The sequence below is a fragment of the Myxocyprinus asiaticus genome, chromosome 26 (genome assembly GCF_019703515.2).
Source record: "Myxocyprinus asiaticus isolate MX2 ecotype Aquarium Trade chromosome 26, UBuf_Myxa_2, whole genome shotgun sequence".
In the NCBI taxonomy this organism is placed as follows: Eukaryota; Metazoa; Chordata; class Actinopteri; order Cypriniformes; family Catostomidae; genus Myxocyprinus; species Myxocyprinus asiaticus.
The window spans coordinates 22075237-22197132 of record NC_059369.1 but is presented as its reverse complement, the minus strand read 5'-3'; the positions used below and the strand labels follow the sequence as shown (position 1 = coordinate 22197132).

Below are 121896 nucleotides of genomic sequence, written 5' to 3'. Positions count from 1 at the left end.
TCAAATCAAACACAACGTTTGAAAATAAGCTGGTGGACCTCATATTAGACAAACATATTTCAATAATTTTTTATATAGAATTCTCATATCAGGCCATGTCACCTACAGAAGGGGTTTTCAAACTTTTTGATGCCAAGGACCCCCAAACAGGACAGTCCCCTTCAAACCATTCCGATACACGTTTTCTCCCTTTGGATAAACCGTAAATCCCTGCAAGAGAGCCAAAGAGAGAGCAGGGTGAAACTGAGCAAATATGCTCTTCATTTTGTCGCATTCTTGTTCATATGAATGAGGTGGTTTGGGTGGAGAATCCATTTTTCTTCAAACCTGACTGTTCCAGCATTCATCAGTTTAGTGTAACACACAATTATGTTTTTGTCCATGTGTAGGTGTGAAAGGGTGTCGCTTCCCACCATATCAGCAAGATAGAGATTCTTCTGTTGGTTAAACACCACAGTAATAATGTAACAGCATGGTGAGAATCCACAGACGAGTTAGTGGCTGCAAAGGTCATTGTTCTTTTCTAGTTCCACTTCAGACAATACAGCAGACACATGACTTTTATTTTAGGAAAGAGAATTCTAATGATCTACTGTAAGTCATAACATCAGTGAGGGAGCTTAATGGAATTTAATTAACTCCACAAACAACAGGGAAATTTCTCACATAATTACATCAGAAGTTTTAATGGTTTCTCTCAGTTCTCACCCACTGGTCCTTAGACCCCTGACTTAAACTTTCAAACCCCCAAAACACTTTACACCTTATAATGCAAGTTAAATCAGTGTATCCTGCATGCTATTTTACTCAATACTAAACATTATTTGGCCTGATAGAATGATTTCTTCAGAGTTTTACAGAGGAAGTTTGGGGAGGAACCACTAATCAATTCAATACTTTTGATTTGTTCTTCGAGTTAGTACATCAATACAATGCCCATTTATAATAAGGAGCCTTTGAATGCATCTCATCTGCCTCCATTCTGTGGACCTTGGAAAAAATGTAACTGAAGTGAAATGTGTTGCTTACACTTGTTTATGCCAGGAAAAGGTGTATAAATCCAACATTTGAGGTTTGACTCACATTGCCTTAAACATACTGAAGCATTCATTTGAATTGTCTTTTCTCCCATTGCTAAAATCAGAGACTTACAAATTAAAAATTGAAAGTATCAGACTAGGAGTCAGAGAAATAGGGATGGAGTGGATTTATGGAATACTGCAGAGATATTATCTGCTAGCCATCAAAACTTCTGTTTAACAAAAGCCCCTGTGTGTGAGACCCAGGCCCTTACGGAAAAGAGGCAACCGTTCCAGCAAAAGAAATTACACAAGTTGTAGTAAATTCTCAACCCTTGATTCTCTTTCCACAGGGGAAATATTGACAAAGGCAGAACTTGAGCTGTCTCTCTCTTTCTGTTTGTACATATACACTCTTAGATCAGTCTGTATGCACACAGACCTCTGGCTGCTTGAGGTTCTTGTATGTGTGTGTGATGTTATACAGAGGTAATGAAGGTCACAGAGGATGTGTGAGTCTCTAATACCAAAAGCTTGAAAGAGATATAAAAAGGGGAAGTAAACAGTAGAGATGGCATAGGGTGTCAAGGGCGTGGACTCATTTTCATTATAAAAAGGACTCCTTAAAAGAAAAGAGCGAAGACAGTTCTGTGGGACAGCATCACAACTACGGAAATTTAAAGCAAGAATCAAGAACAGAATTTTACAAAGTTAATGGCCAACCATAATGGTAAGTAATCACTGTCAGTTAATAAGTTTGAGGTGCAATCCTTTGTAAATTACTTCAGAATTGAGTATAGTCACATGACTAAGAATAACAATACAATATGCTATTTTGTCCATCTGTTAAACACTTTACACACCGTTAAAAATATTATCTTGTTTACTATAATGTTACTAAATTCGGATTAGTATTCTTTTGTTGTTGTTTAGATGGTTAAGTATTTGTGTTATGGCACATGCTATCCAGTAAACAAGCTGTGTATGTCAACTCACAAATACATAAACATATTACTTAAAGCAGTTGTGTAGTCAATAATGGCACAAAGAGGGCTGGAAATATACTTTTCCATTAGTACTCTTGACTGTAGGTTTGATGAAAAACGTGCACAAACATCTGCAGATCATAGATGATCTAATCCACTACTGTGGTCTTTTATACCCTGGTCCAAATTACAAAGATAGTTTGTTTCATGCTGTGCAGGTAGGTGTGAGTGGGTTATAAATACCCTGCGTTGTTTGTATATGTATGGAAGCAGGTTCTGGCAGACTGTGATATTTTGTTTGGTACGATATCGAACGTCCTTGTGAGGTCTGAGCTTTCTAACCTCAGCTTTGACTGAGATAAAGAGTGTTGTAGCAGTAATATTAAAAGTAAATATATCAGCAAGTAGCAATGTATGAAATAAGCAGATATAAGATATACACCCGTGTGAAACTGCACATTTTAGTCACACTGTCAGAGGAAATTTCCAGTTTCACAACACTTTCAGTAAATTCAAAATTCTTCAAATCATGAATTTACACCCTTGCAACCACAATGTGAAACTTCACATGTCATTAACAGTTAATTCGTCCTAAGAATTTGTCATACTGTTTGGTCCCAACTCTTATGCATGTTAAGACAAAAAACCTAAAGAAAAAACAATTCTAATACTGTAAAAGTTTGGTCATTTCAACTATTCCATCACAGTTTACTGAGATATATAGTATGCACACAAAATTGCATGCAAGTACATCAGTGAACAGAAGATTTCTAAACATTTCACTAAAACAGCAATCCAAAACATGGACGTCATTGTTTATTGGGATGGCAAATGTGTTCTTCATGAGACACTTCATAAAGGGATAGTTTACCAAAAATAAAAATTGTCATTTACTCACCATTGCACCCTCCAAACTTGTACAACTTTCTCTTCCGTGGAACACAAAAAATAATATTTTGAATATAATGTTTTTATCCATACAATGAAAGTCAATGTCATTGTATGGGAAAAAACAGACATTTCTCAAAATATCTTTTGTGTCTTGCAGAAGAAATGCATACAGGTAAAGCGAATCAGTTACTCACCCTCATGCTATCCCAGATGTGTATGAATTTCTTCTGCAAAACAAAGGTATTTAAAAGAATATTTCAGCTCTGCTGGTCCTCACATTGCAAGTTAATGGTGACCAGAACTCTGAAGGTCCAAAAGGCAGTATAACAGTAATCCATTAGACTCCAGTGGTTAAATCCATGTCTTCTGAAGCAATATGATAGGAGTGGGTGAGAAAAGATCAATATTTAAGTCCTTTTTTAACTAAATCTTCACTTTCACTTCCACATACTGGTGGAAGTGACTTTCACATTCAGCCACCTACTGGTTGGGGCTGGTCAAAGGTGGAGATTGATCATAAAAAGGACTTAAATGTTGATCTGTTTCTCACCCACACCTATCATATTGGTTCAGAAGATATGGATTTAACCACTGGACTCCTATGGATTACTTTTATGCTGCCTTGTCATTTTTGGACCATCAGAGTTCTGGTCACCATTCAATTGCATTGTGAGGACCAACAGAACAGAGTTCTTCTAAAAATCTTCATTTGTGTTCTGCAGAAGAAAGTCATACACATCTTGGATGGCATGAGGGTGAGTAAGTGATAATTTTCATTTTGGGTGAACTATCACTAAGTGTGAAATGTGAAGTCTGTTCCCAATTGGTTTGCAAGGCTGGGCATGCAACATACTTGTTCATAGGCAACCATGTCACTGTCAGGGTTTGTGTAGGGATGAGACAAGAGAGGATCCAAAGGCAGAACTTTCAATAATAAATAAACAGAAGATACAAAACAAACTCAACAGCAGTATGCTGGCTTACAGTGCTATACATACAAGAACCAACACTGAAACAAGGACCAAGAGGAGAGAGAGATATATATATATATATATATATATATATATATATATACACACACACACACTTGAGATAACAAGGAGAGGAGGAACACCTGGGATACAATTAGGGCAAATAACAGGAAGACAGACATAAGAGGAAGATACATATTTTCAAAATAAGAGTCCTTGGGGAAAACATAAGAATGACGTGACGTGACAGTCACTTATACACCCAGTAATTTAATTTTAAATGAATTTGATCAATTTAGCCACTGAAATAAACTGCATGTAAAGTTTAAAAGTTCCATAAAAAAAAAAAAGGTAAAAAAATGAATTTAAGAATAAAAATAAACCCATATGAAAAGCAATAGATGTCCGAGCAGTACTATTTCAAATTAAAACACTTTATCAGAGTTTTTCTGCCAAAGATTTCTCAGCATTTAAACCCAAGACCTGGCAACTTGTTACTTTTTTTAAATATACTAAAGGGATATTTAGAATGTTTCTTAGAAATTGCTTTCCATTCTTATATGTCCAGCAATACTGAGTGGAATAGATCTGCAGTGTTATGAGAATAACCATGCTCATCACACAGAGGAGATGGAAATGGAGCGTCTGCTGGTGCGCAGAGGTCAACCCTTCTCTGTGGTGCTGCAGTGTAATGAACACATCCCGCAGCCTCCGGACCACCAGCTCAATCTGATCCTGCACCTGGGTGAGTAAACTTACAGACTGAAGTCATGGGTAATGGAGAGAATATTACATTGTAGATTAAGCAGTGCACGATCATCACTTATTTTATGACCCAAATTAGATGACCAGTTATTTTATTTTCAGCTGGGATAACTGGGAATAATGTTCCAGGCCCTGTGACGAGGGGGACCCACTGAACATATCTGTCTAAAACCAAATTATGAGTTGTTTTAGGGGAAAAGATTATTAAAATTATTGTAAAGCTGATATTAAAATGATTTTGTACAATATTAAAGAAATAGCTTACCTAAAATGTACAACCAGATGTGTATGACTTTCTTTCTTCTGTGGAACAGAAACAGAGATTTTTAGAAGAAAATTTCAGCTCTGTAGGTCCATACAATGCAAGTCAACAGGGTCCAAAGCTCAAAAAGCACATAAAGGCATCATAAAAGTAATCCATAAGACTCCAGTGGTTGAATCTATATCTTCAGAAGCAATATGATAACTGTGGGTGAGAAACAGATCAATATGTAAGACCTTTTTAGCTGTAAATTCTCCTCCCTGCCCTATAGGTAGCAATATGCACGAAGAATGCGAATTGCCAAAAACAAAAGAATAAGAACTCTTAGGAGAGAAGAGCGCTTAGGAGGGCTGTCTGAAAGTGGAGATTTATAGTTAAAAAGGACTTAAATATTGATCTGTTTCTCATGCACACCTATCATATCACTTCTGAAGACATGGATTTAACCACTGGAGTCATATGGATTACTTTTATACTGCCTTAATATGCTTTATGAGTTTCAAAGTTCTGGCCACCATTCACTTGCATTGTATGGACATGCAGAGCTGATATTCTTCTAAAAATCTTTGTTTGTATTCAGCAGAAAAAAAGAAAGTCATACACATCTGGGATGGCATGAGGGTGAGTAAATTATGAGAACATTTTAATTTTTGTGTGAACTATTCCTTTAAACAATAATCATTTCCTCATGTTTGTGTGTTACAGGTAAGAATAATGAAGTGATTTTGAAGGTGTCAGATTCAGAGCAAGACCATGAGAAATGGTGGTTCAGTCAGCGTAATGCTCAGGGTGAGGTGATGCTGACCCTCCACAGCCCTGCTGATGCTCCTGTGGGTCTGTACCACATGGCTGTGGTTCTGCTCTCAGCTGATGGACAGATCATGGCGCAAACCAAGCCTCAGACCTTCTACCTGCTTTTCAATCCCTGGTGCAAAGGTGAGGAGCAAATTAAAGGAATAATTCACCCAAAAACAAAAGTTCAACTGTCATTGTTTACTCATCTTCATGTTGTTCCAAGCCCCATTTTCTTTCTTCTGTGAAACACAAAAGGTGAATTTCTTTCACAACCATCCTGGCTGTTCTCTTCCATATGATGAATGTGATTTAGACTCATCGCATCAGGTTTGACTTCATTGAGGTTTGGTCTCGAGAACCAATGACATTTGATGTTATAGATATCAAACCTGATGCAAAGCGCCTAAAGATGCCATGTTAGTTTTGAGATCTAGTGGAGAGCAAGATTATAAGTTCATAATGACTTAAATATTGGTCTGTTCCTATATGGCTTCAAAAGGATTTTTGATAACATATTGCAATAAGGTTATATTTGTTAACATTAGTTTAGTATGTTAGTTAACATGAACTAACAATAAATATTAATATGTACAAATACAAATCTGTAATATACAGATAGTGCAAGGGAATATAATGGTAGAAGAGGTGTGTATTGCACATAATTATTGCTCAATGTGGCAGTTTTAACTGTTCATGAGATGGATAGCCTGAGGGAAAAAACTGTTCTTGTGCCTGATGGTTCTTGTGCTCAGTGCTCTGAAGCGTCGGCCAGAAGGCAACAGTTCAAAAAGTTAGTGGGCAGGGTGAGTGGGGTCCAGAGTGATTTTTCCAGCTCTTTTCCTCACTCTGGAAGTGTACAGTTCTTGAAGGGAGGGCAGGGGGAAACCAATAATCTGATCAGCAGTCCGAACTGTCTTTTGTAGTCTTCTGATGTCCATAGCTTTCATAGCTGAAACAAACCAGACAATTATTGAAGTTCAGAGGACAGACTCAATAACTGCTGAGTAGAACTGGATTAGCAGTGCCTGTGACAGGTTGAACTTCCACAACTGGCAAAGGAAGTACAACCTCTGGGCCTTTTTCACAATGGAGTCAATGTGGGTCTCCCACTTCAGGTCCTGTGAGATGGTAGAGCCCAGGAACCTGAATGACTCCACTGCTGCCACAGCACTGTTCAGAATGGTGAGCGGGTCAGTGTTGGGGTTTTCCTCCTGAAGTCCACAATCATCTCTACTGTTTTAAGCATGTTCAGCTCCAGGTTGTTTTGAATGTTTTGAGCCCCTGCTGAACGAATGAATTAGTCTTCCTCTTCCTGTTGCTGCTGGCACGCTGCATGAGTGTTTGTAGCTTGCTAGCCTGCTTAGCATTGCTTATTCTTATTCTTATATGTTCATCATTTTATCATTTGCCATTTTGCCGTGTTTTTTTTTTTTTTTAATTTTCTACTGTTTCAACTGTGTGTGTTTTACCACACGCACCCCTGTTCTTTCTTTTTTTTTCCTTTTTTTTTTTTTTTTTTGCTTGTCTACATCTCGCGTCTCGACTGCGTGCATTTGTTTTCTCCACTGTGTTTTACACTGATTATTGCATCAATCTCAAAACATTTACTGATCAGGAACCACATCAAACCACATAGGTCTCAAACCCTCGCCGCTCAAGAACAAACATAACAATAGCAACAACAACAAACACTTGCAGTAGGTCATGGCATCTGCTCATGTTATTTCTTCTTGCATTGCATGCCATATTACTATAGCTTTTTCTGTCAGCAGTGTGTGTTTCACATGTGATAAATTTAAGGAATTAGTCAGACTGACAGAGAAGGTTAATGAGTTAGAAACACACAATCGAACACTAGTGGAGGTCAGTGAGAAAGAGAAGCCGGTAGATACTGTTTCTGATATGGGTAGTACAGCGAGTAACACATACACTTTGGTTCTGGCTGTAGCGTCCCCGCAGCAGGGCATTTGGGTGACTTCTCTGCAGCATACTTGCTTAGCAAAGTGACACCACTCTTCCGTTCCTGTTAGGATTTCCAATCGATTCTCCCCACTCAGTGATGCACCCACTGAGAATCATGTTGAAAGAGCCCTAATAATTGGTGATTCTGTTGTAAGGAACATGGAATTAGAGACTCTAGCCACCTTTTGTTAAATGCATTTCCGGGGCTCGAGCATCTGACATCAGATCAAATTTACAATTGCTGGCTAATGCTAAACGTAGATCTTCTAAAATTGTTATGCATGTCTACACTAACGATGTCTGGCTTCGCCAGTTGGAGATCACTAATGATAATGTTAAAGAGGTGTGTGAACTTGCAAAAACGATGTCAGACACTGTAATATGCTCTGGCCCCCTCCCTGCTCGTCATGGTGACAAGGTTTATAGTAGATTAGTGTCACTGAATGGCTGGATGTTTGAGTGGTGTCTGGAGAATAGCATAGGATTTATAGATAATTGGAAGAGTTTTTGGGGTAGACCTGACCTGATAAAGAGAGACGGACTCCATCCCTCCAGGGAAGGTAGTAGTAGGATCAAGTAGTTAATGTAAATAGAGATTTAATTGTTGGTGACTTCAACATTCACATAGATAATGAAAAGGACACATTGGGATTAGCATTTATCGAAATTCTCAACTCTCTTGGAGTCAAACAAAATGTGACAGGACCAACTCATCGCCATAATCAAGATTGAATTCTGTCATATGGAGTTGATGATGATACTATAGAAATTCTACCGCAGAGCGATGACATCTCAGATCATTACCTCTTCTCTTGTTTGCTGCGATCAGCTAATGTCACTCAATCTACACCACGCTATCATTCAGGTAGAACTATTCTTTCGACCACTAAAGATAGCTTCACTAATAATCTTCCAGAATTGTCTCACATACTCAGTAAGGCAAAAAGTCTAGAAGAACTTGATGTAATAACAGAAAATATAAATACAGTCTTCTTGATAGTGTCGCCCCCCCCTTCAATTAAAGAAAATTAAAGAAAAAAGCCCTGCACCATGGTACAATGATCACACTTATGTTCTCAAGACAGCAGCTAGGAAAATGGAGCGCAAGTGGAAGAATACAAAATTAGAGGTATTTCATGGTGCATGGAAGGATAGTGTCTGTAGCTACAGACAGGCACTAAAAGCTGCCAGGTCAACATATTTTAGCAAATTCATAGAAAATAACCACAAAAATCTGAACCAGATATTCTGTCGCAGCACAAGAGTAATAACTTCATGAATTTCTTTACTGATAAAATTGAAATAATCAGAAATAAAATTGGAACTATGCAATCAAATGTCACAGCACCTCAGAAAACAGTGTCTCATAATTGTCCTCACGAGCAACTTCAAACCTTCACTGTCATAGTTCATGAAGAGCTAACAAAACTGATCAAAAGATCAAAAGCCACAACATGAATGTTAGATCCAATACCAACTAAGCTCTCAAAAGAGGTATTAGGAACCTCTTCTTAATATGATTAACTCTTCGCTATCCTTAGGACGTGTCCCAAGGAACTTTAAAAAGGCAGTTATCAAACTGCTTATTAAGAAGCCACAGCTTGATCCTGGAGAATTGGCTAATTACAGACCGATATCAAATCTACCATTTATGTCGAAAATACTAGGAAAGGTAGTTCCCTCCAAACTATGTAGAAATGGTATATATGAACAATTTCAGTCAGGATTTAGGCCCCATCACAGTACAGAGACTGCACTTATCAAAGTTACAAATGACTTGCTCTTATCATCTGATCGCACTGCATTTCTCATCTAGTGCTTTTCGATCTTAGTGCCGCCTTCGACGCGATAGATCACGATATTCTCTTGAATAGGCTGGAGAATTATGTTGGCATTAGTGGACTTGCATTAGCATGGTTTAGGTCCTATTTATCAGTCCGTTACCACTTTGTATGCAGGGTTGGGAGGGTTACTTTTGAAATGTATTCCACTACAGATTACAGAATACATGCTGTAAAATGTAATTTGTAATGTATTCCGTTAGATTACTCAAGGTCAGTAACGTATTCTAAATACTTTGGATTACTTCTTCAGCACTGGTAGATTTTCTTCACTTGTTTTGACTATAAAAACTCGGCCAGTACAGTAAGACAAAATACACATGCTAAAAATACATTCTCTGAAAAACCTAAATATCTTATGCAGTGTTGCTTCTAAAACAAGATAAATCTAATTAATCTTGTTTTAAGGGTTTTTAGATATATTTACAGGAAAACAATACAAACATTATTATCAAGAATATGATTTTTGCCCTAATATCAAAGGTCTTACTAGAAAAAAAGAAATTATGATCTAGAACTCCGGACTTGAGCAATCCGAAGGCAAGGTTGTCACGGGAGCTCTCATAGGCGTGCATGGACTGTTTGAGTTTGGAGGGATGGATGCCAGTTGCCGCTGTCGTGTGCGGGGTTAACGCGTATGTTTGTCTTTTTTTTTTTTTTTTTTTCTAGGGGATGTTCCAGGTTTGATTGTTGCACTAATGTTGGAATGTGTCTTTATAATCTTGTCTTTGACACACAATACATTTTTTCTTATATGTCAAAATGTCACATGTTAATATGAGTGGATTGTCTCTCTCCACGTGGAATGTGAATGGGTTTGGGCACCCCATAAAAAGAAGGAAGGTTATTTCTCTTCTTAAGCGTAAGAAATATGATATAGTGTTTGTGGCAGCGGGGGCGTGGTCGAGCATCCGTCCAGAGAGAGAGAAAGCGGTAAGGGTGCATACACCTGAGCCAGATTATGATTAACACCTGTTTTCAATTGCAGTGAGCTTGGGGAGGGTGGTATATAAGGGACCACGCCACCGGCAAGAGGCAAGAGAGTCTGGGTCCAGAGACGTATTGTGAAGCTGATGTGTAATTGTGAAGCTGATGTATTATTGTAAAGCTGACGTGTTATTGTGAAGCTGTAAGCGCTGAAGTTTATTCATTAAAACCCTTACCTGTGAGTGAAAGAAACCAGTTCCCTGCATCCTCCTTCCCCTCCTGACCTGAAATTCGTTACAGTGTTTCTTCAAGAAATGCACCTTTCTCCGCAGGAAGCTGAAAATTTTGGAAAGATATGGGGTGGGCATTTTTATTATAGTGCTGGCTCGAGTAAGAGCAGGGGAGTCATTATGCTGATAAGTAAACATCTACAATTCAAATGTCTCAAACTAAGTAAAGATAAATTAGGAAGAGTCATTATTGTTTTAGCTGAAATTCAGGGACAAAGTCTTATTTTGGATAATATTTATGTACCTAACATTGATGATCAGGGCTTTTTTATAAATCTTGAAGGGATGTTGCAAGCCGCTGGCACTCCTCATGATATAATATTGGGAGGAGACTTTAATCTTTTGATGGACTCAGTCCTTGATCATAGTGAAGCAAAAGTGTGCAAGCCCCCTAGAGCAACATTGATGCTTCACAGGATGTGTAAAAAATCTTGGTCTTACAGATATTTGGAGACTTTTGAGCCCATCTGAGAGGGACTATACATTTTTTCATCAGTCCATAAGATTTACTCTAGAATAGATTTTATATATATATATATATATATCTAAGTCCCTCATTTCATCTGTTGTTGATTGCTCAATTGGAAACATTTTAGTCTCAGATCATGCCCTGGTGTGTTTAGAGGTGTTGCCACATACAGAGAAAAAGAAATCATATAGTTGGCACTTTAATATATCCCTTTTGCAAACTCCTGAATTCCAACAAATTCTAAAGACTGAAATCAGTGTCTATATGGAGACCAACTGGTCCTCAATATCCTCTGTGGGTGTGGCTTGGGAGGCACTTAAGGCAGTTCTTAGGGGCCAGATCATACAGTATGCATCGTTCACCAAAAAATCCAAAGCACAAGAACTCGTGGAATTGGAAGGGAATATTAAAAGTGCAGAGGCAGAGCTGAAGTGCTGAATGTCATCTAATGGCCTCAGTGGCCAATAAAGTGATTTGATTTGATTTGATTTGATTTGAATTGACCCGATTGAAATACAGATATAATACTATTTTGTCACGGAAGGCGGAGTTTTGGCTATTCAGAGCAAGACAGTCATACTTTGAGTTGGGGGACAAGGCAGGGAAACCTCTGGCTAGATATATAAAACTGAGAGAGTCTTTTTCTACCATTCCCTCAGTGAAATCTGCTGGTGGTGATATGTTTACCTCGGCCATAGATATTAATAATGCTTTTAAAGAATTCCATCTTGATCTCTATAGTTCCACGTCTTCATCTACTGATGAGGATATTACAAACTTTGTGGAACCATTAGAACTTCCTAAACTGACGACTGAGCAAAAAAATTATCTTAATTGTGAGAACCTTGGAGGAGCTTGGCAAGGAATTTCCAGGGCCAGATGGCTTTGCCGCTGAATTTTTTAGATCTTATGCTACAGAACTGGCTCCACTTTTGCTAGAAGTTTATATGGAATCATTAAAGAATGGAAAGCTTCCGCCAACCTTGACACAAGCCCGGATCAGTCTGATTCTTAAAAAGGACAAAGATCCAAGCAAGTGTAAGAGTTACCATCCAATTTCCCTGATCCAGCTTAAGTTACTTTATAGACACCCGGTAGTGGCGGTATAAACAAATGGATTAATTTCAGATTATTTTACTCTGGATAGGGGCACCCGGCAGGGTTGCCCTCTTTCCCCATTATTGTTCTGTCTTGCCCTGGAACCATTAGCAGCCACGATAAGAAAGAAGGATGATTTTCCAGGGGTGGTGGCGGAAGGTGTGGCGCATAAGCTTTTGCTTTACGCAGATGATATTTTATTATTCGTTTCCAACCCTACTAGATCTATGCCTTGCCTCCACAGAATTATTAATTCCTTAAGTTCTCATGATACAGAGTGAATTGGTCTAAATCCAAAGCTTTGGCTCTGACAGCGTAATGCCCGTTAACAGCTTTTCAGCCGGCGTCTTCCAGTGGCCCAAACAGGGCATTAAGTATTTGGATATTTTATTCCCAGAAAATTTGTGTGATTTAGTTAGTTAATTTTGACCCTTTTATAAAGGTTTTCAAGTGATGTGAGCAGGTGGGCGTCATTACATTTATCTATGACTGGGAAGGTTAATGTTATTAAAATGAATTGTATTCCAAAATTCAGCTACCTGCTACAGTCTCTCCCTATAGATGTCCCCCTCTCTTATTTCAAGCAATTTGATAGCATAGCAAAGTCTTTCATTTGGAATGGTAAACATCCCAGATTACACTTCAATAAATTACATAGGCCGATTGACAAAGGTGGGCTAGGCCTACCCAAGATTTAGTTTTATTATTATACATTCGGTCTCAGACATTTGGCTCATTGGTCGCTTCCACCTGAGTGTGCCCCTCCCTGGTTTTGTATTGAACAGGAAGTTCTTGCCCCTATTTCGCCATTGCAAAGCCTTTCTATCAAACTAACCGGAGAAGTTAAGTTACACCCCGTTATCTCACATTTGCACTCAGTATGGACTTGGTAAGTGTCCAGAGTGGTTAATTCGGACAGTTATTTAAATGTTGTTCGAGCATATGGCTGAACCCAAAATTATGTATTAATAAGTCCCCTTTCTGCTGAACAGAGTGGATTGTGACGGAGGTTAATATGCCCGGTGACCTATATGAGAGTGGGGTGTTGAGGTCCTTTGAAAATATGGTTCAACATTTTGGGATTCCCAGGTCTCAATTCTTTAGGTATTTACAGCTGCGCCACCTGCTCTGTACTATTTTTGCGAGTAGCATACACCCCCTAAAGTGGCAGATACTCTGGAATTGGTGATTACTGCTTTTGGAAAAGGCCATGAGGCATCTGTGTATTACTCCCTGCTAATTCAGTGTCTGAAGGACGGAGCTTCAACTTCTCTCAAGAGGTTATGGGAGAAAGATTTAAACTTGGAATTGGAGGGGGCCTGGGTAGCTCAGTGGTAAAAGATGCTGGCTACCACCTCTGGAGTTCGCTAGTTCCAATCCCAGGGTGTGCTGAGTGACTCCATCCAGGTCTCCTAAGCAACCAAATTGGTCTGGTTGCTAGGGCGGGTAGATGGGGTCACATGGGATAACCTCCTCGTGGTCGCTATAATGTGGTTCATTCTCGGTGGTGCGCATGGTGAGTTGAGCGTGGATGTCGCGGTGGATGGCGTGAAGCCTCCACACGCACTATGTCTCTGTGGCAACGCGCTCAACAAGCCACGTGATAAGATGCGTGGGTTGATGGTCTCAGACCACCCGGATTGAGGCAAATCACTATGCCACCACGAGGACTTAAAAGCGCACTGGGAATTGGGCATTCCAAATTGGGTGAAAAAGGAAAAAAAAATAATAATAATTGGAGTGTGTTGGTATTGGAGGAGGGAGTGTGGGCTAGGATTCTAAAAAATGTCAAGTCTACATCTAGAGATGCAAGGGTGCGCCTTATGCAATTTAAGATTTTACATCGATTCTATTGGACCCCCTCTAGATTGTATAGGCTTGATCTTAAAGACACACCCACCTGCTGGCAATACCAATCAGAAGATGGGAACATAACCCATGCTTTTTGGTGGTGTGTTAAGATCCAAGACTTTTGGTTGAGGGTTCAGAGTTTTATGTGTGACTTATTGGGCACTCAAATTTCATTTTGCCCCAGACTCTGTATTTTAGGCGATGGGGCAGTCATTAATATAGGGGATAAATGCATAAAATGTGGGTCCTAGCCAGTGTTATGATAGGTAGACAGATCATTCTTAGGGGATGGAAGTTGGCTGGAGCGCCCTCATTCCAAGAGTGGTGCACAGAGATGGGCAGCGTAGCAGCATTCGAGGAGATGTCATGTAGAAGGCTAGGCTACTTAGATTCCTTTAATACAAAATGGGGCTGCTATTTGGCCTTTTTGGAGGGCTCTCGGGGAGGGGCTGTGGTGAGAGATGTGCAATTTTAAATGTGTGTGATTATTTATATATATATATATATATATATATATATATATATATATATTCTTTTTTTATTATTATTCTTTTGTGTGTGTGTGTGTGTGTGTGTGTGTGTAACTCAAGTTGTGACCACAGGGATATTGTTGAGGGTCAGGGTGGGGTTGGGGACTGGGAGTGGGCAGGGAATAATGGGGGTTATAGTTGATTCTATAAATATATGTTTTGCTTTTCTGTTCAAGTGTGTGAATCAATAAAGTGTTAATCTGCAAAAAAAGTGAGCCAGTGTTATGATAGGTAGACAGATCATTCTTAGGGGATGGAAGTTGGCTGGAGCACCCTCGTTCCAAAAGTGGTGCACAGAAATGGGCAGGGTAGCAGCATTCGAGGAGATGTCATGTAGAAGGCTAGGCAACTTAGATTCCTTTCATAAAAAATGGGGCTGCCATTTGGCCTTTTTGGAGGGCTTTCGGGGAGGGGCTGTGGAGAGAGATGTGCAAATTTAAATGTGTGTGGAAAAAAAAAAAAGAATTGGAGAGCTCCACCTCTCCTTTGTGATACCTTATGTATTAAAAATGTTAAAGAATACAACCTTATTGTAAAGTGTTACCAAATTTTTTATAGCGCACAAGTTGGATGGTTCACTTTTACGATACATTAATGGTGGGTGACCTTTTTGTAATTTTGGAGCTTGATAGTGTAAGTCCCATATGAATTTCTTTCTTCCATGAAACACCACCTTTCATGTTACATGGAAAAAAGAAATTCATAGGGCGTTGGAATGACATGAAGGTGAGTAAATGACAGAATTTAAATTTTTGTGTGGATTATTACTTAGTTGGAATTTTTTTATGCTCTAGCTTTTCCTCAAACCTTCTATTTAAATCAGATGGTAGTCCAATTTTTATGTTATGGCAAGTCATATTATCAGATGAAGATGTAAATATTCCAGAGACAATACATAATATATAACACATGTGATCATTTTGGCCTTATAAATCACAATTATATTTAATTCCTTTAGAGGATGCAGTGTACCTCCCTAGTGAGGAACTGTTGCAGGAGTACATTTTAAATGAAAATGGAATCTTGTACCAGGGCTCTTGGGATGACATCACCACCGTGCCCTGGAACTTTGGACAGGTAACAAACACATGCATTCACATGAGATCCAAATTTATACTGTCCCCATCTGTCTGTTTATACAGTCTTGTGGTCAGTGCCCTCTCTGAGAAAGTGTCATGGCCTGAGATGACTGACATAAGGTCAGGATTTATGGGCAGTGTTGCATGGTGGTGGAATCCAGATGAGGCAGCGTGTGAATTGTGACAGATTGGTGGCAGAGGAGCTACAGAGGGCTTGTCTGCATAGTAATCATCTCTCTGTAGATGTCGGACATTTTCTGCCACAAATGTCAGTCTCACAAACAAGTGCTTGTTCCCACTTCAACCAGAGAGAAATGGAAGGCCTGAGAAGGTCAAAGCAATCTAGATTCACCAGATAGGGTGGGGTAACAGAAGGTGCTTGTAATTTCCATGGTGTTCTCTTTTTAAACAGTTTGAAAAAGATATGGTGGATATTTGCTTTGAAGTACTGGACAATTCACCCACAGCCATGAAATATTCAGAGATGGACATCGCCAACAGAGCAAGCCCAATTTATGTTAGCAGGACAGTTACAGCCATGGTAAGATGTGAAAAGAAAAGATGGTTATTTTCTCTCTTTGCCCCTGTTATAATCATGTTTGTTTAAACATAATTGTCTTTTCACTGTATTGAACAACAGGTAAGTTCATGCAAATGTAACTGACCAAGTTGAATTTATATACTATATCTTTGACAGGTGAATGCTAATGATGATCGGGGAGTGGTATCTGGGCGCTGGGACGGAGAGTACAGTGATGGGGTGGCACCCACACATTGGACTGGCAGTGTACCCATCCTGAAGCACTGGAGTGAGGGTGGGGGACAGAAGGTGCGCTATGGCCAGTGTTGGGTATTTACAGGGGTGGCCTGCACAGGTAAGACAGCAACTTTATGAAAGTTGTCAATAAACAATTCTACCATTCCACAGATAATCAGAGGCTGCTAAAGGATAGTTCACCCAAAAATGAAAATTGTGTCATCCTTTACTCACCCTCATGTATGTTGTTCCAACCCCATATGGCTTTCTTTCTTCCATGGAACACTAAAGGAGATGTTAGGCAGAATGACAGCCTTTTTGCATATAATGAAAGTGAATGGTGACTGAGGCCATCAGTCCCTAACATTCTGCCTAATATCTCCTTTTGTTTTCAACAGAAGAAACAAATTTATAATGTTTGGAACAACATGAGGGTATGTAATTAATGAAATATTTTTTTTATTTTTGGGGGAACCATCCCTTTAATATTTTTTGGGTCTCATATTTGGTCTATACTCTGCCTTTTCCACAGTCCTCCGCTGTCTCGGCATTCCAACCAGATGTATAACTAATTACTCATCTGCTCATGACACTAACGCAAACATTGCTGTGGATTACCTTTTCAACGAACAGCTGGAAAGTGTGTCTGAAGGCAGGAAGGACACAATCTGGTGAGACAAGGAAAAACTGAAGATTTCACACAAAGATGATGTAGTTGTACACTGTAAAAATTTTGTCAGGTAACCCAAGAATGCGCTTTATGTGGTAACATCTAAATTTACTGCTTTTAATCAAGTCAAAAATTAACTTTTCAACTTTTTATAGTGTACCCACACTGTAAAAACTTGTAATTGTTACCTATTTCTTCTATTTCTTATCTATATCTAACCCCTTAAAAAAATTTTTGTTCATGTAACCTAGTATTGTCAGGCTGATTTAGTCATGTAAAATAATATTTTTGACTGCCAATACAACCAGTTAATTTCGATGTTACCACATGAAGTATTTCATTTACTGTCTTCACATGAAGTTTCAGACAAGGTCTTAACAATGTCTCAAACTGTGTTCAGATTTGCCAATGTACAGTACCAAAGTGTGCAACCAAAAATCAGAGATCTCAATACAAGCTCAAATATTTCTCTGTCTTCTTCCAAGACCAATCTGAGCTATGCTATCCACACTCATTTTTTAGCGCTCTACTTTTATGCATAACAACAATTGTCTTGTTTGTCTATTTTTATTTCTCCTAAGGAATTTTAGGACACATCTGTTACTTAAATTAGACATAATGGAGAACTCCATTCAAACAAGTCTACTTAAAGAGCAACCTCCGAGCACTAACATTTTCCTCTGGGTAGACCCTGACCTGTGAGAACTGTTTTTAATAGGAATTACCACTGTTGGGTTGAGTCCTGGATGAAACGTGATGATCTCATGGAAGGTTACGATGGCTGGCAGGTGCTAGATCCAACCCCTCAAGAAAGAAGTGATGGTAGTCTTTACGATACTGTCAATAGTAGCTATCTTCTTAGTAGTAAGCTTCTTCTTTAAAGGGATAGTTCACCCAAAATATACAATTCTCTCATCATTTGCTCACCCTCATGCCATCCCAGATGTGTATGAATTTCTTTTTTCTGCTGAACACAAACGAAGATTTTTAGAAAAATATTTCAGCTCTGTAGGTCCATACGATGCAAGTAAATGGTGGCCAAAACTTCAAAGCTCCAAAAAGGACATATTTAAGTCCTTTTGTTTTACTATAAATCTCCACTTTCACATTCTTTGGTTTTGACAGGGAGAATTTATAGTAAAAAAAAAAAAAAGGACTTAAATATTGATCTGTTTCTCACCCACACCTATCATATCACTTCTGAAGACATGGATTTAATGACTGGAGTTGTATGGATTACTTTTATGCTGCCTTTATGTGCTTTTTGGAGCTTCAGAGTTCTGGCCACCATTCACTTACATTTTATGGAACCAACAGAGCTGAGATATTCTTCTAAAAATCTTTGTTTGTGTTCAGCAGAAGAAAGTCATAAACATCTGGGATGGCATGTGGGTGAGTAAATGATGAGAGAATTTCATTTTTGGGTGAACTTTCCCTTTAAGTGTACAATACAAAAGCTTCCAGAGAACTTTTCCTCTGTCACATCCCTCTGTAGGATAGAATGTTAACTAGCTCTCCCACATCCTCTTCTTCCATGTTATTACAGGAGTGTTCTGCTGTGGGCCTTGCCCAGTCCGAGCAGTCAAAGAGGGCGAAGTTGGGTTGAAATACGACATCCCATTTGTGTTCTCTGAGGTAAACGCAGATCTCGTTGTCTGGATTATTCATCCAGATGGGGAGCGAACTCAAGTGTCCCAGAATAGCAAAACGGTAGGGCGGAACATCAGCACTAAGAGTGTCTATGGTGATTTCAGAGAAGACATTACTGCGAACTACAAATATCCTGAAGGTAACATCCAACAACCAGACTGCCTGTAGTATACACTCAATAGGTTAAATGTATTGAGCTGCACTGAACTGAAACTGATTTTTGAGCTGTCTCATAAAACGTTGTTCACAACATGCTATCTAATGAAAGGATATGTCAGGTGGTTGGAAGGGAGGGGTTTAAAAATAAGAGGGCATTAATGACATCAGCCATAATGGTAAATCATTTCAGAGGCGGAGCAAGTGATTACATTTTGATATAAGATTACGAGAAACATTTTTTTCTTTGGAATGATGTGTACAGATAAATCATTCACAATTAGACCAGGAATGTGCATTAAGGAAGTTAATAGAATCAATTTTGATTTCAAGTTGTATTTTATAAGTATATTTGTTCATGCTAACTGATTCTATTTTCATGTGTATCATATTCACTTCCCCTGTCTCTGCACAGGCTCAATGAAGGAGCGAGAGGTTTATAAAAAGGCAGGAAGACAAGTGGCTCAACAGAATGAAGATCCAGGGCAGCTTGAGCTCTTCATCAAGCATGCTCCAGCTATCCACGGCACAGACTTTGATGTGATCATAGAGGTGTATAATGCTGGTGGGGAGGACACAGATGCACAGCTCACAGTCACATCGAACGCAGTAACCTATAATAGCATCCACAGGGGAGAGTGCCAGAGAAAGACAACCTCTCTCACAGTGTCAGCTCACAAAGGTACGACCAGGAAAATTAGGAAATATACTGTACATAGTGGCTACCAAAAAGTATCCTGAAACTTTGGGAGAATTTCATTGCATTAAATAACAAAATATAAAATCAAATGGCATCTGCAAACAAATTATTTTTGTCGCTTTTATTCACTTAACTGCACAGTTCTTTACCATTTTTGCTATTACTTTTCACCAAATTGTCCCATGGTCATTTTTAATGGATGTATGAAGTCAGTACCCCTCCAGTTCACACAGTGTTTTAGCAGAATAACCTCAGTTGTGTAGCACACTTAATAGATGTTCCACCTACCATTTCAAAAAGAAATTGTTTAAATCCTTTAGTCTTAATTTTGAACAATATTTATTAAGCTTATGCAGTATATTGAAATATTGACCTCTCATTTAGAGCCTTTTGACAATAAATTCAAAAATATCTATGCATCATTTTTAGCACATAAAGAGGTGCTGCGACTTCAATATGACCATTATGGAGTATGTGTGTCTGAGCATCACATCATTAGGGTCACAGCGCTCCTCCAACCCAGTACACAGGACAACATCATCCTGCAAGAAATCAACATTCCCTTGAAAATGCCCACACTTCATATCAAGGTAATAAATTGTTCCACAAATACCCTCATGATATCCTTGGCTCTCAGTGCAGACCACTTTTCCTAATAACTGAACATTTTCTTCATTCTAGATTATTGGAACAGCGATTGTATCACGTAAGCTGACGGCACACATCTCCTTCACCAATCCGCTGCCTGTTAGTCTTAAAGGAGGTGTGTTTACTGTCGAAGGGGCAGGGCTAACAGAAGCAAAGGAAATAAAAACACAGTATGTACTGGTTTTAGCATTTAAAAAGAGATAGTATTACTGTAGTATTTTTTTTCTTTTTTTTTTCTCCCCATTTCTCCCCAATTTGGAATGCCCCATTCCCAATGCGTTCTATGTCCTTGTGGTGGAGTAGTGACTCACCTCAATCCGAGTGGCGGAGGATGAATCTCAGTTGCCTCTGCCTCTGAGACCGTCAATCCGCACATCTTATCACGTAACTTGTTGAGCGCGTTACCATGGTGATATAGTGCGTGTGGAGGCCAACGCTATTCTCCGCGGCATCCACGCACAACTCACCACTCCGTCAACACGTGCCCCATCGAGAGCGAGAACCACACATTATAGCAACCACGAGGAGGTTACCCCATGTGACTCTACCCTCCCTAGCAAGCGGGCCAATTTGGTTGCTTAGGAGACCTGGCTGGAGTCATTCAGCATGCCTTAGATTCGAAGTCGCGAGTCCAGGGGTGGTAGTCAGCGTCAACACTCGCTGAGATACCCAGGCTCCCCGTATTACCATAGTATAAAAGTGGAACTACTGGTGTGGAATATCACTTACGTCCAGTTATATGCATTTCTTTTGGGGTAATACACATGACAGAGTAATGTCACATAGTTAGCCAATCATTCAGAAATGTTCTGCCTTGAAAAGAATTCTGTTGACCATACTGCTATATTTCATTGTGTAATCCAACCAATAAGACCTTCAAATTAATTGGCTGCCCATTCATCAAGAACTGGTTGTTTGGCTTAATGATACATAACTCATACACATGTGTGTGTGTATATATATATATATATACACACACGCACAAACACACACACATTATAGACAAACTTATCCATGAAATCATTTAAAATCAGTTGTTGGAATATACAGGGTCTGCACTCTTCATTTTACTGTAGACCACGATGTACTAAGTAGTTTAACAGACATTAACATCTCTATCTTTCATGAGACATGGTGTCGCAGAAATTAGATTTTACATTGTCCAAAAGGATACAGAGAAATTGTTGTTCCCTCATTAAAAAAATCAAAAATAAAATACGGCCGTGATTCAGGTGGAATACTTATATGGCATAAAGACAATCTAAACCACTTGATTAAAATAGTCAAAACTGAAAATTAATTTATTTGGCTTGAAATATAAACAGTCCTACCACAGAGTAAACATTACCTCTGTGCTGTTTATATTCCACCTCATGACTTTCTCAAACTTTTTTGAACCAAGGACCCCTTTCATAACCCCAAATTCTTCACGGACCCCCGCCCCTCCACCATCATCACAACAAATATTATATTATTTACTAGAAGTATAAAAATGATCTCAGTGAGTTCCAATAAGAACGGCTAGGCACTGCTGTCCTTTTGTGTCAGGCTTCTGTGTGCAAGTGTTTCAGTTACATTTACATCCAGCGATTGTACGGCAATTTACAAGTGAGAAATACAACAATACAAACAATCCAAATCAAAGACAGCACTAACAAACACCGTAAAATAAAGCAGTCTGTTGCTCAGCTGAGGTTTTAGCGCCATCCGCAGGATTAAACATCATAGAGAACACCACAAATCTCAAACAGTTGCCTACTGATTTTCTCGTAAATTATTATAATTTCCCCCTATAGTCAAAGCATGAGTTTAAACATGAGTAAAGCCCCATATTCTTATGATAGAAAAAGAAACAGTTGAGGACTGATTAATTCATTTCTTTTTTTTTTTTTTTTTTTACTATATCACATTATTGTTGATAATTAAGCAACGGTAATGATACGATAACACAATAGGTCTATTCCTACAGCTCTCTTCCTTTCGGTAGCGGATGGGACGCAATTTATATTCACATAAATGTCAGTTACACTGAAGTGGAAAAAAAATATACTGTATACTGCATAAATACAAAGAAATTACCTAATATTGACCACTATTAGACAGATGGTATGGTTAAAATAAGGGACACTGTGTGAGAAAATACATGATCACGTTTGACGTGAAGCTTGATCGTCAATTGTCATCTTATACTAACTTATAATATGACAGTAGCATACTTTATCTAGCAAGAATAACCAAAATAATTAAAAGTATATACAGTCAGAAATGGGGACCTTGCTAAGCCAGTGCTGGTCTATGGCTTGTGAATATTCACCCTCATTGTGGTCGATAACTTAAAATGCATGTTGTTAAAGGTCCACTCAGTAACTTTTGTCTTTGTGTCATCTTTTGACTTAGAGTGACTCCTTGCGGTGTGGATGCAGTATCATTCAAAATCAATAGTTTTCAGTTCCAGATGCCACTGTAGAAATTCATAATCACAGTCAGCCATGATTAATTTCATCCATGAGTGAAAGTGTCCAATATCAAGGCAGTTACTGAGATTAAGTGAGTAGTGTTCAGCTGGTCATGTGATCATAACATGGCAGCCCCCATGAGGGGACCCTCTCCATATAGATTTAAACCGCTTTTATAAGGTTACTAAAATGACTACAGTCCTCATCTCGTGTGAGTATTCATGGTTTTATAAATATGTTTCAAAATGACAATTAATTTCTTTAGGAGTAAAATAATAGTAAAATAATAATATGGCTCAAAACAGTGTTACTATGAATGCAAACTTTAATACAGTGAAAAAGACACACTATTAGCATAACATAAATATATATAAATAAATAAAAATGTCCAACATTCTTTTGAATGTCCATGTACTAAAATAAAATATTTGATGCCATGAGTGTACCTTCATTTACTATTACTATTATTTTGAATGGCCATGGAAAATGAAGCAATGTGATAATTTTACCTGGTCGCAAAAAGTAGTCCATTAATTAACCTGATGAACTTTCACCTTTTGCTGACCCTTTATGCTTCGCAGAGCTAATGTGTGCTTCTAAATCACTTGCACCTTTATTAGCAACTGACACATAAGTGCCAGCTTTACATGTCATACATTCTGCTTCCCACGGATCTCCACCTGGACAAAAGCATGGGAATTTTTTGTGCAAATCTTCTGTAAATTTGCACTTCCGTTTGGGCATTGTTTCCACTCAGCTGTCATTTGCTGCTACTGTCAAGCAACTGTTTGATGCCAAACACAACAGCGCTTTGCGCGTTCACGGAGAGATTGACAGGCAGGAATTTGGCCAATAGTTGCTTCAAGGCTCTTATAATCGACCAATTGGTGTGCGAGAAGGCGGGACTTACAAAGAGGGGTTAAAGCAATGCAAATATGCGTGTACACAAAATGAAGTATTAGACCAGATGCAGATCATAATGCAACTAAATGCCAGACATTTTCGCAAATTTAGAAATCCCGGCCGGATGCTTTTTTAAGGTCCGAAAAAGAGGACATGTCCGGAAAAAAGAGGACGTATGGTCACCCTATTATAGTAGTCAATAGCTTTATATCGAGTAGTTTTTTATTGCCTATTTGCTTACAACATTGCAACACAATGTTCACAATTCAGGGATTTCCCAAGGACCCCCTGGCTATTTGAAAAGGACCCCCAGGGGTCTGCGGACCCCAGTTTGATAAATGCTATTCTAAAGTTACAGACTGATAACTTACACTTCCAGTCCAGAGGAAATATCCTCAAATGTGGAGATTTAAATACAAGGACTGGGAGGGAGATTGATTACGTAAATATTGTCAATAATGGTCACATACTCGGTGACACCTTGTTTCAATCCCCATCAGTTATCACAACAATAAACAGTTATGATAGTTTAGTGAACACAAATGGAAAACAAATGTTAAAGCTCTGTAAAGGTTTAGGGCTGTACATCATCAATGGCAGAACCAGGGGAGATTCTCTTGGTAGATTAACGTATTGTTTCAGACCAGGAGCCAGTGTGGTCGATTATTCAAAAACAGATATGATCCAAACTTTATTAGTGCTTTTACAGTCAGACCTCAACTCCCCATTTCTGATCACTGCCAAACAGTGCTGTACTTGAAACAACCATGTGAAAAGACCAACAATCCTCCCCTTGTATCTGAAAAACTGTTTCCTTTGAAACCCAAACTCAAATGGAACCAATACAACCTTGAACAATTCAAAGAAAACATGAACAATTCTATTATATTAAAAATGCTGGATGACTTTATGTCCACTGATTTCACCCCAGATATTAATGGAATAAATTTAGCAACAAACAACCATAATCATATATTTGAAACATTGGCTTCTTTATCTAACATTAAAAAAAACAAATATAAAACAAATCAACAAAAAATTTAAAAAGATGTGTGGTTTGATAATTAATGTAAATGTAAACTAAGAAGGCTTACTAACAAAAAACATAATGAACCAGACAATAAGGGTTTCTTACTCAAACTGTCTGAAGAATTACAAAAGACTTATACGCAACAAAAGAGAAACATATTTTAAATCCAAAATTGATGAAATTAATGAATCAATAGACCAAAACAATTTTTGGAATCTCTGTAAGAAATTTGAAAACAGAAATTTCACTTCAGAGTGGCTCAATTTGGAAATCTTCAAAAATCTTTATAAAAAAAATTGAACCCACAGACCTCAACCAGCTTCAAAGAAAATTAAAGCAAAAGATAAAAAATTAAAAATGAAATCAAAATCCATTGGATACCTTCATAACAATGTCAGAAATAACAGAGCATATTAAAAATCTTAAATTAAAGAAAGTATGTGGACAAGACAACATTAGCGATAAGAGCCACGTGACGCCATGCGAAGGGCAGACGTGTGAGGGACAGCTCTGCGCACTTTGCTAATTTTTAAAATTATTTTCATGATATAATCCGGTGAAATTCGATACACCCAGTTACACATTTGCTGTTTGAGGTAAACATGACAAAGAAGTCAAAATCCTCGGGCTCTGGAGACAATAAAAGATTTTCAAGATGAAAGCCCAGACAGGCCTGTGGACCGGGGACTCGATTTGGTTGGCGTGGCGGGAGAAGGAATCCAGCTTCAACTGTCCAACATGTCGGTGATGTTTACGAAAGTACTTGCGGACTTGGAGGATCTCACTGTAATATGTCGATCGATTATGGCGATGGAAAAAAAATTCTTTAGTTAGTCACAAGAGTGACAGATGTTGAGAAACTAATCAATTATTTGGAGTCATCAGAGGGAATTAGCCGCTAATCCACCCATGACCAAAGTTGATTTGGAATGTGTTCTTGAAAAGCTTGAAGATCTTGAGAATAGAAGCCGCAGGAATAACATTTGAATTGTTGGAATTCCTGAGCATGAGGAGGGCAGAGATATGGTGAAATTCCTAGACAAGCTTTTCCCGAGTCTGCTCGACATATCAGGCCACAAGCTGGAAATCGAGCGAGCTCACAAAGTCCTAGCTCACAGATCTGCTGAGGGAGAAAGGCCCCGATCGATTCTGGCCACATTTTTGAGATCATCCGATAAAGATCTCGTGTTGCGCCAGGCGAGGAGTAAAGGAAAGCTTTCTTGGAAGATTTACAATATTTTCTTGTTCCCGGACTTTGCGAACTCAACAAGAGAGAAACGTGATCAGTTTAGGGAATGTAAGAAACTCTTACATATGGGGAAGATCACTTTTGCTCTGATGTTTCCGGCCAAACTGAGAATAAACACCAAGGATGGCAGCAAAGTATTTACATGTCCCAATCAGGCAATGTCTTTTATTGAAACAATGGGTGAGTAACCATTGAGTGTTTTTCTTGTGAGTGGATTGACTCACTGTACATACTCTGGCATTCGGAGGAAGCTGGGCGCCATTTTTGTTTCTTTTTGCGTTGGCTCCGCCGAGCGGCTGGAGTTTGTTTTGTTTTGTGGATTAAAACATTTCCTTAAAGAAACTTTTGCATTGACGGAAGATCACTTTTACAATGAAGTTCCCAGGCAGATTGACTGCAAAATATCTACATGCCCACACAAAGGATGTCTTTTATAAAGTTGGCGGACTGTGTAACTCATGGGATATACTTTTATGAAGCCTCCGAGTGAATTGACTCTTGACCATCCGAGGAACCGGGATGCGTGTTTCGTTTCCTTTTGAGCTGGTTCCGCCTAGTGGTTGGAGCTTGTTTTGTTAAATAACACTTCTTCAGGACAGTTATGGATGAATCTGTCAGTTCCTTGTGCTTATGCCTCCTGTTGGCTGGAGTATGATTTGTGGAGTATTTTCGTGGTACATTGGAATGATTACGTCATCTGCTGCGCTCATCAGCTGGCTCACTGTATATTTGTTTGTCTGTCCGAGCAAAATGAACGGCTTTATATCAGCTGGAATTTGTTTTGTGAAGGAACACACCTTCGAGACAGTTCTGTGAATGAGTTTACACGTTCTTTGTGTTTATTCTGCCTATTGGCTGGGGTTTGTTTTACAAAATATTTGATGTTATGTAATTTGCCTTACAAATTTGTGAGGCAAAATTGAGCAATCCGATGGCAAAGTTGTCGCGGGGGCTCTTGTAGGCGTACATGGACTCTTTGAGTTTAAAGAAATTGACGCCGGTTGGCGCTGTCGTGCGCGGTGTTAATGCGCATGTTTTTCTTTTTTCTGTTTGTTTGAGGGTTTTCTTGTTGCATTAATGTTAAAATATCATCTTCATAATTTTGTTTTTGGCACACAATTTATTTTTTCTATTATATCAAAATGTCAAATATTAATATGAGTGTACTATCTCTCTTCACATGGAATGTGAATGGGTTGGGGCACCCCATAAAAAGAAGGAAGGTTATTTCTTTTCTTAAACGTAAGAAATATGATATAGTATTTCTTCAAGAAACACATCTATCCCCGCAGGAAGCTGAAAAATTTGGGAAGATATGGGGTGGACATGTTTTCTTTAGTGTTGGCTCAAGTAAGAGCAAGGGAGTCATTATATTGGTAAATAAACATCTACAATTCAAATGTCTCAAACAGTTTAATGATAAATTAGGAAGTCATTATTGTTTTAGCAGAAATTCAGGGGCAAAGTCTGATTTTGGCTAATATGCTGATGATTAGGGCTTTTTTATAGATCTTGAAGGGATGTTGCAAACCACTGGCACCCCTCATGATATAATGTTGGGAGGAGACTTTAATCTTTTGATGGACTCCTTGATCATAGTGAAGCAAAATTGTGTAAGCCCCCTAGATCAACATTGAGGCTTCACAGGATGTGTAAAAATCTTGGTCTTACGGATATTTGGAGACTTTTGAACCCATCTGGTAGAGACCATACATTTTTTTCATCAGTCCATAAGATTTATTCTAGAATAGATTTTTTTTTTTTTTTGATATCCAAATCCCTCATTTCATCTGTTGTGGATTGCTCAATTGGAAACATTTTAGTCTCGGATCATGCCCTGGTGAGTTTAGAGGTGTTGACATATATAGAGAAAAAAAATCATATAGTTGGCACCTTAATGTGTACCTTTTGCAAAATCCTGATTTCCAACAAATGTTGAAGACTGAAATCAGTGTTTATATGGAGACCAACTGGTCCTCGGTATCCTCTGTAGGCATAGCTTAGGAAGCACTTAAGGCAGTTCTTAGGGGTCGGATCATACAGTATGCCTCATTCATCAAAAAATCCAAAGCAGAGAACTCGTGGAGTTGGAAGGAAATATTAAAAGTGCAGAGGCAGAGCTGAAGCGCCGTATGTCATCTGATGGCCTCAGAGAATTGACCCGATTGAAATATAGATATAATACTATTTTGTTGCAGAAAGTGGAGTTTTGGTTATTCAGGGCAAGACAGTCATACTTTGAGTCGGGTTACAAAGCAGGGAAGCTTTTGGCTAGATATATAAAGCAGAGAGAGTCTTCTTCTACCATTCCCTCAGTGAAATCTGCTGGTGGTGAAATTTTTACCTCAGCCATTGATATTAATAATGCCTTTAAAGAATTCTATCTTGATCTTTATAGTTCCACGTCTTCGTCTACTGATGAAGATATTAGAAACTTTGTGGAACCATTAGATCTTCCTAAACTGAAGACTGAGCAAAAAAACTCTCTTGATTCTGAGATAACCTTGGAGGAGCTTGACGAGGTAATTAAGTCCCTACCTACTGGCAAGGCTCCGGGGACAGATGGTTTTGCCGCAGAATGTTTTAGATCCTATGCTACAGAACTGGCTCCACTTTTGTTAGAAGTTTATACTGAATCATTAAAGAATGGAAAGCTTCCTCCAACCAAGACACAAGCCCGGATCAGTCTGATTCTTAAAAAGGACAAAGATCCAAGCGAGTGTAAAAGTTACCATCCAATCTCCCTGATCCAACTACATGTAAAAATATTGTCAGAAATTTTGGCTAACCAATTTAGTAAGGTTATGACATCTCTTATACATATAGATCAGGTGGGGTTTATTCGGAGCCGCAGCTCTTCTGATAACATCAGGCGTCTCATCAATATCATGTGGTCAGTAGCGAATGATGAATCGCTGCCATCTCACTTGACGCCAAAAAGGCGTTTGATTTGGTAGAATGGGATTAACTTTTTAATATTTTGGAAATGTATGGGTTCGGGAGTACATTTATTGGTTGGATTAAGTTACTTTATAGACACCTTGAAGCAGCGGTTCAAACAAATGGATTAATTTCAGATTATTTTACTCTGGATGGGGCACTTGGCAGGGTTGCCCTCTTTCCCCATTATTGTTCTGTCTTGCCCTGGAACCATTAGCAGCCGCGATAAGAAAGGAGGATGATTTTCCAGGGGTGGTTGCGGGAGGTGTGGCGCATAAGCTTCTGCTTTATGCAGATAATATTTTATTATTTGTCTCTGAACCTACTAGATCTATGCCATGCCTCCACAGAATTATTAATTCCTCTGGATACAAAGTCAATTGGTCTAAATCTGAAGCTTTGGCTCTGACAGCCTACTGTCCAGTAACGACTTTCCAGCTGGGCGCCTTCCAGTGGCCCAAACAGGGCATTAATTATTTGGGGATTTTATTCCCAGCAAATTTGTCTGATTTAGTTAGTGTTAATTTTGACCCTTTAATTAAAAGGTTTTCGAGGGATGTGGGCAGGTGGGCTTCATTACATTTATCGATGATTGGGAAGGTTAATGTTATTAAAATGAATTGTATTCCAAAATTTAACTACCTGCTACAATCTCTCCCTGTAGATGTCCCCCTGTCTTATTTCAAGCAATTTGATAGCATAGCGAAGTCCTTCATTTGGAATGGTAAATGTCCCAGATTGCATTTTAATAAGTTACATAGGCCTATGGACAAAGGTGGGCTAGGCCTACCCAAGATTTTTATTTTATTACTATGCGTTCAGTCTCAGACATTTGGCTCATTGGTCACTTCCACCTGAGAGAGCCCCTCCCTGGTTTGTCATTGAACAGGCAGTTCTTGCCCCTATTTCGCCATTAAAAAGAATCTCTATCAGACTAATCGGAAAAGTTAATTTACAACCTGTTATTTCGCATTTACACTCGGTATGGACTAAAGTGTCCAGATTGTTTAAACTGGACACTTATTTAAATGTTGCCTCGAGCATATGGCAAAACACAAGACTGTGTATTGGCAAGTCCCCTTTCTGCTGGCCAAAGTGGATTGTGAGGTGGGTTGCTACACTCGGTGACCTATATGAAAGTGGAGTGTTGAGATCGTTTGAAAACTTGGTCCAATATTTTGGGATCACCAGACCTCTGTTTTATAGGTATTTACACTCTTACACACCTGCTTTGTACTATTTTTGGGAGTAGCACACACCCTCCTAAGGAGGCAGATGCTTTGGGAGAGGTGATTGCAGCTTTTGGAAAAGGTCATGAGGCATCAGTGTACTACTCCCTGTTAATTCAGAGTATGGGGGACGGAGCCTTAACTTCTCTCAAGAGAGTATGGGAGAAAGATTTCAGCTTGGCATTGGAGGAAGGAATGTGGGCTAAGATTCTTAAAAACGTTAAGTCTGCATCTAGAGATGCAAGGGTGTGTCTCATACAATTCAAAATTGTGCATAGATTTTATTGGACCCCCTCTAGACTGTATAGGCTTGGTCTTAAAGACACACCCACCTGCTGGAGATGCCAATCGGAGGATGGAGACATGGCCCATGTTTTTTGGTGGTGTGTTGAGATCCAGAAATTCTGGTCGAAGGTTCAGAATTTTGTGTGCGATGTGGTGGGCACTTGGGTTTCGTTTTGCCCCAGACTTTGTGTTCTGGGCGATGGGGCGGTCATCGATGTGGGGGATGGCCATATTGAGAACTGGGTTCTGACCTGTGTGCTGATCGCCAGACAGGTTATTTTGAGGGGTTGGAAGTCAGCTGGTGCGCCCCCATATCCGGAGTGGTGCACGGAGATGGGGAGGGTAGCGGCTTATGAGGAGGTGTCATTGGGAAGACGGGGTGATTTAGATTTGTTTGTCCGGAAATGGGGCAGGTATTTGGAATTTTTGGGGGGCTCTTGGGTGGGGTGTGGAGAGAGTATTGTAGTATAGTTTTTAAGTGAGTGTGATTATTATGTGTGTATATGTATATGTTTGTGTATGTATGCATGTATGTATGTATGTGTGTGTGTGTGTGTGTGTGTGTGTGTATGTATATATATATATATATATATATATATATATATATATATATATATATATATATATATACATATTATGTTTGTATGTGTGTGTATGTGTATGTATATATTTACTTATGTGTGACCACAGGATTGTTTTTTGGGGAGGCGGGGTGGGGGGTTGTGGGGTTTAAATGTTGTGTGTGTGTGTGTATGTATATATATGTGTATATATATATATATATATATATATATATATATATATATATATATATATATATATATATATATATAATATGTATATGTGTGTGTGTGTGTTTCTTGTTATTATAAGATTTAATCAAATATGTTAATTACAAAAACAAACAAAAAAAGACAACATTAGCAACTAAATGTTTAATCTTAGCAGCTCCAACATAATCAAAGCTTTAGTCAAAACATTCAATCTGGATTTTGGTCTGGTATCTTCCCAGAGATCTGTTCTGAAGGACTGATCACCCCTACATTTAAAAAAGCAGATAAATTTGACCCCAATAATTACCACGGCATTTGCCTGGGCAGTGCCCTAAGGAAGTTATTCTGCAGTATAATAAATAGCCGCATAGTCACATTCATTTCAAAACACAACATCCTAAATAAATCACAATTTGGCTTTTTACCAAAACATCACATACACCACATTTATTCTCTTCATACTCTAATTAACAAAAACATCAATGACAAACAAAGAAAAATATTTGCATGTTTTATAGATTTAAAAAAAAGCATTCGACTCAATTTGGCATGATGGTTTATTTTGCAAACTTCTTCAAATTGGCATTGGCAGAAAAACATTTGATATTAATCCCTGTACGCAAACAGTAAATGTGCAATCAAAATGAGAAATCACAGGACAGTATTCTTTCAGCAGGGACATGGAGTGAGACAGGGATGCAGTCTGAGTCCAACCCTATTATCATCTATATAAATGATTTTGCAGCAGCTCTGGAGCAGTCCAGTATCCCTGGCCTCGCTCTACATGACACTGAGGTCAAATGTCTGCTGTATGCAGATTATTTAGTCTTGCTGTCTCCCACAACAAAGCTTGTCCCTGCTGGAGTACTGTCAGGAGTGGGCCGTTACAGTCAACCTGGACAAAACCAGAGTCATGGTATTCCAGAAGAAAGCCAGATCTCAGGGAAACAAATACCAGTTCACCTACAGAAGAGAGGTCCTACAGCACAGCACCAGCTACAGTTATTTGGGCATTGAGATCAGTGCATCTGGGGGTTTCAGTCTGGCTATAAATGCATTTTATGCAATTAAATCACAATTCAGCCATAGGAAATGACCAATTAAAACATGGATTAAATTATACAACTCAATCATTAAAGCAATTCTATTATATGGATGTGAAATTTGGGGACCAGTCTTAAATTTTCTTAAATTTTCAAAATTGCAGTAGAAAAAAATCAGTAGGAATTTGCAAAGAATATTTTGGGGGTACATAGAGGCACTTCCAATACTGGCTGCAGGACTGAATTAGGCTAATATCCCCTAAACATTGAAATACAGAAGAGATCTGTTCAATTCTGGCGTCACCTGCATCAGTCTGATCCCAAGTCTATAAAATATAAAGCCCTCCTCGCCAATTAAATTCAACCAGTGTCTCATCCTCTAAATACACTGGCTCTTAAACTAGTTAATGAAACTCAACCCGTGATTGACTCCAGGTAAAGATTGACTCTAAAATCATTATTAAAGACAATGAGAAAAATCTAAAAGATACTCATGATAAAATATTAAAAACTCAATTTGACCTCCAAAATAAACTCCAATGTTATTCAGCCCTAAATAGAACCACAAAATTGGCAAACTACTTATCAATTAAACAATTTAAAGAGAGAAAATCCTCTCAAAATACAGATTTAGTGATTATGATCTAGAAATAGAGAGAGGAAGACTTAAGAAACCTGGACACGAGAGAGCAGAGAATATGCAGACACTGCAATCTAAAGAAAATAGAGGATGAGAAACACTCTCTTCTCATCTGTCCCAGGTACCAAACTGTGAGATAAATGTTTTTCCCCACATTTGAAACACTGAATCCATCATTCCTTATACTCAGTGATACAGAGAATATCCCCTATATACTTGGAGAGGACTGCAGCACAGCCGCACTAGCTGCTAAATTTGTGTCTGCCATTCACACTGATAGACATGACTAATTCATGGTATACATTTAATTCATATTGTACGTATTCTCCTATTCTGTGTGTATATATATATATATATATATATATACACACAGTGGTGTGAAAAAGTGTTTGCCCGCTTCCTGATTTCTTATTTTTTTGCATGTTTGTCACACTTAAACGTTTCAGATCATCAAACAAGTTTAAATATTAGTCAAAGATAACACAAGTAAACACAAAATGCAGTTTTTAAATGAAGGTTGTTATTATTAAGGGAAAACAAAATCCAAACCCACATGGCCCTGTGTGAAAAAGTGATTGCCCCCTAAACCTAATAACTGGTTGGGCCACCCTTAGCAGCAACAACTGCAATCAAGCATTTGCAATAACTTGCATTGAGTCTTTACAGCGCTGTGGAGGAATTTTGGCCCACTCATCTTTGCAGAATTGTTGTAATTCAGCCACATTGGAGGGTTTTCGAGCATGAACTGCCTTTTTAAGGTCATGCCACAGCATCTCAATAGCATTCAGGTCAGGACTTTGACTAGGCCACTCCAAAGTCTTCATTTTGTTTTTCTTCAGCCAATCAGAGGTGGACTTGCTGGTGTGTTTTGAATCATTGTCCTGCTGCAGAACCCAAGTTCGCTTCAGCTTGAGGTCACGAACAGATGGCCGGACATTCTCCTTCGGGATTTTTTGGTAGACAGCAGAATTCATGGTTCTATTTATCACAGCAAGTCTTCCAGGTCCTGAAGCAGCAAAACAGCCCCAGACCATCACAATACCACCACCATATTTTACTGTTGGTATGATGTTCTTTTTCTGAAATGCGGTGTTACTTTTACACCAGATGTAATGGGACACACACCTTCCAAAAAGTTCAACTTTTGTCTCGTCAGTCCACAGAGTATTTTCCCAAAAGTCTTGGGGATCATCAAGATGTTTTCTGGCAAAAATGAGATGAGCCTTAATGTTCTTTTTGCTCAGCAGTGGTTTTACTCTTGGAACTCTGCCATGCAGGCCATTTTTGCCCAGTCTCTTTCTTATGGTGGAGTCATGAACACTGACCATAACTGAGGCAAGTGAGGCCTGCAGTTCTTTGGATGTTGTTGTGGGGTCTGTTGTGACTTCTTGGATGAGTCGTCGCTGCGCTCTTGGGGTAATTTTGGTCGGCCGGCCACTCTTGGGAAGGTTCACCACTGTTCCATGTTTTCGCCATTTGTGGATAATGGCTCTCACTGTGGTTCTCTGGAGTCCCAAAGCTTTAGAAATGGCTTTATAACCTTTTCCAGACTGATAGATCTCAATTACTTTTTCTCATTTGTTCCTGAATTTCTTTGGATCTCGGCATGATGTCTAGCTTTTGAAGATCTTTTGGTCTACTTCACTTTGTCAGGCAGGTCCTATTTAAGTGATTTCTTGATTGAGAACAGGTGTGGCAGTAATCAGGCCTGGGTGTGGCTAGAGAAATTGAACTCAGGTGTGATAAACCACAGTTAAGTTATGTTTTAACAGGTGGGGCAAACACTTTTTCACACAGGGCCATGTATGTTTGGATTTTGTTTTCCCTTAATAATAACAACCTTCATTTAAAAACTGCATTTTGTGTTTACTTGTGTTATCTTTGACTAATATTTAAACTTGTTTGATGATCCGAAACATTTAAGTGTGACAAACATGCAAAAGAATAAGAAATCAGGAAGGGGGCAAACACTTTTTCACACCACTGTGTGTATATATATATATATATATATATATATATGCCTTTTTATTCTATTTAATCATTCTTAGTATTTAAATGTTAAAATTTTCTCTTTTCATTACTACTAATTGTTGTATTTGTTATTGTATTATTATCTTATTTAAAACAGTTTGTATTTACATAACCTTTAAATGCTTTGGCAATACTATACTCCGATTGTTATGCCAATAAATTAATTGAATTGAATTGAAAATTGATTCTCTTTCAGTGCCTGCATATGAGCTATTAGCCACAAACCCAGGTCACTGAATTCAGTTGTCAAAAAGACATGTAAGCTATGGTTGAATTATGTTAAATTATTGTGTCTCTCTTTCTCCTATAGTAGTAATATTGAACCTGGTCAGAATGTGATGGTGAAATTCTCTTTCAAACCTACCCGTGTTGGACTGAGGAAACTGCTCATCGACTTTGACTCAGACAGATTGAGAGATGTCAAAGGAGAAGCCACTATCATTATTCGCCGAAAAAAGAAAAACATGAATGCTCTCCCAGAAATCTAGGCAAGCATGTACAATATACTGTAGACAGCCACAGACTATTCAGTGTAATTCACACAGTTGTAAAAGATCAAATGAAACAGTTGTGTTAAAAGGACAGTTCATCCAAAAATTTAAATTCTGTCATCATTTACTCACCCTCATGTTATTCCAAACCTGTATGACTTTCTTTCCTCCGTAGAACACAAAAGAAGAATTTTAGCCTTGGTAACCATTTACTTATATTGCAACTTTTTTCTATACAATGAAATAAATATTTAGTGAGGCGGTCAGTCCCTAACATACTGCCACAGAATAGCCACAGATCGTCACTCACATGTCTGCTTCTTGCATGGCATCATGTGACCCCCGACTCCGGTATTTTAATCTATGTCTTCAGCAGCAATATGATAGGTGTGGGTAAAAAAACAGATCAATATTTAAGTCCTTTTTTACTATCAATCTCCACATTCACTTTCACATTCTTCTTTTGTTTTTGGCAATTCACATTCTTTGTGCATATCGCCGTCTACTGGTCAAATGTGGAAATGTATTGTAAAAAAGGACTTAGATCTGTTTCTTTTTATCACCCACAGCTTTCATATCACTTCTGAAGATATGGATTTAACCACTGGAGTCGTATGGATTGCTTTTAGGCTGCCTTTATGTGCTTTTTGGAGCTTCCGAATTTTGGTCACCATTCACTTGCATTGTATGGACCTACAGAGTTCAAAAAATCATACACATCAGGGTTGGCATGAGGTTGAGTAAATGATGAGATTTTTCACTTTTGAGCGAACTATCCCTTTAAAATGTATAATTTATCCATAACCAATGTATATATGATGATAAATATGATCTCTTAAAAATAAAATAAATAAAATAAAAAATAAAATACCAAAAAGTACTATGATATTAGCATGTTTCTTTTTGGACATGTACCATGGCAATATCATGTTTTTATACATGTTCCATAGTAATGCCATGGTATTCTATGAAGCCCCTTGGAGAACCATGTAATTACCATGGTACATGAATTTGGTAATCATTCACTATCATGGAGTATATCAAAGTAACTTTCTGTTGCCTAATAGCATCAACGTACTATGGTACTACCACACCACAGTACTCTTTTGTGAGGGATATATCTTGTTACATACCTCCATTTATCTATAAACAGATCTATATAACTATAGCAAGGAAACACCAAATAAAACGTACATGTATTTTACATTTGGTCAGCTATTGTATGTTTGCAGACATGATCTTGTATTTGTAGTCTTTGAAAAATGCAACTGGAGATTTTAGACAAAGTAACAACTGAATTACTCTGTGATTTCTAAAGAGTAACCTTCCCACCGAGCAGGTGACCTTTATTACAGGTACATTTGTCTGTCATTAATAGTGCTGTTATTGTCACATGATTTATCAACCCATATGGTATCAAATTATATGGTTTACAGCTGGTTTTAACCCTTAAATGCATGGGAATTTCACCAAATACTCCTACATATTCATGTCTATAGAGACCCGGTACGTAAATCTATCACAAATGGATCTACAAAATGCACAGATGTAAAATTTTCAAAGCATTTTCAAGACAATTAGAAAATACTAGGAAATAATATATTCTGACTTGTTTTGTTTTATTTTCATATATAAAAGAGATGATGCAACAAATCAGGTCAAATCAAGAACTGGATTAATTACTTTCACACTGAAATTTCATGAGACGCAACTAGCTGTCAATCATATATTGAGCTACATGTTACATAAGATACAGTACACATAAGTATTTTCTCAGGTACTTTTTGAGTCTAAATAGACGCACAACTTTCAACATAAATTTCAGTCGGACACCCGATTGACAACAGCCAAATTATTCTGTTCATGTGTTACATTTGCTATGGTTTACTTCCACGATGCCTCTTTGTCAAATAGCAATGTCAAATGTAAATCAAGTCAATCACTGAAACATCAGTGCCACCTTGAGTAAGAAATAGCGTGTACACGCTCATGGAATACTGATAATTCACCACTGTCACACAAAAACATCAAAGTGATATAATAGTCATTTGTATGAAAATAGTACTAATTTCTCTTGTAATAAACAAAGAAATCAATATTCTGTGATAGTAAATTTACAAATATGAATTAATTTATGGAAGTGCAAAAAAAGAAAAGAAAAGAACAACACCATTACACCTAGGGTCTCTTATGACCCTGTAAACATTTGGTACTTAAACATTGTGAAAAAAAAAAAAAAAAAAAAAAAAAATTATATATATATATATATATATATATATATATATATATATATATATATATATATATATATATATATATATATATACAGTACTGTGCAAAAGTCTTAGGCACATAAGATGCTTCACAAAAGCATTTGTCTTAAGATGGTTATTTATATTTTCAGCTTTAGTGTGTCAATAGGAAAAATACATTTTAGACTCCCAAATATTTATTTTGCAAATAGAATAGAATAGAAGAACAGGGAGCCCTGAAACAGATGGTATGGTCCCCACAGAGCCCCCCACTGAATATTGAGTCAGTCTGGGATTACAAGAAGAGACAGAAGCAATTGAGACAGCCTAAATAGATAGAAGAACTGTGGTGAATTCTCCAAGAAGCTTGGAACATCCTATCTGCCAGGTGTACCTAGGAGAACTGGTGCTGTTTTAAAGGCAAAAGTGGTCACATCAAATATTGATTTAGCTTTTTTTATGTTTACTGGACTTTGTATAATTTTAATTGATAAATAAACTATTTATGGCATTATTTTTGAAGACATCCACTATGGAAATTTTTTCCCACAGTACTGTATATATCTATATCTATATCTATAAATATAAATATATATCTATATCTATATCTATCTATCTATCTATCTATATATATATATATATATATATATATATATATATATATATATGCCTACTGTATATATGGATGATGAGCAGGGGGTGAAATGAGGTCCTGGGTCACTAAAGACCCAAGGAATGCGTTTAAGGGTTAAATCTTGTTATGGCTATTTACTCTTTAGCCCGTATAAAATTTTAATGTAGGGTTGTGTGTGTATAAACAAGAATATTTGTATCTGATCGCCAATTGCAGAGAGAAAATGCTTTCTGTAAACTCTCTGACACACCACACACATAATATCGAAAGTATTACATGCGCACACAATTTTTTAGTTTTTATTGTCCTTTTATGCGTGTTTTATGTAAAATATCTGTCTTATCTTTTGTATTATGCCTTCCATCATAGGTAGGTTTTAATATTGTGCCATGATTAAATGTTTGGATGCTTATAAATTTATTATTATAATAATAATAATAAAAAAATTAAAAAAACATGCAGTAACACATGCTATTAATCCGTTTAATATCTGTCGCAAATAAACTAGTTTTTAAATAGATTGTATTGTTATTTTACATTCAGAACTGGTGCAATATTGATACAGTAAATGTCTCCTTTGTAGATTCTAGAAGAGAAATGCTTCTAAAATAAGACAAAAAGAAAATTAAATTAAATTCTAAATTTCGGTTGTATCCACTTACATGTTAAAACAAAGAACGTAAATATAACTCTACTGTTTCTTTATCATTGCATCATCCAATTCCGCTTACTGCCCCACTGACATATCCAGTCCCGTCTTTGTATTGATCGACAGCACGCCATTAGACCAATAGAATCTATGTAAACTGAAGCGTCGCCATCCCTCAACCAATCATGTATGTTAGAGGAGGGACTCGCACTCTCCTTTTGGTTTCAACCGGCGTGGGAAGCAGTGTGACTGGTTGCTGAAACAGTTGAAAGAATATAATTTGTAAGTTTTACTTCTTTTGTATTTGTTTCGTCAAGTAGTACTTGATCATGTAATATTATATGTCTCTGAGCCTGCACCATGAGACCGTGAGAATGGAATTATGCTAGCTTGAGTGAATGACTCAATTGTCAGCTTAGCCTTGTCTCGAGCCATGTTTCGTGCTTAGGGAAGCAGACAATTGTAAAATAAATCTGAAAGACGTTATTATCCACTGCACCTATACATAAAGCCTGCTTTACGCAAATAATACACTATTCTGATCATTGGTATACATAAGAAAGCACTAGCATGTATCACTCTCAATGTGGTCTAAAGGGATCTGGACTATGACAGCGCACTAACCAATGCAGCTGAAAGCAAAAGCATCCTTTCACACCAAATTATATTTTATGCATTTATCTTTGTATCTTTAATATACCTTTAATTTTTTCATTTCTATTATTGCTTAGTATGCATGAAAACTGACATGACGTTGCTTCTGTCATTCTTCAGGGAATGAAGTCTTGCAGGTTTTTAAAATTGTACTGAAGAACTTCTTTAAATCTTCTTTACCTCTTCTAGGAGCATAGAGCGTCATTATCTATGGCTCATCTCAATCTTTTCTGTGCCAAAGCTTTCTTCTGTTGTCAGGTGAACCTCACCATGTGCAGGTCTTGGTCTGTGCTGTTGGTTTGACCAGCTCAGTTACAGTATGTTGGTGTGAAAGCATCATGGTCCTTGCTGTTGAAGGTCTGATTCTGATGATTCTTCACAAGAGTGTTTCATAGAGAACATCCATTTGACATTAAATTGCATTATTATTGCAGTTACTTGCATCATATTGCAAAATGCAGATTATTACATATTTAAAATCAAGTCCAGCTATTTTTCAAATAAAAATATTTGTCTTGGTACACCGGAAGGTACTGAAAGACGTTGTGCTGATGTGTTTGCAATTTAAACCACTGTTCCACTACGGATGTGGGTTCTGGCATACATGGATTGAGCTGCTAGGAGTTGTGGTTATTTGGAAAACATCTTGATGTTTTGGGACTGTTGTTATGGGAGTGGCGCTTTAGTTACTGCAGGGATTTCGGCTGATTGTTGTTGAGCACACTGTGGAGGACTAGCTCCATCTACTGAAAGGTTTCCTGCATTATTCAGCATCAGTGTATGAGCCAAATAATAACTTTTTGGGATGGAATGTTTAATTGATATTTGTATTTTCTAGATATTAAGGGTTGTTTGGTAATGTCCATAATTTTAGTGTTTTTTGGTTGTGATTTTTGGGCACATTCACATTAATGATTCACTTTTATCCCCATAAAGAAGGATGACAGTCATGTGTCATTCCTAGCATGATTTTTCTGCATATCATGCTGAAGAGTTCTGGTTCACTCAGAAAGTTTGCATCATTGGTGGGTTTGCGAGCTTTGCTTCCTCACTAACAGGGTTCATCGCTTGCATGACCCAGTGCAGTCTTAGTGATCATGAGGTGTGTTGGCACCTGGTGTTGTTCATACAGGCAGCAGGTGCCCTTGCCCATAACAGATTTTTAATTGTTAACCACATTACAAAGGACCTGCATTTTTTCTCCACCCTGTGTTTAGGCAAAGCTGGTTTCCTGTCTCTGTGTATGTGCGCGTGTTTCACTAGTCTCCTGAGAAAAACAGAACCAGCATGGACACTTCACTGACTGCTGCACAGATCCGTGAGAAGTTCATCGACTTCTTCTGCCGTCATGAGCACCAGTACGTCCACTCGTCGGCCACCATCCCTCTGGATGACCCCACTCTGCTATTTGCCAACGCCGGCATGAACCAGGTAAAGAGATCTGAGCCTAGTTACGAATAAGGTGTAATATAAGTGCTTAAATGATAGGACACTTGATTAAACCTCCATCTTCTCTATAGTTCAAGCCCATCTTCTTGAACACAGTCGACCCGTCTCACCCTATGGCCAGACTTCGCCGGGCTGCAAACACACAAAAGTGCATTCGTGCCGGCGGAAAACACAATGACCTGGATGATGTGGGCAAAGATGTGTACCATCACACTTTCTTCGAGATGTTGGGCTCTTGGTCCTTTGGAGACTATTTTAAAGTAAGAGATGGAGCGAGTAGAGTATTTGGGCATTATGAATTATTAAATCATTGCTTGTTTTTTTTTATAGGACTGATGCTTTGTGTTTTTGTGGTGTGTGATATTTTTTATGCTTTTATATTTATGTGATGCTAAAATTATCATTGAAACTGCTAAATATGGCCTTGTTTCCCCCCAGTGTCCCTTAATTTCTTTCTCCTTTCCTCACTCTGTCTCTAGCACCTGGCCTGCAAAATGGCACTGGAGCTGCTGACAAAGGAGTTTAGCATTCCTATCGAACGCCTTTATGTCACCTACTTTGGTGGTCACGATGATGCAGGCCTGGAGCCTGACCTGGAGTGTAAGCAGATCTGGCTGGACTTGGGGTGAGTACAAAATCTGTAAACCAACGTTTAGGAAATTTTAGACAGTACTTTCAGTGTATACTTTATTTTTATTTTAATAACTACTTTTGTGGAGAGCGGGGCAAGCCAAGCAGCAACTGTTCCGGGTTCACGGAGGAGGGGAAAAACACCCGGCGCTGGGTCGGCCGAAAGGGCAGCGGCTCCTCTCCAGAAATGGTGGGGAGTAAGGCTCAGGCCAGAGAGGTCCCCGGCCTGAGTCGGGTGATGGGGGTATGTGGAGAGCGGGGCAAGCCGAGCGGCGACTGTGTGGAGCGAGGCCAGTTTGGGCACCTGCAGCGGATTATCTCGCCCAGCTGTGGGTGATTGCAGCCTTAACGAGCGAGAGATAAAGCCGTGACGAGAGCGGCAGTCGGGGAGAGACTCTGGGAGAGAGAAAGACCAGTGAAGCTGTGTGTTCATGTAGAGCTGAAAAGCACCCTGTTAGTATGTTCGCGCTGCTGAAAAGCCGTGATATTGAATGGCTTTGTTATATTGAAAAGTGCTGACAATAAAGTGTCTTATGTTGGACATTTGACCAGCTCCCACCTCCTTCAGTGAGTCGACTTCCTTACACATTGTTCATGTGTAAATTATTGTCTGACCAATTCTGAAGCAGCTCATAAACGGCATTGTCACTTGGCACTAATTACTTTTCTCAGCGCCGTTCAGGATGCATCAATCACAGTCGTTAGTGATTACTGCATAAAGTTTTTTTTTTTTTTTTTTTTCAAATAACTTTCTGGAGATTTCATGGGCAGATTTCCATTTATATCTTAGGTCCAATCCTTGAAATGAATAGATTTAAACAAGCATATTTTCTGTGTACTGCTCAATAAAATTCTCAGTCCCATAATCCAACAAGTTTATCACATATGACGTTTTACCTCCATATTGGGCAACCCTAGTAGTCCAAGTTCAAATTGATTTGTATTCTGAGGGAAATTTTGTTTGCACGTAGAGATTTAGCAAAACATATCCGGTACATACAGAAATGCATAAAAAAATCACAATCAATGCACATAAGCCACAGTCATATATCCCTCCCCGAAAGTTATCTTTTATCCTTTCTCTCTAAATTCAGCATCTGAATAGATGTTGAGTCAAAATAATTTACTAATCTCTTAGTCCTTGTCTTTAACAACCTAAAACGGTACCCAGAGGGCATCAGTGCAAACTGTCCTGATAGGGGATGGCCAGGTTGAGTGATGATGGCATTAGCTTTCCCACTAAAGCCCCGTTCACACCGTGGGCAGCATTCTCGCTTAATGTCGCTAGACATTGCGATCTGTGTCGTTGGTGGGCGTTCCTACTGCTGCCGCCACTAATGTTATTGGTTGACTGCAAAACTGGCCATAGTTGCGTTCAAAGTGCTGATTACAGATGATACTGCCGATAAAACTAAGATATAATTCTAATTTTACAAGTAATCAGTTCTTTTGCCTCTAAAAATTCACATTCTGCAGGGGAGAGCATTTTACATAACCTGCAGCAGTGCTTAATGCATCATATCATTAAACAAGACAAACGTTATATCAACATATGAATCAAACTCACTCAGAATGCCGACACGGTTTTCTATGCATCATTTTATTAGCCCATATCCATGTATGTGGTTACAGACAAATGATATATAGAACTGTGAAATGGCTCATAGAAACTTCACTTCTCTATCATGCCTGCACTCGACTCCAGTATCACATTCACTGCCTGGAGATGGATGAAGTGTGCTCCTGTATTCACTCTCATTGGTAGTCCCTTGCGAATGTTGCTTGTCATTTGTATAAAGTTGACATTTTCTCAAATTGTCTTGTCGCTCCCCACGGCAATCTCTGTTGCCAACGGTCACGACAGCTCGTGAAAAATTAATGGGATCGTGTTGCTCTGTTGTGCTACGCCGCTGGTGGTGTGAACGGGGCTTAACCTGCTTATCAAACAAGGCTGACATCCGTGCTTGACTCACCCCAGTAATTTTACTAGCTATTTTAACCTGTTTTTTCAAATCTAAGTCGATTACAAAGGCTCAGTTGTCCATACCATACCACCATACATAGGTAATGATAAGACTGATTTGACAGCACTGATAAAACATAGACATCATTTTTTTTTTACAAACGTTAAAAGAACAAATTTTCCTAAGAAAAAACAACCGCTGTTGGACCTTCTTACTGATAACTTACGTATTTTTATCAAAACATAACCGATTATCCATGATGGTACCCAAATATTTATAGTTGTCTACCAGTTCAACTTCATTTTCTTTTATGGTTGTTGGCTTAGGAACAGACAGGAATTTTCTAAAATCAATCACCATATCGTTTAGTGATGGGTCGTTCATGAACTGTTTGTTCATTTTCAACAAATATTTATGTGACTTAGAAGAACGAGTAGTCTCAGAGAGTGATTCGTTCATTTTGTGTTGGCCGCGCATGTGCATTGCGCAACCTCCGTTCGTTTGTTACGTGAAAACCGCATAGGCGCTGTACAGGAAACAGAAATGATTAGTTCACCTCTCGAGTCTTCTGGTCCGAGTCATTCGTTCTTTTGTCACTTGACAGCCGTATATGCAGTGCAGTGACAAAAGAACGAACGACTCCGACAAGAAGATTCCAGAGATGAACATTTCTGTTTCTCATAATTTGTCCTTGGCTGCATTATAATTTTTTCCTTGTTGAGACTATAATCAAAGTTTGCGTAAGTAGACGTGTTGGGGGGGATTTGGTTATTGAAAATGTAACATTTTAATTTAATTCTGCTCAAATGAACGAAATGAACTACATGACTTGAATAAAGATTCGTTCATTTTGTTGAACGAGACTCAAAGATTCAAGTCAGTAAAATGATCCTATCTTCCCATCACTAATATCCTTGTGTGAGGAGGAGGAGGGCGGTGCTGGCCGTGCACCCTCACGGCCAGGCCACACCCTTCTCCTCCTCACACCTTGGTGTAAGCAACATTAATTTCAAGATAATTATTGTCACACCAGAACTAGTAGTCAGCTCTTAACCTGTTTATTCTTCAGAAACAAAAATAATTATAAAAGAAGCTAATATTTTAAGGAAAAGTTCAACCAAAAATGAAAATTCTCTCATCATTTACTCCCCCTCATGCCATCCCAGATGTGTATGACTTTCTTTCATCAGCTGAACTCAAATGAAGATTTTTAGAAGAATTTATCAGCTCTTTTGGTCCATACAATGCAAGTGAATGGGTGCCAAAATTCTGAAGCTCCAAAAATCACATAAGTCAGCATAAAAGTAATCCATAAGACTCCAGTGGTTAAATCCATGTCTTCAGAAGTGATATGATAGGTGTGGGTGAGAAACAGATCAATATTTAGGTCAATTTTATTTATTTATTTATTTTTTACTGCTCAATCTCCACTTTAACTTTTAACATTCTTCTGTTTTTTGGTGATCTACATTCTTCATGCATATCGCCCCCTACTGGGCAGGGAGAAGAATTTCTAGCAAAAAAGGACTTAAATATTTATCTGTTTCTCACCCACACCTATCATATCGCTTCTGAAGACATGGATTAAAACACTGGAGTCGGAGGTCACGTGACGCCATGCAAGAAGCAGACGTGTGAGCGAGGAGCTCTGCGCACTTTGCTAAATATTTAATTATTTTCATGTTATAATCTGGTGAAATTTGATACACCCAGTTACACATTTGCTCTTTGAGGCAAAACATGGCTCTGAAGACATTAAATGAAAATGATGAAAGCCCCGACAGGCCTATGGACCGGGGACTCTATTTGGATGGCGCGGCTGGAGAGGTGATCCAGCATCAGTTGTCCAACATGTCGGTGATGTTGACAGAGGATCTCGCTGTAATATGTCGATCGATTACGGCGATGGAAATAAAATTCTTTGAGTTAGTTACAAGAGTGACTGATGTTGAGAGACGAATCGATTGTCTGGAATCTTCGGAGAGGGAATTAACCGCTAATCCGCCCACGACCAAAGTTGATTTGGAACATCTCCTTGAAAAGCTTGAAGATCTTGAGAATAGAAGCCACAGGAATAACGTTCGAATTGTTGGAATTCCTGAGCATGAGGAGGGTGAAATTCATAGACGAGCTTTTCCCGAGTCTGCTCGAAATAACAGGCCACAAGCTGGAAATTGAGCAAGCTCACAGACTTGCTGAGGGAGAAAGGCCCCGATCGATTCTGGCCAGATTTCTGAGATCATCCGATAAAGATCTTGTGTTGCGCCAGGCGAGGAGCAAAGGGAAGCTTTCTTGGAAGAACCATAATATTTTCTTGTTCCCGGACTTTGCGAGTTCGACGAGAGAAACGTGATCAGTTCAAGGAATGTAAGAAACTCTTACATCAGTGGAAGATCACTTTTGCTTTGATGTTTCTGGTCAAACTGAGAGTGGAAACGAGGGATGGTTGCAGAGAGTTTACATGCCCCAATCGGGCAATGTCTTTTATAGAATCAGTGGGTGAGTAAACCATTGGGTGTTTCTCATGTGAGTGGGTCAACTTGCTGTACTTGCTCTGGCTTTTGAGGAAGCTGGGTGTCATTTTGGTTTCTTTTTTCTTTTTGCGTTGGCTCCACCGAACAGCTGGAGTTGGTTTTGCGAATAACACTTTTCCTTAAAGAAACTTTTGCAACGACAAAAGATTACTTTTGCATTGAAGTTCCCGGCCAGTTTGAGAGTGGACACTACGGATGACCGCAAAATATCTACATGCTCACACAAAGGATATCTTTTATAAAGTTGACGGATTGTGTAAGTCATGGTATATACTTTTATGCGGCCTCCGAGTGAATTGACTCGACCATCCGGGGAACCGGGATGCCGGTTTTGTTTCTTTTTGTATTGGTTCTGCCTAGCGGCTGGAGCTTGTTCTATTGAAAAACACTCCTTTGGAACAGCTGTGGATTAATCTGTTCGTTCTTCGTGCTTATTCCTCCTGCTGGCTGGAGTTTGTTTTGAGTATTTTTATGGGACATTGGAATGATTACATCATCTGCTGAAGTCATAACAGCCGGCTCACTAAACATTTGTTTGTCTGTCCGAGGAATCTGAACGGCTTTATATCAGCTGGAATTTGTTTTGTGGAAGATCATACCTTTGAGACAGTTCTGTGAATGAATCTACACGTTCTTTGTGTTCATTCTTCCTATTGGCTGGGGTTTATTTTACAAAGTATTTTCTGTTATGTAAATTTGCCTCACAAATTTGTGAGGCAAAATTGAGCAATCCGATGGCAAAGTTGTCGTGGGGGCTCGTGGGCGTTCATGGACCTTTTGAGTTTAGAGGGATTGTCGCCGGTTGGCGCTGTCATGCGCGGGGTTAATGCGCACGTTTTTCTTTTTTCTGTTTGTTTTGTTTGGGGTTTGATTGTTTCATTAATGGGGAATGTGGTCTGTATAATTTTGTTTTTGACAGTTTATTTTTTCTACTATATCAAAATGTCAAATGTTAATATGAGTGTATTATCTCTCTCCACATGAAATGTAAATGGGTTGGGGCACCCCATAAAAAGAAGGAAGGTTATTACTTTTCTTAAACGTGAGAAATATGATATAGTGTTTCTTCAAGAAACACTTCTCTTCCCGCAGGAAGCTGAAAATTTTGGGAAGATATGGGGTGGACATGTTTTTTTTTTTTTTAGTGCTGGCTCAAGTATGAGCAAGGGAGTCATTATATTGATTAATAAACATCTGCAATTCAAATGTCTCAAACAGACTAAAGATAAATTAGGGAGAGTCATTATTGTTTTAGCTGAAATTCAGGGTTGATTTTGGCTAATATTTACGCACCTAACGCTGATGATCAGGGCTTTTTTTATAGATCTTGAAGGGATGCTGCAAACCGCTGGCACCCCTCATGATATAATATTGCGAGGAGACTTTAATCTTTTGATGGACTCCGTCCTTGATCACAGTGAAGCAAATGTGTGTAAACCCCCTAGAGCAACACTGACACTTCACAGGATGTGTACAAATCTTGGTCTTACGGATATTTGGAGACTTTTGAACCCATCTGGTAGGGACTATACATTTTTTTCATCAGTCCATAAGATTTATTCTAGAATAGATTTTTTGATATCCAAATCCCTAATTCCATCTGTTGTTGATTGATCAATTGGAAATATCTTAGTCTCAGATCACGCCCTGGTGAGTTTAGAGGTGTTGCCATATACAGAGAAAAAGAAATCATATAGTTGGCGCCTTAATGTGTACCTTTTGCAGAAAGGTGATTTCCAACAAATGTTAAAGACTGAAATCAGTGTTTATATGGAGACCAACTGGTCCTCAGTATCCTCTGTGGGCGTGGCTTGGGAGGCACTTAAGGCGGTTCTTAGGGGTCGGATCATACAGCACGCTTCATTCATCAAAAAATCCAAAGCACGAGAACTCGTGGAATTGGAAGAGAATATTAAAAGTGCCGAGGCAGAGCTGAAGCACTGTATGTCAGCTGATGGCCTCAGAGAATTGACCCAATTGAAATATAGATATAATACTATTTTGTCACGGAAAGTGGAGATTTGGTTATTCAGGGCAAGACAGTCATACTTTGAGTCAGGTAACAAAGCAGGGAAGCTTTTGGCAAGATATATAAAGCAGAGAGAGTCTTCTTCTACCATTCCCTCAGTGAAATCTGCTGGTGGTGAAATTTTTACCTCAGCCATTGATATTAATAATGCCTTTGAAGAATTCTGTCTTGATCTTTATAGTTCCACGTCTTCATCTACTGATGAAGATATTAGAAACTTTGTGGAACCATTAGAACTCCCTAAACTGACGATTGAGCAAAAAAACTCTCTTGATTCTGAGATAACCTTGGAGGAGCTTGACGAGGTAATTAAGTCCCTACCTACTAGCAAGGCTCCGGGGACAGATGGTTTTGACGCAGAATTCTTTAGATCCTATGCTACAGAACTGGCTCCACTTTTGTTAGAAGTTTATACTGAATCATTAAAGAACGGAAAGCTGTATGAGTGTCAAAATGTTGTCACCCATTCACTTGCATTGTGAGGACCTACAGAGCTGAAGTATTCTTCTGAAAATCTTAATTTGTTCTGCAGAAGAATGTCATACACATCTGGGATGGCATGAGGGTGAGTAAATGATGAGAGAATTTTCATTTTTTGGGTGAACTATGCCTTTAATATGGTGGGGCAGAGAAATAGGAAATGAGACTTGTTATATGAGGAAATAATGTTATTTTGCCTTTATTACCAGACTGACGTTCTCACATTTTCTTAATACCAAGAATCTGAACATTATTCTTCATGCAATAAGTCCCTACCAACTTTCAAATCAAACCTATGCCCTTCATTATTCACATTAATTGTATGGAGCATAGATGCTATGAAAGTGAATAGCGACTGAGGCTCATACTTTTGGGTGAAATGTCCCTTTAACCTAATCGGTAATTAACATGAAATTTGAAGACATTTGTAAATGTTTCTTGCTTGTCTGTGCTCTTTGTCTCAGGATGGAGGAGAGTCGTATCCTGCCAGGCAGTATGAAGGATAATTTCTGGGAGATGGGGGACACAGGTCCATGTGGACCCTGCAGTGAGATCCACTATGATCGTATTGGAGGCAGAGATGCCGCCCACCTGGTCAACATGGATGACCCCAATGTGCTTGAAATCTGGAACCTGGTGTTCATCCAGTTTAACAGGTACACCACAGCCCATTTTTTCACTATACTGGTAACTGGTTAAATGCAAACACACTAAAAGACACTTTTGTAGAGGTACTTTTTGTCATATGTAATCGGAATGTGATGAGAATGAAACAACCCCTATTACTACACATAATTCTTGGCATGCACAAACATATGCATGGCTTGACCTCTGTTCACAGGGAGTCAGAGACTGTGCTAAAGCTTTTGCCTAAGAAGAGCATTGACACAGGCTTGGGACTGGAGCGTCTGGTCTCTGTACTGCAGAACAAGATGTCCAACTATGACACTGACCTTTTCATCCCTTATTTCGAGGCCATTCAAAAGGTATGGGAAGAATTTTAGAAAAGCACTGAGACACTTATTGGTATGTAGACTTAAAGAATATCCCTGTTCCTTAGGGTACAGGTGCCAGGCCATACACAGGAAAGGTTGGTGCCGAAGACACAGATGGTAACGACATGGCATACCGTGTCCTGGCTGATCACGCCCGCACCATTACTATTGCCTTGTCTGATGGTGGCAGACCTGACAACACAGGAAGGGGGTGAGATTGTGTTATTGTTTACTTTGTTATCCACATTGGTTGTTTCTATCTTTTTATAAACATATTTGTTTGGGTACGTGACCCTGTTTTCATGTGTGCAGCTATGTACTGCGGAGGATTCTGCGTCGTGCTGTGCGATACTCTCATGAGAAGCTGGGTGCACAGAGGGGCTTCTTTGCCTCCCTAGTGGATGTGGTGGTTGAATCCCTGGTAAGGCCCCTACCTCTCAGACATGTTAATTTTTTCCCTCCCTACTCTACGCACATTAAGAGCCTTCTCTTTGGTCCCCAGTGCACCACTGAAATACACTTTCATTAGATAAACTTTTCACCATATAGAGCATCATGTAGTGTTGTGTTCACGCTTCAATTCTTTAATGGTCTTTTAATGGTTGAACTCTCCACAGGGTGATGCTTTCCCTGAATTGAAGAAAGACCCTGATATGGTGAAGGACATCATCAATGAGGAAGAGGAACAGTTCCTCAAAACCCTTAGCAGGGGACGCCGTATTTTGGACCGCAAGATCCAGAGTTTGGGAGACAGCAAGACCATTCCAGGTAAAGCACATACTACCACAAAGAGCCTAACTGCTTCTTCATAGATGATCATATCTTATGGTTGTAATTTTATATAAATATCACAATTGCTGTGTAGGTGACACGGCCTGGTTACTTTATGACACCTATGGTTTTCCTCTGGACCTCACTGCCCTGATCGCTGAGGAGAGAGGAATGGGAGTGGACATGCAGGCCTTTGAGGAGGAGAAGAAAGCTGCTCAGGTTGGAATGAATGAATTAATTTATAGTTTGCATTAACCAGAAGAGGCTTTTGGACAGACAGTAAAAATCCAACTTTTTGGCCAAATCTGACTCCAAGCCTGTTTGTAGGCGAACTAGGGCTGGGCAATATGGCAAAAAAAAAAAAAAAAATCTTGATTTATGTATTTTTAAACTTAAGAACAATTCACAATTCGATTTTTCAACTTTTAAATGTACGCAACTAAAATGTAATTCCAAACTGATTCAAATAACATGTTCTTTATTAGAATGTTCTTTCTAGTTATCTAGAAAATACTTATTGTATATCAAACTATTTGTATGTATAATCATAAACCCCTATATATAGTCCAGTTCACACAATGCCCTCCAGCGGTACACGCTGAGCAGCGCAGCTATATGAAATGATTTATCATTACAATTCAACTCGCAAATTTGACTCTAGATGCAGAGCACTTGAAACAGGACACAGAACAAAGCATTAATTTAGCAATCTATCTAAATTATCATGGTAAAAGGAGCTGTGGATGTTTGATTTTCCCATTTATAGCCTATTCATATGATTTAATATGAAGCACCCGTAACTGTCATGTAACTTGATACTCATTATGGATATTTAAAGGAAAGAAAATAAATCATTCATCAACATGTGCAGAATGCTGAGGCTAGTTATGGTCTTAAGCTGGTATATACATGCATGAAGGATGAAGTTGAGCTACCAGCACATTGTGCAGTCATATTGGAAATATAACAGTGTCTTTTTATAACAATCTCCATGTTGTTTACCTGTTACGTTCATTTGGAGTGCACACGTGCAGCTGATCAAGTGCTATGAACATTTTTCTCTTTCTTATTCAGCCTTTGGTGGATTGACAACATATCTAACGATAACGTTTGCTAATATTTTTATGCATAACCTTGATTCCTAAATTTGAAATAAATACAAATAGTGTCAAAAAATCGGCCAGCCCTAGTCTGAACTAGTGATGTCAAAAGTACTGGTAATTCACCACCAAATCAATGCTGAAAAGTTAAAAAGATTCCACAGTAGTGGTAGTGCCGAGTACTGACTCAGTTCGGTGTCTGTGCACTGTCTGATCGACATGCGGCTGCTTTATATGTGCATGCCTGGACTGAAGAGTGCTTGCACTTTTTTGTTTAAGTCTCTTTGTAACATGCTAAACCTTAAGTCACTACAATGGCAACCATAGATATACTGGATATTGACTAGACTGCCTGGACAAAAATTTCGATTTCATCACTTGAAAAATAACAGTCAGTCTTAAAGAAAATTTCATCCAAAAATGAAAATTCTCCCATTTACTCACCCTCATGTCATCCCAAATGTTTATGACTTCTTTTCTTCTGCTGAACACAAACAAAGATTTTTAGAAGAATATCTCATCTCTGTAGGTCCTCACAATGCAAGTGAATGGTGATCAGACCTTTGAAGCTCCAAAAAGGAAATAAAGGCAGCATAAAAATAATTGATACGACCCCAATAGTTTAATCCAAGATTTATAGTGAAAAAGGAGTTATATTTTGGTCTGCTCTAACCCAAAACCGATTGGATTGCTTCAGAAGACATTGATTAAACCTCTGGAGTCATATTGATTACTTTTATGCTGCCTTTATGTGCTTTTTGGTGCTTCAAAGTTTTAGCCACCATTTGCTTGCATCTTATGGATCTACAGAGCTGAGATATTCTTCTAAAAATCTTTGTTTGTGTTCAGCAGAAGAAAGAAAGTCATACACATCTAGGATGGCATGAGGGTGAGTAAATGATGAGAGAATTTAAATTTTTTGGGTGAAATATTCCTTTAAAGATTGGATTTAAAAGTTGTGTTAATATAAACAGATCAAAGCTGTGTTAATATAAATGGATGTAATTAAAGTGTCTATGCACATAGTTGAAGTCTCAGGGCAAAGGCTCCGGGGACGTGGACCACATCATGCTGGACATTTATGCCATCGAGGAGCTGAGGAACAAGGGTGTCCCTGCCACTGATGATGGCCCCAAGTACCACTACACTTCAAATGATAATGGCAGTTATGGTAAAAGTCATACTGATGCTTTTCTTGTTGGTCATCACAATTCGGTATTTGTATGTTCTGTAAGTTTTGTGCCTTTATGACTGCTATGAGCTTTTCACTCAGAGTTTGAACAGGAGGTGGGCACAGTGTTGGCTCTGAGGAGGGAGCGTGCATTTGTCGATGAGGTGACCACAGGTCAAGAATGCGGAGTGCTGCTTGATCAGACCTCCTTCTATGCTGAGCAGGGTGGACAGAGCTTTGACGAAGGCTACATGCTCAGAGAGAATGACTCCACTGAGGATGTAAGAAACTGTTTGAAAGCAGTTTTGCAAAGGAGTTGAACTGTCTAAAGGTGTGTTTAATTTTGCTTGTCATGTTTGGTTGTGCTCTTTAAGAGGATGGAGTTTACTGTGAAGAATACTCAGGTGCGGGGAGGATATGTGCTGCATATTGGTACAGTGTACGGTACAATGAAGGTTGGAGACCGCGTAACATTGCATGTTGATGAGGTGCGAGACACTTTTTGTCATTGTATTTATTTTTTTTTCTTGATCTTTTTTCGGTTTCTTTGCTGTGTTGGAAAAATCATCTTACAATGTCCTAACCTGGCATAACATATCAAATAATTTTTCTGTTCTCACAAGCGAAATGCTGCTGCAAAGATACAGAATCGCAGCTGAGAAGAGGATATTTAGCGTTTAAAGGGATAGTTTTCCTGCAAAATCAAAATTCGGTCATCATGTACTCAACTTTAGGTTGTTCCAAACCCGTATTACTTTATTTTTCTACTGGAAAACAAAAGGAGATGCTAGGCAGAATGGCAGCATTTTTCACTATTCACCATTCACATTCATTGCATCTTTTTTTCCCATCCAGTGAAAGTGAATGGTAACTGAGGCAAGCAGTCTGTCTAACATTCTGCTTCTCTCCTTTTGTGTTCCAAGGAAGGAATAATTATACCAGTTTGGATAAACATGAGGGTGGATAAATTATTACAGAATTTTCATTTTGGGTAAACTGTCCCTTTAACAGCTATGTGGAGTGGGAATTTGGACCAATGAGATTTCTTAAAAAAAATAGAAATCAAGTGACCAGCAAATTGTCTTGTCAAAAAAATAGATCAACATGGCGGAGATGTGATTTACTGCTTGGTGCTTTATCATGTCATGTGTGGTTAGGACATATTATTAGAACGGATGTTTATAGGTAAAGATACAACATAATTTTTCTCTCTCTCACTCTCTCACACACAGACTCGTCGTAGGCCCATCATGAGTAACCATACCGCCACACACATCCTGAACTTCGCCTTGCGTTCAGTGCTGGGAGAGGCAGACCAGCGGGGCTCTCTGGTTGCTCCTGACCGTCTGCGGTTTGACTTCACAGCTAAAGGAGCCATGAGCACAGATGAAGTGCGGCGCACAGAGGAGATCGCCAGCGCGATGATTCGTGATGCCAAGGTCAGACCATTCAGCAGACTCTCATGGTCTACCAAGGCAGTCACTTTTCAATCTAAAGCTCTGCATTCATATTACTTTCAAGGCAGTCAAAACATTCTCCACATGTATTCACTGTGCAGATATTATAGAAACGTAACTTTGCATTTGTGCTCTATTCAACCTTTTGTAATCTTTTACATTAATGGCAGCATCAAAGTTTACTTGTCCTTGAGAGTAAGAGTATTCTGTATTTTTTTTTATCTTTTCAAAATTTTTTACTGAGTTTCATCTGTGTATCTCTTCCTCCAGCCAGTCTATGCTCTGGATTCTCCGCTTGCAGCAGCTAAAGCCATCCAGGGTCTACGGGCAGTGTTTGATGAGACATACCCTGATCCTGTTAGAGTGGTCTCTATTGGTGTCCCTGTGGAGGAGCTTCTGGCTGACCCAAACAGCCTTGCAGGCTCCCTCACTTCCATCGAGTTCTGCGGTGGAACGTATGAACAGCAGACTTTGACATGCACTTCAAATGTATCATAAGTGGGGTTACCCCACTGGCGTATAACTCTGTCTTTGAAATGGGTTGTAAGTAGGGCTGGTGTGTATATATATATATTGTATGTGTGTGTGTATATATATATATATATATATATATATACACACACACACACACACACACACAGTGCATTCATAAAGTATTGAGATCCCTTCATTTTTTTCACATTTTGTTATGTTGCAGCCTTATGCTAAAATGCTTTAAAAAAATTCACATCAATCTACACTCCATACCCCATAATGACAAAGTAAAAAACAGATTTTGGTTAACTTTGCAAATTTATTAAAAAGAAAAAAATCACTGAAATCACATTGACATAAGTATTCAGACCCTTTGCTATGACACTTGAAATTTAGCTCAGGTGTATCCCATTTCTCTGGATCATCTTTGAGATGTTTCTACACTTTGATAGGAGTCCACCTGTGGCACATTCAATTGATTGGACATGATTTGGAAAGGCACACACCTGTCTATAAAAGGCCTCACAGCTGAATATGTATATCAGAGCAAAAAACCAAGCCATGAGGTCAAAGGAACAGCCTACAGAGCTCAGAGACGGGACTGTGTCAAGGCACAGATAAAAATTGTTTGGCTGAATTGAAGGTTCCCAAGAGCACAGTGGCCACCATAGTTCTTAAATGGAGGAAGTTTAGAACAACCAGGACTCTTCCTAGAGCTGGCTGCCTGGCCAAACTGAGCAATCTGGGGAGGAGGGCCTTTGTACGAGAGGTGACCAAAAACCTGATAGTCACTCTGGTTGAGCTCCAGCGATCATGTGTGGAGATGGGAGAAACTTGCAGTAGGACAACCATCACTGCAACACTACACCGATCTGGGCTTTATGGCAGAGTGACCTGACGGAAGCCTCTTCTCAGTGCAAGACACATGAAAAAGCACCTAAAGGACTCAGACTGTGAGAAAAAAAGATTCTCTGGTCTGTTGAAATGAACATTGAACTGTTTGGCCTCAATTCCAAGAATCATGTCTGGAGGAAACCAGGCACCGCTCATCACCTGCGCAATGCCATCCCAACGGTGAAGAATGGTGGTGATAGCATCATGCTGTGGGGGTGTTTTTCAGGGACTGAGGGACTGGTCAGGGTTGAAGTAAAGCTGAATGCAGCAAAATACAGAGATATTCTTAATGAAAACCTGGTTCAGGGCACTCAGGACCTCAGACTGGGCCGAAGGATCACCTTCCAACAGGACAATGACCCTAAGCACACAACACAAGTTTGACAACTCTGTGAATGTCCTTGAGCGGCCCAGCCAGGGCCCAGACTTGAACCCAATCGAACATCTCTGGAGAGACCAGAAAATGGCTGTCCACCGATGGTCCCCATCCAACCTGTCAGAGCTTGAGTGGATCTGCAGAGAAGAATGGCAGAAAATCCCCAAATCTAGGTGTGCAAAGCTTGTCGTATCATAAAAAAAAAAAGAATTGAGGCTGTAATCGCTGCCAAAGGTGCTTCAACTAAGTACTGAGTTAAGGGTCTGAATACTTATGTCAATGTAATATTTAAGTTTTTTCTTTTTAATAAATGTGCAAATTTACCAAAAATCTGGTTTTTACTTTGTTATTATGGGGTATGGATTGTAGATTGATGTGAAAAAATAAATAATTTAAAGCATTTTAGCATAAGGCTGCAACATAACAAAATGTGAAAAAATGAAGGGTCTGAATACTTTATGAATGCACTGTATATTGTCGCTGTCCGATTTAAAATACGTTTCTCCACTTTTGGCAATTTTGACTTTTTACCATAGACGGAATACGCTGAATGACCACTGTTTGAATTGTGCATCGAAATGACCAATGAAAAGATCTATCAGGCGATCTATTTAACAAGTATCTCCACTGGCCTTGAAAAGTGGTCATCAAAACCTTGTATGTCCCACCCTTATGTTTTGAAGGGCGTCAACTAATTTAGACTCGAGTCTGTAACTGAGCATGTGCCATTGGAACCCATGATAGAAAACCGTGAATGTCTACGTTCGCAAACAAAGGGCTTCCCCAAACTGTTTCCACAAAGTTGGAAGCATAGAATTTTCCAAAATGTCTTGGTAAGCTGAGGCATTAACATTTTGGAAAATTCTATGCTTCCAACTTTTTGGAAACAGTTTGGGGAAGCCCTTTTCTGTTCCAGCATGTCTGTGCCCCAGTGCACAAAACAAGGTCCATATAGGCATTGTTGGATGAGTTTGGTGTGGAAGAACTTGACTGGCCCGCACAGAGCCCTGACCTCAACCCTATCGAACCCAAGCCCTTAGCCATTTTTGCTACTAATGTTTAAATCAGAGACGCTATTAAAATCTGTCTTATCGCTTAGCTCGAGTCATTAATAAGGAGCGGGCATGGAACTGATCTTTAGGAAAGGCACAGTCATTAACGACCAAATAAAAAGCACATTAAATATCATTGGGAATTTCATGATGTTGATTAGCTTTATAGCCCTAGTTGTGAGAAAGACATAAAACTCTCAAGGATAAACTGTGTGGACTCCTCTGTGTAACCTAAGTCTGACTGCTCCGAGTTCTCAGGTTGTCCTTTTTTTTTTTTTTTTTATACCCATAGGCACCTGCAGAACTCGAGTCATGCGGCACCATTTGTGATTGTATCAGAGGAGGCCATCGCTAAAGGAATCAGGAGGATTGTGGCAGTCACTGGAGCTGAGGCTCAGAAGGTTTGTGGGGGTGGGGCTAACATTAATATGCTCATTCTCAATTTGGATTGATACTTAGTATGTGATTTCTCAAGTCATTGACAGAGGAATGCATATTCTCAGGCTCAGAGGAAAGCTGATGCCCTTAAGCTGGGCCTAGATGCCATGGCAGAGAAAGTAAAAGCTCAGACTGCCCCCAATAAAGACATTCAGAAGGAGATAGCTGATATGACAGAGGTGAGCCCTTATGTTATCTAAGAAATAAGCTCCTGCCTGTCTGGAATGAAGAGTGTCTAAACTGCTGATTTCCACCATTTAAAGTGTACTGAGTGTGTGTGTGTTCTCAGTCCCTGGGCACTGCTGTGATCTCTCAGTGGCAAAAGGATGAGATGAGGGAATCCCTGAAGGGTCTAAAGAAGATCATGGATGACCTGGACCGTGCCAGCAAGGCTGATGTACAGAAGAGGGTAAGAGACCTAGATATTATGGAAGGGCTCTTTGACAGATGTCATTTACACCAATTTTTGGAAAGCAAATGACTGACTGTAAGCAATATCATGGCCTTTATTTTAGGTTCTGGAGAAGACAAAGGAGATCATCGACAGCAACCCTAACCAACCTCTGATTGTCATGGAGATGGAGAGTGGTGCATCTGCAAAGGTAACATTCCCACCTGTCCTTAAATTTAGAACTGAATGCAGTGCCGCAATAGTTTTAAATGAAAATCTCAGTCAACGGGAAATCAAAATTCATGGTGCAATCAATTGCTGGTGGATAAAATCAAATTGTTGTCATTTAATGTCCTGTTTCACTCAAACGTACATCACATTAAGAAAAACTGGTTACGAATACTGTTTCATGTTGTTGTCATGCTGCAAGGTCTCCTCCATGCTTTCAACAGGCTTTAAATGAGTCTCTGAAGTTGCTGAAGACAAATTCTCCCCAGACTGCTGCTATGCTCTTTGCTGTTGACAATGATGCTGGCAAAATTATCTGCTTGTGTCAAGTGCCACAGGTTAGAAGAGAACCTTATTTTAAAAGAGAACTGATAGTTCTATTAAAATATTTAACCTGCCCTTCTTTAAAATTTAGCGCTGGTTAAATATTAGTGAGGCTTTCATGGTGTTAAACACATATTTTCATAAGCAGTAATCACTTTAAAATCTCCACAGCAGTAGTTATCATCACTTGCTATGTGTGTGTTTCCAGGATGTTGCAAACCGGGGCCTGAAGGCCAACGAATGGGTTCAGGAAGTGTGCCCTCTGCTGGACGGAAAAGGAGGTGGCAAAGACATGTCCGCCCAGGCCACGGGTAGAAACACACACTGCATACAGGAGGCTCTGCATCTGGCCAATGAGTTCGCCAGACTTAAACTGGTTGAAAATTAAGGAAAGAGAGAGGTGTTTAATCTAGACCGGAGAGATTTCTTTTACCTGTTCAGCCTGTTGAATTTTCACACTGGACATTCCAGGCTGGAAAATGTGAAAAATTGTATAGAAATGTCTCATTTGTCAATTATGGATAGGAAGGGAAATTCTTGACGCCCACTCTCTGTTCGTTGTGGACTGCAACTTTGCAACACATGAGCATATAACTGATCTATTAAACTGTCCAGTCTCTCTGATGCAACGCACACATAAGCTATGCATGCTCTTTGATTGGAATATTACATTTAGATCAACAAAGTTAAATGTCCTGCTAGCTGTAAGCTCTCTCATGACCATTGCTGTCTGTTAGAATATATAATAAGAAGAAAATCATTGTCATTAACATACTACTAGATTGTGTCTTTTTATAAAAAAACTTTTGCAATAACATTTTTGGCATTATGTATATGTCTCTTTAATGGGAGAGCTGTTGTAATGGTTCAAGGTAAATAAATATTTAACTTTTGACTAGTTCAAGTTTCTGTTTTGAGTAAATCAGCCATCAATCACCTGTCACATGAAATGTATCACTTGTCAGTAGTAATAATAAATTGCAATGAATTCAAATGCATGGATGATGTGTTCTTTATGCATTGGAATGGTGTATTTGTCTACATAACACGACTGACATAAAGCTACTGTGCTGGGATGAGTTGCATTCAGGAATAAAATTAGTTCTGAAAGAGCTTGTCAAACTATTACATCAGTTGCACACTACCTGGTGTTTTTCATCAAACACAGCTTTATTAATAATTAATCAAATCCAAGTTCATTAATTGTTGAATGCCACACCCTAGAGATGGAAAACTGATTGAAAAGTGATTTCCAGGCCTTTAAAAGTCATGGTTCAAATGTAAAATCTTGGAAATTTCAATAGCAAACTTTTTCTAGTTTTTCTGCTCCATTCTAAAATATTTTTATATGCTAAAATTTGAGTGCAATCTTAAATAAATTCTACGAATCAGCTAGAAAAGTCATCTGGGTTCCCTCAACTTTCAACCAATTAATTTCTGTTTTAACTTAGTACCACTAGTGCACACTCTTACAGGTGCTCAACTGTGTGAACATCTTACATTTAAACTAGCATCATCCAGTTAACACTAACAGCAAGTTAAATTGAGTCATAGTAACAACTTGTACTTCAATTTTTAACTTGGATACAATCAATGAATCACAGAAAAGCACAAAAACATTTTAAACTGTTTATTTCTTACAGTAGCACAGAGATTAAAAACAGTCCATAACTGCACAGAGATAGTGAAAAGAAAGAACACTGACCCAATAGTCACTACAACATTAAAGAGAAGTTAATGAGAGCATACACAGTGAAGATTTGTTCGATGGTGCAGTTTTCAAGATTAATTAAGTAGTTAGTGCAGTTCTGTTCAAAAGGGATATCTAAATACTTCTACCTAATTTTGAGTTTAATCTCTCTTTTTTTCTTTTTTACCTTAAAAAGCATCACTCAATCTATTGCATATCTGTATTCTGAAGGGGATTTATGTGATCGCAAAAAGCAATAGAAAACCAACATTTACGTTTTTACTGTCTTGGTAACGGTCATGCCATCCAGTAATTTACAGCCCTACAAAGCTTCCTCAAACAAACGATTCAATGAAAGGTATACAAAACATCCTACGCTCTTTCAATATGACAATATTGATACACAAAGACTTGTTGCTGCGAAGATTGGTGAGAAGGATAAAGTAATGAAGTTTATATGTGCCCATATGGAAGAGATCCCGTCATGTCATTTGACCTCAAATCTTTTTAAATGGAGAGAACAAAGAAGGTGGACATGAAGTTGTTTTTCAGAAAATGTTTGAGGTCTTCCATGAATATCATTCTGCAGTATGGTCTTCTTGTGGCACAGTACCAAGAAACAAAAGCTCTTCAAGCCAACTAATACAACTGAATACTTTAAAAGAAAGGTACATTGAGAACATTCTAGTACAAGACAGTCTAAAAGAACTTTAAGATCCAACTAATTGTCATTGATCCAAATTTAGCAAACACCATCTAAATGTCTAACAATACAAGTAAGATTTGTAATGGGATAAAACTCTTTGGTGACAAACTGCACAACTCAATAATCTACCAAGAAGAGGGCAGCCATCCTATGTATCCATAACATTAGAATTAAACTGTGAAAAACCCAATAGTAATCCTCCAGAATAGGCTTAAATATAATAAAGTCACTGCAGGCTTAACCGCACAGTTCGGATTCATCCAGTATCCAGTAACTACACGTATAAAAATCGTAACATTATCGACTCCATTGTGTAGCCACAGGTCTGGATTTTCTACGGATTTCAGGAGACTTTCAGCAACAGCAAATGCAAGTAGGTAGCTCTAAAATCAAAAGCAGAGAAGGTCTTCAGGTAAGAGAGCTTTTCCCTCCCTGATCCCAAAGGCACGACACTCAGCTTAGTACTAAGTAGAACAGACATGAGGATGAGATGGTGGCACCCAGGAGAAACTCTGAATTATGTTCTCAGAGCATGTGTGGGCAGGAGGACAGCTGGTGGGCGGACTATCTGTGCCCTAGTTTAGAGCCCAGATTTGTGTGTGCACGAATCTGCGTCAATAAAAGCTTGGTAAGAAGACTAAAGGGGAAAAGAAACAATAGCATGTGTTTATGCATGTTCTAAGGTTAGCTATGCTCTGGAGAAAGGATGTGTCCAGAAGCAAGGACAAGGCACGCAAGCATGTATGTGCATTTACACACAGAAAAAGCTGATACATCTACATTGGAAAAAGAATTATGGCACCTGAATGTAAAAACTGGGCCTAGATCTTGGTGTTCTCACAGTTCTCTTCAACTTCTACAAATCTGTACAAGTCTTCAACTTCTACAAATGTAGCATATGATACAAGAGAAATCAAAGCCTTGTGCAGAAATGTCAAAAGGTTACCTTGATGTAAATGGCTAAAGAGCAGCAAAGGAGTGTCAAGAGTTCAAATACTATAGGCTTTCAAGAAAACAAGTACATCCATGAATTTCACACGTCGATACATGACGTAGCAGGACGAGACTCATAAGTTGCCCTGATCGTAATGCACTGGGCTTCACAGATTAAATCTATTGGATTCAGCTACATCCAATTCTTTTGCCATATAAAATTTATATTTTCCATCACTAAACCCTTTGTGGCAGCATTTTAACACAGTAACATTTAGTTTTACAAGAGTAGCTTGATATTGTAGCTCTACCACTGTTCACAGTGCATCTCTAAAACAATCACCGCAGCTTGATTATTGTTCTGAATATTTCTACATTTTTCCACATACAGTATATTTAATATACAGTTGTGCTCAAAAGTTTGCATACCCTTGGAGAATTGGTAATATATGTACCATTTTTAAAGAAAACATGAGTGAGCAGGCAAAACACATTTCTTTTATTTGTTATGGGATTCATATTCAACTGTAGGTTATAACAGAATGGCACAATCATAAAACAAAACATGGCAACAAAGAAAAAAAAATGAAATGACCCCTGTTCAAAAGTCTGCATACTCTGAGTTCTTAATACTGTGTATTGCCCCCTTTAGCATCAATGACAACGTGCAGCCTCCTGAGGTTATCTGTGGGTTTTTCTTTGTATCCCAAACAATTCTTCTGGCAGTTGTGGCTGAAATCTTTCTTGGTCTACCTGACCTTGGCTTGGTATCAAGAGATCCCCGAATTTTCCACTTCTTAATAAGTGATTGAACAGTACTGACTGGCATTTTCAAGGCTTTAGGTATCTTTTTATATCCTTTTCCATCTTTATAAAGTTCCATTACCTTGTTACACAGGTCTTTTGACAGTTATTTTCTGCTCCCCATGGCTCAGTATCTAGCCTGGTCTGTGCATCCATGTGAGAGCTAACAAACTCATTGACTATTTATACACAGACACTAATTGCAATTTAAAAAGCCACAGGTGTGGGAAATTAACCTTTAATTGCCATTTAAACCTGTTTGTGTCACCTTGTGTGTCTGTAACAAGGCCAAACATTCAAGGGTATGTAAACTTTTGATCAGGACCATTTGGGTGATTTCTGTTATCATTATGATTTAAAAAGGAGCCAAACAACTATGTGATAATAAATGGCTTCATATGATCACTATCCTTGAAAGACAGTTTTTTTGCATGATCAGTCATATTTTCAAAATCAATGCCAAAATTTCACAATTTCTGCCAGGGTATGCAAACTTTTGAGCACAACTGTATATTGCTCGTGTGTTCATAATGGACTGCATTAGTGGTTCAGTTCGGTTAACATCCTGGTGTTGAGCATCAGCCCATCCTCCTCTACTAAACCAATCGGAAGCTCAACAGTAATTAGCAAAAATTATCCAACCAAAAAGACAAGATTGCTGCGAGCACACAGTGATGCAGGGTCATCGCAAACTGTTAGCATGATCGTCCCATAAACACTAACAACTGAAGCGTAAAATATTCAATAAGACAAAAAGCTCAGTTTAACAGTAGGAACATGTAAACTTCCACTCAGCCACATGCGCCTGGTGACGTGAGGAATTAACTGCTGTGGAGAGGAGCGTTATAACCACTGTGTCCAAGCTTTTAATAAATGAATCACAGAGGACTACAAGAGTACTATGATACACTATGGTGATTGCTGGTTAATTCCAACCTAACATGCTCTTTAGTGGTGAGGAGATATGGGTGTCCCTTGCTAGTCGAGTTCCTTTTCCTGGTTGAGGTAGGCCTGCAAGGAACAGCGCAAATTAATAGTATCTCCTTTCAAAACCACCACATCATGGAGGATCTGCCCAGAATACTGTACAATCGTGACAGCCCAGAATGGTAATAACATCATGATAAATCACTTCTTGATCACCTTGAACAGGCACACTGAGTGTGTTAAGTGGATAATAGGTGGTTTTGTTTGTTTAGGTCCATCATCTGGTCCATCTCTTCGCAACTGGTACCTATATTAATTTACCAGGAAAGACTGAGATCTTGCCAGCCTTCGCCAGCTTGTCGATGATCTGGGCTTCATAGTCTGCATCATGGACACCGGTTTTACGGAACTCTCCAGAATACCTGTTCTGCTCCCAATAGTGATGCCAGTTTCCCCGGCTGTCCGCCCCAAAACCAAACACATTCACCTGTAGAGACAGACCCAGAATCATTCACAGCTACTCCCAGTGCTTGGTAATGTATTCAAGCGAACAAGCTCTGGAAGATATTTTCTACGAATGTCAAGTATGGAATATATTTACTTTGAATTTCATAACAAATGAAAAGGTAGTTGACATGAAATACTTTTTGGAAAGTTGATGTCCTGCGGTGACACATCTAAAATCAATTATGAACAATTTTTATGACCTCATATTAATTGAGAGAATACATGGAATTTATGAACTGAAATGGTGAAAAAAGAAATGGTAACCAATTGCAAGACCTAATATATACACTTTCCATTATGCATGTCCTGTATACTTTATGTAGATTGTAACCTAAAATCTTGATATAAAAAAGCACCAAACCACTTATGGATCAATGAACTTATTAAATAATATTTTTGGATACAAGGACTGTAAATATACAAGTCTATTTTGCTATCCTTGGGTCTTACCTCATCACACACATGTAGAGCAAAGAACAAGACTAGCATGCCAGTGGATGGGTAGCGCCCATGATGACGTGTCCACCGGTCATGGATGTATTTAAAGAAAGCCGGATTGAAGATCTGCACCTACAGGACATTATTTGAGGATCCAGTAACCAATCTTGACATGAGGAGATTTGTAGTCGCTCAGAACAGATTGAATACAAGATTGTTCTTAGACGACTTCAAATACAGTGTTTAAAACAATTATTATTGTCAGTTCATTCTGCTGTGTTGTGGCTTAGTTTCATTGTGTTGTAGCGTATAAACGTTGTGTTTTCAACTTTTGTTTGCTATACTGATTTGGTTGTGTTGTGCACCTCTGGGCCACCATAAAAGAGTGCCTAAAAGGGATTGTTTACGCAAAAATGCAACATCAGTCATCATTTACTCACCAACACGTTGTTCCAAAGCCATGACTTTATTTTGTGGAACATAAAGATGCTATGCAGAATGAAACACTCAGTCACCATTCACTTTCATTGCATATAAATTTTTCCATATAATAAATGTGAATGGTGACTGAGGCTAACATTCTGCCTGCCATATCAGTATATAAAATATTCAAACAACATTATTGCCCTATTGTTTATTTCTCTTTTTATTTATCTGTTATATCTTTTTTTTTTTTTTTTTGTCACTATATGTATATGTTTAAATGTATATGTTTGCATGTATGTATATATGGTTGCATTTTCTTTGCACTGGAAGCTTCTGTCCCCATGACAAATTCATTGTGTGTTTAAGCATACTTGGCAATAAAGCTCATTCTGATCCTGATTCTAACATCTTTTGTGTTCCACAGAGAAAAGGAAATCATAGGTGTTTGGAACAACATGAGCGTGAGTAGATGATGACAAGAGTCATCATCTACCCAATTTCAAAATATCTCTTTAATTCATACAGTACAGATGTGAAAAGTGTGATCCTAGAGATTATGAGATGGGATGAGAATATATTACCTTGTCTTTGTCCACACGCAGAAACTGCTTCACTGGAGCATAAGTACTGAGAAAGAGGGAGAGATGAAGGATAAGTTATCCCACTTCAGACTTCTATCTATCTTTTCATAAAAACATGTGAGCTGAAATGATACTGACTTTCGAGTGTCTCTCAGTGAAGCAGAGAATATTTGATGGTGTGCTCTAATGTGTGCTTTGAATGATGGATTTCTTGGGTACAGAACATTGCAGTGTGCTCATAGAGGGAATAAATGAATGTTTCATTGGCCAAGTACACACCACAGCGAAAAATGGTTGTCTCTCCTCTTCTGTGTGCTTGTCACTATCCTTTTCTGTACATTTACAGGAGTGACAACCACATACTATAACAGAATTCACTCCTTATAAATTCGAAATTATTAAATCCAGTTTCTGTCATCGTATTTTTCTTTTCACTATTATTTAATTCAATTCCTTAACACTACTCTTCACTATATGTTAAATGTAAACATGACTGATGTTTGAAGACTGCACTTCACTGAAATATTTCCCAATAAAGAGAATAAAACAAGTCATAAATAAAAAAATTAAACAGTATATTCCGAACAGCAGTGATGCCATTGAGCATAAAACACAAATCTCTGCCAGTCACTAATATTACTCTGGTCTGTAATTATCTAAAACCCAACAGGTTAAACTGTTGGCATCCTTGTTTCTTGTTTACAGTTGTGAGATGCCAAAAATATGCTATGTTATCAACGTCAACTATCGCAATTTTAGGAGCGACTTCTGTATTCTCTACACACATGGAACGATAATTTTGAGGATTCACTCTCACAACTGTCACTCCCAAAATGTCACAGTCATGGCCACTGTCAGAAGGTAGAAGTTTATTTGTGGGTCCAAATTTGCTCTACAAAAAGTTTTTAGGAATGTCATAAAATATCGATACATTGATTATTGATCAGAACATTATTTTCTCAAAACGCTTTTGAGGCATTGATATATTACCATAAGTCAACATTTAAATACAATGCCTAGCGGTAATTTGTGCTTTCCAATTCACAGTCAGTTGGTCTTCCGTTTAATGTAGTCTGGCATAATAGCTTTGGGAGACCACAAGGGGTTGATCAACACTTACTGTACTTAATACCAAGTTATCGTCACCTCTATCAACCCTACATTAGTGCACATGGTGTTTTGCATAGGGGGTAATGTTATGAGGGAAAAACAAATGGGAGAGTTTTGTGAAAAGGGCAAAAAAGTGAAGTTTGGAGTCATTTCAGATTCTGAGTTGATGGAGCTGGCCAATACTTGGATAAATCAAAAACAGTGTGCAAAAAGTGCAAGGCAGAATTGCCAAAACTCCGGGAACACAACCAATCTACTATCCCAATATTTAAACAAATCTCACGGAGAATGGAAGGGATGTGCAGCGAAAGGCAGTAAACAGGTACAACCTACAATTGCAGAATTGCTTTTGAACCCTAGGAATGCTTTGAACCCTAGGAAAAAATTATCAACTGATTTGCCACAGGCGAATATACATGTTGGAGAGTCCCTTTTTGAAACATGTTAGAGGAAATGAAACCTGAGTTTATGTTACCTTGCCGCTCAAATTTTACTAACATTGTGTTGAAAAATATGTATGAAGAGACAAAGACAATTGTACGTACACAGATCGAGAAGGCGGAGGGCATCGCACTTACTACCGACTCCTGGACCTCACAAGCTACCAACAAATACTGGTAAGCCTTTGCAGTAGATTTTTTTCTAATTTTATCCCCTTTTCTCCACAATTTGGAATGCCCAATTCCCACTACTTACTATGTCCTCGTGGTGGCGTGGTTACTCACCTCAATCCGGGAGGCAGAGGGCAAGTCTCAGTTGCCTCCGCTTCTGAGACAGTCAATCCGCACATCTTATCACGTGACTCATTGTGCATGACACCCCGGAGACTCACAGCATGTGGAGCCTCATGCTACTCTCCGCAATCCACGTACAACTTACCACGCGCCCCATTGAGAGTGAGAACCACTAATTGTGACCACGAGGAGGTTACCCCATGTGACTCTACCTTCCCTAGCAACCGGGCCAATTTGGTTGCTTAGGAGACCTGGCTGGAATCACTCAGCACGCCCTGGATTAGAACTCGCGACTCCAGGGGTGGTAGTCAGTGTCAATACACGCTGAGCTACCCAGACAGCCTTTTTTGCAGTAGATTTAAGGGTTCGGTGTAGCCTTATTTAATAGAGGTCGACCGATTGTGGATTTCGCCAATACCGATAACAAAGGTTGTGGGAAAGGCTGATAACCGATTAATCAGCTGATAGTTTTTAAATCAATTTAAAGAATGTTAAAAACTATTCTTAGTCTTTCCTTACTATGATGGGCACAGACATAGAGGCTACAAGAGTCCAACATGAATAAATTCACCTCAGACTCTTATTTTGAAATGACAGACTTTTCTCCGTTACAATGCTCCATATTTAAGTATTTACCAAATTAAGCTTTTTATAGTCAATATATACACCAGAAGAGGGATTTTGCAAAGAAATACTTCATCATATGCTGTTTTTTATTATTTACAAGATATTAAGTTGCAGACACAATATTTGTGCTGATGGGCCAGGTTTCCATATAATCAGATTTATCTTTGCATGCCCTTGCTTCAATTTAGAACACTTGACTATCTGATCAAAAAAACTAAATATGCATTGAAGTGAGGATAAAAATATGGATGTTTTGATGAAAGATTTAGATGCAGCATATCTCAATGGGGTGTTAGTGTTTGTTTTTCTTTCACCTCCATAGGCAGCTGTTATACTGTAGAGCCAAGTTGGGCTGGCCACAGAGGAATAAAAGAAAAAAAAAATATTGGCAACTATCAGCATTGATTTTTACAGATAACAGATAGATCCAAAAAGCAACTATCCACACTGATTAACCTGTAAAACTGATATATCGGTCTACCTCCATTATTTACATCTGAAAAATTGCTGATATAGACTGATAATCATCTGGAAAATTTTCTGATTATTGATGCGTGAAAAAGGCATCGATCCCAAACCTACCAGTTATGCAATTTTGACAATGTTAGAGTGACAAAATATGAGAAAGAGATGTGGGTAAGAAAAAGCAATGTGTAGCCGTTTTTCTTTATTTTTTGTGTCAGTGTTACTCTTCTCACAAGCGGATTTGGCCGGTGGAGAGTGCACTGGTGATCCACAACAGGTCAAGAGTCTTGAAGGGCACCAGCACAAAGCTAACGTTAGCTGCCAGGTTCTTGGCACTCTCTGGGTACATGAAGTGGTGTGTGGTTCGGCTGCCTGCATCCTCTTCATAGCCTACAGTGGGCGCCAGGTTCATCCTAGAACACACAGACCCCGGGTGAATTAGACTGTGAACACATTACCTCACTTCCTGGAAACATAAAAGTTCTGGACAGTATTAAATGCATTCCACTGAAACAAACCCTGAACCAACAGAAAAACTGCTTTCAACTACACAGTCGGCTTTCTATCGAGAACACGCATCTGTCGCTCTGATGGATGTCTCCCACTTATGTTCTCTCAACAAAACGCTACCTTGTATCTCTAAGAAATTATGTTTATGTAAGTGTTATGTTTGCATTTTCTGCCTGGAATCTCAGCAGCAGGATTTAACAAAGCTTTAGGATGTAATAGCCCTGGAGATTTTAATGCACAGTAACAAATGTACATGTCTCTCTCTGTCTTTATTTATCTTCTTAAGACTCGAAGCTTCTCTCAAAGCCAGGAAAATTATTTACCAATCAAATCTAAACACAAACTAATGTTTTTTTCCCCTCATATCATCAATGTCTAATAAACGAAGGCCAAAGTACATGGCACAATACTCATATTTATATTGAAGATTTTGCTTATGGAACTGCAAAGTGCATGAGGCAGTACTGAAAATGAAATTTTTTTAAACCTGGTAATACACAAGTTTTCAGGATTTAAAAAATATTTAAAACAGCCAAAATTATGTAAACAGAAGAAATATGTAGAAATATTTAAATGAAAGCAAATTTGTGACTTTGACCATTTTTTAATTTTTTACTCCTTTTCTCCAAATTTGGAATGCCCAATTCCCACTACTTAGTAGGTCCTCGTGGTGGCGCAATTACTCACCTCAGTCCGGGTGGTAAAGGACAAGTCTCAGTTGCCTCCGCTTCAGAGACCGTCAATCTGTGCATCTTATCACGTGGTTCGCTGTGCATGACACCGCTGAGAATCACAACATGTGGAGGCTCATGCTACTCTCCGCGATCCATGCACAACTTACCACACGCCCCATTGAGAGCGAGAACCACTAATTGCGACCACGAGGAGGTTACCCCATGTGACTCTACCCTCCCTAGCAACCGGACCAATTTGGTTGCTTAGGAGACCTGGCTGGAGTCACTCAGCACACCCTGGATTTGAACTCGCGACTCCAGGGGTGGTGGTCAGCGTCAGTACTCGCTGAGCTACCCAGGCCCCCTGTGTGACTTTGACCATTTTAACTCCATTGTACAATATTCAAGTAATGCCAGTTCAAGTGCATTCTGTAATCAAATTGTTATTGTGATAAAATCTTTAATGAAATGTTTATATTACTTTAGAACAATGCTAAATAGAAACATTTTCAGACTACTGGAACTTATTGCACGTTCTAAAACATATCCACTATACTCAAAACAGAATTAATGTGAAAAAACTGATAAAAAAGAAATACATTGCGACAAGTAACTGGCAAATTTGTTAAACTGATTTTTATAGCAGTACTGAACATGTTCATTCATAATCAAAAGCTCACATGAATATGCAATACCAGTACATGAAACCCCTTGTTGCCAAGTAGCAGTGGGTATACTACAAAGATGCTAGCTGATTTAAAACATTGTACTGAAATGATTTCAGCCTATAGAAATTTCCATTCGCCAATAAACAGCAACCGCAAACTCATTTGACTGAGAGAGAGCACTCACGCCATCTCTTAAACAGTGCCAAAATGAGAGCCGACAGCAGTTAAACAAAAATAAAGAGACAAAGAGACAGCTGCTGTAGAGCAAAAAAATAAAAAATAAATAAGTAAATAAAAAATAAAAAAAGAGATGGATACGGAGGACGACGGAAGATTAATTTTAACAGTTCTAAGCTGAATCAATAAAGACTTCACTGAAATAGCACCTCAATTTACACCATCTCTTTCTGTTTCACAGTCTCTCTGATCTCTACTAAACATACTCCATCCTTCAGTGTCTCCCCCAGGTCATTATTTCACTCTTTTATTTTACTGCGATATGCACAATCTGCCCTTTGCAATGTTCATTCGACTGAAACCTGCAATTGTAAATGTCAAACCATCAGATCTGAAGGTGACTTGTACCCAAGAAAATACAACTCATTCTGAAGAAAAGGGCATTCATTTTATTCATGTTACTTGGCAGTTTCAAAACATCAGTAGATTCAGATATGAACAGGGTTCCCACACTTTTGTATGACTTCCAATAGTTTATGATTGCTAGATAAGGATTTTTAAAAATCATTATGATTCTGACCAATGTGCTAAAAAATCATTTAGACAAATTTGTGAATTGGTTTGCCTAATTCATTGAAAGGAATTGACTCAAAAGATCTGTTGGCTCACAAATCAGACATCGTGATGGCTTACGTGCAATTTGTACTCATCATAACACTCATTTCTGATATTTCAGGATTTTTCATGACTGTGGGAACGCTGCATGAATTTAGAATACTACAACAAATGACCATTTTATTTCCATACTTTATTTTCCCAGTTCCATTTCAAGACTCTTTCTCACCTCATGATGAAGTCATGGCCATCAATCATTGGACCGTAACCTGCCCCACGGAGGTTGCCCGAGTTCCCCACTACAGCACAACGTAGACAGCGGGCAGGGTCCCATGAACCATATGGGGAACGGCCTGGAATTACTTGGAATAGCTTCTGTAGAACTTGCTGGATATTGTGGGGTTTGAATTGAGGCTGCAACATCTGCACAGAGCCAAGAGGGAAGGGACGAAAGGAAAAAAAGAGCGAAGGAGAGAAAGAAAGTAGCATAAGGTTGGGCAGTTTTCTTCTAACTTTGAGCCATCTGCACACCTACCCATACACACATGCATCCTAAAATGAACATCTAGGCAGCCAATTAGCCACCAAAGCCCTCTGCTAATATTTAAGTATATTTAAAAAAAATCTAAAAACACGTGCACATTTGATCATTTTTAGCAATAACACCTGAGCAAGAGTGTTGTACTGAATATCCAAACTGGTATATTTTTTCCGAAATTATTTTCACATGGCCCGTTGTACGTTTTGCGGCATTATCATGGTGAAACTAAAACTAGTTGCGCTAAAATAACAATGACTTTCATTCCCTTTTAAACAAATCAAGAGTAGAACGCCAGATTATCAGTAAACACTTACTTTTTTGTAACACAAACACTTTTTGCCCCATTCCTCAAACAATGCTATCATATGTCATCAAAACACTAACTTCACTTTAACATTTACATTACATTACCAACTACATTTACAAGCATGTTCAAATACAGTCAAACTGTACAGTAGCTCAGCTGATTGAGTGTTGCACTTGCGATGCAATGTACGAGTACAAGCCCCAGAAAGCATGCGAGTCGACACGTTAGCCAAGTGTCATGAAGCAACCACATCATTTGCTTTTTATGACACTATTGGTTAGGTTTAGGTTTAAGGTTTAGGGTAGGGATGTAGGCCTTGTTGATTTAAAGTATTAGCCATTAAGACCCCATGAAATCAAAATAAAAGATCTACTGCTTTTATTTCATATCTATTAGCTTTAAGGTCATCAATATGCTAATGTACTTCTAAACATTGACAAAATTTGTTTTAAGAAGATACAAGCATTTAAAATTTGCAGTCTCTCTCTTAAACAGACCCAGTCAAAATCATGATGTCACAACGGGGCTGAGAAACTTCTTTCTAGAATGAGAACGCAACCTCCCCCTACACCTGTTCAGCACACATGGCTGTGTTCTAACTGCCGCATATGAGAGCACAATCCATGCTGCAGGGTTGTTCCAAACAGAATTTCCAATAAGAAATCACTTAAAAAGGGAGTTCCGGATGACTTATCACCTTTCAGGCCACTGAAGCTCTCACAGTGGACTGTAAAAGTCTTTGAAGGGAATGGGGCATAGGGATGATCACTTCTGAATGGAACGCACACGTGGGAGCTGGAAAGTGGCTGGAGTTTATTAAAATTTTTAATGCAGGTGTTTTGCAGAGGCTTCTTGATATATTGTTATCTTTTACTCGCTTGTTTCTCATTCATCTGCTTTGACTTGCACAATGGCTCCAGCCTCATTGTAAGCAAAGACTACGATGTGCTGCGTTTGTTTGTGGGCTGGTTATGTATTAACGTGATTTGTTAGATCATCGTTCGGTTCTCAAGTTAGTGGAAAAGGGAACAAACTTGGTATTGAGATCGTTTCTCAGTTTCTCTAGTTTAACACTTTGGCACAAGAAGCAGCACGGTGGAAAGGAGTTGTGTGTGTCAGTGCATGGCTTTGGTGGCTGCGAAGTAAACAGCCTATTGGATATTTTTAAATAAAGGTATGAGCTGGTCGACATGTCCCGCCCCAACTTTTTAGTAGGAAATACTTCAACTGCTTCAAATATTTCAACAGACAAAAGCACTTTAAGGCACTTTATAGGGACTTCAAAAACCACAGCTCTTTGGAAAATCTGTAACTCTCATTACGTGCCACTCAGTGAACATTTCACTTAGGAACTGTGGTTACAGCATTTCTTTTTTCAAGAGGTTAATATCTAGCAACTTACATTTTAAACACAGTATGCCCAGTTATTTTGTCTATTTATGCTCCACTAATGAAAAGAGTTCCAAGCAAAACCAAAACAGGATCAAACTTTGCGTATAGCCAAACATCGCACAGACTGACAGCCCGTCTGGAACTCTGCAAACACAAAATGGAGTAATGCAAACAGTGAACTGTCCCAGTGTTACAATAAATAGCAGCACTCTTGGAAAGTCACTTGTCCAATCCGATTAGAGGTCCGGAACTAACTGTTGTATAAGACAAGATAATTCTAAAACATAGACCAGCCCTTTTAGAAGTATCTTTATTTTTTGTTTTACTGACTTCCCTCCATGGCATGGCTTCTGTCCAAATCCCTTCTCTCACTTCAGCCCTCCCTCCCCACTTCTCTCTCTCTCTGCCCCCTGCTTCCATTCCCTCCTGTCCTCTACTCATGGTTCCCTCAGCCCGTGGTTGGCAGAGTTCACCAGCTCTCCACTGGACTCAATAATTCTTGGCAGATGTTCTCTGGGTACAGATGCCAGCCAGTGATTTTACTCTGTGCCAATTTAAGTCCTGTACACAGAGACTGATTGGATGAAGGGAACTGTTGTGTTTGTGTCTCTAATTCGGAATGTATTTACTGCATGTTTGCATAGAGTACTAGAGTTTTCACAATCAAAACTGAATTCAAAACCTTTCCTCTCTTCGCTGGCTCTGGTTGGTTCTACTTCCCTAATCCTCTTTACTTTTGCTCATTTAGGACATTATTTACTCCAGCCAGGCAGAGGTCCTGAAATTTAATCAGAAGATTGTGTTGTTTTTCCACACTATCTAATCACATGGCAGAACTGTACAATGTCTATCTATCCAAGGACTCTATGTTATCATTCTCAGCTTAGTGAACTTCAGCGCAATTATTCAGCACGGTTTGTGTTATATGTTTTCTGTATTGTATTATCAATGGTTTTAGGAGAAGTGTACTACTTTTATAACTTTTCTAAGTGATCTGACAATCAATTATCATCTGGCAGACAATAAAATGGGACTTTGAAAGACATTGAAGAAATTGAAAGAGGGACCCGAACCATATCTAGGAACCAGAATATCATAGAGATTTAGGTGGGCTCTTTTGACTTGGGCTAGTAAGGAACAACTTAGCAGCCGCATAGCAATGCACTAATAACACTCAGAAGTCAGAACACCTTAGCAACTGTATAGCAATGGTCAGGCAACAACTCACAACACCCTAGCATCATGGTAGTGAGTTTTGCATTGACAAGTAGCACTCGTATTGCCTTTGAAAAATATATAGTATAAGTTCTATTCAAAGATTTATCTAGCAACCAGCTCCCCAAACCTCTTCCTCAAATCTTTAAACTCTGCTGCTTAATACAATAAGGCACCCTCACTGGATTTAATTCACTCTGAGGCAGAATTACAGACATACACTTTTCAGCTGACACAGTCATTTTAGTTTTTCCTCAGACATTACTCATGTTCTCTTAATAAAAACACCCTCTTAGCTCCCTGTCTCATAAATATGATGAATAAGCACATTCGCAGAGCCCTATACTTTCTTATTTAAAAGGAGAGACACACCCCAAACTGAGGTCATTTTTTTTTTTTAAAAAGTACAGTCTTATGCTATGATTTTACAGCCACTGTAAAGTGCTTAATTTAGTGTTTTTCAATTACACCTAAATTACGGTCTACGTGAGGCAAAAAGCTTTTCATAAAATCTAACCACAACAATGTCTAACAACATTTTAACCATAACAAAGCGAGAGGATTCCTAACACTGTGCCCAAACCTGGTTCAAAACATATTTTCAGGGTCAAGCAATTTGTCTGTCCAAGCTGAGCATGAAACTGCTGCATGATGTGACACAATCACAGCCAATCAGAAATGTTTAATGTACAGTCATGAGCAGGATTTTGGACCATTGAGATGTCACAGTGTGCAGGGCTAAAAAATGTATAAAATGTCATGCCATTAGTTGCTTACCACCATCACGGTTGGTTATGACAAAAACTCAGATTTACATAGAAAAACACCTTCCCAGAAATCTAATCTAAAACATAATATGCATGTTCATGTATGATTTTCACTAATATTATTCACATTCTTGTCTGTATATGCAAAATGTTAAAAACATTTTATTTTAAAAAAAGTCACATATCGTAATATATTTGCCAAATAATAGTGGAATTGGACCATTAATTGTAACTGGACTATGTGCCCAAATACATGAGCTATAACTTTATATACAGTATTGTGCATAAATTTTCAGCAGTTGTGAAAAATGTTGTATAGAGAGGATGTTTTCAAAAATGAAAATTTTTTTATTTATCAAGTAACTTCACACAAATTGCAGTAAACATTAAAATCTAAATCAATATACATTGAAAACAGCACCAGTTCTCCTAGGTACACTTGTGCACAGTTTTTCTTGGTTGATGGCAGATAGGATGTTCCAAGCATCTTGGAGAACTTACCACAAATTCAATATATTTAGTCTGTCTCTAAATGCTTCTGTCTCTTCATGTAATCCCAGACTGACTTAATGATATTGAGATCCGGGCTCTGTGGGGGCCACACCATCTGTTGCAGGACTCCTTGTTCTACTTCTATTCTATTGTATTCTATTTGCAAAAAGAATGTGTGGAAATCTAAAAGTCAAATTTCCTATTAAAGTAACCATCATAAGTCAAATGTTTTTGTTCAACAACTAATGCGCCTAAGGCTTTTGCACTGTACAAGTCTATATATGTCACTTTATTGCATCTGGTGTGGACACAATGTAAAGCTAAAATCAGTGGTGAGATTTATAAGAGGATTACTTACCACCCACCAGTAATATACATCTGAAGGCAGCCGAATGTTGTCCCGTGTCCACACGGGTGAGACATCTGGGTCATAGTTCTCATCAAACCAGTCGGAGACGCCCGGGTCGCCCACACACCGAGCACAGGCGCATGTCTTCTGTTGGGTGCTCTCGGCAGGGATCACCCGGTGGGAACCAGCATAGCTGGGCACTAGTTTAACCCTGTGCGACTCTTCCCATGCTGGGGGTTCAAGGTAAGGCAGGGTGGCTCCTCCTCTCAGCGAGAAGGAGAAGAAGAGTGAGGTAAGAAAGAGTAGTACCAGGGATCCCAAGAGCACACAGACCCGTAGGGAGCATCGCCGGGCTCCTCGTTCTCCCGCAGCCGTAGCTCCAGCTCCAGGTGGTACCCAGGACCTCAGCTCACCCGTCCTTTGAGCTCCCGCCCATGCAGCCCAACCCCAACCCCAGCCAAACCCCAAGCGTCCCTCTCGCTGCTGAGGCACAGACGGCATGCGCCCGCCCCACTGCCATAAACCGGCGCCTGCCACCGTGCTCAGTCCTGACTCGGTACTAATCAGCGTACTGGTCAACACAGGCTACAAAATAAATAAAACGACTCACTCTGTCTGTGAAATCACACAAAAACTGGTGTCTGCAAAATGCCACTGCTGCTCTCTCCAGATGTCAGTCTCCTCCTTTGCTCGCCTTGGAACTGTACAACCACAATTCAAACACACCAGTCTTTCGCCTCTAAAAATCTGTCTGCTTGTAGGCGTTCGTGTGATGTGTTCTACTCTCCACGCAGTGACAGTTGGAGGAATAGCCCCCTCTATGGTTTTGACATCTCAGTTCCAGACAAGCAAGGCAGTCATCTGTGTCTGTGCCATTATGGTTCTGTATGAGTCAAGGTTTGTTGGAGTGTGTCTCTGTAATCCTGTTTGTCCGCATCTGTACACTCCGTCTAGCTAGCAATTTTGGTGAGATGAAACTCTGCAGACACTGGAGGAAAAGGGTGGAGTTTTCTTGATGGCTTGTAGTTAAGCACTTTTATATACATCTTAAAAAAAAGCTTAAATTTACATTCTAAAACGCTTTCCAAACATTCTTTGTGATCTTCTGTAGTTACGTATCCTGTAGGTATTCAGCCTTTAGTGTTCACTCTTTAGTGCTCTTGTCCCCGTCTTTACAGTGTCTTCAACGGCAACTGTTAGCAGATAAATTAACTCTTTGTCTTTGCATAGCTGGCATTAAACTGCCCTCCGGTTCCAACAGTTACACTTTGCACTCTGAACACTCCAATCTAGGACATTTGACAGTCGAAAAAGTCTGTTTGATGGTTTGACCACTTTGACCCTTTCCAGCTCCCTGCATAATAAAAATTAACTCCATAAAAAAACGTGAAGAAACGGATCTAATGATTCAAACACAAAAAAAGGATCTGGGTGGTCTCAGGAGAGAAACAGCTTAGAAAGTGATGACCTGCAAGGAGATGGATTTAAAGAAAAAGACATCCAGAAAGGTCTGCACTCCATCAGATTTTCTTCTAACACGGCATCTGTCTAGCAGCGATGAGCAGGAAAGATAGCAGCAGAGTACACGCACATGCGTGTTCCATCGCAGTCCTGAAGTCAATTTCACAATGAGAGCTCTTAACTGAATTGGTGAGGTGGGTTGGGTGGGGAACTCTGATTTCAGTGAGGCAGTGTGTCCTGACCTGCAGTTGTCCTGTAATCTCCAAATATATAATCTCTGGAATGCTGCTGCTGGTTCCCCTGTGTGAGCTCGTACTTCTTTTGCCAGTTTGCTGCCAGAGAGACCTGTCAGTCATAGAGGGTGCAGCGCATCAGGATCAGAGTCATGCTGACATCCAGCTGTCGGTTTTTACAGCTGCTCATCTTAATTCAAGGCAAACTTTCAAACTACAGGGAGATATACAAGAGTACAATTATTTATTACAGTTTAAAAAGACAGTGATGGAATTCATAATGTTTCTCATGTTAATCAAAAATTTTAAGTTTTTTCATAACTTTTTTTTTTTGTATGCCCAAATTCTAAGCAAGACGTAAAATAAAACAATGCTTTACTCTTTTGCTCTGATTAGGTCTCATTCAAATGGTCAGAAAACTGGTCCAATATTTTTCAGTGGTGAAACTGTAAAACAATTTTATGTCTTTTTATACATTTTTACAATTATTAAACGTCTGCTGCTCTGAAAAAAAAAAAAAAAGAATTGCACACAATATTGCCATGCATAATTCAAAATACAAATTCATTTGTGCACCGCCAGAATATTTCACAGCGCTACATGCCAGAATGTGTCTCACTCTCAAAATACTTTTCTTTAATAAATTTAACCCAAATTACAGCAAAAAAATATAACTATGAAATGCACAAGAAAAAAAAAAAAAAAAGTGTTTTGAAAAAGTTTCAACTGTTCCATTATCTTGTTTCCACGTACCTGCCATGTATCTGCAAATGTACAGTGAAGTCCAAAAGTCTGATACCACATTGAAAGGATTTAGACAAATTTAAGACTAAGAAAAGTTATGATGTTAAAGTAAGAAATATTTAAGATTCTTTAAGATTTCTTGATCATTATTAAAAATGCAAGCGCCTCTGTGACAGACCATTGTACCTCCTTTGGTCAGGTTTCCTTGCTTCCACTGAATCACACAAGATGCTCTTTGGAACATACTGAGATAACATGGATCATCAGGTTTTGCACAAACTTAAAGAGCACCTATTACGGTTTTTCAAATATTACCTTTCATGTAGTGTGTTATATAGCTGTTTGTGAATGTAAAAAAAGTCGACAAATGGAATTATTGACTCCCAAAAGAAATAACCGATTCTGAACACCTGAAACGAGTCGTTAGTAATTCCAGACGTACTTCCTGTACTAACCTACGTAATTTGGTAACAAAAAACCCGCCTCTGGTCTTCATTGGCTGCTCGCGAACAGCTTTGACCTGCCCTCAAACACTACACTAAGCGGTAGACCAATCACAACAGACTAGGACATCTGACCAATCAGAGCAGAGTAAGCTCTCTGAAAGGAGGAGTTTAGAATGAATCCTTTAGAACGGATCATTGAACGAGTCGTTTTTGACACTGGGAAAAAAAGGTAATGCTGCAGTTTAAATTATGAGCAAATGAAAGTGTTTTTTGACATTGGATGCATGTAAATCTATTGTATGAGACCTTTAAAACAAAATCAGGCACGTTTAAAAACCATAATAGGTGCTCTTTAAAAAAAAAAATAAATAAATAGAGCAAAATAGAGCCATTTTCACTAGTGGTCTCAGACTTTTGGACCCCATTGTAGATACAATTTTGAGAAATAATAGAAAATAAGAAACAAAGCAATAAAAATAGGCATGGTAACAAGTAAAACAAGCTGACTTAAAGCCCTACAGGATATGCCTCTTTATGTGAAAACTATTCATTTTGGACATCTACAGCACCCCATGAGGAGGCATAGCAAGCTGTTTGTTTTTAATTGCACTAAATATTTGGCACATCTTTATGGTCCATGCTATAATTTACAAGATCACTTCTAAAAAAGCAGACTCTCTGTTGTTTACCATCTCTCTGCATTTTCCTTTTTCTCATTTCATTTTCCAAACCTTCTTTCACCTCATTTTTGTTCACAGACTTTACATTTTCATCATCTTTATGGATGTCTGTCTCTCAAGCTCATTTTTTTGCAACTGGGGTTCAGTTGAAGTGCTTCTATCTATGGAACTCTCTCTTGTGACCATAGATTTCGGTTGAAAAGAGACACATTCTCTGTGGAGCATCTGCTGAGCTAAATTACCGAAGATGTGGAGCACAGAAACCAGTGCAGGCAAAAAAGAAGTGCAATAACTTCACTGCTTTCACAACCAATTTGTGCAGACTTGCCTGAGGAACCAATTAAAATGTTTTTAATAATCACAACTGCATTAATCATATCCAAGTTTGTAAGAAATATGCAAAGGCATATTTTCACAGTAAAAGCAATGCAATAATGTATTTAAACATACATCAGTGTGTTGCCAACAGCTCAATTATAGCTTTTAGAGGACTATGGTGAGAAATCAAGCAAACAGTTGGCTCGTGCTGCTTTAACTGCTGCTGCTAAGGCAGATTAAATCACGCAATTGTGATTACGTGCGTGGGTGAGTCACTCAAGATCGCATAATGCTCTCCTTCCTTTCCAATTAGAAAGATTAATTCCAGATTTCACTTTCTCTGGTAGCAGCAAAGCCCTTGCCTACTTGTTTGAGACATTTCTATCCTTAAAGCCGCCACTTCAAGATGAGGTCTTTCAGACGCGCAATGCGAAAAGACAGAACGCCGGGGACACCATCAGTTAATGTTGCTACAGCAATTCCCGTCTGATAGCATTTATTTCTGCTACTCTGTTTATGCGGCTGCTTGCATCTCTTACCAGTAAACAGGTGAATTACGGGACTGCGCTGATGCGTGACGCTCCAAAAGGCGTGAACGTGCTCAAGTTTCAACTTTTATGTTTTGTAAAATTTTTAATATTTAGTTTTGTTATCTGATGCACTATATTATTCTTATAATACAAGGTTTTCTTGTTTCCATTTGCATTTCAAGACTCTTTTGCATGATTTATGACTTAAACTATTGCTGGAGGAAACCCCCCTTTAATCTAATATAGCTGCATACAGGATCTCGGGAAGTCAGTAGTGGATTGCCTTGCTAGACATGATGTCCAGATTGAAAAAAAAATTAAAAGCTTGTACACTCATGATATCCATGCCAGCACAGTTTCCTCCAAACTCACTTCCCACACCGCCAGTCTCTCAGGTCTCCAACAAAACCTACAACATCCAGAAAAGTTATACTCCAGTCATTCCCTACTGTCCTCCCGTCAATGTCGAGTTCCCACGTTTTGGTGAGTTTGAAGGTGACAACCCTGTCTCCTTCATCAAAAGGTGCGAATAGTATTTGGCTTTATGTCCCCTTTGCGATGTAAAGGTGTTAGCCACCCTTACCTCGGTGTTGAAAGGAACTGCCAAAAATTGGTGTTCGGCAGAGAGTTCTTGGGAGCAGTTCAAAGAAGCCTTTCTGCAATCATTCTTATCCGACAATTACAAAGCAGAAACTACAAAACGGCTTTTGGAAAGGAGACAAGGAGCCCAGGAAAGTATCCAAGATTTCACTTTCCAGTATAGAGCCCTGTGTCTGAGATGCAACAGTGATATGTCTGAAAAGGAGATTGTTCAAGCCATCCTGTGAAACTGCAATCTCAAACTAGCTAGTTTGCTATGAGGTACAGTGAAGGATGTAAAAGAGTTGGTGAGGAACAGAATGCAGATAGAGTGAGACTTTGAGGAAACTAAGCACTATTGGAGCAGCATTAACTCACAGAAGTCACAGAAGAGGAAAATGCAACACCTCAGAAGCCCAGCTACCCAGTTACCTACAGCCAATACCCATACCATACAGTTAGTACAGCTTGACTCCAGACCCATTAAGCACGATTTGAAGATGATCTCTTTACCTGTTCTTCTGCGTGGCTGGTATTTCCAAGCAATGGTAGATACAGAAAGGACTTTCTCTTTGATCCAGTAATCCCGTTGAAGGCAGTTAGAGCCCGAAGATTGTTGGAAGTCCAGTGGAGGGCAGACCTTCATGCTGGCCAATGGACAAGCACAGACTGCACTGGGACGGTCGAACTGGGAGGCTGAGCAACAAGGAAGGAAATTTGCAGTAACCTTGTATATGATGAGAGATGCTGATCTAACTCTTCCTTTGATCTTGGGAATGGATTTTCTGATTTCTTCTGAGATCGTACTGGATTTCAAAAGAGCCCAGTACATCTTGCCTTCAAATATAGATGGTGAAGATGAGGTATATCCATTCATTCCAAATGAATTATCTTCTCTTCCCCATCTACACTTCTATCTTGCTCTGCCTTCACCTCAAGAGTCAACGGACACCACACAGTCAATATGACAACTAGTCCTAGCGGCTGACACAACAGAAGAGTTTAAGTCTTCGTTAGAAGAATTAATGAGAGAATGGCCAACCGTTTGCATCAGTGAGATCGGACATACCAAAGACGTCACACATTCCATCATCACTCACAACAAAATGTCTGTCAGGAAAAGACCTTGCCATGTTTCAATGGAAAAGCAACGGATCATCGACCAAGAAATTCAAGAAATGCTATCTAAAGGGATTATCCATTCTTCTGTCTCTCACTGGGCCTCTCCTGTAGTTCTAGTACAGAAGAAAGATGGTGGTACCAGGTTCTGTGTCCACTACAGGGGTCTTAATGCAAAGACGTGCTTTGATTGCTATCCTATGCCTCAAATCCAGGAGATCCTAGAATCATTGCATGGAGCCACAGTGTTCAGCACATTAGACCTCAAAAGTGGTTAATGGCAAGTGGACATGGAACCAGGTAGTATCTTTAAGACAGCGTTTGTGACCTCCTCAGGTCTCTATGAGTTTCTACTGCTCCCATTTGGTCTAAAAAAAAATGCTGCAGCTTCTTTCCAGAGGTTGATGGAGTCCATGTTAAAAGACCTCAAGGGTAAATGTTGTTTCGTCTACATCGATATTATTGTTGTATATCCCAGAGATGAAATGGAACAACTGAAAAACCTCACCCAGGTCTTCAGTTGTCAGCATAAGGCAGGTCTCACTTTAAACCTAAAAAAGTGCAACCTGATGCAGCTATCCCTCACGTTTTTGAGACAAGTCATGTTTGGAGGAGGTGTGAAGACGGATCCAGCCAAGGTGAGAGTGGTGAGGGAGTTCCCTACTCCACAGTCCCTCAAGGACTTGCAGAGATTCTTGGGCCTAGCAGGATGGTACCATCGATTTATTCCCTGTTTCTCAGAGCGAGCAGCACCCCTACACACTTTCCACAAAAAAAGGTGCAACCTGGACCTGGTCAGAAGACTGTCAGAATGCTTTTGATGACATCAAGCAAGCCTTATCCAAAGCCTTATCCCCCTGATTTCAGCAAACCATTCAATGTCCAGACTGTTGTGAGCGAGAGTGGTCTGAGAGCGGTGCAGACTCAGGAAGCAGAGGGTGAAGAACATGTCATCACATATGTCTCCAGATTGCTCCATGGTGCTGAAAAATCATACTCCTTGTCTGAGAAAGAGTGTTTGGCTGTTGTCTGGGCTACTGAAAAGTGGAGACCTTACCTGGAGGGACAACGCTATGAGATAGTCACAGACCACACTGCCTTAACTTGGGTCTTCAACCGTCTCAAACCCTCTTCCAGACTAACATGCTGGACCATTCGACTGCAGGGCTTTGACTTCTTGGTAAAGTATTGCAAAGGACAGTGCAATGTGGTGCCAGATACCCTTTCTAGAAGTGAGGGCGAAACAACGGCTCTAGGAATGCTCGCTGTCTGCAAAGCGTCAAAAGAGTCTATAAGTCCCGTCAACCTTCCAGTCAATTGGGCAGAGCTGGAAGATGCCCAACAACATGACCCTGAGGTCAAAGAACTAGCTTCGAAAGCCACCTCAAGCCAATTCCCGGCCCAACAGAGTGCAGTATGTCGTAGAGAATGGATACCTGTTCTGTAGTGTACCTGACAAGTCACAAGGGCAGAAGCTATAACTCGTCATCCCAAAATGCCATAGAGGAGAACTTCTGAGGTTTGCTCATGACAGTCCATTGAGTGGACACCTTGGTCGTCTGAAGACCCTCCTCTGCCTACTGGAAGTGGCTTACTGGCCTAGCTTACGAAGCGACGTGTGGATGAATTGCAAAGACTGCCAGGTATGCCAGAAATACAAACCTTTCATCACAAAGCTGTCAGGACAGTTGCAGTCAACTCAGGTGGTAGAGCCAGGGCACATGCTTGTAGTGGACATGATGGGACCATTTCCCGGAAGTACCAAGCAAAATGAATACCTCCTAGTGGTGGTGGACTATTGCTCCAAATGGGTGGAACTGTTCCCGATGCGGACACCGAAAGCCCCTCAAATGGCACGGATCCTGGTGGATAAGATATTCACCCGTTGGGGTACCCCTGCCTAGCTGGTGCCGGATCATGAAGCGCAGTTTACATCCCGTCTCATCACACTTAAATGCCAGCAATGGGGATTTGTTCAAAAATTAACCACTGCTTACCATCCTCAAACCAATCTCACCGAGCGGGTTAACCAAACCCTCGAGTCAAGTCACATAGCTTCCTTTGTGATAGCTTCCTCAAGTCCTAAGCTTCCTTACTCAGACCATTTTGTGGCAGAATTCAGATTTGTTATCAATTGTGCTTGGCATGAGAGTACCAATTTCACTCCAGCAGAAGTCGCACTCGGACGTAAGCTGAAAGGAACTCTGGAACAATCAGTGCCAAAACCACCTAACTCCGACAGTCCTACCTACGAGCTGCTGAAGAGGCAGGAGGATCTGCAAACACGGTATTACAACCAAAAGAGAAGGCAAGAGTTCTTCCAGGTAGGAGACCTGGTCTGGGTTAGGACTCTTCCATTGTCCAGAGCAGAAGAAGGTCATATGGCTAAGCTGGCAACTAAATGGAAAAGTCGTGTGAGAGCTTGCAAAACTTTAGGTCCAGGGAATTACTCTGTAACGTTTCTAGGTACCCCTCAGGTTGTAGAAACTTATGTCCAAAATCTTAAACCTTTTTATGGAGTGGTAAAATCCTCCAGTGAGGGGGGAGTACGTAACAGTCAGAGCCTGTCACAATAGGTGCGGTTCACTTCCATGTCACTAGGGGGTGCCTCTGAGTAAGATACCTTAAAAGAATACCTCAGTAGAGGAAGAGAGGAAGTGATCAGGCTGTTTGTTCAGGGTAGCATGACCTATGGGAAAGTTGGCCTTTAGTCAACATCTAAGGGGTAAGATACGGATGTTTTGAGCTGAACTGAAGTGATTTGTTCCTTTTCCTTTTGTTACTTATATGCAAGTGAAAATGTATTGTTTGGAATATCCATCACAACCCACAAAGGACTTTGCTATAGGGCTGTGTGTGAGGTTGATTGGACTGCCTAACCTCATTTGGATTACTTTTTGATTTTTCCTTTTTCTCTTTAATTGGATTATTCTTCATGCCACACCACTTGGACATTCATAAGACTGGGACAACTTCTCATCAAGCCCTTCAGGTAAGACATTTATTTTATTTACTTTTTGGACTATTTATTGCTCTCTTTCTCAACCCAAAGTCATGTTGGTTTCTCCAAAAATTCTGTTGCTTTTCCAGTGCATTAAGTGATTTGCGGTGCTACTGCACTACTGCTTTCATGTTGTTGGTTTTTGTTTACTGTTCATGCTAATGAATTTGCTAATTTGTGTTGATGAAACACTACTACTGTGGTAGATATTTCAGCATTATGATGCACTTCTATTCTTATAATACAAGTTTTTCTGGTTTTCATTCACATTTCAAAGACTTTTGCATGATTTATGACTTAAACTATTGCTAGAGGAAACCCCCCTTTAATCTAATATAGCTGGGTTTAAGAAGAAAGGCTTGAGACAATTATAGCACTATGAATTAACATGGACTAAAAATGAACAATTGTATTTTTATTAACTAACATTAACCAAGATTAATAAATGCTGTAAAAATACAGTATATTGTTCATTGTTTGTTCATGATGTTACGACAAGGAACCCTGCCGATATGCTGAACAGGTTTCCGCGCACAACATGCAAACTATCCCTACGTGATGCAATATAACGTGGAAGTCAGTCCTACCAAAATGGATGGATGGATGTGTGTGTGTGTGTGTGTGTGTGTGTCAGCTAGGAGTCACCCAGAGAGATGCCACTCACCTGTTGGCTTGGCGTCGCTCTGGCCCGGTGGCGTGCAGCGTGGAGATCGAGTTTCCCAGTCCAGCCCAGGCGTCCGTCGGTAAAGTTCAGTTTTAAAATGATGGTGATATTAAAACGAAAGTGACACTCCTCAACCGGAAACAATCACTGTTAAAGAAAGAGGTAGAGAGATTCACATAGCTGTATTTCCTCACACTGTTGGCGGGCCGCGTTCCACACTCAAACCACTCTCCACGCCTTTCCTATTCCCCATAGGTGACTGACATCATCCAGGCTCTACCTTCTTTGTTCATCAGTACTATCCCTAACTACCTCCTAACATTGATACCTAACAGAGCATGTGAGCGGAGCGGTGATAATTTCTCCACTCAGGCCGCTCAGTGCCGCTCGCTCAACCCAGAATGTGCTTCGTGATATGCTGGTTTGGGAATCTGCAAAATAAGCAATAGGCCTGAGGTTATGGAGGTCTAACATTGTTTTAGTGATGTTGCAAACCTTATAACCTAAATAAATGCAAAGTATAAATCAAAGCTAAGAACGAGGAAATCGAAATGGAGTGTGGAGAGACCATGAGAATTAGCAAATATTCCTTCTGGAATCATACGTGTCACATTGCCAGAAAGCAAGAGGATGTGGTACGCGATGGTAGTGCAGCAAAAAGTGAGCTAGTAGACTACACTACTATTTGATAATAAATTAATAGATAAGTAATGTATCTTGTCGTTTTGCCATCATGTCAGTGCAGCTGCCAGCTAGATGCGAGCCCGGTTCTGCAGGGTTGCAAATGTTAGAGCACCCTCAATTGAATATGTAAGCTTAATAATACTGTATATTGGCAAAGCATTTTTCCTTGAATCCCGGCGAACACGCACAAAAAATCCCTGCATCAAAACCAATAAACGTGTGATCTTGCAGATCAGTGTGTCCTAATTTGCAGGCGCAGCATTCTGCTTTCATGCCTCCATTGTACAACTGAGCATTTGATTGGTAAAGTTTTCCACTCTCGCATAGAGAATTTCATAGCGGAATTATCTTACTTAATCAACCACCTGTTGGTTTCGATTTCTGCTTCGGGATAAAGTGGCAATAACTGCTGGTCAGTTTTCCAAAGCCAAATTAACACCTTAACGAGAAGTGAAGCATAAAAAAAATGTATTCTAGATTAGTGGTTGCAGATAACATTTTCGACATCCCTTGCTGCATTCATGTGCAGAGAAAAAAGCTATAAGAATTTTATACATTTTTCATATATACAGTGAAATTTCTTTGTTTTCACATATCCCAGCTAAGCTGGGGTCAGAGTGCAGGGTCAGCCATGATACGGCGCCCCTGGAGCAGATAGGGACAAGGGCCTTGCTCAAGGGTCCAACAGTGGCATCTTGGCAGTGTTGGGGCTTGAACCCCCAACCTTCTGGTCAATAACCCAGAGCCTTTAACCGCTGAGCCACCACTGCCTGAATTAAATAATTTTTATTTGTTTTAGGATCATTAAACATGATTTCATTGAATTTTATATATATATATATATATATATATATATATATATATGTATTGGACAAAATCTCACTTTATGCAGGGCAAATATTTTTTATTTGTTAAATCCATGGTTAAACCTTGCTGTACATATAAAGAGTGCATGCACAAGACATGATCGTTTGACACATATTAAGTCCAGATTCAATTTATAATGCTTTAAAAATATCAAGGAAAAACAAAGGGGGCACATGGTATCTACTAATATAATAATTATTATATAAATAACCACAGTCCTTTAGATTGCATTTGATTTGTACATATAAAATTGCAGGGAATATTAAAAAAGCAACAACACTGATACACTGCTCTTTTCTGGATAACTTAATACACCCTTTAAAACTGAACACAAAATTAGGATGAGAAATTGCTCATTTTAATTTACATACCCAAAGTCTGATAGCATTAAATCAGAAACCTTTTAATGTATCAAATCTACAGTATAATCATTCCATGGAGACAACTGAAGAACAATTATGAATTTCACTTTTAATTGTAATATTTTTCCTGGTATCAGTCCATGTTCTCATTATTGCCATAAAGGACTCGAACAAACTTTAAAGTTGAAAAGATTGTGGTTTTCTGCGTCGGTTGTGTCACTTGGGTCCAGTTTAAACTGAAAAGCGCAAATTTGCGCGTATGCGAGTTTCCGTGCCAACGCACATATGTTTTATCACTTGTAGAGGTGTGTTTGATGACTTGTTTTAAGTAAATAAAGGTAATTTAGAACTGGAATTTAAGGTATTATTTGAAGATGTTCAATGACATATGTGCTAATAGAGAAATATTTGTCTGATTACAAATGATAAGGAAGGTCTGGTAGACCTGATTTTCTAACAGCCGTTGTAAACCAGTCCAAAATAAACAGTGAGATTTTATATACTAAAACAACAATACAATCACATAATTTCAGATGCGTACATTACTAATCATTTGATAATTTAATAAATGTCGGCCTATAGTCTATATATTTCAGCCAGAGGGGCACCTTAGCCCATGTGGGCAAAGGGGCAGTTGCTTGGGCCACTGTAGCTACCCCGTGTACGTGCTTGGAACCAAGTATACTACAGAGAAATATAAAGTCGGAGCGGGATTTGAGCAAACGCTTTTTTACTGGTGAGCGGTAATTGACCGTGAGTGGCTGAGCGGAACGCACATGCATGGAGTGGGTTATTGAGCGGAGTGTCACACCGCTCCGCTTCGCTCACATGCTCTGATACCTAATGCATTAACTAATGTTAATGAATGGAACCTTATTGTAAAGTGTTACCGGATTTTCCTTTTATAATGTAATTTTCAGGGCAATTTTCATGTCCAAAATTTGTCCTATTTTGTGCTGTCTCATATCTCTCTTTTTTTTTGTTTTGTCCATGTAATCCGTTGGCCACTTTTTGTGAATAGCTTTTTTTTAATCTGCTCAATTTATTTGATCTTTAATTCTGGTTTGGAACTCAATACAAAATGAACAGGCTTATGGAGAGAGAGAGAGAGAGAGAGAGAGGAGAGAGATTGAGAGAATTTTAGGGCAGCTGGTAACACCTCATAAGTAGTTCTATCTGTGTGATACACAAATGCACATGCAGGCAGCATCACCTTTTATAGCAATGTCTAAAAAAGGGTGGAAGTGTGCCATATACTGTATATAACTGCAAATGAAACGCAAAATCCTCTTAAAGCTGAATGATGTTTCCAGTTGGTTCTATTCATACTCATGCTTCATTTCCTCACCAATCAACACATCCTCCTACATCCATCCAATCTTGCAAACTCCCCATCTTCCCATATACTGTATAATAGCAAAAGCACATTACAGTTTGCTAGACCCACAACGTCCAGCAGGCAACTGAAATAAGTAACTGTCATTATTCTCTCTCGGTCAACATATCTAATGACAACATGTATACGTACACACAAACAGTGCCTGTACAGAATTTTTTCGCTGTGCTCATCAGACAAATTCACACTCACACTGGACTCTATTCAGTTAATGCTTTACAGAAATAAATGGTCTAGGTCTAGGACAAATTCCTACGTAACCCCCCCCAAATTCCCTATTCCTCCTTTCTTAAGCCTCTTACACAGGTAACACCCAAACAACATTCACTGACCTTATCTTACTCTTTCTTTCCCTCTTTTGTTTTTCAGTTGCTTTTTGCAGGTTTTGACCAATGTGACTGCTCAGCAAGGGTGAGCCGAACACTGTAGAGAAGGTGTCTGTGTTGCCTTGGCAACGAATCCTCACAGCTGGCTGCAATGGAAATATAACTGAAAGAGAAGAGCAGACATTCACATACTGGGTGGGCTTGTACATACTGACTCGCTGCTGGCCAGGTTGCTATCACATATTCAAAAGCTCAAATTTAATGTTGTCTGTCTGTCTTACTATAAGGTTGGGAGCAGGGAGGGGAATCCAGTCCAGTGACTGTAGGGTTAACTGTCTCCCGGCTGAGGATTAATCTAATCATAAAATGGTAATTTTCAATGGCTTGGCCCAAAAGCTTAATCTAATTTCATGTGAAATGATTAAACCCTTTTAAAGCTGGATACATTATTGCTTGTTAGGCCTCTCTTGGGAAAAAAGTGTGATTATCATGTCATATTTTTAAATTTATAACGTAATGAATTTATGATTTATTTTCAAAATAATTGGCTTCCAAGGTGATGTTCTTTTCTATCTGGAGTCAGTGGAATGTGTTTTTCACATTCACAACAAGCCTCAAAGATTCCTTGTTCAGACTTCTAAAATAGGAAATCTAATAAGCATATGATTCTTGTGCATTCTAGAGAATTTTGCATAAAGTATTTTTTATTTTTATTTTATTTTTTGCCATTACATCAAGCAAATGAACAATTATCTAAACTAAATCTTCTTTTCAAAGAGTTACAGCAAATGCATTTGCAAACTATAGCTGGGTTTTTTCCTGTGTCACATCCAGATCTTATTCCTCATCTTCCTATCTCCACTTTCTGCATTCAACTTCAACTTTCAACTTTATTATCCTCAAAGGGTGGAACAAAATTCGATATATCGGTATCGGCGTATATTTTACCAATATGCGCCGATATGAAAACTTTTTTTCAGAACATATAATGCAGAAAACAATGCTTTAGAATTGGTGTCATAGCGTAGTTTGTTAAAATAGGATACATAATAAAAGTAGATTTAATAAATAGTATATTTGCCCTGTGTAAATAATAATATATAGGAACAGTATCTAAAATAAATGAGGGGCGATACATACTAATACAGCAGGCTGGAAAAATAGACATTCATTTTAATATCCTATATATTATATTTTGAATGTGTTGAAACACCGGGCGACGCACCCTAAAAACAGCACCGTTAGAACGGTTTCATGCTGAAGAGCCGCTTGTAAGTTTTTTTTTTTCTCTCTCGTAAATGTAAATGAGTGTAAATGCCAACAACATCATATATGTCAAAAGGTTTGAAGCCTGTCATGCAAAACATGAGCTCATTGATGTCATTAAGTGAGTCTGCTTTTTTATTCCATCAGTTACTCCTGGTCAAAGGCTGCCGTATATATTTAGTTTATACGTAGGTTTATATCCTACATAAATTTAATGGTGCAACGCTCAAATATTTAGTAGAGCGTAAATTGTGACTTAGTGCCCATTTACGCCACAACTAGGCTAAGTTGTAACATACGTATAGCTGGTGCAACCGGCCCATGATGTTTATTTAGCTATTTATTGTATTTTTATTTATTCTTTATTTTAATGGTCAGCCTTTGACTGATACTAAACAGTACTACTGATGTTTATTTAGCTATTTATATTATTTTTATTTATTCTTTATTTTAATGGTCAGCATTTGACTGATACTAAACATACAATACTGATTTTTATTTAGCTATTTATTGTATTTTTATTCTTAATATAAATGGTCAGCAATTGACTGATACTAAACATACAGTCCTGATTTTTATTTTAATTTAATTTATTCTTTATTTAAATGGTCAGCCGACTTATACTAACAGTACTGATGTTTATTAAGCTATTTATTGTATTTTTATTTATTCTTTATTTTCTCAGTGTTCATTTCTAGAATTTGTAGACAATGTATAATAATAATGTCAAATGTTCTTTGATAAAAATAAGAAAGCAGCCTTCTGAGCACCTTTGCATAGTCATATAGTCATAGTCAAAATCGGTGCACAATCCACATAGAAAAGGTCTGTTTTCATTCCAGCTCAAAAATTTGCTATATCGGCCATCATATTGGTAATCGGTGAATTTTCCCTCTTTAAAATCGGTATTGGTCTCAAAAATCCCATATCGGTCGGGCTCTAAACAAAATGTAAGTGGAACAAAATGTAATATACAATACAATACTTAGTAAAAGACATAGTAATGCATAAATAAAAACATTATAAAATGTACAATCTCTTCCTTTGAGAAGTAAGCAAGGAAATGGCTGAAGGGACAAATGAAAATGTATATCTGTTGGTCCTTACTAAAGGAAATCTATAAAGGGTGCATGATGGCAGGGTCTAGAAAGCTTGTTAAAGAGGATGGGCACTGTCAGACAGAATGGAATAGACTTATTCTCCATTAAAAGCAAAAAAAAAAAAAAAAAAATTTATTAAATATTCCGGTTCAATTATAAGAGAGAATTAACCCTTATTAGCCTTGGGATTCAAGCATCAAACTCAATAAATGATGGTCCAGATCTCTGCCTGTGAGGCCACAACTGGAAAACAAGTGAACAATGTCTAAATCTCTAATTAAATTCAAAAATCTTGATTTTATTTTCTCAATTAAGTCTTTTCTTTTTGTTTAACCTTCAGGCTCAGTCGTCTTTATTTTTTATTTCTGTTCTCTCTGAAATTACAGGCTCTGATTTCAGTATTATTCTTTTTGGTCCATTCCTCCTCCTTTTAATACCCTCTCAAAGGACAATCTATTTGTTTTGTGCACCCAACATGAAAGTAGAAATAGATATTAACTTAGGTGTATTTTGACTCATACATGTTTCTGCCTGAATAACTTAATGTCACAATTATCTTGGGCATAGATGAGAAAAGTTAACTTCTCATCTACAAGAATTCATAATTACACACCAAATTAACAATAATCTTACTAAAACAATAACCCATTTCATGCCATCACTTTTGATTCTAAGTGTCCTTACATTGCACATGCAAAACACTTTCTCTTCATTCTTTCTGCTCTGAGAATGTACAGCATATCCGTGCTAATTGGGACACTGCCCAGAGGAAACACTGGATCAGTTAACAGCATGCATAGCTACAGTATCTGTGCCCATTAATTGTTTTTGTGCCCAAGGGCAATGAGTTATTATGCTCCCTTTCGTTGAGTCATATTCTCCTGGGGCAACTGCTGACCCTTCATCATGCCTTGCTTGACAGAGCAGACTACAGATATCCACAAGGGAAGCCACCAGTCAGGTCCTCTGTGCTCAGCCCACGGAAGCTGGTCTATTATGATAAACCACTGGCCATGACTGTACTGAGAAGAAAACAACATTCACAGACCTTCAAGGCACTTAAGGATTTAAGTTGGCAAGCCCATAGAAAAAAGTTGTACAGTGTAAAAAGTAGAAACCTGCAGTTAAGTACCTTGGGCCTCATTCATGAAACTTTTATAAATATATGAGTAAATCCGGAGTAATTTGCGCATAAAATTGACCTTCCTGAAAACTTTCGTAGGGATTCACAAATGTTTCGTACACCCCAGATTTGTAAATGTAAATGTGTATGTTAGTGAATTCCAAACATCTGTAAATATGGGGCTTGTTCATGTTCTTTTATTATTATTATTAAAGAGAACACATCAATCCAACTGTACACACATTTACATTGATATACGTTGATCCTCTTATGGCAAATACATTTTTTATCAAAATTAAGAAATGTCATCAGATCCCCGAGCCAAGTTGCAGCAGAGGGTGGGGTTTGGGCCTTCCACAACAGGAGTATTCTTCGACAGGCAATAAGGGAAGAAAAATAAATTATGTTTTGTAGTAAGGGACAAGTTTTCCTCTGGGATTCTAAAGATGACTATCTGAGGCGATGGGGGAATAGTGAACTCATTCATCTCACTCTTCACTTTAAAGAAGTACTTCCAGATGTTTTCTAGCTTCTGACATGTCCAAAACATGTGAGTTAAGTGGCCGGGTGACTGAGAGCATCTATTACAGGAAACGTCAGTATCAGAACGGATCTTGGCTAGTCTGGCCCTAGAGAGATGCATCCTATGGATGACCTTAAACTAAATTAGGTTATGTTTTGCTCAGGAAGAAGAGGAGTTTACTTCCTCCAAAGCTCTCTCCCAAACCTGATCTGATAAATAGAACTCTAACTCTTTCTCCCAAACTGCTTTGATTTTATGTAAAGCTGGAATATGTTGAGGCTCTAAATGATTATAAAGGCAAGATATATGGCCTTTTAGCATGGCACCTACATGAAGTAGGTTGATCTGAGGGAATGAAGGAGAATAGGTTTTAATAAAATGGCGAACTTGAAGATATCTGAAAAAGTCTGACTGCTTCAACTTAAAAATGATGCATAAATCGGAGAAACAAGCAAAATAACCATCAATTAAAAAATCTTTTAAGGTAGACAGTCCCTTTCTACTCCAGGTTAAAAATGCAGAGTCCAGTAGTGCAGGGGGAAATAGATGATTACAAAAGATTGGTGTTACCAATGGGAGCAAACTCCATCTATAATGCTTCCTAATTTGCAGCCAAATTTTCAAAGTTGAAACAACAATCGTATTTGAACAGTGTTGCGTGGGGAGGGGGGAAAGGGCAAGCTACTACACACCAGGGTTTTTAAAGATGAGTAGCAGCAAGAGCTAGCTTCCGGTTTGCACCAATTGCTGTCAGTCTCAAGTATCCTGAGCAGAATCTTATGCAGGTTTGCGGCCCAATAATAGCACATGAAATTCGGCAGCGAAAGTCCTCCCTCCAGTCTCCGTTTCTGTAGTATTTTTTTGCAGATTCTAGGAGTTCTGCCTCTCCAAATAAAAGATGAAATCATGGTGTCGATTGAACGAAAAGAAGATTTGGTTAAGAACAATGGTAAGTATTGAAATAGGTATAGATATCTACAGTTGAACTCAGTTTACATACACTTAGGTTGAAGTCATTAAAACAAATTTTTTAACCACTCCACAGGTTTAATATTAGCAAACTATAGTTTTGGCAAGTTGTTTAGGACAACTACTTTGTGCATGACAAAAGTAATTTTTCTAACATTTGTTTACAGACAGATTGTTTCACTTTTAACTGACTATAATCACAATTCCAGTGGGTCAGAAGTTTACATACACTAAGTTAACTGTGCCTTTTAGCAGCTTGGATAATTCCAGAAAATTATGTCAAGCCTTTAGACAATTAGCCAATTAGCTTCTGATAGGAGGTGTACTGAACTGGAGGTGTACCTGTGGATGTATTTTAAGGCCTACCTTCAAACTCAGTGCCTCTTTGCTTGACATCATGGGAAAATCAAAAGAAATCAGCCAAGACCTCAGAAAAAAAAACAAAAACAAAATGGTGGACCTCCACAAGTCTGGTTCATTCTTGAGATCAATTTCCAAACGCCTGAAGGTACAAAGTCCATCTGTACAAACAATAGTATGCAAGGATAAACACCATGGGACCACGCAGCCATTGTACCACTCAGGAAAGAGATGCATTCTGTCTCCTAAAGATAAACATAGTTTGGTGTGAAAAGTGCAAATCAATCCCAGAACAACAGCAAAGGACCTTGTGAAGATGCTAGAGGAAATGGGTAGACAAGTATCTATATCCACAGTAAAACCTAGGCATAAAAAAAAAACAAGTCCTATATCGGCATAACCTGAAAGGCTGCTCAGCAAGGAAAGAGCCACTGCTCCAAAACTGCCATAAAAAACCAGACTACAAAGTGCACTTTTTGGAGAAATGTCCTCTGGTCTAATGAAACAAATATTGAACTGTTTGGCCATAATGACCATCGTTATGTTTGGAGCAAAAAGTGTGAGGCTTGCAAGCCGAAGAACACCATCCCAACTGTGAAGCATGGGGGTGGCAGCATCATGTTGTGGGGTGCTTTGCCGCAGGAGGAACTGGTGCACTTCACAAAATAGATGGCATCATGAGGAAGGAAAATTATGTGGATATATTGAAGCAACATCTCAAGACATCAGCCAGAAAGTTAAAGCTCAGTCGCAAATGGGTCTTCCAAATGGAAAATGACCCCAAGCATACCTCCAAAGTTGTGGCAAAATGGCTTAAGACAACAAATTCAAGGTATTGGAGGGGCCATCACAAAGCCCTGACCTCAATCCGATAGAAAAAAAACATGTGCGAGCAAGGAGGCCTACAAACCTGACTCCGTTACACCAGTTCTGTTTGGAGAAATGGGCCAAAATTCCAGCAACTTATTGTGAGAAGCTTGTGGAAGGCTACCCAAAATATCTGACCCAAGTTAAACAATTTAAAGCCATTGCTACCAAATACTAACAAAGTGTATATAAACTTCTGACCCACTGGGAATGTGATGAAAGAAATAAAAGCTGAAATAAATAATTCTCTCTACTATTATTCTGACATTTCACATTCTTAATCAGAATCAGAATTAGCTTTATTGCCAAGTATGCTTACACATACAAGGAATTTGTCTTGGTGACAGGAGCTTCCAGTACACAACAATACAAAAACAGCAACAACTTTAAAAAAATAAACTAAAATTGAATAAAAAAGATAAATATTGAAAAGAAGTATATATAGAATACACAATAGACAAATATATATATATATATATATATATATATATATACACATACATATACATACACACACACACACACACATACATATGAATATACATACATATACATACACACACACACACATACATAGTGCAAATCTAAATACAAATCAGTTATGTACAGTGCAATGGAATGTAATTGGCAGAAGAGGTAGGATGTGTTGGATAATATAAAAAGACTAAGCTGTGTATTGCACATTAATTATTGCTCAAAGGGGCGGTTTTAACTGTTCATGAGATGGATAGCCTGGGGGAAACAACTGTTCCTGTGCCTGACGGTTCTGGTGCTCAGAGCTCTGAAGCGTTGGCCAGAAGGCAACAGTTCAAAAAGGTAGTGGGCAGGGTGAGTGGGGTCCAGAGTGATTTTTCCAGCATTTTTCCTCACTCTGGAAGTATATAGTTCTTGAAGGGGGGACAGGGGGCAACCAATAATCCTCTCAGCAGTCCAAACTGTCCTTTGTAGTCTTCTGATGTCTGATTTCGTAGCTGAAGCAAACCAGACAGTTACTGAAGTGCAGAGGACAGACTCAATGACTGCTGAGTAGAACTGTATCAGCAGCGCCTGTGGCAGGTTGAACTTCCTCAACTGGTGAAGGATGTACAACCTCTGCTGGGCCTTTTTCGTAATGGAGTCAATGTGGGTCTCCCACTTCAGGTCCTGTGAGATGGTAGTGCCCAGGAACCTGAATGACTCCACTGCTGCCACAGTGCTGTTTAGAATGGTGAGGGGGGACAGATTTTCTTCCTAATGTCCACAATCATTTCCACCATTCTGAGCGTGTTCATTTCAAGGTTGTTTTGACTGCACCAGACAGCCAGCTGTTTAACCTCCCTTCTGCATGAAGACTCATCATCATCTTGGATGAGGCCGATGACAGTGGTGTCATCTGCAAACTTCAGGAGCTTGACAGAGGGGTCCTTGGCGATGCAGTCATTGGTGTAGAGGGAGAAGAGTAGTGGGGAGAGCACACATCCCTGGGGGGCACCAGTGCTGATTGTACAGGTGCTGGAAGTGAACTTCCCCTGTCTCACAAGCTGCTGCCTGTCTGTCAGAAAGCTGGTAATCCACTGACAGATAGACGTGGGAACAGAGAGTTGGTGTAATTTAGTCCGGAGAATAGCTGGGATGATGATGTTGAAAGCCGAACTGAAGTCCACAAAAAGGATCCTTGCATATGTCCCTGGTCTGTCCAGGTGTTGTAGGATATGATGCAATCCCATGTTGACTGCATCATCCACAGACCTGTTTGCTCGATAAGCAAACAGAAGGGGATCTAGAAAGGGTCCAGTGATGTTCTTCAGGTGGGCCAACACCAGTCTCTCAAATGACTTCATGACCACAGACATCAGGGTGACAGGTCTGTAGTCATTAAGTCCTGTGATTTTTGATTTCTTTGGGATGGGGATGATAGTGGAATGTTTGAAGCAGCATGGGACTTCACACTGCTCCAGTGATCTATTGAAGATCTGTGTGAAGATGGGGGCCAGCTGGTTAGAACAGGATCTAAAACATGCTGGTGAAACACCATCTGGGCCTTGTGCTTTCGAAAGACGCAGCTCACATCATCTTCACAGATCTTAAGTGCAGGTTTAGTAGCAGGAGGGGGGAGGAGGGGGGTTGCAGGAGGTGTTGGTGTTTGTGTGAAGTGAAGGTCAGAGTGGGTGTGGGGTGTGAGATTGGGCCTTTCAAATCTGCAGTAGAACACATTCAGGTCGTTAGCCAGTTGTTGGTCCACCACAGGGTTAGGGGTAAGAGTCCTGTAATTCGTAATTTGTTTCATGCCAATCCACACTGATGCAGGGTCGTTAGCTGAAAACTTGTTTTTCAGCTTCTCAGAGTATCTTCTTTTAGCCACACTGATTCCCTTATTCAGTGTGTTCCTGGCCTGACTGAACAAGACTTTATCCCCAACTCTGTAAGCATCCTCTTTGGCCTGATGAAGCTGCCTGAGATCCGCTGTAAACCATGGTTTGTCATTGTTAAATGTTAAATAAGTCCTAGTAGGAATGCACATATCCTCACAGAAACTGATATATGATGTAACAGTATCTGTGAGCTCGTCCAGGTCTGTGGCTGCAGCCTCAAAAATACACCAATCAGTGCAGTCAAAGCAGACTTGTAGTTCCAGCTCTGCTTCGTTGGTCCATCTCTTTAAAGTCCTTACTACAGGCTTAGCAGATTTTAATTTCTGTCTGTAGGTTGGAAAAAAATGAACCAGACAGTGATCAGATAGTCCCAAAGCTGCTCTAGGAACAGAGCGATATGCATCCTTTATTGTTGTGTAGCAATGATCCAGTATGTTCCTGTCTCTGGTGGGGCATGTAATGTGCTGTTTGTATTTGGGCAGTTCACGTGTGAGATTTGCTTTGTTAAAATCCCCAAGAATAATAATAACTGAGTCTGGGTATTGTTGTTCTGTGTCTGTGATTTGATCAGCCAGCTGTTGCAGCGCGGCATTCAAACACGCGTTTGGCGTGATATACACACTCACCAGAATAAACGAGGAAAACTCCTGCGGCGAGTAGAAAGGCTTACAGTTAATAAAGAGCACTTCCAAATTAGGACAGCACATCTTCTTTAACGTTGTTACATCTGTACACCAACTTTCATTGATGTAAAAGCATGTTCCACCGCCTCGTTTTCCCCGTTAACTCCGCGATCCGCTCTGAACAGCTGAAAGCCCAGCAGATGTAACGCGCTGTCTGGAATGGCTTCACTCAGCCAGGTTTCTGTGAAGCACAAGGCAGCAGAGGTTGAAAAGTCCTTGTTTGTGCGGGTGAGGAGATGTAGTTCGTCCGTTTTGTTAGGGAGAGAGTGGAGATTCACTAGATGAATGCTCGGCAGGGCTGTTCGAAAGCCACGGCGTCGGAGCTTGACCAGCACGCTTGCTCGTCTCCCTCGCCTGCATCTCATAGCGCGTTTAAACAACACAGCCGCGCCTCCGACTAAAATTTCAAACAAAACGTCCGAATATTCAAAATCCGGGAAAAGATTGACTGGTATATGCTGTCGAATGTTCAGCAGTTCGTCTCTGATAAAACTGACTGGAAAAGGATGACTAAACACAGGACAAACAAACAAAAACAACAAAAAGTGAATAGTGATTCAAACTGACCTAAGACAGGGAATGTTTTCTACGATTAAACGTCAGGAATTGTAAAAAACTGAGTTTAAATGTATTTGGCTAAGGTGCATGAACACTTCTGACTTCAACTGTATGTAAAACATTCATTTTTACAATCTGCACTCTACCAGCAAGAGAAAGGGGAAGGTTCTACCATTTCTGTAAATCAGACTTCACTCTCGCAGTTAATGCAGATGGCATATAATGAAACCCTCTGCTCAGTTTCCCACCTCTTAATGCCAGAAAATAAAGCTGGAGCCTTCAAGGCTAGGGAAAGTGGCACAATCATGAGGGCAAAGAGAAGAGGGGAGAGAGGGCATCCCTGCATTTTCCCACATGAGAGGGAAAAAAAAACATGAACGAATAGATTTAGTGAATACACATGCTTGAGGAGATGAGTAAAGTAAAGGTAACCAAGATATAAAAATTTCACCAAACCCAAACTGCTGAAGCGTAAAAAATAAAAATCTCCACTCAACCCTGTCAAAGGCGTTCTTTGCATCAAAGGACACCACAACCTCTGGTGTGGTTGGGGAAGGCGAAGAGAAAATAATGCTGAGACGCATCGTAAGGTTACTGAAAGGATGACTGTGCCTAATAAACCCTGTTTGGTCTTCAGATATCACAGAGGGGAGTACTCCTCCTAATCTCCTGGCGAGAGTCTTTGCCAGTATTTTCAAGTCCACATTAAGGAGTGAAACTGGCCTATAGGAGGAGTAGTTGGTAGGATCTTTGTCCTTTTTCAAGAGCAAAAATATTGAGGCCTGAGTTAAGGTAGGAGGTAGCTTAGATCCTGCAAAGTATCTCTATACATATCTAGCAACAGAGGGGTTAATTGGGCAGAAAATTTATTTAAAAACTCCACAGGGTACCCAACAGGGCCTGGAGATTTGCCATTCTGCATTAGTTAAACAGACTCTGAGATCTCGCTTAACATCAACAGAGCATCTAGGCTAATTCTGAACTTATGAGAACTTTTTGGTATATTGTGATTAAAAAATAAATTAACCATATCAGTATCATCTGGTGGTGATTCAGAAGTGTATAGCTCTTGGCAGAGGAGGGAGACTCGGGTTACATGACTTGACTCGAGTCGCAAATTTAAGGACTTGTGACTTGCTTGACTAAATGAGAACCAGCGACTCGAGACTTGACTTGAACTGCATGACTCGACAATGACTTGAATGTTTTTTATTATTATTATTTTCAATAACTTATTATAAACAGTAATGAAATGTGTTTAAAAATATATTGCGACATCAATTAATTCATATGCAAAATTGTAAGCCGGCCAGCACCACTGATCTGCATCTGCGCAGTTAACGCTGTGCTCACAACGCGCCAAAATGACAGATGATTGTCAAGTTCCCAAAATAATCTCCTTTGGATATAAAGATTTAGAATTGGACCGTGTGAATAAAAAAAAGATTTGCCAGATGCACAATATGCAACGCAAAAATATCCGATACAACCACCTCAACCTCGAATTCCATCAGACATTTCAAAAACCACAAGGAAAGGTAAGCAAATCATTTTATTATCCAGAAAGATTAATATGTAAAATTACTGTTCAAATGTTTGAGGGTTGTCAGTAAATTAAAATGATTCACGATAAATCTCATGTTTTGTAGTGCAACAAGTTTGAAATTACCCAACATTGCCTCTAAATGTGTGTGCCTTTTCTAAACCATCTCAACCCATTTGTTGGCAATATAAAAACATAACAGGCAGATTTGCAGTCACAACACTTTATTTAAAACATGACAAGTAGTATAAAATATACAGAATGTCTCGTGACGAAATCCAAGTGCTCTCATAGTGATTATGACTTCTGAAGACTTTAAATAAAGCCCTTGAATGCAATACCTTAATGACTATTTTATATAAATGTCTCTCTGAAGGGTCTTCAGAAAAGTTTCGATGGCATTTTCTTTTCATCTTTCATCCGTATAATGCCTAATAAAGTAGTGTTTATAAGCACAGGGCTGCTTTGTGTACAGGCGTTACCAGGGTAACAGCTATATTTCTGCTGTTCCATAAGCGCCACCTACTGTCAGAGAGCAAATTTGCATTTTCTTTCAGCCCGTCGGACATTTTTGTTGATCAATGTGAAAATCTGACCACATTTTTACACAGCATACACGCAGTGTTACACATTTTAACCGGTTAATTCAAAAAATCTAAATTCGGATAATAAGGTATCTAGAAGTATTCACAGTATTTTTAAGTGCCCACGATAAAAATACAGTGCATGTTCATTAACGCAATTTACTATATACAATTCATATAAAAAAATGAATGTAAAGATATGTATACAAGTTCATTTTTTCAGAGCAAAAATAAATATTTATTTAAAAAATTAACCTCTATTTATATTAGTACTGTGGCTTGACTCGACTTGAAACTCATCAGGACTCGACTTGACTTGCTTGATTTGTCTGCACTGCACTTGAGACTTGACTCGAGACTTGGTGGTTAAGACTTGAGACTTGCTTGTGACTTGAACATGTGTGACTTGCTCCCACCTCTGGCTCTTGGTAAAATTATATAAAAGTATTATTAATTTCCATGTGATCATTTTGTAAGAGCACCAGAGTTTGTTAGAATTTGGGGTATTAGCTGTGCAGCAGATCTATTCTACAGTTGCCATGCAAGACGACGACCAGCTTTATCTCCATGTTCATATACCATTGCCTGTGATTTCAGAATATTACATTCTGCTTCAGTGGTGGTTTACTGATTGAGTTCTGCCTGTAGGTTGAGTCTTTCTTTATAGAGTTCTGGCAATGAAGTCTCAGCGAGATGACTATCCAAGTCTGCAATGGAATTTATTAATTTTTGTTCCCTTTGTTTACGCAAATTATTTGAATGGGCAGTATATGAAATTATGCAACCCCTTATGTACGCTTTGAGGGCTTCCTATAGAAGTGAGGGAGAAGCATCACCTCTATTAGTGTCTAAGAACTGATCAATAGCTATCGAAATATTGATACAGAAATCTTTGTCTGATAATAATGTTGGGTCCAACCTCCAGAAACGGTTTTCCTTGGATTTCATCTTAAAGGAGAGATTAAGAATTACTGGTGCATGGTCAGATATGGCAATTGCAGAGTATGCAACATACTCTAAAGAAGAAAGTAACGCTTTTAAAAAGTAAAATAAATATATAAATAATATTAAAAAAAAAACAACCTCTAAAATGCTTCACTGGCCCGTTCAGACCTCCAACATTCCAAGAAATAAATTTAACTGCATTAACCCCTGCATTCTTGTCAAAGGCGCTCATGTTAAACTACGAAAGATTAAATTAATATACAATAATTGCATGAACACAGGTATTATGCTATAGTGCTGGGGACAAATAACACAAAGATCGTGACTGGGACATGTATAATACAAAAACAGTAAAATGGCACAAAACGTAAAAAACACAGAAAAGATGACCCCTGTATCACCACAATACACAAACCCACTCCTCACCGCCTATGCTTAATTCTTCTTCCGAAGACCAATTGTAAAGACCCAAGTAAAACAGTTTTTAGCACAATGTGGCTTTTTAGAATGTGAAAAACAATATATAATGTTCGAGAGCTGTTCTCCACGTACGTCTCAACCAGCTGCCATACCGGAACTCAGGCTTGTGCATGTTCATTCACAATTATTAAAATCCATAGCCATGAAAACGCCATATAAGGCAGGCATCAGACAGCGTTAAATGCAAACAGGAATATGCGGAACAGTACTGAAAGTGTTTTCAAATGAATTGTTTTGTGAATCAAACAGTCCAAGAGGACGATAATATAGTTTGACACGAAGCTTTAGTGTAAAAAAAATGTCAGTTCAAGCTGGGAGGAGGAGGATGTCCACCACCTTCAGTTGAGCGCATCGCCAGCATCACTGGTGAAACTTCTCAGGTAAATTATTATGGTAACAGTGATATTTCCAGAGAAATGAATAGAATGCCTGAAGAAGGTGTTTGACCGAACCACTGTATGCTAATAAAGATTTGCAAGCTAAACGACAGTGTGCGGGGATTTTTCGTTTTTTTTTCCCCATTGTATTGTATAGGCCTACTACGCATCTGCCTGCGACATGCATTTATTTATAGCTTTAACAGCATTAACACTGATCATGCGTTATCAACTGAACGTGTTTTATCGATGACTACTGTACACTGAATTATGAATCCTACAGTAGGTAGAAATGGCTCCTTAAGGTAACAATAGCAGGTTACCACATTTTACAGTGCCAGAAACTGAATTTAAAAAATAAACCAACCCCAAGAAATAGTTACTGGAGTTAGAAGTGTGACAAGGAAAAAAGAAAAGGAAAGCAAAAATCTGGAAACTGTATTATGGTAAACCATTGTAATCTAAAGTGAGCACACCACCAAAGGCTTTAATAGCCACAAAGTCTTATTCTTGCATAGACTCACAAGACATTTGTGTTTGTGCGCCCTGGGAGCTCTTAACAGCTGCAGCAAATGTCTGACTCAGCACCCACATCAATGCTCAAGGCTCTTAAACACACTCTCACACTCTCTCTCTCTCTCTCTCTCTCTCTCTCTCTGTGTGGGATCCCATTCAGGGACTTTGACATTAATTTCAGGGATTAGGACAGGTCAACTGACTCACCATACCCTTTTAGAAAACAAGAAATTAACTAATACATTTGGTGAGTTTTATTATTAAAAAAAAAAAAAAAAAAAAAACATTCTGACTTTGGGATAAGACAAAATAGACTATCCAAGATTCATTATCTGAAAACAAGTCTTAATATCTAATGCAGTTTCAGAAAATGAATGTGTTCTATAGATGCTTAGACTTTTTTTTGGTTTGTTTTTTTTTTTTACTGGAAAACAAGACGTTTAATCAAGGATTTATGCAATAAGACAAACAAAAAGACCTTGTACTTTCAAATGATTTCTACATAAACTGAATTAAAAGTCCACAAATCAATAGTCTGGGGTCAACCTGCATTTAGGTTCCCACTCCTGTCACCTTACTGACCTTCTTTCCGTTACAAAGGGTTGATGCCTAACATATCAGTGTATCCCGGTAGTATATTCATGAATTATCCATGCATCTGTAGCTGTCCTATCTTATATCTGTCTACCTCTTTCTTTCTCTTACAGTATCTTTTTCAAGTTGGCTTCCAGAAAGAGTCACTTTTTCAACCTACTGTACCCCATATTCTACCTCTCCAATCTCTCTGTCATTCTTTCTGCACAGTTCTTTTCTTAATTATGCTTTTCATCACTTTCTCTACGTGACAGTGTTTCTTCTCTGCTCGAAAATGTCTGTCCCTGCCTCGCTTATCCAGTAGAGATCCTCTCAGGCCACCTACACAGGGGCCTGGTGCCAAGACCTGTGCAGAGCCCATCGATCGTGAGGAAAACCAGGGGCAACAGGGCTCCAGAACACCACAGCAGAACCTGAGTGCTGTTAACCCTTACCTCACCACCTCACACCGGGCTCAAAGATAAGTCCCTCACACTAGAGAGGAAGGTTTTGATGTTATAAAAAGCATTGCAACAATGGATTGAAAGGATGTGTGCCTGTTATACCTTTACTAAATCTGTCAATTTCCAAAATTAAAATAAGCCCTAGATCTTTTTCATTAACATTTCATTTGGATTAACATACAATCAGTAAATGAGGGAGGCTACAGTTGTGTGTGCTTTTTCAATGTCACACTGCAATAATTTAATCTAACTAATGTGTGTTTAAATAGTGAGGGCTTGGGAGGGAAGCTAAGAGTGCCACGTTCACTTCCTGTCTAAGTGTAAAATGTTTTGTTAGGTTACCTTAAAAATGTGCCTTCACAGCGGTGCGCAATATTTGAGCACTACTCAAGAACAACATCTCAGATGTAGAAGCTCAATAGTTCAGTTCACTTATAATATTCATTTAGAACGGCACCGGAGGTGCATTTTACCAGAATTTGAATAAGAAGTGAATTAAACTACTGTGAACTTGCCTACAAACAGACACATACAGGACTTCCTGGAGAGTTCAGAATGTCAAAATAAAAGCGTGAAGGTTTAAAAAGTGCAAGATTTATATATATATTACTGTTGTATTTAAAATTAAAAGTCAATAATAATAATAATAATAACAATTTATTATTATTGTCATCATTAGTATTTGTTTACAATTTATAACAATATTTAAGTTGAATGGGTTCCAAAAAATAACTGTGAATGAAAAGTGGACTGATGTCTTACAACTAAATTGAACAAAAAAAGAGATCTGAATCCTTTGAAGTCCAGATGCAAGTTGAAACTTTAAAAAAATAAAATAAAAATAAAAAAAAAAGACAAAAGGCAAAAATAAAACACTGGTTTCTTTTCTACTGAAGACTTGAAGATTGGAATTACTGTTAATTTTGCTGCTACATTATCCAGTATACTAGTTAATAATAAAGTGTTTCTTAATAAGCTATACATTTATATTGAAATAATGTGTAATCAGAGGTTTGTGTTTCTTTACATTTTAAAAAGTACTCCCAATTAGTTCCACACAATAATGTAAAGATATTCTAAACTGATTATGCAAAAAAACAACACTGATATTGGCTTGGGATCGGTATCAGCCGATACTGAGATTTCCGATATCAGAAGAGAAAGTGGTATCGGTGCATCCCTAATAAAAATGGCTAATATGACTGGTGTGGAATATTCCAAATTGTCTGAAGCAAGGGTGTGATGCACATATTTTTTGGAGGGGGCACCAAAGTCAGCCACCATAACCCCAATCCAACGAATATGGTCTTAAGTCTTTTTTTTGGGGGGGGGGGATTTTTTCCCCTTTTTCTCCCAATTTGGAATGCCCAATTCCCAATGCATTCTAAGTCCTCGTGGTCGCATAGTGATTCGCCTCAGTCCGGGTGGCGGAGGACGAATCCCAGTTGCCTCCACGTCCGAGACAGTCAACCCACGCAACTTATCACATGGCTCGTTGAGCACGTTGCCACGGAGACATAGCGCGTGTGGAGGCTTCACGCCATCCACCGCGGCAACCACGCTCAATTCACCATGCGCCCCACCGAGAACAAACCACATTATAGTGACCACGAGGAGGTTACCCCATGTGACTCTACCCTCCCTAGCAACCAGGCCAATTTGGTTGCTTAGGAGACCTGGCTGGAGTCACTCAGCACGCCCTGGGATTCGAACTAGCGAACTCCAGGGGTGGTAGCCAGCATACTTTACCACTGAGCTACCCAGGCCCCGGTCTTAAGTCTTAAATATGGCCACACAATGCACTATATAGGGAATAGGGAGCGATCGATCAGACTGTTCTTAAGGGAACAGGCAAAATAAAAGCTAAATGCTGTCTGATTAAAGTAATTTCTGAGTAGTCAATGATACGCAGCTGCCGCGAAAAGTTGTGCAGTATGTGCTAAGTAGTCATGTAACAAAGCAACTGGTGTCTTGTGAACAAGAGCGCTGCTGCTTCGATCCGTTCAGCCGCCTGCTCCGCCTTTCTCCCACTGAAAATACAAACCTGCAGCTATTGAGGAACCATGTAAAACCGCATTTCGTTACTTAAAGTTTTTACAATGACTGGAAAGGAGATTATTCACACTGAAAAAAAGATAAGCCACTGCTTTCTTTAAACATGAAGAAAAGAGAATGTAAAGATGCCGCAAAACCGGTCAAATGCATTTCAGCACCAAAGTTGATGAACAGCAACCGATCAGAGAGAAAAAAAACATAGACATAGTAATCTATATTAGACTGTAATGGTTCCACAGAGATAAGACATAGTTGGCAAACATTAACTGCACTGAAGTTGATGCAATTAATTTGTTTTTATTACCATAATACTGCGCTTTCCCTTGCTGCTCTACATTTCCTGTGAGCATGATCTCCAAAGCAGCCACTGGACATTGTGTATAGCAGAACATATGTGAGTCAATTAGATTTGGACATAATTTAGACATGTGAATAATGATTTCTGCAACAGACATTCTTTTTTACATGAAATAATCATTTAATTGAATTATTGAAGTTACAAATACATTTTTGGTAGCTCAAATAATCCATTCAAAATCCTCTTGGCTCAAACTGGGCATGACGCCTCTGGTCATATGAAAGCCATGTGTGAGGAACAGACTAAATGTATGAAATTATTCACTGAAAATCTTGACATCCACTCTAGATTTCCTTGGTGCATACATAAGAGCTCACGAGGGAAGTGACAATGTCTGATTTGTGAAAGAATTGCTCTTTTGAGTCTGATCTTTTCACAACACCAGTTCGACTAGCTTTTATAATACATTCATTTTTTTAATTAATTAATTTATTTATTTTTGACAGTCCCAGTCCTTATTCAGTTTTATTATATGAGAAAAAATGTCCAGGATCAAATTTTTTCAAAAGATTGTGTTTAGTAAATGATGAAAGAATGTTTTTTTGTTGTTGTTTGTTTAAATTTTTTAAGGGAGTGAACCCATTTTTGGGTGAAATAATCCTCTAACTTGTTGACAGCTGCACATTTGTACCTTTTACAGTGCGCTGAACTCACAAAATACATTTCTGGTGTAATACTGATGTGCAACCAAAACATTTTTCAGGGATCTGGGATCTGATCTCTGTGAAAAGTCTTCCACAGGACATCCACACTTGTATACAGACCTACATAGACAACTCCAGTGTGTTCTGGAGCAGGTGCCCTATTTCTTATTTTCTGTACAATCCATGTGGTCTCCAAATAAAGAATATGAAGCAAATATATCTGTAAAATGTTCTACTCTTGATTTGAGCCATTTAAAGTGAGAGGAATTAATTTCAGGTGACCATGCTGTTGGAGCACTGTGAACAAACCAGTCTGAGTGCCTGATTGGAAAAGGTTTCCAATAGATTAACCTATTTACGAGCTCTCATATGTAACTCGTTGACAGCATGCTCTATCTGTATGGAGTGTTAACCTAGTTAAGACCAAGTCAGCAGGACTTTTCCTGGCTCCTGAAATTCCCCTGGTGCTATGTTATCCTAGTTACAGAAGATGATGAACATCTGTCAAATGGAACAAGAGACTTCCATTTGAAGTTTCCAATCCATTTCAATGAGCAAAATTCTTTCCTAGCTCTTTTACACTTTAGTGACATTTGAAAAGTTTAGATTGTAATTTCAAAATAAGGACATGCCTGTTTATGCAACGCAGTGATTAAAATATTCAATGCAATGATTTATTCATTACATGGTTTCACCTTTGTGTCACTGTGAATAATGTTGCAGCTAGTATAAGAAATAGATGGTCCTCTATTATGCCATAGGAGCTCCTCATTTTAATGCCCAACTTGGGTTGATATCCACAGTGAGCTGCAAAACAGATTCCTTTTGACTATGTGTCCATGGTACATGATAGTTCTGCAAATAAACCATAGGCTGAAAGAGAGCCATAGAGTCATGCAATTAACTCCAACAGCAAATGTCCTCTCAGACTGTCACTGAATAGGATGTAATCAATTAAGAAATGGTAAATGAATGTTGCATATAATTAAAAAAAGTGGTTATTTTAAAAGGTACACTCAATAATGTTTTCACAATTAAAAATGTTTTACTCCTAAAGAAATTGTAATTTTGAAACCTATGTATAAATCATGACAACTCACATGAGATGAGGACTCTAGTCATATCAGTAACCTTATAAAACCTGTTTTATTCTATATGGGACAGGGGCACCCTCATGGGGGCTGCCATTTTAGAATCACATGACCAGCTGAATAATACCAGAGACTAGATATTTAGCAGAGATGGGCCACTTTATTAAAATGAATGGGAGAAACTGGAATGCCCAACCAAGAAGCTCTAGCGCCCAACAATCAACAGATGTAGAAAGGAAGTCCCACCTTACAGGTAAAAGAGCCAATCCCTTTTTAGGTACAGACATTGCCTGTCAATCATTTCGATAACACGCATGCACATTAGTTATAATTGTAATCTGAGGTAAAGAAGCACACTTTATGATACCAGTGTTGTCAGACTTTACTGCTGATTTGAAATATGTTCTTTGATCGTAATCTTGACCAACCATTTTTGAGATTTCTGTGTTCCCTCATTCAAGTAGATAGGAGCTTCTCTGTCATGACTGGAAATAGTCTCCCAGGAGCATTCAAAATATGGCCGACAGTGGACTGACTTGCTAGAAAGACTTTGATACTACTCACTTAATCTCAGTAACCATCTTGCTATTGGACACTTTCACTCTTGGAATAAATTAATCATGGCTGATTGTGAATAGAGAATTTCTACAATGGCATCTGTTGATGCTGCATCCACACCACTAGGTGTCCCTGTAAGTCCAAGATGACACGAACAAAAAGTTACTGAGTGCACCTTTAAAGTACTTCTACCTGACCCAAACCCTTAAAAATTACTATCATAATGCAGTCAAGTTTATTTAGACATGTTAAATTATATTTTTGACTTGAATACATCCATTTCACTAAGATGTTCCACATACAGCACATCTATAGGTAAAAAAAAATAAAAAATTCAGTGCATGTTTCATCCAATATATTAAGCACATGTAGTTTAATAGTTACTAATTTCCCTGCAAAATTAATCTAAACACATAAAGGCTCTTTAAGGAAAAGGGAGTGGGAAGTTCTTGTTTGCCAAAATCTATGAACTCTTGATCTGCCAGGGTGAAAATCTTTACAGCACATAGTTCATTTCTGTACATATGTGATGTTGAAATTCCACCATGTTCATGGCTATGTTTAGGTCTAGTGATTAGACTCTCTCTGTAAAAAGGGAAGAAAACCTTCTCACTGGAATCACTAGTGAATTACACTTTTTTTCTATTTGTTTCCCTGAGAAAAAGAAAATGGGGATGTGTAAAGGGATATGACAAAATGTGTTAAATCTTTCTGGTCATCTGATTACAGTTTATCAAGTTTGCACTCAATTTTGTTAAGTTCATTTGCACCTTTACTTTGAACTTAATAGGGACCAGACAAAGACTTGATTAGGTTACCCCGTCACATCAACCCCAAGAAAAATCCCTTACTGACACTTTCTTCTTTCCTGTATCTAAGCAACGCTGGCAGATCGGTAAGATGGGTTCAGAGTGGAATGAGACCCTCACATCAATGAGATAATCTTGGACACAAAGGGGCCAGCGATGGGTCCCTCTTGAATGCCTCTGTGCCTGATGCGGGTCAGGGACCACTCTAGCTACACTATCTAGGACTACCTGCTTAAAAAAAAAAAAAAACTTATTGAAAACCATGCAAGCATTGACCACAACAGGTTATATCACACAATGGACACAAATAACATGCATTTTATAAAGATGATAATGTTTCCTTACCTTGTAAATGCCCTTTAAGATGCACAACACTTCATCTCGTTTTATTCGTAATAACACTAGCAAAGGGCAGCTTTCGGAAATATAGACACTCAGTTCAGTTCCTCTCTGGAATGTAAATTTCTGCAGGCAGTTCTAGATGTTGCACTAAATGAACAGCATTCAGCTTCCATCTGATTATCCACATGGATTTTCAGTCGGTGGTCGTTTCTAGCGTCCACGCGTGCAGCGCGCTGATGCAGATGTGCACTGAGATTGTGTCCTGCTGTCCGTTATTTGATCGTCTCTAAGCCCCTTGGACAGTGTGCAACAATGTCATTCTCGCACGCTCCATTTCTGTACAGAATATCGTGCTGGAGCTCAGACAACAGCCCACACGGCAGCCCTCCCCTCAACCAGAAACCCCTCACCCCACACTCTCCAATCGCATTAAAAGTCTATACCGGGATATGTAGTCCTTTAGAGATTTATCGCTAAAAGTGTATTTATGAAACATATGTTTGCATTTGCGATTTATCAAGTAATTTACCCAATAAATTGTCTTTTCTTATGTATTTAATTACACAACCGCTGAAAGAAATTAGGTTAATGGTGATGCATTCGAGTCTCCCGACATTTATACTACATTTCCCGTTGAGCATCAGGAACTAATGGCATTCACAGCAGACCTCGGATGCTCGCTTGCGTACACTGAGTCAAATCAAATCCCTTTATTGTCACTCAATCATATACACAAGTGCAACAGTATCTATTAATTCAAACTATTCCCAACAAATACTTGATAAAAAAAAAAAAATGCACTTGTAATTCTCAGTAAACGAGTCATGTATCTTATTATATACAACAACAAAAAAAATTGCCATCTGTTTTAGTGCAACCACTAATATAACAGGCAAAAAGCCTAATGTTCTTATGAATTTTGAGGCAACGTAATTGTGTGTAGTTTTCAGCTTTTATTCTCCCACACGGCATTTTGTACGACAATTATTTCTGTTTCTTATAGCTCCGATAAGTCACAGTTGATGCAATACTGCCGTCTTGTGTCTATTTTGCATACTGTACACCATCAAACGTCACACACTTGTATTTTCTCATTTTATTTGATCATAAATGACAAAAATAGTATATAGATAGAATGGGATAAATTAATCTATGCCTCTGTGGGATGTGCCGAGCAACCTCAGACACACTGTGAATGAATTATACAGCTGTTATGGGAGTAGCTGCCCTGGATGAGGCACAAATGGGGGTGACCAAGGTGCAGGACTGATACTGACAGTGCTCATTTCTCTTGCGTCATTTCTCCAAAATACATTTTTAGAATATAGGATGATGTACTGTAGCATCCACCTGCATGGGGCGAGGATGGGTCCGTTAGAAGTAAGCCTAAAGCTATGTGCCACTTTACAGCCTTTAGCTATTATGCCAAAATATGATGCAGTAAATCGTCAAAAAAAGAATAAAAATAAAAACCTTTAAAATTTCCAAATGTAATCACACCACTCATTCACATCACATCATGTTTTGAACTTCTATGGACAGAATATTTGTGATAATTTTTTGATAAATAAAATGTGGGCCACTGGCAATAAGAAGTTAAAGGTGCACTAAGTAAGCTTTCGTTCATGCGGCATTGGATGTAAACTGACACCAAGTGGCATGGATGCAGCATCATTCAAACACAGCTAAGTGTTTAGCTAGCAATGCTATTGTAGAAATTCACATTGTAGACAAGACCGTGATGCATTTAATCCTTGAGTGAAAATGTCCAATAATAGGGCGGTTACTGAGATTAAGCGAGTAGTATTTAGCTGGTCATATGATTATAACATGCCCCCCCCCCCCCCATGAGGGGACCCTCTCCATGTAGAATAAAATAACATTTGTAAGGTTACTGATATGACTGGAGACTTCATCTCATGTGAGTACTCAAGATTATATACATATGTTTCAAAATTACAATTAATTTAATTAGCAGTTAACCCTTTTTAATAAGGAAAAAAAAACTGAGTGCACCTATAAAATGTTTTAGTCTCAATCTCTTTTAATTTCAGGCCACAAATGGCTAGTGATATAAAATTGGGACTTGTTTTTTAATAGCTATTATTGCTCACTGTTCTTATGCTGTAATGGAAAGAATGAAACATTTTGCCTTTAACAGGATGTGATTATTTTCTGGGATTTCCAATGTAACCACAGTGCCAACCACACAAACCTACACACGCAAAGAGAAAGAGAGAGAGAGAGAGAGAGAGAGAGAGAGAGATGATTAACAATACAGAGAATATCTAAATCCACAAAAGGAGGGAGATCATTTTCATATTTGGCTCCTAAACTATGGAATAGTCTTCTTAGCAGTGTACGGAACTCAGACACACTCTCTCAGTTTAAGTCTAGACTAAAGACTTCTCCATTCAGCCAGGCATACACCTAATGTATCCCTCAATTCATAATTATGCTGCTTTAATTAGGTCTGCCTGAACCAAAAACACTTATCTAATTCTTTAACCCTGTTTTAAATTTAATGGCATTCATGCTCATTTTATTATACTTCTTTCCCTGTCTAAACTTTGGGATTACATCTCCGGTCCTGCCTGATATCCGAATCCCACTGTGTCGCTGAGTGATGATGACCAACTGCAGCATGTGCAAGTAGACTTCACTTCAGTCTACTAAGACATACTTTACAGAAGATGAATTGATGCAAACTCGAAGACATGGGACTCTTCATGAGCCACTTCCTGAAGCATGGGCTCAGGATGGAGTTCACCAAAATTACCTGCTATAAGCTTCCAGCCAGACTGCGATGCTCCTCACTGAATGATACCTATATCAACTTGGGACAACACTCACTTAAAATTGAACAACATAGAAAATGAATTAATTGCTAACAAAAGGCTTCATCGGCCAAAATCAAAGGACAATGCATCTATGTGTATTTCCTCAGTTAATTTGGGATGACTTCAAGGATTTTAACACGAAAACTTATAGATCATATAAAATAATTTTGTTTAATCATTGACCCACAATACTTTCTTATTTTAAAATTTTTAACCACTAATAGTTCTAAACATAAATAACTAATACTGGCATTATATTCATTCATTTTCTGTTATAGCATAATTTCATGTAGCCTACAGCTGCTTTGAAACAACGCCTGCTGTGGAAAACACTATAAAAATAAACTTGACTTGAGAGAGAGAGACTTTTGTAAAACTGACGTTTCAAAATCTAGCTTTATTTTCCCTCAGCCAACCTGTTCCGTTCATAAGAACTGTCACTTTGCCACGTTCAAGAGTAAAAAAAGAAAAATAAAAAAATAAAAAACTATAAACATAACATCACATTCCAAAAATAGCAAATAGAATAATAAAACTGTAAAAAAACAAAAAAGTAATCTCGATTTCTAACACGTTTCTACCTAATTCTCTTTTTTTGTGCCGACATTTTCTCTCAGGCGTTTATTTGGCCAGACACAGAACTGCAAAGCCCTCTATCGTTCAAGCGCCGTTTCGAAATAACGAGCGAGAAGGCCAAAGAAATACATGTTTCTCATCTGATTGAAATCTACAACATCCTTGTTGCTATTTCGGTAAACAATTTTCATATATTACCTGAATAACCCAGCCACCATTGTCGTACATAAATCTGTGTTTAAAATGGCAGTTATAACCTTTATTCTCACTACAAAATGTGTTAGCCAACCGGCTAAGATGAATGGATAGCCGGCTAACTCATGCACGTTTTAGTACTAGATTTTGTCTTTATTTGTTGCTTATGTGTAATGCAGTTACGTTAAAATACAGTTACATGAACAATTGCTTTGCAGAATGTTTTATTCATGCTGGTTGACTCGACGGCCGATGTAAAGAGAAACTCAGAAACGTCCTCTCCCTGAACAGTTTCGATATTGTCATAATTAAATATGGTGTTTCTAAAAATACGGAATGTTTAACCCTAAACTTGTGTTTTAAAGCCAGCATACTTAGTTTCTGCACACTAATAATGATATGGTAAATAATTATTTAGTCGCTATAATAAGACTGCGTCTGCTTGGGCCATAAATGTAAAGTTTACCTAGTTCTGCAGTGCTCGAAGCCTAACTTTCGTGGTATTTATGCGAAATACAAATTTTTGTCTTTTAAGCATTCATTTTGCTTTCCTCAGTTTATTTCAGAAGGCCATCTTTGTTTGTCTTCCCCTGTTCTATCTACTTACTAAGGAAACTCTTTGGTATGTGGTTGCAGGTGCTGTTTTAGCTCTTTTGTCCTGAGCCTGAAGGTCCAGCGACAGCAGCCATGTTTCTGTACAACCTGACCCTGCAGCGGGCCACTGGCATCTCCTATGCCATCCATGGCAACTTCTCAGGTATATCACATGGGTCATTTGATTGTTCAGTATAACATGTAGTCCTGAAGAAATCTTTGAAAACAATTTACACCACCTGTATTTGTTGGATTTCTGGATATCTTTATTATAGTCTGAATTTGAACGAAAGTTCTTAACCAAGTTTGTTTTATTTGCTAGAATGAAGCATGTAATTTGGTCATTGTTTTTTTTTGTGGTTTTTTTTTTTGTTTGTTTAGGAACTAAGCTGCAGGAGATTGTTGTTTCCCGTGGGAAGATTCTGGAGCTGCTGCGTCCTGATGCCAACACGGGGAAGGTCCACACACTGCTTACTATGGAGGTGTTTGGCATCATCCGATCCCTTATGGCATTCAGGCTGACGGGTGGAACTAAAGGTGAGTTCAGATCATAACTTTACTGCAGTGGAAGTAGGTATACTGTGGTATTTTCCAGAAAAAAAAAGGAAATAAATTCATCCTCAAATTTTTTTTTTTCATCATCTGAAGGTCCTGTGACTTGTAATCAGAATCGATTTGTATGAATAATTTATACGTAACTGATGTCTTCCGGTCAAGCACGCTGCACACCTAAACACATATGCTTACAAACAAATGAAAACATCAGTCACAGAGGCAGTAGTAGGGTTTTAAATTTCCCTTACATATGGTAAATGTCTTCTGTTGCTTGATAAATGGATTATACAGAATACAGAGATTTGGAGTCATATTAATCTCTTCTCTCATCTTGTAATTTTAGACTATGTTGTGGTAGGGAGCGACTCGGGTCGTATTGTAATCTTGGAGTACCATCCCTCCAAGAACATGTTTGAGAAGATACACCAGGAGACGTTTGGCAAGAGTGGCTGCAGACGCATCGTACCAGGGCAGTTCCTCGCAGTGGACCCTAAAGGCAGAGCTGTTATGATAGGTAAAACTACAGTATTTCTGTATAGTGTAATCAAAAACTCCCTTTTTTCATTGTTTGGAACTTAATGAGTGCAGTAGCAGTTCACAATGCATTAGGAAAGCAGTTAATAAAAATAAAATGCTGCAAAAATAAATTCAAAGCAATATTTTTATATGCATTCTCTTCTCCCATTCTATCTGTATTATTTCAGGTGCCATAGAAAAGCAGAAGCTGGTATACATCCTGAACAGAGATGCAGCTGCCCGCCTCACCATCTCCTCTCCTCTGGAGGCACACAAGGCTAATACACTCGTGTACCATGTGGTTGGAGTGGATGTGGGCTTTGAGAACCCCATGTTTGCCTGCCTAGAGATGGACTATGAGGTCAGGGTCATTCTTGAGAGATTCTCTAGTGGAGGACATCTTTACATTTGGGCCTATTTACACTTGGTCACTTCATGCCCTTTTGAAAAAGCTAATTCCGTTTACACTGTGTCTCTGCTAAACGAATATAAACGTATATAAATCCGATCTTCAATTCCCGCACTATATGCAAATAATTATGCTAATTCCAGGCAGTGAGTTTAAAAGATGTCCTTTATTATTTGATTCCAAGTGACTTTGCCCAACGAGAGTGTGCCTGTGTATAGGCGTGCTGTGTTTTTTCCCTTGGGGCTTCTTGTAGATAAGACAAGTCATGTGTGGCAGCTGTGCTGATGTCAGTGTTTAGTTTGTTTCATCAGCGATCTGCATCAAATGAATGTGGAAAAAAGTTATGTCTCCTACAGCCTGCATTCATTTCTTTCTTTATTATTTACTGCGTGACTGAGCCCTATGCAAATATTCCATGAAAGCTGTTATGTTTCGCATTTTTCCTAAGCTGACGCAACGCTGTTTGGGTGGAGCAAAGTTTACATATGTGGTTTGAACAGCCGGATGCATTTACACTTGACCATTTTCATCTGGAATACAAACCACCTCCTGAAGTGGTTTAAGAGATCAAATTGTAATCCATCTCTAATGCGTTTTGGATGGCATTTATACTAGGGACGTGCGCTACGACTAATTTGACTTTCGTTTAAATGGAAGTTTTGTAACCGAATAGTCGACTAGTCTAAAGAGAAACCAACCTTCAGAAAACAGTAAACAAAACAAAAATATTTTATGCGACCCATTTAAAATACTTAATCTATTCCAAATTCGATGCTAAATTCCACTGAAGGGGCATTAATCTGCGACGTGCTCGCCTTGAATTATGATCATTGTACATTAAATATAGAACGTGACACGCATTCACTGAATCAACGTTAGCGAATATTTAACAGACATATTTATTGAAAACAATTGAATTAATAGTGCAGGATCAATGGAACAACCCTAAAAGCCTGTTCTAAACGGAAATCACAAAGTAAAAGTTACTTAACATATTAAAACAGTCAGGTCATTGTTGAAAATAATTAACAGGTAGGCTAATCCAAATCTACAAGAGAAAAAAACATGATGAAAAGTTGCGTGTATTTCATGACGTGCAGTCATGCTTTAACCATTGATCTAATATGACAGATCATGCTCACAGTAAACTAAACATGACGTGCACACAGAATAAAAGATAGTTTAACCTGTTAAGCAGTCGGCACCTCATAGAAAATAGCATACCTAGTCTAAAACAGTTATTTTCTATTCTACTTACTCAAAAGCATACATTTTTTGATGAGTAAAATTAACACTTCGACATGGTCTGGTGAAACACGGGACTTGACTCACCTGAGGCGGCTATCCTGCGCTTGAAAAAGCCTGCTCAGCGGAAAAATAACGTACAAGCATGCACAGATGTGAAGAAGACTCAAATGTGAAAACATCCTTAGGGACTTTCAAACATTTGGAAAGCTGATTCCCGCACCACCAAAGTGATTTCATAATTACTGAGTTTGCTTATCTAGCAAGAGGATATTTTCCTGCACGCGCCACGAGTGAAAGGGGGAAGAAGCACATGCAGCCTGAGGTGAAATTAAACTCTATCTGCTCCAGAAATCCTCTTTTTTTTTTTTTTTTTTAATATTTGTATTATTAATTATTTAAAATATGTAACATTAATATGACAGTAATTTAAGTGCAGCCTCTAAAAATATAAAGCCAAATGTAAATGTGTAAAAATTATCAGTTTAATGGGGGAAATATTAACCGACTAGTAATTCCAGTGTCGACTAGCAGCATCAGAACCGTTTAGTCGACTAGTCTCGCACATCCCTAATTTATACCTGGTCTTTTCATGATAGGATAGCAATCCAATCAGTGAAGACGCATGAAGTCGCCAAGTGTAAACAGGCTCTCAGTGGTCTAACCAATGTCCAGTTGTGCAAGATACAGAAACAAGCAGCTAGCTGAATGTTCAACAAAGATGAATTGCAAAGTGTATTTAAATGTGTCATAAATCTTGCTACATTATCTTAGTGAAGCAGATTTTATATGATGCATATCAGGCTGCAACTTTTCAAACAGTGATTATGATCATATCACCGTTAATCGCATTTGGTGACACATGGTTCTAACCTGTGGTGTTCAATGGTTTGCAGGAGGCGGATAATGATCCCACAGGGGAGGCTGCAGCAAACACACAACAGACTCTGACCTTCTATGAGCTGGACTTGGGCCTCAACCATGTGGTGCGCAAGTACAGCGAGGCGCTGGAGGAACACGGCAACTTTCTCATTACAGGTGCTGATCTGTCAAAGTGTTAGGCTTTACATACTTATAAGGATTCTCAAGATTCTGTCAAATGCTTGTTTTGCTATACCTTTAGCCGTATTCGTTTGCTGTCTAACACTCGTTTCGTAGCAATTGCTGTCAAGATGATCAGGATTGATGTGATTCACCTACTGTTTTTCACTATAGACTCTCGTTTTGTTTTACTTCTCCCTTTGCATGAATGTAGGTTACCAGCAAGGTTTTCTGTTGAGTTAAAACAAATGTTCTTTTACCTAACTCTTCAGGCAGATATGATGAATCTTCATGTCTCTTCTCTGACTGTTTGGTGAAGAGAATGTTGTGATATCTGATCTTCATGCACTCAGCAAAGAACAAAGTTTCAGAGGAAACTAATTTATCTGAGTATCTTATGGGTTTATATGGTAATCTGATCCTCTTTCCTGTGTGTCATAGTGCCTGGTGGTTCTGATGGACCCAGCGGTGTGCTTATTTGCTCTGAGAACTACATCACCTACAAAAACTTTGGGGACCAGCCAGATATTCGTTGCCCAATCCCACGCAGAAGGGTACGTTTGTTTGGTCTGGAGTTCAGTTTGAGCCCAATACACTGAACATCCATCCACCTGTATGTGTGTAAACAACAAAGAGTTTTGAAATGATGAGCTTTGCATGTCTCTTCTCTGACTTTAACTGGAGACTCATAAAAGTTATCTGATCTTAATATTTGTTGTGTTGGTTATATCTACTCTAATAGACTTGTCTTAGTTTTCAGTTATTGTGCTTACAGATGTGATGACTCTGCTCTTCCCATTCTCATATGATGCTTTTTTTGTTGTTGCATGTAACAGAATGACCTGGATGATCCGGAGCGAGGCATGATCTTTGTCTGCTCTGCCACCCACAAGACCAAGTCCATGTTTTTTTTTCTGGCTCAGACAGAACAGGGAGACATCTTTAAGGTTACCTTGGAGACTGATGAAGAGATGGTGAGAGCACAGATCTAGAGACGTGTTTGGGTCATCTGTCTCTTTAATTAGTTTAGGGATCTGTAGAGGTTTTCAAGAATAGATTTGTTTACATTGCTGTATTTGATATATATTCAGCCTTTAAAGGAGACCTATTATTGCCCTTTTTACAAGATGTAATATAAGTCTCAGGTGTCCTCAGAATGTGTCTGAAGTTTCAGCTCAAAATACCCCATGGATCATTTATTATACCATGTTGTAAATGCCTCTTTTTGGGTGGAATCAAAAACACGCTGTTTTCGTGTGTGTCTCTTTAAATGCAAATGAGCTGCTGCTCCCCGCCCCCTATTGTTATACAGACAGTAAGCGTAAAAATAACGACATAGCTCTGGTCTCCGTGAATACAATCAGAGACAATGGTAACAGACAGTAAGCGTTTTCGGGTTTAAAATTAAAAATAACGACATACCTCTGTTCTCAGTGAATACAATCAGAGACAATGGTAACTTCAGCTGCATTAGCCGTGGAATCAGCTAACAAGCACATTCGGAAAGGTGATTTGCAAACATTCACAAAATATAAAAGTGCAATACTTACATCTTCAGGATATAAAGATGGAACACGAACAGTTGGTACTGATCCATGCTTGAGAATCACATTTTTGGAAAATCCTGCTTTATATTGACCCTCGTTCACAAAGCAGTCTGGTGTAAAATTATTTGCACAAACATACACAAATTTTGGTATGTTTTGGGGCACATTTGCTTCAAAAACAAAACTTGTCCACTGTGTCTTCAGTGGCTCTGATGCCGGGAGTACATGAAGACTCTGTTCACTTTTACAGCCAACAACAGAACACTTATGACGCGTACGAAGCTAAGACATTCTTCTCACCGTAGCTGCTCCAGCGCGGAAAAAATGGCGGACTGTGTGTAGATCACTCATGGGAGGATTTATGATAATAGGGTGGAGTCCGTCAACAGTCGTGGGCGAGGCCTGCTCTAACATGACGTCACGTTAGAGCAGAAATGAAAACCAGTCACCTTGAGACACTGTTTTAGATTAATAGAAATATAAGAAAGAGGAGTGGGTGGACTTTTAACATTATAGGGTGGTTGTGTACACACACTGCCGACTCACATTTATGTTCAAACACCATGTAAAATTGAATTTTGCATAATAGGTCCCCTTTAATAGAATTCAGTGTCTTAATTTACATTTAATTTAGCTATAGTAGATCAATCAAGGCATGTTCTTCCACATTTTATTATGCACCAATATGACAATATGGAAACAGTGATGTTCTAGTTCAAAAATATATGCAGGTAAATATTTTAAGTTACAGTTGAAGTCAGAAGTTTACATGCACCTTAGCCAAATACATTTGAACTCAGTTTTTCACAATTTCTGACATTTAATTGTAGAAAACATTCCCTGTCTTAGGTCAGTTAGGATTGCTATATTAAGAATGTGATATGTCAGAATAATAGTAGAGATTGATTTATTTCAGCTTTTATTTCTTTCATCACATTCCCAGTGGATCAGAAGTTTACATACACTTTGTTAGTATTTGGTGGGATTGCCTTTAAATTGTTTAGCTTGGGTCAAACGTTTTGGGTAGCCTTCCACAAGCTTCTCACAAGAAGTTGCTGGAATTTTGGCCCATTCCTCCAGACAGAACTGGTGTAACAGAGTCAGGTTTGTAGGCCTCCTTGCTTGCACACATTTTTTCAGTTCTGCCCACAAAGTTTTTATCGGATTGAGGTCAGGGCTTTGTGATGGCCACTCCAATACCTTGACTTTGTTGTCCTTAAGCCATTTTGCCACAACTTTGGAGGTATGCAAGGGGCCATTTGGAAGACCCATTTGCGACCGAGCTTTAACTTCTTGGCTGATGTCTTGATGTTGCTTCAATATATCCACATAATTTTACTTCCTCATGATGCCATCTATTTTGTGAAGTGTACCAGTCCCTCCTGCAGCAAAGCACCCCCACAACATGATGCTGCCACCCTCATGCTTCAAGGTTGGGATGGTGTTCTTCGGCTTACAAGCCTCATTCATTTCTCCAAATATAACGATGGTCATAATGGCCAAACAGTTCAATTTTTGTTTCATTAGACCGAGGACATTTCTCCAGAAAGTAAGATCTTTGTCCCCATGTGCACTTGCAAACTGTAGTCTGGCTTTTTTATGGCAGTTTTTCAAATCACAAAATATTGTCAGACAGCCATATACACAAGTGCAATGGTGTGTGAAATTCTTGGGTGCAGTTCCGATCAACATAGCAGTCGTGACAGTGATGAGACGTATACCAATTTACAATAACATCAAATTAACACAACGCAATTTAAAGTCTAATATACACATATTACACACAACACAATATACAAATAATAACATATACTATACAATACACACAATATAGGTACACA

At 38.9% G+C, this 121896-nt stretch overlaps 4 protein-coding genes and 1 non-coding gene across 10 annotated transcripts in view; 4 read left to right on the top strand and 1 right to left on the bottom strand.

The window, feature by feature from the left end:
- Positions 1-1593: 1593 nt before the first annotated feature.
- LOC127417410 (protein-glutamine gamma-glutamyltransferase 2-like) lies at positions 1594-36650 on the top strand. Of its 3 annotated transcripts, XM_051657445.1 has the most exons (14): positions 1594-1749; positions 4436-4612; positions 5600-5830; positions 15616-15734; positions 16149-16277; positions 16434-16611; positions 17026-17164; positions 17882-17985; positions 18710-18952; positions 19385-19651; positions 20099-20259; positions 20351-20487; positions 35207-35384; positions 35957-36650. In XM_051657445.1, exons 1-13 carry the CDS (start codon positions 1734-1736, stop codon positions 35382-35384), a joined length of 2079 nt encoding a protein of 692 aa, XP_051513405.1. In that variant the 5' UTR covers positions 1594-1733; the 3' UTR covers positions 35957-36650. The 3 variants fall into 3 exon arrangements, with proteins under 3 accessions (XP_051513405.1, XP_051513404.1, XP_051513406.1); XM_051657444.1 differs by having other exon boundaries at positions 35207-36650; XM_051657446.1 differs by lacking the exon at positions 35957-36650 and having other exon boundaries at positions 20351-20432; positions 35207-35378.
- A 2469-nt stretch (positions 36651-39119) lies between these two features.
- Positions 39120-59322, top strand: LOC127417406 (alanine--tRNA ligase, cytoplasmic-like). The gene is made up of 21 exons (XM_051657441.1): positions 39120-39204; positions 40794-41007; positions 41097-41285; positions 41505-41650; positions 49127-49318; positions 49504-49648; positions 49723-49868; positions 49970-50078; positions 50275-50425; positions 50523-50647; positions 52555-52699; positions 52802-52980; positions 53074-53187; positions 53932-54138; positions 54427-54611; positions 57245-57353; positions 57456-57569; positions 57680-57799; positions 57906-57992; positions 58234-58347; positions 58542-59322. Exons 2-21 carry the CDS (start codon positions 40864-40866, stop codon positions 58719-58721), a joined length of 2901 nt encoding a protein of 966 aa, XP_051513401.1. The 5' UTR covers positions 39120-39204; positions 40794-40863; the 3' UTR covers positions 58722-59322.
- A 626-nt stretch (positions 59323-59948) lies between these two features.
- On the bottom strand, positions 59949-110912 carry LOC127417411 (CMP-N-acetylneuraminate-beta-galactosamide-alpha-2,3-sialyltransferase 2-like). Of its 4 annotated transcripts, none has more exons than XM_051657447.1 (9): positions 110541-110912; positions 89405-89561; positions 85764-85910; positions 75998-77896; positions 71155-71348; positions 68515-68694; positions 65346-65391; positions 64351-64470; positions 59949-63880 (listed from the first exon to the last, which is right to left on the bottom strand). In XM_051657447.1, exons 4-9 carry the CDS (start codon positions 76487-76489, stop codon positions 63701-63703), a joined length of 1212 nt encoding a protein of 403 aa, XP_051513407.1. In that variant the 5' UTR covers positions 76490-77896; positions 85764-85910; positions 89405-89561; positions 110541-110912; the 3' UTR covers positions 59949-63700. The 4 variants fall into 4 exon arrangements, with proteins under 4 accessions (XP_051513407.1, XP_051513409.1, XP_051513410.1 ...); XM_051657449.1 differs by having other exon boundaries at positions 75998-77794; XM_051657450.1 differs by lacking the exon at positions 64351-64470.
- Positions 110913-113995: 3083 nt separating this feature from the next.
- LOC127417405 (splicing factor 3B subunit 3-like) overlaps positions 113996-121896 on the top strand; it is a 38019-nt gene continuing 30118 nt past the window's right edge. Inside the window, exons 1-8 of the mRNA XM_051657440.1 lie at positions 113996-114129; positions 114785-114905; positions 115124-115279; positions 115641-115811; positions 116002-116174; positions 118364-118505; positions 118950-119062; positions 119345-119482. Of these exons, the coding sequence (XP_051513400.1) occupies positions 114836-114905; positions 115124-115279; positions 115641-115811; positions 116002-116174; positions 118364-118505; positions 118950-119062; positions 119345-119482 (963 nt within the window). The 5' untranslated portion in view covers positions 113996-114129; positions 114785-114835. The remainder of the gene's footprint in view (positions 114130-114784; positions 114906-115123; positions 115280-115640; positions 115812-116001; positions 116175-118363; positions 118506-118949; positions 119063-119344; positions 119483-121896) is intronic.
- LOC127417454 (small nucleolar RNA SNORD111) lies at positions 118778-118854 on the top strand. Its single transcript, XR_007893279.1, has one exon. It is a non-coding gene; the product is annotated as a small nucleolar RNA SNORD111 (small nucleolar RNA).

Bases quoted from the DNA above. Each gene is read 5' to 3' on its own strand.
- LOC127417406 (XM_051657441.1), top strand. From the start codon at position 40,864: ATGGACACTTCACTGACTGCTGCACAGATCCGTGAGAAGTTCATCGAC. The intron at 57,800-57,905 runs GTAAGAGACCTA...CCTTTATTTTAG, and splicing joins AGGCTGATGTACAGAAGAGG to GTTCTGGAGAAGACAAAGGA. The intron at 57,993-58,233 runs GTAACATTCCCA...TGCTTTCAACAG, and splicing joins AGAGTGGTGCATCTGCAAAG to GCTTTAAATGAGTCTCTGAA.
- LOC127417411 (XM_051657447.1), bottom strand. From the start codon at position 76,489: ATGCCGTCTGTGCCTCAGCAGCGAGAGGGACGCTTGGGGTTTGGCTGG. The intron at 65,392-68,514 runs GTGAGAAGAGTA...CCTCTTTCTCAG, and splicing joins TCCACCGGCCAAATCCGCTT to TACTTATGCTCCAGTGAAGC. The intron at 64,471-65,345 runs GTAATATATTCT...AATGTCCTGTAG, and splicing joins TGCGTGTGGACAAAGACAAG to GTGCAGATCTTCAATCCGGC.
- LOC127417410 (XM_051657445.1), top strand. The intron at 17,165-17,881 runs GTGAGACAAGGA...TGTTTTTAATAG, and splicing joins GGCAGGAAGGACACAATCTG to GAATTACCACTGTTGGGTTG. The intron at 18,953-19,384 runs GTAACATCCAAC...GTCTCTGCACAG, and splicing joins GAACTACAAATATCCTGAAG to GCTCAATGAAGGAGCGAGAG.